Source organism: Chelmon rostratus, chromosome 11 (assembly GCF_017976325.1).
Source record: "Chelmon rostratus isolate fCheRos1 chromosome 11, fCheRos1.pri, whole genome shotgun sequence".
Lineage (NCBI taxonomy): Eukaryota > Metazoa > Chordata > Actinopteri > Chaetodontiformes > Chaetodontidae > Chelmon > Chelmon rostratus.
This window is the reverse complement of record NC_055668.1, coordinates 1365601-1494678: the sequence shown is the minus strand read 5'-3', so window position 1 is coordinate 1494678 and position 129078 is coordinate 1365601. Positions and strand designations below refer to the sequence as shown.

At 41.2% G+C, this 129078-nt stretch overlaps 6 protein-coding genes across 6 annotated transcripts; 5 read left to right on the top strand and 1 right to left on the bottom strand.

The window, feature by feature from the left end:
- Positions 1–12561: 12561 nt before the first annotated feature.
- On the top strand, positions 12562–61438 carry fbxw4 (F-box and WD repeat domain containing 4). The gene is made up of 9 exons (XM_041947581.1): positions 12562–12920; positions 14800–14895; positions 15277–15462; positions 15736–15868; positions 16144–16229; positions 43983–44048; positions 55829–55969; positions 60911–61052; positions 61213–61438. The coding sequence occupies exons 1-9, from the start codon at positions 12736–12738 to the stop codon at positions 61345–61347; spliced, it is 1170 nt and encodes a 389-aa protein (XP_041803515.1). The 5' UTR covers positions 12562–12735; the 3' UTR covers positions 61348–61438.
- A 19696-nt stretch (positions 61439–81134) lies between these two features.
- On the top strand, positions 81135–87854 carry wbp1la (WW domain binding protein 1-like a). Its single transcript, XM_041947754.1, has 4 exons — positions 81135–81308; positions 83148–83250; positions 84027–84188; positions 85122–87854. Exons 1-4 carry the CDS (start codon positions 81246–81248, stop codon positions 85607–85609), a joined length of 816 nt encoding a protein of 271 aa, XP_041803688.1. The 5' UTR covers positions 81135–81245; the 3' UTR covers positions 85610–87854.
- Positions 87855–88863: 1009 nt separating this feature from the next.
- nt5c2a (5'-nucleotidase, cytosolic IIa) lies at positions 88864–105000 on the top strand. The gene is made up of 18 exons (XM_041947778.1): positions 88864–88930; positions 91298–91419; positions 95575–95648; positions 96487–96604; positions 96744–96839; positions 97096–97187; positions 97485–97542; positions 97705–97798; positions 97909–97962; positions 98112–98195; positions 98454–98495; positions 98736–98843; positions 99012–99078; positions 100102–100272; positions 100793–100844; positions 101392–101452; positions 101749–101925; positions 102015–105000. Exons 2-18 carry the CDS (start codon positions 91319–91321, stop codon positions 102246–102248), a joined length of 1683 nt encoding a protein of 560 aa, XP_041803712.1. The 5' UTR covers positions 88864–88930; positions 91298–91318; the 3' UTR covers positions 102249–105000.
- A 2618-nt stretch (positions 105001–107618) lies between these two features.
- borcs7 (BLOC-1 related complex subunit 7) lies at positions 107619–109991 on the bottom strand. The gene is made up of 5 exons (XM_041947781.1): positions 109860–109991; positions 109089–109151; positions 108764–108807; positions 108643–108663; positions 107619–108515 (listed from the first exon to the last, which is right to left on the bottom strand). Exons 1-5 carry the CDS (start codon positions 109989–109991, stop codon positions 108464–108466), a joined length of 312 nt encoding a protein of 103 aa, XP_041803715.1. The 3' UTR covers positions 107619–108463.
- Positions 109992–110756: 765 nt separating this feature from the next.
- On the top strand, positions 110757–116732 carry LOC121614015 (steroid 17-alpha-hydroxylase/17,20 lyase). Its single transcript, XM_041947779.1, has 8 exons — positions 110757–111071; positions 111167–111305; positions 112317–112552; positions 113207–113293; positions 113752–113970; positions 114641–114810; positions 114992–115095; positions 116455–116732. The coding sequence occupies exons 1-8, from the start codon at positions 110757–110759 to the stop codon at positions 116730–116732; spliced, it is 1548 nt and encodes a 515-aa protein (XP_041803713.1).
- Positions 116733–119288: 2556 nt separating this feature from the next.
- Positions 119289–126676, top strand: LOC121614017 (zinc finger protein SNAI2-like). The gene is made up of 3 exons (XM_041947780.1): positions 119289–119377; positions 124125–124739; positions 126498–126676. Exons 1-3 carry the CDS (start codon positions 119299–119301, stop codon positions 126674–126676), a joined length of 873 nt encoding a protein of 290 aa, XP_041803714.1. The 5' UTR covers positions 119289–119298.
- The last annotated feature ends 2402 nt before the right edge of the window (positions 126677–129078 follow it).

Here is a 129078-nt window from a genome sequence, read left to right as displayed (position 1 = left end):
GGAAACCTCTGAATCATTGTGTGTGAGTGACTTGAGTATGACTGGGTCAGTTTCTCTGTTAGCTTTTGTGTTTGTTTGCCAGCAGGAGACCAAATAGTTCCGGCACTGCTGATTGAAAGTTGGCCATAAATTTCCTTCGAGACATTTGTTGCAAACCATTCATTCTCCTCGGTCATACTGTCATACTGGAGTTCTAAGGAACCTGGGACTGGTAACTGCTTACTGCTGGTTTTGGTCAATTTTGTTTTGGTTTAGAGATTTTGTAGGGGTGTCGTGATTTCAATTCCAAATCAAATTCAATCAAAAATCAGTCAAACTGTGCTTTCAGTTTCTATAACTAAAATCAATCTTAGTGTAGTACATTTCAGAAAAATAAGCCAGTGCTACATCACACTTGATATAATGTTGGTTATATTTTTAAAGAAGAATATAAAAAAAATGTAGATGACAGTTGTCAGGGCTTAAAACCAATAATCTGTTCAGCTTTAAAAATCAAGATGTGATAGTCTAACAAAAAAACAGTTCAAACCAAAAATCAAATCGAATTATGATTTAAAAATCAAAAGTCAAAATGAATCGTGGATTTGGAGTCATCACAGTCATCGGTGATCATCTCCAGAGACTCCATTCCCTTGGAGTTCATCTGTGATCATCTCCAGACACTCTCCTCTCCATCTCAAATCCAGCTTCCAAACCACAGCTGCCACTTCCAAAGCGTAATTCACGGTCCCCAGGTGCCTGCCAATCCTTCCTTATCTAGTGTTCCCATAATTTTTTTGCTCCAACACTTTTCCTTCCCTGCAGAACATTGACAAGCTTGACAGCGATATGCTACAGATGTGCTCAATGTCTTTGTTTTTGTATATCTGGATGACATACTTATTTTGTCCAAGTTTGAGCAGGAACATATGCATCATGTTGAGTCTCCAGGAGCCCCTGGAGAAAACAACTCCAACAACCGTTCCACATCACAGAGGTTTCATTCCTGGGGCTCGGGGTCAGCGCTGGTAGTATCCAGATGGAGCCTTCCAAAGTAGGCAATCACAGAGTGGCCCATCCCTGGCACCTGCAATGACCTCCAACAATTCCTGGGCTTTACCAACCTCTACCACTGCTTTATCTGGAACTACAGCTCAGCAGCAACTGCCGTCAGCACCTGAGAAGGTGTTTGGTGAGTTAAAGACTTGTTTCACCTGTTCCCCTATTCTAATCTTCCCAGATCCTTTCCGCCAGTTCATTGTGAAGGTGGGCCCCTCAGATCTGGGTTCAGATCAATCCTGTCCGCTGAGGACCAAAAGATCCAACCCTTTGGATTATTTTCATGCAAAATATGCGCAACACACAGGAGCGAAATACATGGACAGATTATAAGAACCTAGAGTGTGTCTGCTCAGTAAAACGGTTGGATTCTCAACAAGCCAGGCGAGCTTCATTCTTTAACTGCTTCAAATTTTCCCTCCCCTAACATCCAGGTTCAAAAAACACCGTGCTAGATGCCCTGTCCTACCAGTTCCAGTCACAGAAATCTTCTACATCACCAAAAGCAATCCTCCTCACCAAGTGTCACTGGTGTAGTCAACTGGGAAATTGATGACAGGGTGAAAACATCCCATGCTGATTATCCTGCCTCCAGTGCTTGTCCTGATAATCATTTGTTTGTTCCTGCTAACTTCAGCTCTCTGCTCCTCCAGTGGGGCCACTCCCCACACCTTGCTTGCCTCCCTGGGGTGAGACTTACCCCAGCCTGCTGCGCCAGTGGTTTTGTTGATCATTTTATGGAAGGGATGCCAAAGAGTTCATTTATGCCAGTTGAGTCTGCACCCAGCACAAGGACACCCGACTCCCTCAAACTTTACCCATTCCTCACCATTCGTGGTTCCATAAATCATTGCAGCTCATGACTGGACATTAACAACTATACAAGCAAAGTTAACCTAAATAAAATGCAAAGCAGCCTCACCAGATTTTAGTTGGACACTTTAGGAGCTTCTAAACGAAAGGCAGTGGAAGATTTGAGAGTTCTCAGATGAAAAAAGTCTTTGCAACCTTGTTAAAATGGCAAAGAAATTAGAGAAATCAGTCTTAAAACAACTCGAATCAATCATCGAACTCGATCATGTGTTTGTATTCGCTTGAACATGCTAGCAAACACCGACTCTACTCTTTATCTTTTTGTTTCTGAAATTCTCGGTAAATTTCTCGTCCAAAAGTAAATAACAGTGAGACAGGTTAAAAGAGCCTTTACAGAACTGGGGTTGTCTGGCGAAACAAAGATATATGGATGCATCATCAGCTGAAGAGTGATATTTCACATTGTGGTGACTCATTATGTTGCCCAGATGGAGCATGTATAAGGAAAAAGTGCAGGGGTAAAAGTACAGTACCTAGTATGCTTTTCCTCTACTGTCCCTCAGCCCTGCCTCAGTTTCTTTTTAGCTGACAGCAGCAGCAGTTTAAGGTAATTTGTGAGCGACTTGCCTTTTCGTAATTCCTGGAGAAACAACAGTGTCAAAAGAAGACCTCAATTCTTTCAAAAAATCATGCACTAGATCATGAAAAAGTATTCGTTATATCTGAAAAAGTAGTCCTTTACAACAGCAGTTTCATTACACTGCTTTGATGCAGGCATAGTGTGCATTTAAACTGATCAGAAACAGGAACGTTTGTGGTCTCAATTTCAATACCCCTTGTAATAACCAAATCCAATGTATTCCCATGGTTAGGGGTAGCCCTCTTTATATGTTATATAACACCAAAACATGCCAGAACATCTAATTCCATAGCCTTTGAGTCACAAGTGTGATTGATATGAAAGTGCAATAATCTTATCATAAAAGGTAAGAACAACTGATATAAAATCAGAAAACTTTGAAAAAAAAGTGTTGTGCTTAGGGGGTTGATAGATAGTCACAGTTAGTACAGACAGCTGAGCTTTAATAACCAAAGTTAAGCAGGAATTGATTGAGTTAATACAGTATTCACAAGGTTCTGTGGTTTCCTGTGATAATGATGGACAGGTGTAACTCATAAATTATGTGTTTTGAATCATGTCCGGGGTACCTATGCAGTGTCACAACTGAGTTCTTCTGATGGAGCATATGAAAATATCTGTCCTTATTGTTGCAATCTGTAATAACAGGAATTTGGGAAAGTGATATTCAGAACAGTTGACTGGCGATAGGAACCACCAGTAAAATCTGTGGATTGACTTACCCCCTTAAGACGGTAGTATGGTGGCGGATCATTCTTTCAAGTCTGCTCAATTTATACCTCTGCCAAAGAAATGGCAGAGATAACATTAAATGTGTTTTGACTGCATAGGCTCCTCAGTGACATTGTGTCTGACTGGGAAGAGCCACCGTCAGCCTGTGTTCTGGATTCTATTGTCATTCCACATGGTCAAAATGAACACAAGAACCAGGAGATGGAGGCTACTCTGCACTGTCTCACCTCCTGCAGCTAGTCCTGGTCCAAGCAACTCCTCCAGATGAAGTACACAAACAGCACAGTTCAGCCACCAGCCTCTCATCTTTCCGGTGCTCTTGAGGTTACCAGCCACCACTCCGTCTGGAGCAGGAACGTGAGGCCAGTGTCCGATCTGTCCAGGCCTTTATTCGTTGGTTCCCACAGCCCTAAATGTAGGCTCGCTTCATTGTCCTGCACTCCTATGAGTGCTGCCAATGAGGATCCAACCAACGTCGACTTCTGGTACTACATTACACTCTTGGACAGAGCGTCTGGTTCTGAAGCTGGCTCAGGTGTTCATTCGGCAATTTCCCATCTCCAAGGTCATCAACCCCACAGTTGTCTAGCTCCATATTCTGCAGCCCATGGGCCAGTCGGCATCAAGCATGACAGTAGGCAAAATCATGATCCATATTTAAGCTCTGGCATTACCAACAAAATGGAACAAGTTGAATGACAGAAAGTAACCAAAGTGGTGAATGGCATTAGTTCTGAGCCACAGGCCCTAGGGGGGATTTAAAAAATGTGTCCAGATTTCAAGCATGTGGCCAAGAAGTGCGCTACTGTGGATAGCGATACTGTGCAAGACACATAGTGTTTTAATGACCTGTTGGTCAAACCTGAAGGTGCTGGCTATTCTTCCTCATTATGATTCCAATTATTACAATGCATTGTGAGAAATATATTTACTAAAGATAGAAGAAAATTATGACTTGCCAAAAAAAAGCCTGTTAACCACTCGCAACTACAGATTACATCCTAATGTAGCATAGTGAAAAAAAAGCTCTAAATAAAATCAGAACCAAATTTACACTGGACTGGACAAAGACTGCATTCAGGGTATGCATGATGTGAAACATGTTAACCAGTATGCACATTCTTACCAACCTGGATTTTTATATTTTTAGAAACCTGCTTGGACAGTGGCATAACTACAGTTTTCATGTCTACACACGGTTTATACGTTTGGCCTCAGGTGTGTGTGAAGAGTGACTGAGTTTGAGTGTCTGTGTGCAACACAGTCATTCACTTTGGGATAAGCCCATATGTTTTTGAATGTGACATCACCTCAACTGTTTCCATGAAGGGTACATCTTTGTACACTCTGTATGGGTTCCCCTCGTGTTCAGTCTGAACGTACCTCTCAGTGGTCATGGAATATTTGTCCTGAGGGTGGCACTAGAAAAACATATAAACATATATATAAATGTCCTCAGCAAAGTTCAAATCACTCAAGTAGATTATGAGATAGTTGACAACAGGTCAGAGGCTCATCAAAGCAATTAGGAATCATGTCCTTTGATTGGTGAATATCTCCAGCATACATCTTGGTGGTGTGGCCCGTAGTGCAGGTATCTTGCTGTGGACCAAAGTGTTGGACGTAATGCACATACCAACCTACTCACACTGCTGTTCTTCAGAACCATCACTAGAGGGACAAAAAGCAAATGCTGAGTTATCAGCCGATTACCAGATAATAAAACTTGATAAAATAAAATTTCCACATTCAACAGTCAGCATTCTCCAACAACCCAGGCAGGCGGAACATGTTTTTGCTGTTTAACTGACCTCAGCATGTAGAGCTGATTAGGACTACAACCAAAGATTCTTTTCATTATCAATCCCAATTCTTTTCTCAATTGATTAATTGGTTGGTCTATAAAATGTCAGAAAATGGTAAAAACAGAACTTGTGAACTAAATTCACAAAGCCCAAGATGACACCCACAAATGACTTGTTTTGTCTGATATTCAGTTTCTTAAAAAAAAAAGAGAGAAAATATTCACGTTTGAGAAGATTGATCCAGAGAATGTCAGCACGTTTTCTTAGAATTCCAATTCAAAGTCAAAATTGATCTTCAAAATAGTTGATAAAAACTGTATTTTTTCAGTTGATCAACTAGTTGATCAGTCAACTAACTCACATATAATATAAAATGCATAAGCAGCTCTAAAGCTCATAATCCATTTGGATTTCTTCTGTCCATCATGGTGTTCTCTTCTTCTTTAAATACAACACTTTGTTTGTCTGGTACAAGAATTAAACACAAAATAAAAGTCATCCTGACCCAGTGTTTCGACAGCTTAACAAAGGACAGAGGACTAGTAGGTATTTGTAGCTTTGGGGAATTAAAGTTTTATATTTAGCGTAGGATTTTTTGCGTGATGCCTTGTTCCTAATGAAAGGTAACTGGGTGCTTTCAGGTTTTTGGACATGACACTCTTGAACGTTGAAATGAAAAATTTAGAGGACCTCATGTCTCATCAGTGTTCTAGTAAAGAACATTTTGTAACCCTGCCCCTCTTTCCTGCTGAGAGGACGCAGCTGAAAAATAGATGACTTCCTTCACTACTTAATCCTGACCTATGAAAGGCTGTCTAACCCAAAGCACTGAATTAACTGGTTTTGACAATACTTGACAATAATCTTCTTAACTCCCTCCACAGTGGATTAACAGAGGGATGTTTTCCCTGAGGACGCAGACACCAGGTCAATTCATTTAGTCACTGCTTTATGATAACTCAATCATGTGATAACAATAGAAAAATAGTGATAAAGTGCATTTGTGATATTTTTGCGGGCCCTGTGGAAGGCCAATAGACTTTGTGTAAATTAATTAAATTAGGGTCCAAGTCTGCCCTCTCCATTGCACCCCAACCCTCCAGTGCCTGTAAAGTGCGAGTGAACCTCAGAGAAAAACTGGCTTGTGGGAAAAATCACACCTTTTGTGTCGCCAATGCTGCCATGCAAATGTGGAGCAATTCCAGTGCGGAAAAACGGGGGTAACGCTTTCATCCATTTTATTGAGCCTCGACCATCATCCTTAACCCCAGATAAACAAACAGAGCTACCTTCTTCATTTGCTTAGGGAGCAATTTAACCCCTGCCTCGACCCCCCCTGTGGAGGCCGTAGAATAGCAGGGGTGACCGGGGAACGCGACCCTGCCTCCTTAAGCAGCCTTGAATGCCACAAGCCGACACAGAAGCTGTCCCCATCAAAAAGCACTTCCAACCTCCAGACACTTGTATATGCTTTGAAATGTTCAGTAAGATGAGGATTTGCCAAAGAAGCAAACGTCCCTTGTTAACCCTGACGGACTGACAGCTATGAGTTGTAGATGGTGGGAGAGTCATGTAGTAATCTGAACTTCTCTAAGGACATTTGTCAAGAATATTATTTGCCGGTTCATCAGATATGGAGATACCTCCAAATTAAGTGCATCTGTAATAAATGTTCCCTCTTAAGGTATAAAGTTATTGATTGAAATCCTCAAATCTTCAGAGTGTTGGAGGGCTGTGAAAGCAAAGACAGGCTGTCATAATTTCAAAACTGAACATGTAATTGTTATTGTTAGAATTTGAATATCAGTGAATTTAAGGTAACATTTAACTTCTCTATCTGAATTTATGTGTTCTGAATCTTCATCTGAACCTCTCTTTCCTGAATCATACGGCAGACAGAACCTGATAGGACAGAGGATGGATCAGCTCAGCTCAGGCCATGCATTGCTTATCCTTGGTCATCAAGCATGGTCAAATTTTTTGGATCCAAATAAGACCATCTGAATCTGAGTAACTTGAATTATTTTTTGAATACTGGACACTAGTATATAGTATATACTAGTAATATATCTTACGTGTTTCTTTTTTTTCTCTTGAATTTCACAGAGGGATATTTCTCCTTTATTGCTTGACGCATTGCTCGTCTTCTTATTTTTTTCCGTCCCTGTTATTGATTTTGTTTCAGTTTTCTTTCTGTTTCTGTCTCAGCCATATGTTTGTTAGTTTGCTGCACAGCTACTTCTTATATACATTTGCACAGTGTGGGTTAAAGATCTCTGTGTGTGCATCATTGGTAACACTTAATTTCCAGATAAACTGCTCAATTATGACCAAAAAGAAACATAATCTGTACATATCCTCAGGAGTGTCCAAAGGTTTTGTCATGTATCGCATTAATCATGCAGTCTTGTCATTAGCAGATAGGTTTCTCTAAGCTCAGTACTTTTTTCATGCCCTAGTTTGCAAAACATAGAAAACATACTCACAAAGCATACATGATGTCTTTTTTAAGGCAAAAATATCTGTTTTTTCCAACAGAAATGTAATTCTGGTAGTGTAGACAGTGCTGTGAAAGAACAATTAGACCATCATACAGGGAGATAAAATTTATAGGCTGGTGGCTTGGCAAACTTGGCTGGACTTAGAACTCCTGTCCTGAGCTCAATATTTCTAAAATCCTGGCTGCACCCCTGAAAAATACAGCCCCAATTCATCTTGTACTCAATATCAGCATTCCATACCCAGCCCTATTGTTTTAAAGGGACAGTTGTAAGGAATCATGCAGAGATATTATGTTCATTATGGCTAATCTAATATGGTCCTTCTATGTCCATGACTCACACATTTAACTGTAGGGAACTACAATTACTTGATATTAATATGAATAATGAAACCAATTTGCACAGTAACAGTAAAATTGGAAAATGAAATTTGTCTTTTTGTAAGTGTTATTATAGAGGAAATTATCATTGTTGTACTTCTCTGGTTTGTGACTACCAGTAGTGATTTCGTACTGTACTGTTCTGAGCTACTAACTAACTCTTGTCTGGGGATGTTCAGATGTACTGAGTACAAACGCAGTAAGGTGGATGGATCCTCTATCAAAAATGACAGGCAGCCCATTAAATCCAAGCCCCCATTCAACAGTATTAACAAAAGCTACCAGTCCAACCAGGCTGGATAATTGAAACGCAAACAACTGATCAAAGTGAAGTTCCAGCTCGACAGTTTCATTGTTTATGTACGGGCCTTATGCGAGACCTGTTGACTTTTCCAATTGGAGCTGTAAACTTCTGTTTGTCCATGCATTTCGAAGACTGATTGTCAGTCTGATCTGAACAATTACCAGCTAAATGTGTTTGCCAGCTCAGGCAGAGCCCCCTCCCTCTTTGCTGCCCTAAAAAGATCAAACGGAAAGACCCCACCACCCCTCCCGCCCGCCTCATAGCTCCCTTGAAAACACCCCTCGCCACAACCCCCAAACATCCCCTCTACTCCCCGTATCCCTCCTCCCAACCTCTTCATTTCCTTTTAGCCATGACAGTTCAGCTGGAAAGCCAACCATAAATGATTTTTTTCGACGGCCCAGTGTTTGGGACATGGCCTTGTAGAGAGAACAGCTTTCAACAAGGGGACACGTCTTTTTAAAAAAGAAAGAAAGAAAAACGATCTGCATATTTCAATTATGTGCAGCTGCGCTCAGCTGATCAAAGAGCTGCAGGGATGCTACTCGTAACTGAAGGCTTGAGGACCCTCATGATGTGAATGAGCACAAATTGATGCTACTGATGCTAAATGGTTATGCGCCTCACAAAATGTTATAAGGTCAATCAACTTTCGGTAGTCATTTGACCGTGACACAACCTTGGCAGTTTCAGTGGCCAAACAGGCCACAGGGCTGTGCTGGGCTGCTTTCCACTTTCATTCTATTGCACAGCGTCTGTAAAAATCCCAACATGAGGTGAGGAAAGAAAGCTGATGATACGTGTGCCAGTAAAGACATTTTGACCAAACACAACCTTCATTGTCATTGTCTACTGAAATTATTCACAGGGTTATCATACACTGTAAAACATCATACTGGAATGTAGTGAAATCAGCTGAAGTCTGAATAAATCAGCTGAATGTAAACAGAGAAGCTGTGTAAATGTAAGGTTGACCTACTAGGATCGTCTGGAGCTTCCAACCACATGTCACGGTCTTCCTCAGAGAATGAAGTGCGCTCAGTTGAGTTGGGTTATGGGGCATGTGTGCAGTTGAAAACCATGGAAAAAGCAGACTCTTGAGTTCAGATGGTATTGTTTTTAACACTCAATAATAACAACAGTCTTTAGATTTGAGTGAGCTGACCCTTCTACTCTTTAAAGAACTTGACATGATGAGTGAAAGTGTTGCTTAGCGCTCACCAAACTCCTTAGATCATTTCCATGTGGGTTGAAATTCTCTACTTAAAAAAAAATAACGTAATGGAAACTTGTATTTTTTTATTCACATTATAAGTCTGTAGACCTATAGGTATTGTACAAGTCTCTATTAGTCACATTATAAGTTTTTTTTTTTTGCTTCCACTAATTCTAAAAAATAATGCTATCTATTTCACAGCGGCTACTTCTGTTTAGTATTTTGCAAGTTTTCCTGTGTTTCCAGTTATTTACCTCTGCTGTCATTTCAGATACATGCCATTCCAACCTGCCCTGTAGTTGGCCTTGGTCACCAGAGCACTTTTTCCTCATTCTCTCATCAGCTCCCCTGCATATATTTTCCCATTCTTTTGTTTTAAAAAAAAGTTAGAATTTATGTGGCGAAACATCCAGACAAAAGTAATTCTATAAAGTGCCTAGAAACAGCAGTGTCTATAATAGTGAGTCATAGAGTCTTTGTGTCTTTCATATCAGAGGGACAATCTTGAGCTTGACCCACTTCTCGTCCTCCAGAAGCATTTGTTTGATGACTGTGTCCCTGTCAATTACAGTCTGTTGTATCACCATGCCGCATCTGGTTTTCCACAATTTTAAATATACAATGCTGATGATTAGTTGGAATAGTTCTTTATGTGTGGAGGGCATCTTCTCGTCCAGCCTTCCATATATGACTGAGTTGTAGCTCAGACTGAATGTGATTCCAAGGTCTTTAGATTAAGTCTAGGTCTCTTGTGATCTCTGTCAGTCCATTAAAAGGTGCTGCTGTGTTTCATCTTCATCACAATAAGTCACTGAACATTTTTTGTCATTATGTAAGAGTTCCATGAGACTACAGCTCTCACAGGAAGTCTGCTAGCCATGAACATCTCTAATGCTCTCTGCATGATTTTTATTTTTTTTACATTTTTATCATCTCTGTGCCTTATGTATCAGTTAAACTTTCATATTTGAACCTGCAATGTTAAACTTTTGTCTCCCCCTTTCGACAGTGTTACAGGCTCCGTCTCACTCCTAGTGGCAGTAGCCTACTCCGTCAAAAACTCAATTAGGCTTAATCAGCATCGAGTGAACTCGCTTGACAAGGGCTTGAATGTAATGGACCTTCATTTATATGTAATAGTCCTGCACTGCAGGTTTACAATCAATTTTTTAAAAGATTATTTTTCTAGTTAAATCACACCAGTAGCATTTCTAGAGATGGCAGCAGATGCATTTTCAACAAGCGCAGTTTTTAATCTAGCACAATGGTTTACTGCTCCAAATCCCACAAAATGTTCCTGGTTCCGCCTGCCTGCTTTGCCTGCTTTGTCCTCTTTTGCCAAACTCTGCCTTGAATTTATTACCAAGAAAACAATTATTTTAGACTGCTCTGCCTCTGAGTCTTGCTTTTGAGTTTCAATCAGGCCAGATTTGACCCAGCGGACTCCAACCAGGTTCTTGTGGCACAAGGACAACGAGGAGTGTTGTTCACAAACACAAGCAACAATGCATCGTCAGCACAGGTTGCCTTATCTGACATGATCATTTCCTGAAATCCATCTGTGAGCCGTACCACCATTTCATGTCCCAAGTCCAAAAGCTGATGTCTCCCTTTGCAGCTTCAGCCATTGCCCAAACCAATCAGTGTCTCCTCCTACTCTATCGACTCCAGGTACAGTAGTCCAGTCAGCTGCGATCTTTCCAGATGTTTAGCATCTGGATCTTTGTCCTCAAGAGTCCAAAATATTCATCCTCTCCTCCTTTGTTCTGAGTGCTTCTGTTCAATTTTCCTATGTGGATCAATGGTGTGCTTGAGTTTTGGTTTTGTTTGTTTGTGTAGTCTGTAATCCAGGTTAAATGGTTGAGAGGAGGTCATGTAGTTCATGTCCTATCTGTCTGGCGACACCTGAAATGACATACCATAATTTTGCTATGTATTCTGGAGATGCATCATCTGTTGCATGTCCATCGAACCCTCCTCTATTGCTGTTCCTGGGATTTCTCCTTTTTTTCCATATTAAAGGGGTTCTTGGTGAGTGTTTTCTTAATCTAATCGAGGGTGGATGTAGGGTGTTGTATACTCTACAGATTGTATAGCTTAGCTTGTGGCAAATTTGGGATTTGGGCTACAGAAATGAAATTGACTTGACATGAGTTCACTTGACACACTACAGCACTGATCAAATGACTAATCATACATAATAACCCCCGATCAAACCCTAATACCTTCATTTGCTCAAAAGTGGATGTTTTAGTTATGTCATTGTTCTCCATCAGTAGACAGCAATTAAAGGTACACTGCTTCCTTATTGTTCATCCAATCACGGGATGACTCATGGTGGCAGGAATTGATTCAACTGTTAGAATACTGTATGAAGGATGTGACAGTCTTCAGTGTTTTAGAAGAAACAAGAACAAGACTCCACTCTCTACCCCATATACAATCACCTGTTGTCACATGACCAAAGTTATACCATACTAGCCATACTGTACACCATATGATAACACCTGAGCGAACTCCATCCACTAAGGACAGCCTTGAGAAGCAACTGGACGTTCTGATAAAAGCTATTAAGTAGACCTAACGTTTAGATTTGTCGTTGTTTACTTGGTTTTGTTTTGTTTTTCAAAACATGAAGTACTTCACTCTGTCCAAAAAGCCACATTATTTCAAATGACCTGTTTCTGTGCCCTTTTGGAAACAGGAGCATTTGTTTCAAAATCAAACCGTTGACTAGAAAAATGGTAACAGACTTATCTCTTTTCATAAGCACTGAGTACAGATTTCAACTTGTCTTTACTATTTTCTAGTTACATAAATTGTCTTTAAATTCATAATAACAAAATATGAAACAAATTAAGAAACAATTTATCATAAATACACATGAATGTATGACCTATAACAACACAAAGTACAGAATACACATGACTTTATTTAGACAGCAGTTCATTTGACAGAAAAAAGACATACAGAAACGCGTCCAGTGTTGTTTTTGTTGCAAAGAAATGTATGAAATGTACTTTCTTCTCTTTTTCAAAACACACTGGAAGTGAAAAGCACTCGAAGCGAATCCCGGCACCATACGTCATCGCGTCAGTGTCGTAGCGTCGTCGTCATCCGCTGTCACGTCCGTCGTGGAATGGCTTCCTGTTTCCTCTGTGCCGCTCTCCTCTGAAAGATGGAATATTGTTTACTTTCTTCAACACCCGTTTTTAAAAAGTATCACCTGGTGCGGGGCAACACACCGCCGGGAGCCGGATATAGAGTGTTCGAGAAGGGAACAGCAGTGCTGGCAGGGCGCTCACCATGCTGCTATCCCAGCTGCCAGAGGATGTTCTCTATCATATCTTGTCTTATTTGGACTACAAATCTCTCAGTCGCCTCTCTCAAGTTTGTAAAACTATTTACCACTTCGTAAACCGGGACGCCGTGTGGAGGAAGATTGCTAAAGAGTTTTTAAACACTGGAATTACTCGGAATGGGACGGACATGTAAGATAACAGTCGCACAGTGATGAGAAATGTTTAGCTTAGCGTTAGCCTGCTCTGTGGTACCGGGCAGGCGCAGTGTGTCCTGAGCGCTGCTGACACATTGCTTATTGGCTCTCTTTGGCCGCAGATGCTGTGTGTGGGCCGGTTTACATCCCTGTGTACAGCCAGGGGGTGTTGGAGGAGACCCGCCTACAGCAGCACTGCTTTTACACCTGTAGCTTGGGCTGTAACTCATCAATTACCTCTATGAAATTTGGATTCAGACAGGCGGCCCCACTGGTAGTGGTATCTCATTTTACAAGAACCAGTGAATATTACTCATTTTTATTCAATCAAGAATTACTTCATAAACCAGATTTCCACATCATGAACAGTGATTGTGAGTAGGATCAAATACTGTTCTGTATGAATATGCAGTTCATTTAGTACCTTAAATGACATTTCATCCATTTAGCCGTTGAGTTAATCAACTAATCTGTTAAAGGAAAACTGGTTTTATTATAACTTGGGTATAGCACAAGTATAGCTTTATCACAGCTGTCAGGTATGACATTGTGAGCGAGATGTGAGAATGCAGTGACATGACTTGACGAAATCAGAGAGGATTAGACAGTCACACAGGTCTGTTAACAAATCTCCAGGTTTGTCAGGTTTAGAAGCTAGAATGATGATGAACAGTAAAATTATTTCCCAAACTGACTATAAATTGTGACAAATGTTGTATAAGCAAAATAAGACCAGTATTTCCGGTACACTCACTTTCAGTTTGACCTCTAAATGAAGTGGTTTACATAATCTGGACAAACTCTTGTCTTGTTTCCAATCTGTCTGATTGTCTGACTGCTCGTGTTTCTCGACCTGTCTGACATCTTTTTGGTCATGCAAACAAAATGTTAGCTGTTAACTTGCCAGTTACTTTGTTTTGATTTTGAAGGCATTTCATGACTTCACTTCATGACTTCATTATATAGCTGACAGCAGAGAGATCTTTGGAATGTAGGGCAGAGAGAGAGAGATGGACATGGCATGCACTAGACATCCGATGATTGGGCGAAAAGCAGGAATTGGCCAAAAACCATGAAAATAAGGTCTATCTCGTGATAAACTGGAATTACCCTTTTAGAGTATTGACCAGGTTGTGTGGAAATCATCCCTCTAGTTAATGTGCGTATGTGTCTTGACTCATTCAGTCCAATCTAACTATGGCTCAGAGTCACACACTGGCATCCCAGTGTCCTCCCTCAGGCATCTCCTTCAGAGGCTCAGACACTCGCTAGCAAGACTTCATGATATGTGACAGGTTCTTTAACAAGCTACGAGGCTTTTTGAAGACATGTCCAATGTTGTCTACGAGCCTTGTATTCTACCACTACAACACAGACTTTGACATGTTTTGTAAGGTATAGTATGTATCCTTTCTTGATCTAATCAAAATGGAAATGGTGCAGTTATGAAATATCTACCTCTACTCTAATACAGCTGATCATTTAAAAGTGACATCATGAAATGTGTGCAGACTACTGATTTGTTTGGGAATCTGGATTATTGGGTGTGAGTCATTAGAAAAAGGAAACGTCAGGCATCAAAGTCAGGTATAAATGAATCTGAAATCTCTAAACATGAACAAATAAAAGCAGAAGTGTCTGCATGGAGAGATACGAAAAACATTTTCTCCCCATGTGGCATGCATAATTTGATACTCTGATTTGATCTGAATTAATTCCTAATTTAAAGACTGTGTTTCAGTATACCCTCTATCATTGAACAGATGGGATGGGAATGTTTAAGATTGTCAAATGAGAATTTTCATGATAACTAGCACTGTAAACATCCAGAGTGGTCAAAGTAAAGTGATGTTAAACTGTCATTTTCATTGTAGATATCGTCACATCCCACTGAAGGAGAGAGTGAAGATAGCTCAAAACTGGTATGATGGGGTCTGCAAAAGGGCTATTCCTCTCAAATGGAAAACTAAGTAAGTGAGTCAGTTGTGTATACGCTGGTTCAATGGCAGACCGCTTTGACCTTTTTTTTTTTACTCTGTATCACCTAGTCAGTATGCAGTGTAATGCATGTGTGTTTTGCTCTCAGGCCATTTCCCCTTCTTTCAGTCTTTGTGTAAAGTTAGGTTAGCCATGTCCTGACTCCAACTCCATACCTGACACACATCTTCATCCATCTTGGTATCTGTCTCCTGGAAAAGAAATAAGTGTATTTTCCCAAATGTTGAACGACTGTTTTGACAAACGTTATGTTTTCGTCATCATGGTGACTTTTCATACGTGTTTTATTATTATTTATTGTCATCATTTTGACCTCACTTACATTTCTCTTAAATCACGTGTCTTGTCTTCAGACTGTTGCCTTGGTTGCAGCTGGATGGAGACATACTCTTTCTGTCTCAGGCTGCTGATATTGGAGCGTACCATCTGCACCATGACTCCCGGAGGCTTCAGTCTAAACCATTTGAAATCTACTCGGGCCACAAGGGTGATGTCTGTCGCTTTGTTGTGATGGACTCTCACCTGATCAGTGGTGGAAGGTAACTCATGCCTATTTGTTCTCCTTGTGACTTTATTTGGCATTGACAACATACATTAGTCATTCTGTAACGATCAGGGATACTAAAGTAACAGATGCTATTTGTGTCTTACTTAGTCATTTCATTCATGCTATGCCTGACATTGTTGTGGAAGCAAAACTAGTTTTGGTCAAGGAAGAAGTACAAGGAGAAGATAGAGAAGTCCTGATGATAGTATAACTGATTTTGTTACTTAGGCTATTCCTAAAACTAACTCCCCTTTTTCTGTGTCAGTGATGGCAAGATCCTGGTCCACAGCAGGAGGAGTGACATGTCGATGGAGTTATCAGGTCATGAACAGGAAGTTAACTGCCTGGATTCGAAAGATGGACTCATCATCAGTGGATCCAGAGACCGAACAACCCGGGTCAGAAGACCCCTACAATTCTTATTTATTAATGTGATGCACAGTGCCATGGTGTTTACAATCCTCGTTTGTTTCTTTAGGAATACGACTGAAGGATATAAACATCATTACTTACATTTACAATTCATCAGAACAAGAAAATGTTACATTTCCCTTCAGATTCAACTCTTCATTAGCTTCACTGATGTGTCAGCAGTATGTCATGTCTATATCATAGTATGTCTGTTTATGCATACGCTGTAAAACATGCTTACCGGTGACTTTTGTTTCTTTAGATTTGGACTTTGACTTCCAGCTGCCCAAGAGACACCATTCCCATGTACGATAGAGTATGGTCTGTTGCTATTAGTCCCACACTGAGGTAAGCATTGGCTCCGAGTCACAAGAGTTTAGATAACAAGAGCAACAAAGAGGTTGCCAAATGTGGCTGCAATTAGTCACTCGGTTAAACTGGGTCTCACCCAAGAAAAGCCCTATTGGGTCAAATGTGTAGACGGTGATTGTTAAACTAACTTGAGCCTGTTGGCCCTGTCTTGTGTCAAAGTCTATTTCCCTTTTAAATATGTTTTCTAATGGAGTTGGGCTTAGGGCTGAGGTTCTGTTGAGATTAAGGAGAGGGGAAACACAAATTGATGGAGAATGAGACAAACAAACACACATCTCCTGCTGTATACAGTGTTTGCTTCTACTTTTACCAACTTGTGTGTAGATTTTTTTTAACATTGCATTATGCTGCTCTGATCTCAACACAAGGCAAGTGTGCAATGTGACTGATCAGACTCTCACCTGCTGAGCTGAATCAGACAGATCCTGACGTATCTCATCTCTTAATCAATCTAGTAACTAGATGATGCATTTGTTATATTTTCACAATTTTTATTCATAGAAATGTTGTCACTAACCCACCCATTTTTAGTGATTCATTAGAGCTCATAGGCAGCTTTCATTTTCATATTGATTTCTGTTACCTATATTTACTAAAACTTGAAGACACTGCATTAATTTCGCTCAAATAGGAATGAGACTACATGAGTAAACTTGCACTTCCAAATCCAACACAAAACATGATTATTACTGTTTTGGGAAATGCACTTTCAAAATGTGTGTGACATGGCACTGTATTTTGTGCCTTACCGGTTCAGCTTTCCCTTTCTTGCATTGCGTGCCCACTAGTTTTCCATGTTGCTATGCTTCCAGCGCCAGCTGTGGCAGGAGACATTTCGTTTTCGGGTTGTCCCTCCATCTGCTCGTCCGTCCCATTCTTGTGAACATGAATTTGGTGGTTAAAGGTCAAGGTCACTGTAACCTCACAAAACACTGGTCATAACTCAAGAATACATAGGCTAATAATTTCTCATAGGTTAAAGGTCAACTTCTCTATGACAACATAATGTTCTGCAAAAACACTTTTCTGGCCATTATTCAACACCATAAGTCAGGAACAGAAGGGCAGATAGTGACCATATTTCACATTTGGTCAGACACTGAATTAGTGACACTAATCTTGGGTGTCCACCTTGAAACTGTGGTGATTGTGTAGATCTTCTGCGTTGCCGGGTTGAAGATATGTGTGAAGCTTTCACGTTTGAAGCATTGTAGTTCACCACAAGCTCACTGGTTCTGTTTATATTGAGCCTCAGGTGATTGTTACTGCTCCATGTGATGAAGCTTTCTGTCAGACCTCTGAACTCCTCTGGAAAAATAGTCTCTGAGTGAAGACAGCATGTTTCTCACTGGAAATTATTCACTGGAATCATACCTGTCAGTGTAGCTAGATAACAGAAATACACTTAAACACATGTTGTTATATTTCTTCAAGGTCAGTTCAGTTGAAAGACACAACAAAGCATTTCTGGCAGGACCACTTTGGGGAATGTTAAACTGTAAAAGAAAACTTTGTTCAACTTAAATATTGTTCACATTTATAGAAAATAGTAAAGGTTCCCACTACATTCTCAACATATAACCAGTGTGAGATGTTAAAATATCCCTGAAGGTACTGACTGTAATTGAAAAATTGGCTTGAGAGAGCTGAGTGTCGAGGCTGTAGAGGTGATTTAAAAGCGCCTTTGATTTCTCAGCCATGTTTATACCCAGGCACTTAATAACACACACTTACACTCACTCACAGCATCTGTCTGCCTGACATGCAGGCAGACAGATGCAGAGCACTGTAACAGTATCCTGACTTGACCAGCAGAGAGGCAGGTGCTCATTTATCTGGCTGCAGAGTGGAAACATCACAGGTCTGGGGTTTCCCATCTCACTGAATAATTGCCTGGTCTGTAGCTTCGGCTTAATTGAAACAACAATTTTAGCTTCCGTGGGTTCAGCATTGAGGGACACTGACTTTGTATTTTTTCCTTTTCAGCAACAGGTTTTCTGTTGACTAAATAAAGTAAATGTCATCTTTAGGTGACTGTGGAGAAGCAGGTTCCTCTTCTATCATTATGTGCTTTATACTGTTATAGTCTTTGAAACCAACATCTTATCAGAAAAGTGTTTCAAGGCCAACTTTGTTCTCATGGCATGCATCTGTACTTTCCTCTTTGCTGGACAAAGAACACACCTTCCTGTACTGCAACTGACTGTAAATTGTGCACTATAGATTTGTCCATATGAACAGAATTTCTATGGTTCTTGGCTGTTTTGGAACAGGTCTACATTAGTATTAATGCATCCTTGTACAAAAGAGCTTAAAAACCTTTACCAGCATTCATTCCTAAACCTCTAAAATTATCTTAATCCTTAAAACTCAACCTTAGTCCAGTCATAGCTTGGCCTGTAAAACCTGTAAGTAAGTAAGGAGCGGATAATATTTCCTCATTTTCAGTCTAAAACTTGACTGATCACACAACAAAATAAGAAACACAGTATATCAGCATACATGCATGGTGGCCTTGTCCGTCTGATCCAGGTCTTGGAGCATCTCTCTGATCTCAGAGGAACAGGCAGATTATCCACATCATTAATTCTCCAATTTGCTGGCTGAAATAGCAGACCATGCTTCAGCCTGCCACCCACTCATAATGGAAACCTTCTCCCTACCTCTCACTGACCAGCGGCCTGGTTAATTAAAACCCCTCTGGAACCCAGGTGTCAACTCACTGATAAACCTATTAAATCCACTTCTTCCCCTACACCAAGTAACTGAACCTCCATCTAGTTCCTGAAAGGAAAATAGACTTTTTTCAGCTCAGTTGTTTAAGCATAAGATTTGCTAAAAGTCACACAGGCTGTGTAACACCAAAGCAAACATAATCAAACTGTTGAGAAAGTACTGATTAACTAGAATTGAAAGCCCTGCCCAGTGCTGCAGCCGATAATTAATTCTGCACTAAAACAGTAGGCATGCATGTGCTTGAGCCACAGTAAAACACACGTAGGTAGTTCAGATTGAGGTTACGAGAAGCATTTCATGCAGCAGCACTGAAGGGTGGTGTTTGCACGATGATAAAAACATTTTCAACATTTTGAAGCTTGCAAACACACTGTGTGCACCCTTGCACAGCTCCTACAGCAGCAATATAAATAGCCAAAACTGCACCACTATACACACCTTAAGTAGCATTATGCATGACTGTAGCATTATGCCAACCCTATTGCCAGTCACAGTGTTGATACTGCACGATTCTACAAAACATGGCAGTGATGATGATTCTACTTGCTTCCAATTATTCATATCTGAAGGCAGAGAGCTGAGAAGCTGGCTGGAGCTTGAGGTTCAGCTCAGAGAGGTTCTTGGTAATGTTTACCATGAAGGCCAACTCACACAGACATGTGCTGTCTCTGAATTTCAATGTCAGGTTTTCCTACATCTCGATAAATTGTTCGAGGAAAAACTGACTCTTTGGATCAATTTTAGTTTGTTCGGTGCCAGCAGCTCTGCAGGAGCAACAAGGCACTTCACAAATTCTCTTTCTGAATTAGATGTCTTATTAGCTAATAGCCTATTAGCTGTCATATTATATTATATATTATTATAAGCTAATAACCTATTAGCTTTTAGTGTATTAGCTGTTAGCTCGCTCACCACAAAACTTGCCTGCATAATGCTGTTTCAGTCAGAATGTGGTCTTGTTGAAGCTGCTTGTTGGGCAGACAACTTAGATCATTTAATTCAAATGAATAAGATTTTGTTTTATCTGGTAGGCTTTCAGTGGGGAGAATTAGTGTCCAATGACTTAACACTTTACATTCTCAATATGATAACTGATCGGAGGAGGCTGCTGAATAATTGTTGTTTTATAATGTAATGCAATTGTAAAAGTAAGTTTTTAATCATCTGCTAAATATAGATGTAGTGTTGATTCTGACATTACCCACAAAAATAGGTCAACCCCAGGTCTCCAGCAGCCTGTGTGGTTTCCAGTCAGGAGGCTGATTCTCTTCCCAGATGTAAGACTCAAGACAGGTGTCATATTTCACTCTCTTTAACAGTTAGTGTCATTTGTTTGTTTAGAAAGTAAGTCAGCCAATTAGCAAAGAGAGAGTCCCTCATGAAATATGTCTTTAATGCTGAGCAGTTAACCTGCAAGATACACTGCTCTATGTATTTATGGACTTCTGACCTCCACGTCCATCTCCTGGACTCATTGGTGTGCATGACACTTTCACTGTCTTTTTGCTCTCTGTTTTGGTCAAATTGACCAAAGCTTAAAGGAATCTTCCAGTGATTTACTATTCCACTTCCCTAAAGTTGGGAAACTGCAAAAGGCAGATCTTCTCTCAATGCCTTGTATGGGTAAAGCTCCAAACACACTGAAATACATTTCCCATGAAGTAACTTGATAGTGTCTTTGGTTAGATCCTCCCTGTTAAACACCCACGTTTCAAACTCTGTTTCCCAGCATCGACCAAATTCCTCCCCAGAATGTCACATCCCAGCTACTGTACCTGGACTGCTTTTTTGTCTGTACAGTGCATCTAGTGTATGCTGCAAGTGTTAATTAATGCGTGCCAAATGACATTGATTACATACTGTATATTGTCAACCAACTTGAGGGAAATCAATTTGTTTAGAACTGATAATCTCTAGACTTTACACTACAACACACATGCGTACACACCAGCCTACCGCTGTTTCCATCCCTGTGTTTTTGTTGTTGCACTGGATATCATCTCAAGGTCTGTTGGAGAGGATTATTGTGGCTGCAGTGAAATGCCAAGGCTAGCACTGGACAGCTGTCCTCGTCCACAGTCCTCGTCGCCTCGGAAAAGATATTGATCCCATTGGTGACCTTGTTTTTTTTTTTTTTTTTTCAGATTGCTTTTCTCACTCATATTCCCTTTTCCACACTTGTGGAATTGTGTGCTCACAATCTCTGGTCGAGCTCATATTGGACAGGGTTAATGAAATGTAATGAGGAACCACAGTTGGTCGCAGGGATAAGCGCTAGATAAGCTTTTCTCACATTGTTATCTGTGTTAATTTTGTCTGTTTTTGTCTTTGTGTGAATAAGTCTCTACATGGCTTTCAGTGGTTTCCTTTGCCAAAACGTTGAAAGACTCTGACCATGCCAGAAAATTAAATGATAATATCATTTTTAATTTGATTTATAATTATTTTTCATCTTCCTCCAAGTTTTCGCCCCTTAACTCGTCCCGCAGCTTTGAGAAAACCCTCGCAAATTATTCTGATCTATAGTTTGTCCTACGATTTTCTTTACCATTTTTGCACCAAAAATAGTGACATGCCTCTAATTTCCCTTTGTTCCGTAAATGATACAAACTAAAACTGTCCTCCATTTTTACCTTTGTTTTATTTCATACTGTATAATGTACTTTTCCATAGCACCAATTCCACATCGTACTTACCACTCTGCTGCTTTCACTCTCTCTTTTCAGCAGAAATACTTTTTCATTTACTAATTATTTCCAGTCCCTTCCACTGACATTTGACATTTCTACATTGGTTAATGAATGAGTAAATAAATCTGCTGAGGCTTTTGGATGCATCTTTGGTTCATGGAATGATCTGGTGTTTTGGGTCTTTCAACATTTTACACTATCCTCAAGTTAACCCAGCTGTGGCTGATGAGACCTGTGTCCAGATGGCTACCCAGCTTCTTGCCCCATGGTTCTCCCATCTTGTGTCAGAGCCACATTGAGGCCCTCTCAGTCACATCTATGATCTGTGTCTCTCTGTCATTACCCAAGGTACTGTAGGCTCTGGGAATCTGGAAACAATATCCAGTCTCAAGGTGGTGATTCCCTTGCAAGGGCCAAGGTTTCTAGGAGAGTGTCATGGCTGCACCCAGCTCTGGGTGATTGCAGGGTTCCACATTTAAAGTAGTATCTCAGCTTTGCCCCATGTGTTGAGATTTGACAGCCTGGAAACCATGTCATACACCACCAAGATAAGGATCTTGATCTGGTGGGCCTCCACTCTGCCCATGTCACCTTCCTCTCCACTGCATTGTCCCACCTTGTGCAGGCATCCAGCTGCCCCATTGCCACCATGCATGGCCTCTCCTCCTCTGTTGCTACTCTCACAGCTTCTCTCGTTCCTCTTGGCATTGTCGGAAAAGATTGCACCTTGAGTCACTTCTCTCAACAGCTTGCTTTGGTGCAGCCTTGTCTCTGCCTGCTGAATGCCTTCAACTACTTCCCATTTCTTCCCAGTCCTCAACTCAATTCCAACTTTGACCACCTTCGGGTCAGTTAGCTCCCTGTACTGCAGCACCTTTCTAGTTCTCGTCAGCTTGAACTCCTCCTCAAAACATCTGAGTGGCAATTGCAGCTTGTTCTTCAGAATCCCAGGGAGCCCCAACCATCTTCTGACGTGAGAACTTTTTTTTCCTTTCCAAGGCCACAACTGTCGAGACTGGCACCTCACACACCAGGAGTGGCCACAGGATTCTGGACAGAATGCCATGCTGGTACAGCCATGCTTTAAACCAGTGATGAGTCTGCTGCTTGTTTATACCTCTCTTTATCTCCTCCCTGTCCCTCACTCCCTCTCCCAGCTTTCTCTCCTGTGCTGTATACCTGGTGTGTGCGGGTCCAGGCAATAGGAAGTGGGGCATGTGGTTAACTTATGGTTGACCGAGGTGTTCCTTGTAAACCCTGCTCTCATTCAAACAAGACCCAACAGGTTTAAGTGTGGGCCGGGCAGCTGCAGATGTGTAGTAGCAGGTCAGCTCTCACACTGTCACGGCTGATAGGGTTTCTTGGACAAGGCTATGCTTGTCCAGCTCATAGTTATCTTCTATGGACACCAAGTTTAGGTATGAATTGGGATATCACTTATCACCTTCCTCTTCCGGATTGTCAGTGCTGCCATGGTCTTGCTATGTGCTGCTAAGTACAATAGTGAAGGAGATTCATTTTTTACAATTACAGTCCTGTGAAATAAGAAAAGGTGCAATCCTTCTCAGCACAATAAAGCAAGTATGTGCATATTAATGTAGCTTTAATGGTCCCTCATACCAAAGAGCAAACAGCCAGCAATGAGTATGTTTACATGAACATTAGTATTCCAGTTTTGAGATGCAGCCTGGATTAATCATTTATCATCATATTTTTTTTTGTTTTACTATTTTACACATTCCTGTCATGTCTGAATAATTGCCTGAGTCATATTTATGTAAAAGTCTTTTCTGTAACACTTCAACATGACTCATGTCTCAACAGAATGCTTGCAAACTGATATAAAGACCACAGCAGCACAAGGGTAAAATGTGCTTAGTTACAATCCAAGACAGCAAAATGCTGCAAATAAGGCAATTTGAAGTTGTTGAGTAGATTCTTCTAATTTCTACTAATCTAATAATTTTGATAAAGTATAAATAATCTTTCCTTTAGATGTGGCTGGATTTAGCAGGGTGTTTACTAAAAATGAGCCCAGCCACGGTTTTGGATTAATCGTTGTGATTTGGGGCTTTTTTGAGAACATTACACATGTCTGGAAAGTAATGTAGCACAAATAAAAGTGCTATTGGTTGAAAAGAAGACATTTTTGGAACTCTAAGTAAGAGAAATGGTGTTTGTGAGGAAATAGTTAATTATCCTGAAGTTTTCAGCCCAGTTTTCAGATTTTTGGATAATCCTTTCATAAATGGTTTGGTTCGGTTCCGAAAAAGAGCAACAAATCCTGAGTAAATATCCCTGTTTGTGTGCTAGCTAGTTCCGTTGAAGCATACTGAACCCTTTACACAACTCCCCTCAGACACCAAGGGCCAGATGTATAAAAAAAAAACATGCGTACGCCTTTTCCCACACATAAACTGGTGTTTATAAAAGTGTGGTGAGAATGCACACACTTACTTCAGACCAGGCCTAGACACGGTTTTCAACATGAAATGTAAGATAGAAGATATAGCCTTTTTGTAAAACATTGTTTGTTGAGGTTATTTTCCATTGTGTCATTATTTTAAACTTAAATTAAGACTAATCAATTTTATTCTTTTTATTTATATTGTTATCCCTTTTTATTATTTATTCTTATTTGTTTCAATATGAAAGCTATTACTTAACCATTGATCATCCTTCAGACATTTATTAATCATGATTGAGACATCAATGCGGTGATGGTTGACAGGTATGTGATGAATTAATGGTATGTTTGCTATAAATATCCACAGCCATGAATAATGGTTGTGCAAAGTGACATTTGTTCTGATGCTATTTGAGAATCTGGCCAGTGCAACAGTCTTTTTTGACGTTTTCGTCTTTGCTGTTCTTCCCATTGACAGGCCTAATAAGTGGTACGGTAGTCACAAGTATTGACAATCAGACATTTAGGTTTGTTTCTAAATCCATTCATGGCTAATTGTGGGAGTAGAAATGAGGCTCATGCATGTGTGTCCGATTCCACAGTGAGTGAGATTTGTAAAACAGAATCAGGTTTACACGCAGCTTTTTAAGTCTGATGAAAAGAATGTGTATGCATATTTCTGTCTGAGTTTTAGTTATGAATCTCCACTGAGTTTTAAGCATCTGGCCCCAGGTGCCAAATATAGCGCTAGCAATGTGCCGCTTTCTGCAACGGTCTTGTCTGTGTTTGTCAGAAGTCCATCACTGGAAGTCCATCACTGCGCAAGTATTTCCTGCTTTTGAATGCACACTAGACTTCAGTGTTGCTTTTTTGTCAGGTTGGATTCATATTCCTTTTTTACAGATTTTTCCTTTAACATTGAGGGCTGCATAATTTCTCAGACCGATACGGTTAAGAATCTGGAAACAGTATTTGATCTCTCTCTTACATCTGGACCACACAAATACAGCCCATTTTTAAATCAGATGCTGAAATCCTTTCACATGCCCTCATAACATAGAGTAGACTACTGTAATCCACTTTCTTTTCATTTATACTATGTGATCACTGATTTTAAAATTATTAACCTCAGCCTTGTCATATTAACATATTACAGGTGCATGTGTGTGTGTGTGTGTGTAAGTGCGTGTGTTTGTGTGTGTGTACTTTTCATGTTATATGGTGTATTTTCTGCTGTTGTTTTTTGCAGATTTGTAAAGTGTACAGAGACTTTCTGTGTGCTGTGCACTTTAAATAAACAGGAGTTTAAGTTGTCACCACACGCCACCATTCATAAGTTTGCAGTCACATGTTATATTGATGTATTTCTTCTTTACTTCAATAATGGCTACTTTAAAATTGATGAACAGTATAATTCAGACACCAAATGTATTTTTTACATTTTTTTTAGTTTTGACCCCAAAGGAAGAATAATTCAATGATTAGAGTTGTTTTTGATTGAGTTTGATGTCCCCACAGTGTTCCATAACAGGGGTGAAGACTGTTGTAACCATATTTTCCCCCGAATACCCTTCAATTTTGAATGTGAAGCGTAAATGACCCGAGATTACTGACCCATAACGGTGCTTGCAATTGGAGTCTAAATATTTTGGGAGCCCATTTTCTGTGACATCTCTGCAGTCTACTCAGTTGTTCGAGTGAATGCTTTAAACTTTGACTTGTCAGTCCATAGTATGTTTAGCTGATATTTTGTAATTAATTTCCAATAGTGCTGACTCGAGGTCAGGGCTTCTAGACTGAACAGCAAGCCAGTCCAGACCCAGCCCACGTTGTCAACTGGTGGCCTGCAGGTCACATCTGGCCCGCCAAAGCTTCCCCTCCAGCCTGCTGAATATGAATGATGTAGAAAATGTGAGTATCTAAAGTTACTCACCAGTGGAAGAGGTCCAGTCCACCCTGAGAGTGATCAGTGATTAGCTTGCCAACCCCTCGCAACAAGCCAAAAGGTCAGCGTTCTACAGACAGGAGGCTAATTGATTTATTAGATACAAGAGGCATCACTTTGGTTTATTTTCGGTGGTCTCCTGTTGTATTAAGTGTCAAAATAGTGTTTTAATTTGTTTCCTGTTTTCCTGAGGAGGAGTTTTTAGTTAAGATAAGGACTCATTCATTGGTGGTTGAACTGTGGGTTTTGTATTGAGCACTGACTGCCTCCTTGGTGGAGGTCTGAGAGCATTTTCTAGTTTAGTGTCTGTTTTCCATTATGGATTTTCCATGTTTAGGGTTCTGTTTGCACTGATATAGACTCATTAAGATAACAGTAATTTTGTAAGAAAGAGAAAATCATAAACAGTAATAGGCCTAATAACTAATTAGGCCTAAAAATGCTGTCCCTTTGCGGTTTTCGACCCCTGCCACCTCATGTTATGAATAGGCTAAAATACATTATGAAATGTAATGTTTTCTATTTTGAAATAAATTTACTATTGACCATTAAGTTGTTAGTGACTGTGAATATAGAGTGTAGCTGGAGATCATTCATCCTGTTACTAGATGAATGTGGTTTCAATGTGGCTTATTTCCCATCATTGTCATGGCAGCGTTAACTGCTGGAAAGAGAGTTGTGTGTTGTTGCTGCTGAGTTCACACATTAACGTCATATCGGAGAATTTGCTATCAGCTCCTAAATTGCAGATACAGAATGTGTCCCTATTTATCTGGAGGACAATTCGTACAACTAGTGTAAATGTAGTTGTCAGAACATGACTGAGTCAGAAAGAAATATGGACTGACTGTCTGAGCCTTGTCTGCCTTGGATTCGTGGTGGCACAATCACAAGAGAGGGCTTGCTTTAATTGATCAACTGTTATTTTTAATTTCCAGTCAGACCTCTGCCCTTGAATAGAAATCAGATGCAGCCGTTTGAGTCATGTGTTTGACGACCCCTGCCCTAGAGTAACCTGTGATTTCTTTTTTCGAGTTTTAAGAATAGCTTTTCTAAAGTAACACACCTGTTCTTTCCAGCATGTTAGAGGCTGTGCACCTGACACTGAAACAGGACTCTGTTCCTTTTTACATCTGCACAGATTTTGATGCTAAGCTTCCAGTTTCTTTTATCAGTAACTGCTGATGTTGGTTCCCTGTTTGTCCTCGCTTTCTCTCTCTCTGTATGACCATCACAGGTGAAGTCATATGTTCTTATTTGAGGCATCTTTATCTTTTTCTGCCCTTTGTCCCAGTTGTCAGTCTGGCTGAACCAGCATTTTGGTCTCCATGTACAAAACATTACTGCCAACCATTCTTAGAAAATAACATCTAATTTGTATGTCCTATTGGAGAACTTTCTACAACCTAAAGCATGAAAGACCGTTCAAAAATATGGAGTATTCCCCTCAGCCATGTGGCTGGACTGAATCAAGCTTTGTGGCAGGCGATTCCAAACTTTTGAATGGTAATGTGTGTCTGTATGACAAGAAGCAATTACTTTAATAGACAGATGAAGCCAGCTGTGTTATAAATTCCATTTCTAAAAAGAGCATATCAGTGCATTGATTTTTTTCTTCCCATTACAGTCCTGTGTAAAAAAAAAGGAAAATTGAAACCCTTCTCACAATGAGAAAACAGGCATTTGCCTGTTAATTTGACTTTGATGGTCCCTTGTGCCAAGTAGAATAGAGCCTGGAACGTCTGCATATTACCCTGTGCCACTTTCCTGCTGGACTAGGTGGGTATCCTGACTTGGAACCGGGGTGGGGTTTAGCATGGGGGTACGCTACACTGACCACTAGTGTAGAGAAGGGGGGCTGGCAGAAGCCAGTGAAGGGAGAAGCTACCCTGAAGAGAGGTGAGAACAGGGAGGGGGTTACAATTGTTTTGTCTAGAGTTCCTCAAGCACAACTACAAAGATGTTGCAGGGGCCAAAAGCGCTTTTGAAAGTTTCCAAAAGGAGAAATTTATTGTTGGATAAACCGTCCCCAATTCGCTACTTTCTCACCACTGCTGGGGGAGGACGACCTTTGACCTCCAGTATCAAAGTACAGGGTGACGCCACAGCAGCCACCCAGCCAGCCAGAGCCGTCCCTCTCTGACTGCACCCCCGCTACCACCACCACCACCCAACCTCACACACTCCAATTCCAGCCCCCACTGCTCTGCCCCACTCAACCGCAAGAAAAAGCCTGAAATTCATGTCTTTCTCTTTGGTCTCTCCCGAGCCGTCCCTGTGGCTCAGGAGTCAAGAATTCAATTAGTTAAAAAAAGAGAAGAAAAGAGCGAGGCTGCAACAATGCAGCAATAAGGGGGCAGAATGTGCGTTCCCACACGCTAAATACAGGGCGCTTTCCCTGGGGCCCACAGAGCCAGAGGACCCACACCGCAGGAGGTGAGAATAATCACAGCTCCCTCTGAACCCCCTCATTACACACACACACACGCACACACACACACACACACACACACCTTACATTCCTTACACACACAGATAGCTTCATGCAGACACACATTACAGGCAGACATTCTCTTGAAGAGAGACACACCTTGCAGACGCCCCACACTTACTACATGCATAAACACAAACTGAGAGAAACTTCCAGCACACGCATACACACACACACACACACACACACACACACACACAGCACATCAAGACCTCTCATTATATGCTGGCCTCATACAGGTGTTCTCAGGTCTCAGGTTTACAAGGCAAGAGTGTTTTCATGTTTTCGCTTCGCAAGACACACTCTGCCTTATGTTAAACATGATGCAAACATAGCTGTAGACAAACAACCTTCCAAGTCTGTTTCCAAATGTTCAAAGCAACTCATACTGGCAGAATCCTCTGTGATAGAGACAGATTTTTCCTCCAGTGTCTTAAATTAGACATACATAGCATGTCACACAAAATTACGCAGGTGGCATGCTGACTGAGCTTTCAGCTTTTTAAACTTGAGCCTTCCTGAAAATCTGTGCTTTTAACTGTTGTTTGGACAAAACAAGACATTTGAAAAGCAGACATTTTTTGGACTATATGATTAGCTAACTGAGAAGGAAATCATTATTAGCTGCAGCCGGAATCACAATATTATTTTGTCTTCATTTCTTTATTGATGAGTGCAAGTTTAACAGACATTTCCAAGATCTATTCTCATTTTTCTGTTTTTTTTTAATTCTATTATAAAGTGGAAGATGGAACATATTACAGGAACAATGCAGTTCCAGTATTCCCACTCAATCACAATATTAACGGGAATTTTACTCAATATATGAAACAAAATGGTTAAAGTGTGAACTGTCATCTTTAAAATGTGGGTGTTAAAGGAAAGTGATGAATAATTGTAACCCAGTGTTGTTATTTCTCAGAGCTCAAAGTCATGTCCCTAGATATTTGTTTCTTCAGACCAACACTCAAATAACCAAAGATATTCAGATTTCAGTTTATGCTGCCCTCACAGTAGTGAAGCTGGAAAAAGAGAGTAGTGTTTTCATTCAACGATTGAAGTGATTATCAAAGTTGATGTAAATTCATTTTCTGACGTAATCTGTGTAATCAGTGAATTGTTTCCACACCAGAGTTTTGTCAAAAGTTGTTCTTTAGTGAGAGCAGGATAAAACTTTTTGGATGTTGAGTTTTGAATGAAAGCAGCATGTCCGATTGGTCACCTTTCTTATGGAACATACTGAAAGATCTCCATTTGTTTAATACGTATATTTAGTTGAGGCAGGATTTACGTTTTAAACTCTGAACAAAACTCACTGGAACCAAAGTGTTAAGGTAGACATGTGTATTGATCCAGGAACCATGGAGCCCAAACAGCGTGGGAGTGTGTGATATGTACTGGCAGCAGTGTTATTCATACAGCACATTATCCTAATGAGCGTCACTCCCACCACATTTTGAGAAGGACAAAGCTCTGTGATCACTGAAGCTCTGCTTCTAGTGGTTCCCAATTTAAAACTTGTCAGTCGCGCTCCTCGCTGACCCCCACCATACAAACACTTGTCACAGAGACTGCCTTTCAGTGACTCACACCAAAAATGTCTGCACATTATTGTAGATTGTGACTTTGATTTATGGCTTAAAATGCTGTTTTCTCATGTGCTTTAAATGGTCTTTTATTTTTCAAACCAAATCTTGATAAATTCATTGAATAGCTTGTTCAAAAGAAGTAAGTCCAAATAGTTTTGCTGTGCTCTGCAAGTGAAGTGTGGTACCTCATGATGAAGGCCGTAGATCTTTTCTAAGTATGCATCAATAAGTAAACATTAATCCACGAATCAAACTTTATATATAATTTTTCTACATAGAGAACTGTATACGAGAACAAACATATACACACAGTTGAAGTGTGGGCAGACAGAAAATGCAAACCAACAAGGAGGAGGAAGGAAAAGCAATTCGAAAGTAAATACTTGAGCATCATCTCATAGTTTTTTGCAGCTCATTCCATTTGTAAGGAACATAGTGGGTGAAACCAGTTCCCCAAGCTCAGTTTGAACATGTGATACAGCTAATGTTAAAATATCCAGTGACCTGGCATTGGACAATAAGTGCTGTATTTATATGAGACCAGAGAGTGGAGTGAAAGAGGCAGTGTTTGCAGTAATCCCTTACAGATAGATAATATACAGTACAATGCACTTCCTCTCTGTTGGTTAAGGAGGACCATCTCACCTTTTCTTATAAGATGCAATGATGAGTGAGAAGTCGAGATGCTTCTGAGTGGAGGGAGAGGCATGCATATATAGTATCACCATAATCAAGGACGAGGCATAATTGTAGCTTGTAGAATTGTCATCTGACAAGGGAAAGAGATGCATGATTTGATTATATATAAAATCCAACTTTGACCCTTAGTTTGCTTGACAGTTCCGTGTACAGCCAGTATACCAAGTATTTCCAACACTCAGTAATTTCAGAATGAGGACCCTGAGGAGTGTGGGCAGTGACATTAGGCAGGATGCTCTTAAGTGACTTTAAGAACGTGGATTATAGGTTTACAATGGCCAGAATAAGAGAAGGTGTTTTCAAGATATTAATAACTGATTCATTTTTATTTCACATGATCAGAATATCAAACATGTACAGGTTACACCTTCAAAAATGCAAAATACTAATACCCTAGAATGAAATGAATATGACAAATGGTATATTTGTATAAATGCAATAGCAAGAGATTTGAACATTTTAGCATAAATCATAGAATTGTCATATTGATGATTATATTTCGGTGTACTACAATGCACATGTCATGATGTCTGGGTCATAATTACGCTGTGACCAGTTCAAATAATAATAGTGATAATAATAATGATAATCAAGTCCTTTCATCATGCACTAGCCTGTGACATTACAGATGTTCCTACTGCCTTCATGACTTGTCAAAAAAAATCTAATTAAGACATGTAATTCCATTCTGACTGCCTGCCTGCCTGACTTTTGTGCAGACATGTATGTTGTACCTCTGGATATCTAGAAATCAGTTCTGACTTCTGGAATGTGAAATCCAAATGTCACTTTAATTAGGACTAATTATGACAATGACGTCAAGATTCCAATTCACTTCTGACTTGTAGATATCTTTAAACTTAGGTGTAAAACATCAAAGTCCGCTTTATAGAACAACTATGTGTACACATAAAAGGAATTTGACACCAGTTTTGAAGTTGCTCTTGTACTTTAGTTGTACACAGAACAATTTACAGGATGACTGAAATAGACATACAGCTAAATGCAAGGACAACAAAGATAAGACATATATAGGACTATTATGTACATGTATTTGGCTGAGGAGTAGTTATACATGTTAGAGCACAGCATGTATTTCACACTGTAAATATATCATTCAGAATCTGTAGGTAAATGGATGTTTTAGTGTTACAGGATTTACGTCAAGTTCTGACTGATTAAGGTGTTCATCAGAGTGATGGCCTGTGGGAAGAAACTGTTCTTGAGTCAGGTTGTTTTGGTGTTCTGTAGCACCTACCAGAGGGGACAAGTTGGAACAGCTTGTGTCTAGAGTGCGATGGATCTGCAGTGATGTCTGCTGACTTGATGTACAAAGATGTAAATGGAGGGCAGGTTAGCACCAGTGATTTTCTCTGCAGTCCTGACCCAGGTTGTTCTGGCTGCAACCGGGAGACCCTCGTGTCACCGATTCGGATGAGGCAGATGACCGTTGTGTGAGAATTTCAGGAGTTAATAGAGGGGTCTCCTGAGGTGCAGTCATTTGTGTAGAAGGAGAAGAGCAGTGGGGAGAGCACATGTCCTTGAGTGGCTCCAGTGTTGATGGTCCAAGTGCTGGCTGTGATTTTTCCAAGCCTCACCTGCTGGTTCCTGTCTGTTAGGAAGTTTGTGATCCACTGACGAGTGGGGGCTGTCACACAGAGCTAACATAATGGCAATAGGAATGTCTTTGTACTTAGAATACTGGTTGAGATATCTTCAATTTTTTTTTTTTCATAAATGAATTGTGGATATCACTATGTTAATCTGTTCATACTAACAAGTGATTGTCTGGGTACCCACTGTAAATGCTCATAACATCTGATTGACAAGTTTATCAAAATGTATATTGCAATCAAATTATGTATCAGTCATTGAAGCTGTTATCTCATTATTATGTTTAACATATTACACCCCTTATCAATTCACAATTAACAAGTGATCACATCATATGAAGTTTTTAAGAACATTTAAAAATAAATAACAAGTCTCTTTTTTTTTTACAGATGAAAGATGTAATTCATATACAGGACATGCCCCTCAATATTAGAATTCAATACTTGAGTTAAGGTTCAACACCATTTCTGAATTTGAAGCCAGAACTGAATATGTTTATAAATTCTCTTGCTGAATCAAATAAGAGGTAGAACATTGATCAGATGGATGGTTTGAAATGGGAAGTGTCTGAATGGAACCAGCTATTACAGCATTAATTGATCTGATACGACCAGTAGTTAATGATGGCTACTAATAGTTAATTTTAGATATAATAGGTGTTACTGTGTAACTGACATGACTCTCTTACTCTTACCTACTTGTGTGACGCTATGTTTTAGCGTTTACAGTACCATTGTCCTGTCATTTGTGCCGAAAGTGGGCACTGCTCACCAGAAGTTGTAAATTCTTGACTATGACCACATGTGATTCCTGAATCAGCTAGCTAACACGAGCCCGTTGTTGTGTCTGCTGTGTGTGTCCAGTGTGACGGTTGTGTTGGGTCCCGGTCTGTTCCAGCTGGATGAACAGAGCCGAGAGGCCGGCTGAGGAATGTCCTGGTGACCCTACACACAGGAGACACTAACAGAAGCCAAAAGGACCCCAGGGGGGTGGGGATGGGACAACAGGGTCTGGGCATACGTGTATGCGTGCATGTGTGTGTGTCCATGCATAATAGTGTGAATTTGTGAGAGAGAAAGTGCATGTTTATGTGCATGCACATGTTTGCCCATGCATATCGATGTGTAAGAAAGGGCTAGAGGAGCAAGGGAGAGGAGGCTGGGAGTGAAAGTGAGAATGAGAGAGAGAGGGAGTGCGTTTGTGTGTTTGTGTGTGCGTACGTACGTACGTGCATGTGTGTCAGCAGGGGTCAGCACTTGCAAAGCACCCTTTGACCATTGTCTCCCTCCCTGACCAATATAAAAGCATCATAACCCTTTGAGCTCAGACATATTTAGAAAGCAGATAAAAGCACTTTTTACAAACTAGATACACGTCAGGCACAAAGCCCGGGGTCAAGCGCAACAAATTAACAACCCTCTTTCTGACGGGAGGTGGGGGTGGTGGGGGTGGTGGGTGACTAGGCAAAGCTAAACCGTCCCTGGAGTCCAGAGCCAAATGCCTCCACATTCCCAGAGCCGGGATGTGGGCTGTTCTCTTGCATTCATGTGTAATTGGTCCTCGGGGCAGAGGCTGAGATAAATACTGACTTACTTTTTGTGTTTGTATTATGTCCTCTTAATAGAAGACTTGTTTGGAATTCCCTAATTCCTACAAAAGTCGAGATGGCCATTATGAAAGGCCACGAAAGAATTTAAATAATTTGTCAATCAGGGTCACAAGCGCCATTATAGCCAGACTTTACACATCGAAATCTCAACCAACTTTTACATTTGGGAAAATACGGCATATACTTAAAATAAAATGTGCTTAGCAGCATATGCACAATTATACACTTACAATTCAAAACAACTCAAACTGGAATTCATCATCAAAGAACCACAGCTAGGACAGCCACAGGATAAATCTATTAAAGTTTAAAGGGTTACTTCTCATATTGACACAATTAGTTAATTAGTTTAGTGGAGTCATCCATAAATCAACAAATATGTAATTTAATTAATTAATGTAATTTATCACATATTAAGAAAAAATGCCAGACAATCCCTGGGTCAAGATTCTCCAAGTTTTAGGATTTGCATATATTTTTTACATCTTTTTAAGTAAATCTCTTTGGGTTTTGGACTGTTGGTCACACAGATTAAGCTATTGAGCTATTTGCCACTTTACAAATTGTGGTGTTCATTTCATACTATTTTGTCACATTTTCTATACTAAATCAGGATTGTCAAGATCTAAAGACACAGAAGTTAATTTGTGGTCCTGGTAAGACGGGGGATAGCCAGGACTTTTCTACTGGGCTGACCAGGTTAGGCCAAGTGATCCACTTGGGATGGCAAAAAATAGCTGCTTCTGATATACAAAAAATTAAGATAATTTTATCAACTAAAATTATTATTTAGGCCTCTGAAATCCCCTCACATGCCTAAGGTATCGTACTCTTTCTGTTACAAACAGAAGAAGTAGGGAGGTCCAGGGCTGTGCTCTTTTTTTGGACAGCAGCCTTTTAAATGTTCACTTCTAGTTTCTTTTAACTGTGTATTTTCATCTGCCTGCACTCTCAGTGCTGTGTTTTTTTAAATGAGAGTGACTTTTCACTGCACCGTTACTTATTGTGGGTAACCATGGCAATGTTTTGCACATAGCCTGCTTATTCTGCTGTTTTGTAACAGTGTTAGATTTTCTTCAGGAGGCTGAGTAGGTTTTAAATGCAGAGTGATGTTGATTGTAGTGCAGCACATTTTGGACAATGTAGGCTATTAATAGACAATAACAGTTATTTCACAGACTGGAAGATAGGTAGATAGGCCATAGGCAGCTCACGAGGTAAAAACAAGACAAACCACAGTGTCGTTGCTAGTAAAAAACAAAAAAGGAGATTTATGAAAGCAAGTATTTATAGTCCTAGTTTAATCATTTTCACATCCTTTCCTAAAATGGTTTAATTAAATGTATATTTTGTTTTATTTTATTATCATTATTATTATTTTAATTATAATTATATTTGATTTAATAGATTGCAGAACAGCTGCATCAGTATAAAGTATCAATGAAGAGTCATAAACTGTATCTACTGAGTAAGCCAATGCAGTGTTGCTGCTACACGAATACTTCACCCTGTCTGTGAAGACCGTTGATCATACTTCAGAATCTGCACTTCTGAGACAAGCACCGTCTTCTGGAAGGCCAGAACAGCGAGACGAAAGATGCTTTTGCATCCTAAATCACAGCATAGGAAAAGGACAGAGAGTATCTCATTACCAAATTTCATTACCCAAAACAGTGTTAGTTAAAATTTCATTTGGGCCTTTCAAAACTTTAACTTCTGACAAACTTACTATGTCTTTCCAGAAAGTGTCCTTGTTTGTCAGGATAATCCGCAGACCTCACTGTTGACAGTTTTCATGGAAACTATTTTTTCATTTTTGTGGTACAAAATTCTGTGTAGTCCAAAAACATTATTTTCCTATTTTTGTATTTTTCTTTCCTGGGTAAGTCTTGATCAGAAAGGTTGCAGTAGCCAGCAGCTGAAAGAGCTGTGTCGACAACCAGACAAGTTTAAAATAATGCTTAATGTCTAAAATATGTCTAAATAACCTTGACCTGTTTTCACCTTGGGTTGCACACAGGGCAGCTCACACATGCAAGAGAGCCGCACTCAGTGGAATTAAACTACTTACCATCAGGACACACACTTTTTTTTGTCTTTGACAGTGTGATAATCTGACATTTTCACACATCGTCACAGATGACCACAGCGCTAAAAAGTGAGTCTTCCAGGTAAAATATCAGACTTGACACATAGGCCGAGTTCTGGAGCAGTTGCAGATGCACTGGCCTGTAGTGCAGTTAAGCGGAGACATGGATAATATTGTATTTGTTGTAGTTCTAGGTGAAATGTATTGATAATGTAACAATGTATATATTGTAAGTATTTTTAGAAACAAAAGTACACATGCAACCTAATAGTTTAAACCTTACCCCAAACTGGCAAACACGATTTAACGTGGACTATTTTGATTCAGGTACAGCACTAATATTGTGTGTATTGTTTCTGTACCCAGACTTTGGAAAGTCATCTAACAAGTCAACCTCCAGAGTCCTGTTTTGACTCCAGGCATATAGATAAAAACATGGATTGAATGGTGTCCTGTAGAGGATGTCATTGGTTTGTACTGAGCTGGGATCAGTGAATGGTGACAGTCTGGACAGCAGCAATGAGTTGGTGGTGGTCTTGGGAAAGCGTGGTACTCCCTGTGCGGTCAGTGTGTTGATTTGGAGCTAACAATGTTGGTACTGTTGGATTCAACCCCCAGCAGGGGCTCTCACACATTTGATATGTGTGTGTGTGCTTCCCATGTCTGTGCCCAGCCTGTATGAATGAGTGTGTGTTTGCAAGCATGAGGATGTGTGTAGATGTGCTTCTACATATCTGGGATTTGTGCTTCTCTCTCTCTCTCTCTGTGTGTGTGTGTGTGTGTGTGTGTGTGTGTGTGTGTGTGTGGCTGGCTGGCTGTGTTCCCACTGAGGACTCAGTTAGTTTGTGTGACCCTGTCACACAGGCCCTTAGATTATACAGCCAGCTGATGAGGTTACCCAAACGGCAGCAGAGGCCCAGCATGCTGCTAATGATGAGAGGAGGAGAGGGGAGGCACAGATTGGGCAGAGGAGGGTGACTCAGTTTGTTCAGAGATGTGTGTGTGTGTGTGTGTGTGTGTGTGTGTGTGTGTGTGTGTGTGTGTGTGTGTGTGTTTGTGTTTGTGTGTGTGCATATGTGTGTGCATATGTGTGTTTAGGGGGGACACTTGCCCCACATTAGGCGAGAGAGTCTCTGACCTTAGCAGCTATAATATCAGTGCAAGCTCTGACCCCAGATCAGGCCTGTTTGGTGCTTCAGAAGGGGTGAGAGAGCTAGGGGAGACAAGGGGGGAGTCGTTCTTTCATTGTATGGCCGGTGTCCCCTGCCCTGCCTCTGACAGCGTCATGGCCCAGTGAGGGGTGAGTAATGTGAGTAATGGAGAGTAATAGGGTCCAGATAGTGAGTGTGACCGTAACCCTATTGTATCCTGTGTCAGCGGGGTCAGAGGTCACCCACCGCGCATACTGGTCCTGGCCCTGTCCGACCCATTTGGACCATAAATGAGTTTACCCAACACTAATTACTGGGGGCCTGCCAATGGGCCGTGCTGCTTAATGGGCCTGACAGCTGCCTGTCAGGCCCATTAAGCTGCCCCCACCCTCTAGCCCTGTCCGATCCTGCTACCCCTTTAACCCACCCCCCACCCCAAACACATCCCACTCCTCACCCCTGTGTGTTGATGCCAACAGCATCCCTCTGTCACAGCTCTGTTTGGTACTGTCTGGACTGCTGCATAGTCTTTCTGACAGTCTGAGAAAACTCATCCGCAGCCCAGTTGGATGAATTTCTTCAATATCTTCAATATCTTACTGAGGACATTGGTGGAATAATGCATCATAATAACAACAAACGGGACATGTTGAATAGAAAATATACATAAAATACTGTCCAGTCTACATCTCCCTCTATCTGTGTCAGAGGCATGGGTTTTGTTATTTATTTTAGAAGTGCTGGGACAAAATTTATTTCGGAAATAACACACTTTTATGAAATGTGTGTTGTGTTCGGGCGCTCAGTGGCATGGAGATGGTGGCATGATCGTGGTTTTCGGAGATGACCATTTAGCAGCATCCCTGGTTTGGGCCTGGCCTGGCCTGGGACCATTTTACAAGTTGTTGTACTGTTTGCTCTCATCCCTCTTCTGTCCACTAGGGCTGTCAGAATTGGCCAAAAATTACATTTTAATATTCCTTCAAAAAAAAAAAAAAACACCATCTGAATATCTATTTTTGTGCATTATGTCCACAGAAAAAATATGGAAAAACTGATACAATGAGAGACATATCTGAGAGATCTCTCATGCTTGTATATTATTTCAACATAAATGTCTTTTAAAAGACCTACATACCCACACATTACAACATAAACAACTGAAATTATGTCCTATGCATTGTGTTTGAATTCGCTCATTTCAGCTTTGCCTACATTTTATTTTCAATCAATGAAAGTGACGTGTGCATAGTTGTTCATGTCCAGGAAGATTTCAATGTCCCAGACAAACGGGAGAGATTCCGGTCCGATCTGATTATGGACTATGGTTTTCCCTTGTTTTCGTGTCCAAGTGTCTAATGGAGACAACAGTTTTTGATTTTTTTTTGTTTGTTTGTTTTCAGTGTTGAAAGAGCGCTGCAGCCGGCAGTCACAAAACAAACTGCTGCATAATCTCTCTGGGTGTTTGGTGTTGCCACTGACAGGCTCAGATTGTTATAATAAGTGTCTGAAAATGTCATGGAAAGGATGCCTACAAAGATACAGAGTGATATCCTTTTTGTTTAACCAGAAGTAGCTCTCAGACCAGTTCATCTTTCACTGTGCCAACAATCATCACCAACTCTGGGTATTTAAAATAAATTCTTCATTCACTGAGTCTGGTGAGGCGCTAGAGAGAGGGCAGACATCAGAGAAGCAGTGGAGGAAGCAGCATCCACATCTAACACAGGAATTATTTTCATCGGACATTATGACAAGAGAGATTTAAATATGTCAGCACTTCCTGGTGCAGCAATAACTACTGCACAATGGAAATTATGGTTTTGAGACTTCTGTCCATCTTCAGTGCATCTACCATGGCGCCGCTGCTTTTTTTCCACAATCGAATATTAATTTTCACAATTGCAGATATGGATGTTTTTCCAATTTGAATATAAATTCAAATTTAGAATATTTGTTGACAGCCGTACTGTTCACTGTCTAATGCAGGCATAAAATGTAAAAAAAATACATTTAAAAATACCAAAAATTCCAACAAAAAATACTAGAAATGTAATTCTGTAAAAATCACATTTACACATTTTGACTCAATTAAGTGTGTCATTATTCTGATATTATCCAGGTACTCTGAACTAAACGCACATCATCTGTGATTCAAAGTTGAGAGGATCTTCATTTCAGGATACATCTGTCTGTTTTTTTCATTAATTCATCATCATTGCTGGCTTCGTTTCAGGGTCTTGGCACAGTTTCCACACATAGAAGTGTTAGGCAAAGAGAAGACACAATGTGACAGCAGGATAGCAGCACTAGTTGTCTTGTTTGAGCAGTTAAATGAAGGTACTGACTTGCATCACATTCTGACAGCATTCCTGATATATGCTCCACCACAGCTGGAGCTAATAGCTTCCTTCCCTTCAGTGTGGTTTACAGGCAGGGAGTTAACCTTGGGGTCAACATAAATGTGGTTTCTGGTTTGAATTTACATACAGTCAGTCCCTGAAACAATCTCTGGAATTTTCTGACCTGTACATTAGGCCATCTGGTTTGTCTGCAGGCTGCAAATGACTTGTTACCAATGTTGTCCCTTAAAGGTGACATATTATGGTCATGGTTCATCTTTTTATTTTTGGTGTCTACAAGAAAATGTTTACATGCTTTAATGTTTAAAAACCACTTTCCGTACTTCTGCTCACCTCTGAAATGCTCTGTTTTAGTGCCTGTCTCTTTACAGCCAGGCCCAGTCTGCTCTGATCTGTCAGCTTCTACTGGGCTGAGCAGACACCCATCAACTTCAGCATCAGCTCTGCCATTTTTTGCAACCAGGAAATTGCTGTAACTGAGTTTAGTTGCGTTTCCACTGTGTATATCACATTAATAAGTGCTTCTGAACAATAAACTTCACAGCCGTACACGTTTGAGCGGGAATCTGATCTGAAATCATGGAGAAATGAACATCAGCAGTCAAGATTACTGTTTTTTCTCAGGCATACTTTCGCTGTCTCTGTCACATGTTGTTAGCTTAGTGCTTATGCATAAACTCTCATAGACTCTGTTTTACGTTTGTGACAGTGACAGTCACGTTTGTGAGAGGTGATGTGCAGAGAATTTGTCGTGAAGAGATACAGAGGTAGCATGTTAGCATGTCATTTTACATGTAGCACAGTAACTTATGAAACACTTCATCCACACAGGATGTGGGGACTGAAAGTATGATATGAAACAAATACAAGATGTGAAACATTAATCAAGTAAATATTTCTGGTAAAAACACACCTAATAAATGTACAAAGGTTATCACAATAACAGTGTGATCACTGCAGCCACCCATATGTTATCCTCTGTGTACACAGTAAATGCGTCAGACCAGTGACACTTATGATACTGAGTAATTTGGGTCTTTTCACAACATGACTTTTTACCAGATTTATGCTTTATAATGTTTGTCAAAGCTTCAGATTGTCTGTTTGATACTCTTTTAAAATACTGCAGAGAATTCTGTATAATTTATATTGTGATCTGTCAACAGCATTATAAATTTGGAGTGAAGTGGAGAAATGTCTTGTGTTGCTTACAGAGTCACTATTTGCTACTTTTAGTAAAGGATTATAAGATGACTCATTTTCTGACATTTCCGGAGGCAGGGTGTTAAGTAGACCAGGTTTGACAGAAAATGACAGAAGAAAATGTGTGAAGTGACCAACCCATTCATTCTTGAGTCTAGCATACTGTGTATTGCATTTCTAGGCGATCCGACCACAGTTACTGTCATTTAAACAATTCTTCTTTCACTTTCTATAAGGATCACTTCATCAGTTGATGTAGCCTCCTAACAAAAGTCACAGTAGTATTTATAGTAATTCCAGTGGGTATGATCTTCTCATGTGAATTATTTTGAGCACTGAAAATCCTTTGTTCATATATTGTCATATTCTCTGTTTCTGAGGCTATTTTCAGTAATTGCACCTACAAGGTTCTTCATGTAGAACCATAGAACCATACACTGTGGGAGGCCTCTGTGGTGATGTCTCCACATCACTGAGGACTGTCTCAAGGACTGCTGCTGAGCCTGGAATAACATGACAGAAAAGGTTCAAACACTGGATTTGACTGCATTAGTTTCAGCAAATAAACTGGCATCTGACACACACACACACACACACACACACACCCTTACAGGGATATTTGAATAACTCACAATATGTGTGTCGACTCTGTCAAAGCTGTGGCAGAGTCTGCAGAGCCATAGCCTGTATAAAACACATAATGTAACCCACAGGTTTCTCAAGAACCAGTGTGAAGCTTAAGGACAGTGCCTGACTCCATCTAACTCCCAGCTAATGCAAAAATGGGCAAAGTGGTGGAGTGTGTGTGGAGCTGAGGCAGGCTGAAAGAAACCTGATTGTTGGATCCTTGTTGCTAGTTGTCACTCAAAGTGGCTATGTCCATAATTAAGCAATTATGCATACCTTCAAGCCTTAACATAATTTAAACAAGTGAGTTTTAGAAAAGAATCACCTCCTGTACAGTAGTCATGAACAGGGAAGTTAGCTTTAGAGACCAAAACTGTTTTTTTGTACCAGGCAGCAAATATATATATTATATATGGGGGTCGAGTCACTTTTGGAGCCAGCGTCAAGGGGCCATTTGACGACTAGGGAGTTCTAAGAACTAATAATTATAATTTCATTATTCATAATATCTCATACATCATTTAATTAATCTACAGAATAATTTGGGTTTCAGGTTAAATTAAATTGTCAATTTAATCAGGTTGGTTTATGATGAGTTGTAGCCTTGATATGCCAACATGTGTCTTATCTGATATGTGAATTGAATTGGTAAAAGTTTTAGGTGCTTTGAAAATGAAAATGCATTTTCGTTTCTGTATTAGTTAGCTTGAATGTCCCTTTTGAATTTGACATGGTACTTCTAGGTTTAGACTACTTCCCATGGGTGGGGTTGATAGGGCCTCATCTAAAAAATGGAATATCAGCCTGGCAGTGTTGTCCATGCTGGAAGTTAAACTAGTACGTCACTGACTTCAGAGGTGTTAGTGTGTAAAGCCTGGCCTCAGAGCTGTCCAACCACCTGCAAGAATTCAACATGTATGACTTTAAGTGGATCGTGTGAGGTGGGAAATGCCCCCCCCCTCCCCGAAAACGGAATGGAGTTTTTTTTTTTTTTTTGGTTTCTCTCTCTGCATCAGTCTCTGTTTTTCCATCTACAATGTTCTCATCCAGCCAGCAGCATTTGTCAGTAACTATCTCTCTGTGTGAAAAAGGCGGGTCCTCCCCCCTGTCCATCAACCCCGTAGGAGGGCACTAAGCCCTGAGACTCTGGCCCGGCCCAACAGAAGCCCCCCTACCAACAGCACCCCTGGTCACCACCCCACCCTCTACATAGCTTCTAACACCCAAACACACCTCGTCAGCCCACTCCCACAGCGCTCCTCCCCTCTCCTTTCACAGCTCTCCCACCTCTCCACATGCATAGCATTCACTGTGCATACCTAGGCTGCTAATACCGACCTGCCACTCCAATCAAAGGATCACGACTGTTGTAGTTTCTTCTCTTTTCTTCTACTAGAAAACAATGTGTGGTGGATAGAGGCAGGGGCAAAGGAGAGTGTGTGCTTATATGTGTGTGTGTGTGTGCGTGCTGCTATATGACAACAAGAATCATTATCATTTTTTAACTCTTATTTGGATTTTTCATGATAAACAACTTCCCAAGAGAAGAATGGACTGTTGTCCCAGTCTTTATATTATTTAGCGTCATTTTAGAACAGTCGTTTATGAACATCCTGCTCCCAGATTGGTAGACGGGCCAACCAGTGTGTATTCTGTGCCACCACTGAAGTACATTGTGCAGGATGGGCTCATTCATGCACAGCAGAAGAAACTCTTCCAAGATGACATAAAGATTATCTTTTCCTGTTTTGTGTAATGTTAACTATTAATAAATAAAGTAAAAAAAAAAAAAAAAGTGTGTGAGAACAATCTGTTCAAAAAACTATTAGTTGCAACCGTGTGCATGAATACATATTGAAGTACAGCATGCCTAGATATGGTTATTTAATTTAAAGTTTGAAGCTGTTAGTGGTGAAGGGATGTTTTCAGTGTCTGTCACTGTCATTCATACAGTCATTTTAGGTCTGCTCTGAGAATCAATCCATTCTATATTTATACAATTTTAAATTGGGTTGAATATTTTGTTTGGTGGACTGTTGTTCGGACCAAACAAGACATTTGAAGATGTCCCCATCTAAACCCTAGCACAAGTACAAAATACCACACACGAACTTCTGGAAAGAAGAAATTCAGTTACCAGTTGGCCAAGAGAGTAAAATAGACTTAATCAGTCCCCGTGGTGTTGTTAATCAGTTGTTGCCGATGGTTTATTGATTGGTGGTAAATGAGCCACTTTTTGCGATTTAGAACATATCATATCTGATTTTGTTTGTGGCACACTGTGAGTTATCACAGCTGTGATATATTGACTGATATTGACTGATTGTTAGCCAACACACAGGGCTGGCTTTGTCTGAATGACATCATTTTCAGTCAGTATGGGCTCGGCCCATATGATAACATATTTATTCTGCTGCTGCTGCTGTCATTCACACAGTTCCACTGGTTAATGTACTCTTTGTGAGACATTTCATATACCTCTCTGTCTGTCTTCCCTTCTCCCTCTGTATGTGCAGCTCCTTTGTGACAGGCACTGCATGCTGTGAGAACTTCTCCCCTCTTCGCATCTGGGATGTTGAGCGGTAAGTGACGAAGCTACTCTTGCATGCTAGAGCATTGCCGTATATTGTAACACAAACATGTTTTGTGTTTTCAGATGTTTTTTTTCATCCCACATGCTTATGCAAACATGCACTGCAATACTGCAATCCTGCAATCGTAGTTATGGAAATTATGAAAATGCTGCACACACATGCGGTGAAAGCCAAGGTTTAGTAGGGCTACCTTTACATTTTTTTTTTACCTGGCAACAAGCAGTACACAGCAAATGGAACCTGCCATAAAACAATGATGCTCTATCATTTTGCTTATTGGGTGTTGGCCTTGTGATCCAAATGACATTAAGTTGTTAATTGCACGAGATGGCCTGCGATGATCTAGGTGGGAATAATTTAACAATGGCAAGAAATACCAGGCAGAATTATACATTTAATCCCAGCCTGGTTTTTTGCAAGCAGGTAAAACATGGTATGTGCAACTATACTTTTATACACCAAGATGGACAAAACACATTGCAAATTAAATTTTATCAGCAAGCTAAGTAGAACATTAAAGTTACTCTTTTCAGTCTTTTAAGATGTAGCTTAATTTTACATTGACATAATGAGTTGAAGTTATATGACCGTTAGAAAGACTAACTGCATGTCTGATTTGGTGAAGGTGCTGCCTCACCTGTCTCACCATTACGTCTGCATGTTGGATTCTCAGATTCTCCCAGGTACTCACTGTCTCCACAAATGTATGTCAATGGACATGGGTGTGTAGTTCCTCTGCTGCTTCCTCTCAAAGTGCAAAACCTGTCCCTCTTCTCAGATTGAACATCCTCGATTCTTTTCCTCCCCCTCCACCCAACGGAGATGTGAGCAGAGAAGCTGCGTCATCTATCCAATTGTTTTATTTTAGCCTTTTGTTGTATTTTATGATCTCTGTCAGGTGAGCATAGCAGTGTTCATGACAACATATATGTTTACTTTTAATTGAATTCACAATGTGGCATGTTATGACAGCAATGTAGGGATGTCATACATACATTTTTTGTTTAACACACACATATATGTAGCCTTTATACAAACACAAACACACTAACTTCCTATACATATATATATATATATATATATACATATATATACACACACACACACACACACACACACACACACACATATATATATATATATATATATATATATATATATATATATATATATATATATATACATATAGTATTTGGTGTTCGCCAAACAAGTCCTCTGTTCTGGTGTCGAAATAATTCAGTTTTACACTCATCTGTCCAAAGAACATTATTCCAGAAGTCCTGTTCCTTGTCTTTGTTTCTCTCTGGCAAACTTCAGTCTGGCCTTAATGTTTCTCTTAGAGAGCAAAGGCTTCCTCCTTGCACACCTCCTGTGAAAGTTAAACTTGTGCAGTCTCTTTCTGATTGTAGAGGCATGCATTCACATCAACAGTCGCCAGTGCCTGCTGTAGGTCCTGTGATGACATTTCACGGTTTTTGGAGATTTCTTTAAGCTTCATATACTCTCGGGGTGACTTGTGTAGACGGCCAGACCTGAGCATGTTGGCAGTTATTTTGAATGTCCTCCACTTGTACACTATTTTCCGGACTATTTTCTTCCAATTGGTGTTGTCAAACCAGTCTGTCAGTGCCATCCTGGACTCCTCTGATCATCTCTTCACATGCCTAGTGGATAGCTGTTGTTTAATCACCAAAGGTATGTAGGCAGGTAGCAGACCAGTGGGGGCAGGGGTGAAGAACTGTATCCTTTGTGCTTGCGTACAGTCCAGTGTTTTGTTGTTTCTGGTGTGGCATTTTAACATACTGGCTGAAGGTGGAGAGAGTTGAAGACAGGGGAGCATGGTTGAAATCTCCAGAGATGAGTAGGAGGGCCTGGGTATGCGATGTCTGCAGATGTGAGACTGCCAGGTGTTGGAGCTTGCATGCTGCTGCAGCATCAGCCGAGGGGGGGTGTACACCGTTATCGAGATGAGGTGCAAGAACTCCCTCAAAAGGGTTTATGGCTGAACACTAACAGCTAGCAGCTCTATGTCTCTCGTGCAGTGCTGCTCCTTAACACTGATGTGTCCTGGGTTACACCATCTGTTGTTCACAAACATCGCTATGCCCCCACCCTTCCTCTTATCACTCTCCGTTACTCGCCTGTCCGCTCTTAGAAGTTGAAAATTGTCTAAAGCAACATGGATGTCTGGCATGAGTTTGTTCAGCCGCATCTCTGTGAAGCACATTATACTACACACCTGGTACTCCGGTACTGCAGTCTGGTTAGCACCGTTAGCTCTTCAATCCTATTAGGGAGAGGGCTTACATTTCCCCATAATAAGAGAAGGTATGGATGGTTTATACCGTCTTCTCTTGTCCCGGTGCTTTGCTCGGGCTTTGCATCCCCTTCTCCGTCTCCTTATCTCCACGGGGATCTCCGATCTTTCCACTGGGTGTACGTGCATGTGACTCATGTTTCCAAGTGTAAACAATGGAGCCATGGCTGAATGGATCTCCAGAGGTTGTTTTAAGAAGTCCATAAAAGAGTAAAACACTAAACACTAGTCTCATCTGTGGGTATGCCCGATCAACAGAGACTATTGACAGAAAAAGGACAAGAAAAACACAAGAAAACACTAAAACAAAGAAAAGCAGCCTAAGCTGCTGTAACAAGCTGGATATGTCCAGAGAAGATCTTCAGTTCCTTGACGTGACTTCACAGTCAGTTAGACTTGTGGAGGGGCATTACAGCATCACTCTGTCACTGAGGAACAAGCTCTCTAAGTTTGTGAAGAATCCAGTATTTCACACAGAGTACTCAACATTTCTGGCTGGCATCACTAAAAAGGCCTTTGCAATGAAGGTACTCAGCACAGACCTCAGCCGTAATGATGGTTCAGTTTGATTGCAGAGTGCTATACCAGGGTACTGCTCCGAGTGACCAGCTGTTAAAGGGACCAGATGTCACCATCTCTCTCCTCGGGGTCATTACCAGGTTCAGGCAAAACTAAGTGGCAGCCATGACCAATGTGGAAGCAAAGTTTCACCAAGTGAAGTTAGTTAGATTAGAGAGATCAGAGACATTCTGTTGATTGTTGATGACTCAGCACTATGCAAGTCCTGGATCATGGGAAAGGTCTTCCATACAGTCTCAGACAAGTTTGGGCTGGTAGATCAGATCCAGATCAAGACAAAGTCAGAGTAACACATTACCTACAGGGTATTTCTTGTTTTATTTATTGTGAACATTTATCATGTCAAACAATATTATTTTTAATTTTACTTTCAGATTTATATTAACAAAATTGAATGTAAATATCTGTATAAAATCATATTGTGTTTTAAGCAAGTCATACAAGCACATGGATACTGAATGAAGTAAGTGTTTTGCAAAGACAGGCTATATAAAAGAGAATGAAGGAGACTCTTCTCTGAAGGTTGTATGAAAGAAAGAAAGAGTGAGGTTACACAGCAGAGTGTACAAATACACAATCCTGCATATTAGTTGCCCCTCAGAAAATGTTAAAACCAAAACTAAGCTTTTGCTCTCACTGTCTCATCTTGCTGTCTTCTTTGTAGAGTGACCACCCTGCTCTTCCTTCTCTCTCATTCTGTCATTTAAACCAAACTTTGTCACAGTAGTGTCAGCATGACAGCTCATGATAGCTCATAATGTCCCCACAGTGTTTCTGTTGATGTGAATTTTCCATGTAAAACATCTGCAACTGCACAACTGCAGCAACAGTGTGGCCCTTTACCGATACAAAAAGCAAGTGAAGCACAGGTTTGAAAACACTATGGAACACACTCATCTTGAGCAAAGAGCAGTTCAAAATGAGGGGCCTCTGAAAATTCCTGTCTCTGAAAGGAGAGGCTTAAACCTCATACATCCCTGCCAAGGCAGCTGTAATTCCCAGCTTTACCTGGGCCAATTAAAACAGACCGACGCGACACAACACAGGGCTGGACACAAAAAGCTGATTCCTTCTCCCAAATGGTCGGGAAATCTGAGGAGGGGAGAAGGCAGGAGACACACAGGGAGAATGGAGGAAGGGATGAGTGGGCAGACTATTCTTCAGGTTGCAGGTGGTGAGGGAAATTGACATGGTTACCAGGTACAACAGAGCTAGATAATGCATGTGTCAAACCACAAGTTTTTAAAAAAATATCCATGCTATTATTACTTTCTCAGATAAGGTGTGCTAGAGAGAGCAGGTAAAATCAATACAATGTAATTACAATTCAAGTCATTGTTTTAAAAGACAAATTTCACAAATTACAAAATTGCCTGAGGGGGTTTCTCAATTTGTTTACTATGTGACTCCTTCTATCCTTAGACCCTCAGTTTGGATAAGGAGACACTACCCAAATAAACCCCTTTAATGGAGAAAAATGCAAGAAAACTCAGCAGCAGCAACAGATGAGGGATCCCTCTCCAAGAACAGACAAATGTGGGATAGACCAACACAGTAGAATCACAGTATGGGCAATCAGGGTGGCAAAATTATACATAGATTGTAGACATACAGTGTATGAAGGAATATGGATCAGGGAGGGCGTTGACTAACTTTAGATGTCACCAAACAGAAACCATGGTTTTATACAAAGTTAAACAAATCTGCCTTTAAATATTATGACTCACAAAAGAGGGCTTGGCTCTCAGTAACAGCTCTCAGTAAAATGTTTAGAAGTTACAGGCTTATTTAAAGAAAGTTGAATTAACCCAAGGCAGTGTTCTCCCAATCATAAGTGCTTAGAGCAGCTTTAACTAAAGTATTGAGCACCAAGAGGTCATGGTTTACAGGGATTTTCAGAATTTTCTTGCTGCAGTAGCAAGGTAAGTTTTAAAATCAATCAATGAAAACACTCTTCTTCCTTCAGCAGTCTCTCCATGGACCAGATACTAAATATGACGCAAGAATTGTGGGCTGTTTCTGCAGTCATCTATATCTGAGTGGCAGACACACATTTCTGTAACAGATAGCCAGCAATGTTACATATTCTATGTCTGGCAAAGTGCACCATACCTGGTCTTTGGCCCAACTAAAGGCATTTCTACCTTGTCCATAAAAAGTTGTTGCTTGCCTAAATAGTAATGGCAGGTTACTTTTAGCCAGAGCCTGTGGGTGAAAGTGTGTCATACAGATATACGTACAGTACCCCACTGTGATTTTTTTATCTGAGACCTGTATACCAAGAGCTAGCAGTGAGGTTGATCAGGGTGCATTGTTCATAATTACTGCTATCATATTCATTGAAGCTTACCACTTCAATCTGCACTCGAACTGCTGTCACATCCAAGCACTAGAAATGTGTGTTTCACAGGGTGAACTGACACAGCCTGCGAACATTGGGGGTATTTGGGCCTTACGGGGTTTGTCCAGAGTGATCATCTTGCATCTTAACTTCTAAAGACTAAAGAAGTGGAGAAGGGTTTTCTAAGTAGTGTGGACATCTAAACCCTCCAACCATGTGTGTCAGCTGATCACATGATTCCGACACCGTGATCGTTAATGTGGTCCAATTACACCCCCACACTCGTAAAGTTTCCGGTTTTCCAACAGATTTTGAGCCTGGCTCCAGTGATTGGCTCTCAATCAGCCTCAGGAACATTAGTCAGGTGCAACACTGATGTTTTGTGGTAAGGCCTGGCACACACAAATTAAATTAATACAAACTCGTACAAATTAAAGACAGCAATGCAGTTTAGCATCAGCTAACAAACCTAACCTTTTTTATATTAGTGATATTACTGAACTTTAAAAGCCAGCACTGCAGTTTAGCGTCAGCTTTTCAACGTCCAGCATTAACAGCGCTGTTTCCTCAGAAATGTCCCTCTCTAGATTTATTGAGATCACAAATCAGAAGAGATGTTATGAATTTTAATGTTTTAACAAGCTGTAATAAGTAATCAACTTTACTGGCTATAAGAACAACTTCAGTCAGTTTTGGCAGTATTATCTTCCCTTAAAACAGTTGAAGCTCTTTTCATGTAAAAATAAGTATGCTTGGTACAAACTCATCTTGTTTAATATACACAGACAACTAACACAAAGTTGGATTTCTTTTCTTTTTATAATTGCAATTTAGATCTATTGGTCAGAAAAATGGCAAGTAGATATTTTTCTCAAATTGTTCAGTCCTATTTGATGCTTAGCGTGATTATTTTACACTTGTACCATCATTTTCTTTTCCTTGGCACCAACAGGCTAACTGCAGGTTGTAAAACTTGTATTGTCGCACTTAGAAAGGACGGGGGGGTCATAAAGCCCAGGCTCCTATTGAGCTCTGGTGCCTTTGATTTTAATTTCATTTAACACTTTATCTTTTTTCCCTCCATTGCAATTAATTCTGTGTCTTTTTTTTCATCTTGGCTGTACAAAGAGTTCTTATGATCAGCCATATAGAGGGGGATCCCACACAAGTGGCGCCATTGGAGCAGTACCCAAACTTTTCACTGTGTCTTCGCTCATGGCTAAACACAGAGGGGGAAAAAAGCATCAAAGAGAAAGGACCCTGACCATCACTCCCAACTCCCAAGATTCCCCTCTGTTCCTTTAGAAAGGGAGCCATCCCTTCTTTTTTTTTTACAATCAAATGGCCAGGCTGGGATTCCTGACATTCCTGAAACTGAAAAGAGTGGGGTGAAATGTCTGCGTCGAGGTGGACGCTCTGTTATACAAATTGCGGCAGTATTGTCTTTGCAGTGCACACATGTATGTGACATTTTGAAGGTGGTCATTGTTGATGAGTCCCAGGAGTCAGCGCCCCTCCTCACCACTGTCTCTCACATTCTTCCTGCTGCAGCACGCTCAGAGGTGTGGGGTAAATTGGGTGGACATGCAGCAGGTTGCATGGCTCCCCTGTTTGTTTTAGGTTTAGTAAAAGCCTCAGCGGGGCTTCTTTTCTCTACCTGTCTGATGGCTTTTGACAAGCGGACCTGTTCCCAGTGCGTCCCCAGGCTCCTGTTTAGAGCTCAGACTTAATTTTACAAGAGCTTCCAACCATTTCTGTCACAAACACACACACACACACACACACACACACTGCTTTTCTTTAACTGTCCCCACACTAAAGGATAATTTCCTTTGCTTCTATTTTTTTTTAACATTGTCAATTCATTAATGATTCCTTTCACTACTTGTGTGTGTGTGGCCCCTAAAGCCAACCTGACTCCTGCAGTGAGACCAGACAGGCTGAAATCAGGACTTAGACCCTGTATGTCACACAGCCAGTAGCCCCTTCACAACAATCACTAAGTCTGTGCCCCCTAGGGCCAACAGTCTACCCATCTCAGCTGCCACACTGCAGTGTAAACTGCTTTGTTCTCATCAGCAAGATTATTTCTCTCAAAAAAGACCTGATGATTTCCATTTGAATTGTTGTCATGTAAGCGACAAGTTTTGCATCAGGCTTAAAAGGATAATTCTCATTAGGGTAACAACCTAGATTTTATTTCTCGTAGTATTGGTCATTTGGCTGTTTTAATCCATTGTCCATCTAAATTAACTAAGTTGCACAATTTCCTTTTTTCTGCTATGCTTTAATTCCAAACATTTTATCTATCTTGTCCTCATCAGGATGGTCTGACCAGTTTGACTTTGCTTTCAGTTTCTTAGTTGGTAAATTAGAAATTTGACCTTGATTGATTGTAATGTTTGTGTACCTAGTATTTATGGTGATTTATAAGTCACGTGATTATTGATCCTCATGGACCTCTGCAGCTGGTCCACAATGCTGCTGCCCATCTGCTGTTGAACCTCCCAGAGTTTTTCTACACCACACTTTCTGTTCTGCAAGGGCGGACTGGGATGATAATTTAGAACCACTTCTGGTTGCTCTGAGTAACTATACATCTGACAGAAAAGAGTATGCAGCTCGAAATTTTCTGATTATTTCCATGCATGTGCATCTACTGCTTTCCTACATAGCATGAGATTTTTTAAAACATAGAATCAGCTTGGGGGAAGGTAGTTATGATATGATGCACTGTTGGTGCCAACACCAACCATTGCACAGTACGTTGCTCGTGAAGATATCAGTAATTTTACATTATTTAGCGGCACTTTCCTCCCAGTCTCCCAAGTGCTCCTTCTCAGTTCTACCTTTTCTCTTTCTCCAATTCCCCTTTTCCAGGAATTCTCCTGGTGCTGCTGATGGCCAGTCCAGGTCTGGGCTAATGGGACACCATTTAATGTATGCATGTTCCAAAACACATGGCAAAAATGTGTTTTTTACTTGTAATGCCCCTACCTATTATGTGCGCTGTGTGCAGTATGGCATAAGTACATTTCCACTAACTTGGGGTTGATAACTTTAACAGTGTGTGACACTAGCCACCCTGTGATTTTTACATCTTACAGTCTATGATGGTGTGTTCTCCTGAGCATATCAGTAACCCTCTGAGGGCAGACTGTTTGTGATAGTTATGACTCAGCCAGTCAGCTATGTTTTAGAGCCTGTCATGTGACACTTTCCAGTCAGGCATGCTTGAGGCCAGACTCAGGTATTCAACATTATGGACCTAGACATGCAGCGTAAAGGATGGTCAGATCAGAACATCGTGCCGCTGTTCACTAACAGATACAGTCATTTTGACAGATTATATGCTTATGCCTCCATCCTGTAATCACACGCGGCTCATAAAAGCCAGTGACCTACCAATTTGAGAATCCCTGCTGTTTTGCACTGTGCACCAGCTCATCGCATGGTGCTATTACTGACTTTAGGATCCATGCACAGATGTCAGGACCATTTTATGGAAACCTAGTTTTTATTTTCCTCTCACATTTTGCTTTGTTTTTCCCTTTTTCAGAGCAGAATAAGATTATAGTCATCTACTTTGGAGGATTTTAGAGGGTAGGGTTATGAATTGATGATCTCATTTTAGCTAGAGTGGTGGTGCTGTGATGGAGACATCATTATTTAGTTATGAATGAACAGACTCGTATCCCTTTGGCTTGAATGAGTTTCTTTTTGTGTGGCATGTGCTAAGCTCCTTGGTTTTAGTGGTAAGGGGAAAACGAGGGGTCACCACCCCACACAGACACAAACCCAGCCTCATCACAGACTCCCCATTGGCCCGGGCTTAGTCATGAGACCCTGGCAATGAGAAAGCTCTCACCCAATAAGGCAACCTGTGGGGAAAGCCCTGGTCCAATAAGAAGGCCCCCTGGGGTAAGGCTGGGGGATTACCAGCCCGAGCCTGCGGATTGAGCTCCAGGGCGAGGGAGGGGGCACGAGTCGAAGCACAGGGCTGCTCGGTCGCCAAGGCCAGCGGCCTCCTTTAAATGGTTGCTACGGGGCAGGTATCAAACGTGCGAGAGTCGCACACAGTCACGGTCATGGAGGGTATTAAATGGCAACAAAGAGACAGTTATTCTGCAATAATCCGCCCTGCTGAGTGCAAGTTATTCTCCAATAATCAAGAGGCGAGGAGCAAGCGGGACAGCACTGTGATCACAAGAGCATGGTGCTGCATGGAGCTCGACTTGCACACACAGACACACACACAGGTCACACTACATCAGCCCAGACACACAAACTTTATTTATCACTTGTACATACAAGCAACTTATGTGTGTCCCCAGTCCCATATTCAGAGCCATGCTCACTGACTGAGGCTCAGTGACACACAGACTGACACTCTGTGTTGATTGAAGTCCAAGTAACCACATTCTTGCTGAAGATTGAAATTTGCGTCAATGTAATGAAGTTTCTTGATTTGTCAGTTATTGAATTCACTGCAAGGACGAAATCTTTTTTTGCTTGTATAATACGTACATATATATAGTCAACTTTTTATTTTGTATTTTGTTTTTTGAATTTCTCTATCTCTGGTGCTATTTTTCTTTCCAACTGCTTTTACATGCTGCTGTTATACCCATACCCCGGCTAGGGATAAATAAAGTTTTTTTAAGTTTTTAAAAGTTTTCAATCTTGTCTTATCTTAAATCTTCTGTCAGACTTGACCCATACTGTAGCCTAGGCTATCCATACTTCAGTTGAGCCTTTTTACTTAAATTATAAATTATATGTATGCGCGTTATTAACATTAAAATACCCTCTGCTCCAGACAGTCTTTTGAGTGGACGGACAGTTAAAGCCTAACTCCATTTTAATAGCAAGTGTTTCTTACCAGGAACATCTTACATCATTAGCTAAACTGAACTGAGGTGTTTGCCACAGATATATCCCTGCTGTCAGTCAGGTCCCACAGTTCCCCATGTTCACCCTCTCTGCAGGCCTAAAGCCACAAATCTCTTCTTTCACTGTCCGTCACTCCTCTGGGAAAGAAAATCGTAAAGTTTTGTTTTTTATTGCTTGTCGTCCAAAATGAGACGCAGCAGCTTCTAGCCATGGTTACACTCGTTTACTTATACAGCACTTGTTTTCACCCAGAAGGGGGCGTGATCATTTTCCTGACAGAGAAGTGAAGTATGCCTGTTCTCATGTATGTGCGCAACTAGGTGTGAAAATAGGGGTGGTCTGGTCACACACTACATACGTCACTAATGTTTTCCTCAACAAATGGAAAGGAATTGAAAATATATAGAAAATAACAAGAGACAGATCTGTTGACAAGGTTTAGAAAAGGACATATTTAACATATTTTCTACTGTATACTGGGGAAGAGATCGGTATTTTCTCAGTATTATCGGGGTACAGGACTCCCACCCCACCCCCTCCAAGGAATGTGTGGTTAGACCTGTGATTCACTGTATTGGACAAAAACATTCTCATTTTATCCAAAAAGTATCCCAATATTTACATAACATGACATAATCAGGGTTTATACTTGACACGTGGGGTTAATGGGAGGCCAGCGGGAGCAAACGACTGTCGGTTTTGATTTGTTTTGTTTTATTTTAGGGTGTCGAGATGAAAGGATGACTAGAAGGAAGTGAAGGATTATTTTCAGTGGGTGTTGGGCTCTGCCAGGGTTGTTCCTTGTTGCAGATCCTGTTTGTGATCTTCATGAAGAGGGTCTCAAGGCTCAGTCAGGGGGAGGAGAGTGTCCAGTTTGCTCTTTGCAGATGTGGTTCTGTTGGCTTCAGACTGTGACCTTCAGTATACACTGGAGCACTTTGCAACTGAGTGTGAAGCATTCAGGATGAGACTTGGCACCTTCAAGTCTGGGGCCATGGTTCTCTACCGGAAAATGGGAAATTGCTTTCTCCGGGTCACTACCCCAACTGAGTGAGCTCCAGTATTTCAGGGTCTTGTTCACAAGTGACAGTAAATAGAGACGGGAGTTCAGACATCCAGAGGGAGCTCGGACAGGGCACCATGACATCATGTCAGGACCATATAGTGCTCAGCAGTCGATTGTTTTTATTATGTTTATCACCCACAAATATTCAGTAGTTATGTTTGGTTTTAGGTTAAAGATATTCAAGGGTTGAGGTGTAGTGAAGGCCTCAAGGCTCATTGATAGTCAGTCCCACTGTGGGGAAATACCAATCATTTTGAACCAAGTATTGCCAAGCAAGTGTTTTCTTAGACTTCCATACAGCACATGAAATAAAACAGCCATTCAGTGAATTATCACATTGAGGGCCTTATGCATATTGACATATGTATTCCATCACTTATTCATTTGTTTCACTGTCCACTGATGATGAATGAAAGGAAAAGCATTTTGTTACATTTCTGTTTTCTTCCTCAGCATTTCATATGTGATGAATTTACATTTTGGCATGTGTGGTTTTCAAACATGTCACATGTGAAAACGCAGATTTCACATGTTCTTCTTTAATCCTCCTGCATTCCTCTCTCCTCCACCAGGTTGGAGTGTGTGTGCAGTCTGGGCTCACAGTTTCGACGTGGGGCTGGCGTGTTGGACATGGTGTTTGAGTCTCCATTCCAGCTCTTTACCTGCGGCTATGATACCTTCATTCGACTGTGGGACCTCCGACTCAGCCCACGGTATGCCACCATGTTTCTTTTGCAGGCTCAACTGTAACAGTTAGTGCTCCTTAGGATTTCATCTTGAGACCATAAAACACACTACATTTTGCAGGTATGCTGAATGTGGGATCTGTTCATGCGCACCTACATGTCATCTACTGTACAGTGCTTTAGACCTTCCCCACAACATTCTTGGGACCATTCTTGGGCTTAAAGTAGAGATGTTAGCTTCTACTTTAAAGGTCCAGTGTGTAGGTTTTAGTGCCATCGAGCAGTAAGGTCGCAGATTGCAACCAACTGAACACCCCTCGCTTCCCCCATGGTGGCTGCAAAAAACATGAACAGCCCTCTCTAGAGCCAGTGTTTGGTTTGTCCATTCCGGGCTACTATAGAAACATGGCGGTGCAACATGGCGGACTCTGTGGATGAGAACCAGTCCCTCTGAAGATATAAAGAGCTCATTCTAAGGTAATGAAAACACAAAAGTTCTTATTTTCAGGTCATAATACACTTATAAAAATATTTCTGAATAGTATATTACATTGCTGCCAATAGATCCCCTTAAATCAGGCATGTCCAAACTGATTCCATAAAGGGCCGTGTGGCTGCAGGTTTTTGTTCCAACCAAGGAGGAGCACACCAGGCCAACCAATCAACATCAAGGGATCACACATCAGCTGAACACTGAGATCAGCTGATTAATTGATTCCAGCCTGGTGTGCTCCTCCTTGGTTGGAACGAAAACCTGCAGCCACAAGGCCCTTTGTGGAATAGTTTGGACATGGCTGCCTTAAATCTTACACACTGGACCTTTTAGCCAAGCAAGCAGTTATATTTTCAGTTTGTATGTAAGCCATGCAAGAAGCTGAACCAGTAGTTTAAGAGTAAGTACTGAAATCTGTGAACTCATTTAAGGGTGAGAGGTGAAAGTGACTGAAAGGTGTCTGAATTGTAAAAGATAAAAGCGTTTAAAAGTGAAAGCAGTTGCTTTTCACTGAAAGGAGTGTTTCTAAAGTCCTGCCTACAGTGGGGCTTCAGACCACAATGCAGTTAACCTTAGCTCCAAACACTTCATCTTATCATTATGATGACTTTATAAACCTCTTTAGTTCCCTTCTTTAGGGTTTCTTGTACGAATGGAAAAGCTTCAGGAATAACGTTCCACTGTGGTCTAAAAATCATTCCAATCTTATTTTGTTTTTGTTCTATTTCAAGCAGTGTGAGCACATGGAGCTAACCTGCAGCCCACTGCGGTGTCCATATTAATGCTGCAGCAATCACCCCTCGGTAGATGCCAGCAGGGTCCCTAACATGGTTGGAAAAAGCAGCAGCTATTTTGGAGTGAGGGGTTTCAGCCTGTATTTCTGGGGGATCAGTCAAGTAAGACAAATCAGATCTGATTGTCAGATCGCTCTGGGGACTTTGAAAGCGGTCGGGTTGGGGTGAAGGTTGGCAGAGGGGGGTCCCTCTTTAGATATCCATAATTCATACAGTCAAATCTCACTGGCCTCAAAAGGCTCCAAGGGTCATCCAGGAGGTTCAGGTTGTCTGGAATTTGGGGCTCACCAGGAAAGAGAAATGAACTGTTATAGACAAAAAACAAACAGATTCTGTATGTCCCATGGTGCTTAACAGTGCTAATTAATGATCTGTTTGATTGTACATTCTAGCTGTCGTCATCTCGTCTATCAGAGCAACTCAGTTAAAATGTTCCATCACAAATGTCATTTTATATTGTCATATCAGTATATTCTACTATGCTGTCATGTAGTACATTCTCTGAAAATTCACTTGAGAAGCTGATATATAGATTAACTAACCACACATTAATGGCCTTTGGTTAATCCTGCAAAATCATAAAAGTATTTCATCACATTAATGGAAACATATATTACAACAAATTAGTCCTGTCACTGATTTACATATCAAATTTCTGACACACTAAAAATATATCTCAAGTGATACTGTGTCACAGTATATATATATCATATCACCCAGCCCAGACTGTATATGAAAAAACATGACGGATATTTGGTGATAAATTTCAGATATCGTGTTACATCACTCATAATAAAAGTTTTCACAAATCACAACTTCTGATCAGAGAAACGCTGCTCAGTGCTTCTGAAAACAGTAAGGCTTTGTAAGGCTGGTGAATAATTCAAAATTATGATATATCTGATAAATACTGTGACCATATGTCATCATGTCCTTCTACAAATTACTGATGTCCAGATGAATGATTCCAACCATACAGAGTTTTGACTCATGTATTGCATTACTGTGGAACATGGCTTGTTGCTTTCAACGCAAGTGTAATAGCGTTATGTGTGATTTTATTTTCATACAGTTGACATATTGTGATATCTAATCACTATCACTCTCCATTCAGTTTTAATACTGAGTGTGATTTAAATGAAACTTCAAGGGTAGTGTGTGTGCATGTGTGCGTGCGTGCGTGTGTGCGTGTGTGTTTTTCACTTTCAGGATGCACTGACAATGGGTGACCTCCCCCATAGACGTGTGCTAGAATTAGAGTGTGCATTTGTACTTATTACCTTTGTGTGTGTGTGTGTGTGTGTGTGTGTGTGTGTGTGTGTGTGTGTTATCGAGAGAGACCTCCAGACATCTCTGCTGCCCCTTTGTCTGCCGGGGGCAGACAATCACTTATTGATGAGGCTGCACTAATGGAAGATCGATGTCTATTGGCAGAAAATACTTATCCCCAAAATACTTCCCCTGTCCTAACCACAGCCACCACCACCCTGCTCTGCTGCTCACTCAGCCTGCTGCTTGCACACACACGCGCAGACAGTCACACACACACCCAACTCCTTGTTAACTACCGAATAGAATTTTCCTGTAAACAAGAGATGGGGTTTCAGCATTGTCTCCAAACCTCCACAACATGCACACAGAGATGTAATCTGCCCTGTATTGTTTCTGTGGCGCTTACTTTTTCAGTAATCTCAGCTATAGTTTTGATTTGTACATTTCTGGCAATTTTGCTATTTTTCACAGTGACCCAGGTACAGACTGGGGGCCATTGTTATGGATTTGAATCATGACATTTTTTAAGGTATGAAAGTTTGATCAACTGCATTACTCACACCCCACTTCACTGGTTCACATCCTATCTCACAGATCGCACACAGTTCATTCAACTCAAATCTTTCCGGTCCAACCTTTCCTCCGTCAGTACAGGTATGCCCCAGGGCTCTGTACTGGGGCCCCTGCTCTTCATTATCTACCTCCTCCCCCTTGGCAATATCTTCCGAAAACATAACATTCATTTCCACTGCTACGCGGATGACACCCAGCTCTACCTCTCAAGTAAACCTTCTTCCACTCTCCCACCCTCCTCCCTTACTGATTGCATAACTGAAGTAAAAACCTGGCTCACCTCAAATTTCCTCCAATTAAACAGTGACAAAACTGAGGTTCTCCTCATCGGCACTGAATCAACACTATCCAGAACAGACAGCTTTTCTATTCAAATTGACAACTCCTCTATCTCCCCCTCCCCACAGGTTAAGAGTCTGGGTGTCATCCTCGACAGCACTCTGTCTTTCAAATCGCACATCAATAATGTTATCCGGTCTACTTACTTCCACCTACGCAACATTAATCGCCTTCACCCCTCCCTCACCCCCCATACCACTGCCATCCTTGTCCATAGCCTTGTCACTTCTCGTCTGGATTACTGTAATTCCCTTCTGTTTGATCTTCCTGTCAAGTCACTTCACAAACTTCAACAGGTTCAGAATTCTGCTGCCCGCATCATCACCAGAACCCCCTCCACCAACCACATCACTCCTGTCCTTCAGCAGCTCCACTGGCTCCCCATCAAATTTCGCATTGATTCCAAAATCCTCCTGGTAACATTCAAGGCCATTCATAACCTTGCCCCTCCTTACCTGTCAGCTCTCCTCCAGTCCACACCCCCTCTCGCTCCCTCAGATCTTCCTCTACTATCAACTTGTCTGTCCCCTCCGCCCGTCTCACCACAATGGGGAGCAGAGCATTCAGCCGCTCTGCTCCCCAGCTCTGGAACTCATTACCACCCGAAATTAAAAACACTGATTCATTTTCCCGTTTTAAATCCACACTCAGAACACACCTGTTCAGACTCGCTTATCCTACATGAGGTCAACTGGTCACTCTGATTTTACACTAATTTGTTTTATCACTTGTTTATTTTATTTTATTGTATGTTATCGTATTGTTGTTGTTTGATATTTCTTGTGATGTACAGTGTCCTTGAGTGTCCTGAAAGGCGCTTTTAACAAATAAAATGTATTATTAACTGGTATCACTTTATATTGTGGATCTGGTGTATCCCTATAATTTCCTAAAAAGGTACTGCTATGGAACTGTAAATTCATAGAAAGCTTTAATAAAACACCTGTGTGTCACTGTTAATAATGGGCTTAAAACACATACACACACACAAACACACACACACACACACACACACACACACACACACAATGATGGCAGCGAGTTAGCATGCAGGGTGCTGACCAGACCATTAAGAGCAATTGGGAGGTCAGGGTCGTGCCCTAGGGCACTTCAACTTGTGGACACGGTGAGGTGAGGATCAGTGAACAACCCACTCCAGAGCCAAAGCTGTCCAGTCAGCCTTCAAAAATAAATTCCTTGTGAGGAGAGCCACTACATAGACTTTACCTGGTAGACAACATACAGTCTGCATAAATGCATCAATGCCTCTGAGTAAAAAGACAAAAAAATCCCAGACACACTGCTGTGTGCAAAGACTCTTCAAGAGAAGCCCAGTTGCCTGATTTTGCACTCCTACCTATCTTTTCAGAACGTTTTCAAGTTGAAAACACTCAAGAATCAGACATTATGTGGTGCTGCTACATCAAAAAAACAAAGCAAAAAATTGTGTTGTTCATCTCAACTGATGTGTGTGAACTCTCCCATCCTCCCCAACAGAAAGTGTGTAATGGAGTGGGAGGAGCCTCATGACAGCGCTCTGTACTGCATCCAGACAGACGGAAATCACATGATAGCCAGCGGCTCCTCGTATTATGGTGTCGTACGACTCTGGGACAAGCGGCAGACTGAATGCCTGCAGGTTTGTACAGTATGTCCTCAGGATGAAATGACAGTGCCGTATACAGTGTGAATAAGCTACAGTAACTCACATGCTTTAACGCCACTTCATGAGCTGATCCAGATGTGAAACTAAACTTCATGCCGTTGTAATGTGACTTCATGTTGTGTTTGTTGTGCAGTTCTTCCAGCTGAGCTCAGACCCAGTGAGCAGCCCAGTGTACTGCCTCAGGTTCAGCAGCTCGCACCTGTATGCTGCCCTGGCCACTGCTCTGCACTCCCTGGACTTCAGCCAGAACCCCGTCTACATCAGATGATACACACACACAAACTTCTCATATTTATCTGTTCAATAAAGCTGTCTATTTTCACAATAAATGTTTTCACATTTTCAAAGGAACTGCTTATTCTGATCCAGCGGTCAGTTCTGTGTGCTGCGTTTGGTTTTGAATGAACTGAGCATGTCAAACAATGTGTTTTAAGGGACACTTCAGTGATGTAGTGCTCCATAATAGCCGGGGGGCTAAAGAAGAAGAGTCAAACAGGCTGGGATATTCTGACTCTTTATAGTTTCATTTCAGCTCCAAAAACTTTGGATCCTACATTTCCCATCATGGATAGCATCGTTCATTGGTAAATGCCCATGTCTTTCAAAGTTCGCACACCAACTTTGTGTTGCAGGCTTTCTGTTCAGGCTGGATGGGAGGGGAGATAATTAAATGTCATGCCTTCTGATATTTAAAATAATTCCATCTAAAATCTGACTAAGTAGCCTGCACAAGTCTAAAAAAGTCGGTTTCACAGCAGGATATTTGACAGTTTGATAAAAAAAAGTAAAAAAAACTGAAAAGAGGGGGAAAAGGAAGAAGTGTCCTCACTTACACAATTGAAATAATTAAGAAGTACTTCCAGTAGCTTTACGGTTTTGGGGTAGAGGATAAATCTGATAACTGATCTGCTGCATAAATACACACATTTATAGTAACCAGCGTGTGAGCACCTTCTCTTTACCTGTGTAACTTGGTTTCTTAAGTGCATGTAAACACAGTGAATGTGACAATGAGCTAACATGAACAATACCAGAACCCTGAAAGAGAGGCAGCTACATGGAATTCAGACAACATTTATTTTATTATTTGCACCTGTGTGTTTCCTACATGTCTGAAGGGACTATTAATATCCATTTTCTATTTTAAGTTATTCGATGCATTGCTGACTCAGCCCAGTAAGTCTGTCAAAACTTTTACATTTGCTGTCTGAAACACTTCAAAAACCAGTTGATGCCGTGGAGTGATAAATGAATACTGGGAAGTCCAATGCTCAAACACCAAAGATATGACTGCTATACAAAACAGATGAAAAAATAACAATTATCTTCCACGTAACAGAAAATGATGAGAATAAAAATCCCTTGTGGTTCATGAAAAGGTTCTTCTAATACTGTTTCCAACACCATCAGGGTTTTATATTCATGAAGCATTTTAGAATAGTCTGAAGAGCTCCATTCATCTTTCTGAAAAGGTGAAATGATTTCCTGGAGTTTACTGTCTGTTTGAGACAAACAATCTCAAAAGTTAAACAATTCATTTGTTAGCATTCAAAAACTGTAGCTTCCATTTGAATCATTACAAATACCAAGTAGATTTTGAAAAGCACTCTCATTTGGGATGAGGATAACTGTGGACAGAGAAACTGTAACACCCTGTGAAGATAAACCAAAGCAGTGAAAGCGAGCCGACAGAATTCATTCATTGAACTTGTCAAGCATGCTGGATCCTGCTGGCAAAGGGCTACTCTGTGATCTTTAGACACTGTGAACACAAATGCTCCACACATAAAAATCATGGGCACTGTCTGTTGAGCCAGTGACTAAGCTACAGTGAGGAAAACACAGGCCTTTCCTCCCCAACACTTTGCAGCAGCAGCCTGGACCCAGCCAGAGCCTTTGAGGGGATTAAGGCACATTAGCCTCTTGACAAACCCGTCTCATCACTGTGGAAACAAACTGTTTGGGTTTACATACATTTGACCCTTGCACCTGAGATCACACGCCAGAGGGGATTGGAGTGTTTGACTCCCCAAATCCACTCTGTACAATGTGAGGATCTAATCTACATGATCACAACTGGATTTTCAAACCACACATACAGTGCACCTGGTGTTTGACACACAGGAACAGAACAGCTGGAGTTCACTAGTAGGGTATGGAGTGTGTGTGTGTGGGTGGGTGGTCAGCTAAAGCAGCCATTAGAAAGGGATGAAGAGTCAAACTGGTCAGGAGAGCTGAGTATACATAGTTGAAGTGGCAGCAGCAGTTTCTTTGCTAACAGTACAATCGTCAAAATCGACTTTATTTATCTAGCACTGCAAGTTCTTTATGGTAAAAAAGATAAAACAGCGAGAGAAAGTTAAAAAAAAGGTGGACGGCAAAGATGACCAGGGAGATGACAAGGTGTAACTACACAACTACATGTATTCACATCTGAGTCTTATGTCAATACTAAGTGGTTGGAAGTTCAACGGGAGATGTCGATGGTGCACCAAGGGAACTGATGCACATCGGGCTTGCAGTAATGTTACGAATGGTACGGGTGCTTGAAGAGATTGCATCTGAGAACCTCATAAAAAGGTGTTGAAGCCAGAGGGATATTGGTTCGGATTGATCTTGGTTTTGTTGGATGTCTTGTACTGTTCCAAAAGGTCTTGTATATTTGTATTTGCTGTCTGCTCCAATCTAAAACCGTTGACCATGCTAAGGCCGTTGAGCTGATTGAGGCACTTGTCAAGTATCGTATTGAGGTCAATACACACAGCAAGGACACTTCAAGAATGTCCCATTGCTTCCACCCATGGACGGTATGTAGTACGAGATGACAAACACAGTTTAACACAGTGTACTACCCGATTAGAGAGCATGATTGGAGGAGCAGAGACAATTTAAAATACCAACTGCAACATCATAAAAGTTGGCTAAATCTGTTGGACAATGTTTATGAGACAAATATGTTTTTGGACATCTCTCACAGGACATTACTTCATTGGGTCAAAAAAAATTGACAAGAAATGCATGTAGACAGCAGATGTGTATTGATGAAAAATGGCTGCTGTATTCTTCTTCTGTTGAGTTTTATGACAGTTGGCATCCATAAGTGTTGCATTACCGCCATCTGCTGGACTGTCACAATATACCCTTGCAAGTGTATGTGTGTGTATATACATACACACACCTATTTTTTCCATTTATCTTCAAAATAACATTGAAGTTGCAAGAAACTAGAATTACCATTTAAGTTCTCTTAAAGGCACCACATCACAACTTCCACATCACAATGAATGCATTCACACTGAAGGTGTGCAAGTATTAGTGCTTAGACAGGGGAGATATACAGTAAAACTATGGTATAATAAGGCTGTGTGTGAGTTTGTGCTTTTTGCTCTACCAGCCACATGTGTCCGAGGGTGTCCACTGTGAGTCTGGGCAGTGACCTTCCCTACTGGCCATTAATGGCATTTATTAGATCATATGCCGTCCATTAGCTAATATGCCAGGGCCACTTAAGAGGAGTGGCCACGGTGCGTACAAACATTGCCCACCCATGCAGGAGATGTGACCCCCAGGGACACCACAGTTGAATTAATCATAGAGGCTGGGGATGGAGGCAGTCTCCACAAAACACCCCATGCACCGTGTTTTCTGGGTGGAGGATTTTATTAAACACAATTAGTGGTTAGTCATTTTAGAAAATATTTTTCAATTAGTAACAATGGCCCTGACTCCGACTCCAGCTGTCCATCGTCTAATAAAGCTTGTAGCAATAGTATTAGTGTTACCGCAGCAGTGGTATGGCCAAGATTGTACTACAGTCACTGATGAGTTCAGAAAATTTGACAGAAAACAGTGTTAACAATAAAAGTGTGTACTTGTTAGACATGAGTGGTTAAGACACAATGTACCATGTACTGTCGATGCAAACCATGTAAAATCAAAGATGGCCGTCAGTCACCTGCTGCAATGGAGAAGCAAAGTGTAACCAGAACTCCTGGATTTTCTTCCTGAGGTAAGTAAACCTTGTTTAAAATCACTTTGATATTTGTAATGACTCCTAAGACATCTTGCCTGTCTCATTTAAAAGGAAATCTAACACTGTTGTACATTCAGTATTTTTGTTTTTACTTTAGCCTTTAGCAAATCCCATTTCCCATTAAGTTCTAGACTACTACGAGCTAAACATCAGGGCTCAACAGAAGAGATAAGCCAAGATAAACCTTTATTTCTCCCCTGCTGGGGAAATTTGGGCATTTCAGCAGCATGTAATAGCAGTTGGAAAGAAAAATATAAACAGAGTTATAGAAATTCCATGCCATGCCATCTTCTTCCGCTTATCCGGGGCCAGGCCGGAGGGGCAGCAGTCTTAGCAGGGATGCCCAGACTGTCTCCGCAGACACTTCCTCCAGCTCTTCTGGGGGGACCCTGAGGCGTTCCCAGGCCAGCTGAGCACCCTGCCACCCTGTGGAGGAAACTCATTTCAGCCGCTTGTATCCGAGATCTCTTCATTCCGTCATGACCTAAAGCTCATGACCATAGGTGAGGGTAGGAACATAGATTGACTGGTAAATCGAGAGCTTTGCCTTCCAGCTCAGCTCCTTTTTCACCACGACAGACCGGTACAACGACCGCATTACTGCTGCCGCCGAACCGATCCACCTATCAATCTCCCGCTCCATCATTCCCTCACTTGTGAACAAGACCCCAAGATACTTGAACTCCTCCACTTGAGGCAGGATCTCTCCTCCAACCCAGAGGGGGCAAGCCACCATTTTCCGGTCGAGAACCATGGCCTCGGAGGTGCTGATTCTCATCCCAGCAGCTTCACACTTGGTTGCAAACCACCCCAACACATGCTGAAGGTCCTGGTTCGAAGGAGCCAACAGGACAACATCCTCTGCAAAAAGCAAAGATTAGATCCTGTGGTCCCCAAACCAGACTCCCTCCGGCCCTTGGTTGCGCTTAGAAATTCTGTCGATGAAAATAATGAACAGAACCAGCGACAAAGGGCAGCCTTGCTGGAGTCAAACATGCACTGGAAACAGGTCTGACTTACTGTCGGCAATGCAAACCAAGCTCCTGCTCTGGTCATACAGAGACCGGACAGCCCGTAGTAGAAGGCCCCGGAATCCATACTCCCGAAGCATCTCCCACAGAATGCCACAAGGACTGGTTGGGCAAACTCCCACGAACCCTCGAGCACCCTGTGGAGGGTGTAGAGCTGGTCCAATGTTCCATGAGCAGGACAAAAACCGCAGTGTTCCTCCTGAATCCGAGGTTCCCATAAACATAAAACCATATTATCCTTCTAAAACATCCACATTTGAGTGTTTCTGAGCTGGAAACTTGATTTTCAGAACTTCTGGCACGCCGAAATCTCCTCTCCAGTACCCTGGAATAGACTTTACCAGGGAGGCTGAGGAGTGTGATCCCCCTGTAGTTGGGGCACACCCTCTGGTCCCCCTTCTTAAATAGAGGGACCACCAACCGGGTCTGCTAGTCCTGGGGCACTGTCCCCAACTGCCACGTGATGTTACAGAGGCGTGTCAGCCAAGACAGCCCTACAACATCCAGAGACTTGAGTTACTCAGGGCGGATCTCATCCACCCCAGGCGCCTTGCCACCAGGGAGCTTCCGAACTACCTCGCTGACTTCAGCCTGAGTGATGGATGAGCCAACCTCAGGGTCCCCAGCCCCTGCTTCATCTACGAAAGGAGTGGCAAAGGGATTGAGGAGATCCTCAAAGTATTCTTTCCACTGCCCGACATTATCCCCAGCCGAAGTCGACAGCTCCCCACCTCCACTGTAAACAATATTGGCAGGGTACTGTTTCCCCCTTCTGAGGTGCCGGACGGTTTGCCAGAATCTCTTTGAGGCCGACCGGTAATCCTCCTCTATGGCCTCCCCGAACTATATATATATATATATATATATATATATATATATATATATATATATATATATATATATATATATATACTACTTCCCAGGGTCTCCTGACAAGTTGAATGTAGCTGCTCATCCAAACACACAGCTATTCTTTCACAAAATCATCGGGAATGACTCCTGCTGTCACACACACATGCTGACCACACATTCAAGGTTTTTCATTCTTTTATATGTAGAGACACTTCATCATCATCAAATTGTTTTCTATAGGAAACCAAATATATCACTTTCAGTAAGTATGTTCAGTTAAACTGCAGTTGGAAGTGTATGACAGTGACTGGCTGATGATAGATGTTTGGGTCCAGTATCAGCCAGTAGATAAATGGGTCTGGTAATGAGCAATGTTTTTTCTTGTCTGTACATGTCTTTCCTCCTCTGTCACTCAGGGTTTGGGAGTTTAAACCCCAGCAGAAGAAAAAAGGCTCCTGCTTTGCCCTCTCATCCCTGATACCCATGTCTTAGGTGACATCATCCATTTCACAAGGTGCTTCATCATGAAACACAAAGCTGCTGTCGAGCATCGGCCCTTTGAAAAATGCCACAGTGTTCATCCAAACACTTCAAGCAAGTCTTTGTTTTAAAGATAGATGTTGCTGCAACTGCTCTGCCTCTCTTTAGTTTTTCTTTTTTCCAAGAACTGTGTTCATTATTTTATTTAGTCTTGGAACATTGTTGATAACATTATTTAACATTTGATTTCATGTTAATTGTGAGCCACCAATAATCCTAAAATACAATTATGAAACACATATTTTTATACCCCATTTTTTACAAGCACAAATTAATAAAACTGACTACAGGTGTTTTAATTTATGACATTTTGGTCTTAATGACCTTGATCAGGTATGAACAAACATTACAACTATTCCATCACATTGAATGCAACTTTAAATGTATGCCGGCTAAGTTATAATTAAGGTTAGGTAAAATGTTACGGTTAATAAAAAAGCAAGTGTTAACTGCAGGTCTGTGATGAGACATGAACTCTAATATGTCCAATATGAACAAAAATGCTTTGCCTACTGCTATGTATGATGCTGTAGGTGAAAAGTGTCATTTCTGCAGTCACATAAGAAATAAATGAGATCAAGACTACTGCTGCCAGACAAATGACATATTGTGAAATTAGATGATTAGCAGTTTCCAGGCATGTTTTCAGTATTTTTGAGTTCCTCGTGACTTTCCATAATTACATTTGGTCCTTGGAACACTGCTGCAGGTAGTGGACCAATTGATTTCTGTCCTTAACACTGCCTATGAACTATAAGCATTTGTACACTCACAAGTAGGTTATTGTGCCTATGAATAGAAAAAATAAAGATGTGTGGACTACAGACCAGGTCATGAAACTTTACTAATGACTAATGAGTCATGGGCTAGTCGTGGGTTTATTCATGTCAGAAGAGATTTGATCACATTGCTTTTCATAAACCTGCTCACACATTACATTAATCCTCAACAAAACAAAGGTCATTTTCTTGTAGTCCTTCGTCCACTCACTGGGCTGCTTGGACCATATTTTGTGATCAGATGTCAAACATTCCCTGTGGATCCACCTGAATCCAATCAAGGATTGGAATCAGTGGCATTCTGTTGTGTGAGCGTCTGAATGAAATGAAATCAAATGTTCAAATCAAGATTTTTCCAATTTCATAAATGAGGGAAAGGGGGAATGCTTATTATATTTGCTCATCTAAATTTATTTTGAGAGTGAGAATTGGGAGGTGAGCCAGGCAAAGGTAAAAATCATTAAATGACCAAAAGGTAAGCAAACCACCAATATGACAATTCAGTCTTACCATCCCATCGCATCCAGCCCAAAAACCAGAAAAAACCATCTGGGCACCTCTTTGTTACCTGTTAGAAATTAGCATGTATTTCAACTCATTTTTCCCTTCTTTTAAGTTTCAATAAACAATCAATAACCATCAGATCTCAACTGTCTCTCTCTTCTGTGTTTAAAAATGGTCAGAGAAAGGGAGACAGAGAGAAATTCATGAAGTTATCAGTGCAGTGCACTCGGCAGCCTCCAGGGGGCTGATCCTGCTTCTGGGAGCAGCTGGGGGGCTATCCAGAGTGCTCTCTTTGTGCCCTGTCCACAGTAGTGTGGAGGGCTTCCACCAGTGGGAACTTTGAGCCAACAAGAAGAAAATGGCAACACGACGAAGCTAACTGAGAAAACTCAAGCTGGTAACATACTGCAAAAATTAACGTCTGTTACCAAAAACCTATGGGAATTCAAACATGAGATGCAAAATACTCTTAAAGATTTTCAGGCCGACCTCAGAAGAGACGTAAGAGAAGAGTTAACTACGTTCAAAGAGGATGTTAGCCAGAAGCTAACCGAAATTGCTACTACACTACAAGCCCAAGGCGAGGCTATAAGCGCAGCTGAGACACGTATTTCAGACATTGAAGCCAGCGGTCCGGTGGTGAAAGACGCCCTCCTGTTGCTTCTTAATCAACATAGTAAGATGCAAGAAAAACTGACCGACTTGGAGAATAGATCCAGGAGAAACAACATACGGCTCTATGGGGTACCAGAAAATACAGAAGGCACCTCAATGATGGATTTTGTCAACAATCTGCTCGCCACCGAACTCGCCCTGCCAGACGGAGTCAAATTAGAGATCCAGAGAGCACACAGAGCACTAGTTGCAAAACCTGACCCAAACTCACCACCTGTCTGTTATCGTGAACTTTTTACGATTCGAAATCAAAGAGATGGTGCTAAAGTCAGCATGGAAAAAGAAGGTGTGTGTGGGTGAAAAACAGAATTTTTTTTATCACGACTACTCGAATGAAGTAGTGATAAAGCGCAGCGCCTATAAAGAAATCAAGAAGGCTTTAAAGGAAAAAAGGAATACGTTTCCAGACCCCTCTCGCAAGAATCAGCATCCACTGGAGCAGTGGGACTCGGACCTACGAGGGTGCCCAGGAGGCGGCACTCGCCCTGAGGGCACACGAAAGAGAAGTGGAGACTCCAAGGGTCACATCGGTCATGAACATGGAGGAATGTATCCAGAAAGCGTTCCCATGGTAACGCGTAGCTTCCAGAGATGACGGAAACCAGACGGCATCACGAGCGAGAGAGAAACTGCAGGAGTTCAGGAGAGAAACACAGCGCTGATGAGACAGGTGAGTGACCATGCAGGACTGAATCTAAAAGAACTAGTAGTAGAGGTGAGGGAGGTGACTGGGTGAAAGACACTCAAGGACATCGTGCAGAAAGATACATTTTCAGTTTTGATTAACATAAGGGCTTCCCTTGGGGGAAGGAATATCCCCCCACCCATCAACAGGGACTCAAAGGGAATAATGTTTTCCCTACTCATGGAAGAGACTGTTCTTGTTCGTATTTCTGTTGGGACATTGTCCCTTTTGTTTCTGTTCTAAGACCTATATACATTTGCAATAATAACTGAAGGAAGTACAGTACATGGGGAGGTTTTAAGTTACTTTACTTCATCGGACAAATGGTGAAAATAGTTACTCTGAATGTTAACGGGATTCCTAAACGGCTAAGAGGACCAAAATTTTAACTAAATTACAGAGAGAAAAAATAGATATAGCTTTTCTACAAGAGACACATCTCACAGAAATAGAACATAATAAACTTAAAAGGAAAGGTTTTAAGCATGTGTTCTCTTCCTCGAATCGATCAAAACACAACAGAGGTGTGGCCATTTTGATTTCAGGTTCATTCAGAGTTCATTTTTGTTTGTGAACATCCAACACAAATAACAAACAAGGAAGGTACTTTTATTTTGATAAATGGGCAAGATCGATGGTGTTTTAATAACTCTGTATAATGTATATGCACCACCAGGGTCAGGGTGGGAACTCTGTCAACAAATATTTGACAAAATAATGATGGAATAATAACAATTTGTGGAGGTGACTTTAATTTAACTTTAAACCCAAACATGGACTCCTCTGGTACAAGAATCCACAAACCCAATAATGCTGCTAAAAAAACACGCACTTTAGTGGCAGAGTTAGATATAATTGATGTATAGAGAGATAATAACTTGTTAACTAAGGATTATACTTACCTCTCCTCCCCACATTCGACATACTCAAGAATCGACTATTTCCTGATGTTCAAGAAGGATGAACAGTGGGTGGAAAAATGTCAAATAGGATGTATGGATGTATCAGATCACTGCCCAGTTAATTTGTCAGTAAACACAGGAACTAGACATAAAGAAACACTCTGGAAACTGAACTCCAGTATCCTAAATAAAGACACGGCAGAACAATTAACAAACGAAATAAAGGAATATCTAAAATTTAATGATAACGGAGAGGTGTCACCGATTGTGCTTTGGGACGCAAAGTAGTAATGAGAGGCAAATTAATTGCTATGACATCCTTGCTTAAGAAACGCAGGAAGAAAAAACTGGATAAACTTCATAGCGAACTAGAAATATTAGAACAACGACATAAAAATTCATTAAACTAGAATATAAAAATAGAGAAGAAAATTTAAAAAAATGAAATAGATGAGATAGGAAATCCAGAAAAAATTAATGTACACCAAACAAAATTCTATAAAGGAGGCAGTAAACATGCTCGACTCCTTGCCTTTAAAATGCAAAAACAACAAACAGATAATACTGTTTACTCCATAATAGACCCAGTGACTAAACAAACTTATCATGACATTGATAATATTAAAATTTGTTTTAAAAATGTTTATGAAAAATTATACGCCCAACCACAGGTAGATAATGACACAAAAATGGAAGATTTTCTGAAAACCAGCTCTTTCTGAAACTCAAGATAATACATTAACGTCAGCGATTACAACAGATGAAGTCAAAAACTCCATAGCAAGACTGAAAACAAATAAATCCCCAGGTCCTGATGGATACACAGTACAATGGTACAAAACTCAAAGAGATATATTGACGCCTATTTTAGTGAAAACATTTAATTGGGTTTTGCAGACAAAAGAGACTCCAACTTCCTGGAGGGAAGCAACAATATCAGTTATTCCAAAACCAGGAAAGGATAAATCAGAATGCACTAATTCCAGGCCAATTAGTGTGCTAAACCTAGATTACAAGATGTTCACTTCTATCCTTGCTAAAAGATTAGACAAGATTCTACCTCAGATCATACATTTGGATCAAACAGGGTTCATTCAAGGTAGACAAACCCAAGACAATATAAGACGTACATGACAGATTATTAGACATATTAGCCAAAACAATCTCCAGGCTATGATAGTGAGCTTGGACGCAGAAAAAGCTTTTGATTCTGTAAGATGGACCTTCCTATTCAAGGTAATGGAAAAATTTGGCTTTAATGAGACAATAATACAAACAATAGAAACATTATACAAAAACCCATCAGCACGGCTGAAGATTAATGGAGAACTCTCAGAATCATTCATACTTGAACGATCAACGAGACAAGGATGTTCACTGAGTCCTCTTCTCTTTGCTATTTTTATAGAGCCTTTAGCTCAAGGAATAAGACAAAATGAAGCAGTTGAGGGGATAAAAATGGTAGATGACCAGAAACTGGCGTTATTTGCACGATCCTTGCCAGCATTAATGACATGTTTAAATGAATATGGTTATTTCTCAGGTTATAAATTAAATGTTTAAAAAACACAGATCATTAGTTTTGATTATAATACTCCTGCTGATCTCCGTCAGGAATATCAGCTAAACTGGGATGAAAAATCTATAAAATATTTAGGAATTAATATTCCTAAAGATCTGTCGAGATTATCTGAAATCAATTATAAACCTCTTACTAAGGAAATCAAGGAAGATATTCATAGATGGAGCCTGATACCATATCTAAGCCTCAGCTCACGTGTCGAATCCATCAAGATGAACATCCTGCCAAGGGTTTTATACCTTTTTCAGTCACTGCCTTTACAAGCACCAGAAAAACAATTTCAAGAATGGGACAGATTAATTTCTAGGTACATATGGGCTGGGAAGAAACCCAGGATACGCTACAAGATTCTCCAGCTTTCAAAAGAAAAAGGAGGACTAGCTCTTCCTATTCTAAAAGATTATTACAAGGCAGCCCAACTTAGGCCTTTGATTTGCTGGTGTACACCTAGTTACAAGGCCGGATGGAAAAATATTGAACAAACAATGGGGAAAGGTTTTCCAGTCAGTGTGTTGATTGGGGACCCATCACTACATAAACAGCTTACTGATCAAGATAATCCATGGATCACTAATTCATTAAAGCTTTTGAGTGATGTATCAAAACAGTTTAATTTAAAAAAGACGCTTGAAGTCTTGAAACGGTTTGCTTATGACCAACAATTTACACCTAATCAACATGACCATAGATTCAAGGAATGGACCTCCTTAGGGCTCACAACATACTATTCACTAATAAGTAAAGGTACAGTTAGAAGTTTCCAAGATCTCAAGGACAATTTTGGTTTACAAAACCAGGAACTATTCAGGTATATACAAATAAGAGACTATATCGGAAAAAAATGCTAAAAAAATGATGAACCTGAAAATGATATTCTACAGGTATTTGTAAAAGCTTACAAAGATGAACCTAATAAGAAGATAATTTCAAAACTATACACAAGTCTTCAATCTCTTAACAAAGAAAATACATCTAATGTAAGATGGGAAACCGAAGGCAACACCAAAATTTCTCAGGAGAACTGGACGGAAATTTTTAAACAACAATGGAAAACAACAAATTCTCCGCTCTGGAGAGAATATGCATGGAAAAATGTCATTTGCTATTTCTGTACTCCATATCAAAAGAGAACATGTTCCAATCAGATAGAATGTTGGAGATGTTGTGGAAGCACAGAGGCGAATCACTATCATATATTCTGGTGTTGCCCTGTTGAGACCCCCATTTTGGTTACGTGTACATCAAACTCTGGAGACTGATGTCAGTGTCACAGCTTGGGCTGACCTCTTGGTGTGAAACCCTGATTCTCTCCAGTTCTTCTTGGAGAAGCTTGTTCCTCTCCTTCTCCACCTGGAGCTTAGCTGTGAACTTGTCCTCGCTGAGTATGTGAGCCACCTGCAGCTCCTCGTAGTCTACTTGAAGGTCTCGCTTCTTCTTCCTCTTGGCGGTCTCTCTGGCCTGAGTGGCCATCTTTGCGGTGTTGAGAGTTTCTGGATTGCTGTACTTTATCAGCCTCTCCAGGCTGTCTGTCTTCAGGGACTGTTTTCCTGCAAAAAAATAATGTTTGGACATCCAATTTAGAGCCAAGTCTGCAGGGTACTCTGGCATCCAGTGTGGATTTGAGTTTGAATCTGGAGGTACATGAAGGCACCAGTGTTGATTAACATCTTACAGAAGGGTCCATCGGCAGAACTGTCTGGAGCTTGAAGTCATGTGTCTGTATTTCACACAGTACAAGGCCTGAGTAGGTTTCAGATGTTCACTCTGCATCACCTGGGGCTCCAACTGACAACCCTAGACAACACGGGCAAGTCAGGATGTTGTTGAGCGACCTGCCAGGTGAAAAACCACAGATGGCTTCACACTCCGTCAGTAGGGTTGTATGTAATGGCAGATTTCAAACAAGTGTCAAGAATTCAACTATCAAGACAAAATCTGAGAATTCCTGCAGTTCATCTAGATCAGTTGTCCCCAACCTTTTTATCACCACAGACCGGTCAACGCTTGACAATTTTAACGTGGCCCGGGGGGGGGGGGGGGGGGGGGGGATAGGTAGATTGTTTATATTGTAAGTATAATAATAAATGTAAATCCACTGTGTACTCGTCTGTAACTTTATTAGCAGCTTCCTCATAACATTGCGCCAACAACATAACATGAGTATAACATCAAAGTCTCTGGTAACATCCTCTCTGTCCCTATAATATAAAATTATTTTAAAAATTCATGTGGAGTGTACTGGCAAGATGCATACCCTGGCAAGACTTCCATTCCACCCCTTCATGGCTTGCAATTGAACAGGATCTCCCCACAAGCTCTCTCCCTACCCTCCTCTTTTCTCTAACCAAACCCCTGAAGGCTGTTGCAGATAATAACTTCATGGTTAAAAATTCTGTAAGAATTTGGTATCAAATAAGGAAAATATTTAAGTTGCCTGAAACTTCTGTTTGTACTCCAGTCTGCCACAATCACGCCTTCCCACCTTCACTTACAGATGGAACTTATAAGATCTGGAAAAGCAAAGGCATCATCACTTTAGGAGATCTTTACATCAACAATACTTTTGCTACCTTCACACAGCTGAAGGAAAAGTACACACTCCCACCTTCACATTTTTTCCGTTACCTCCAGATAAGAGCTTATAACCGCACTAATATATCAAATTTTGTCAAGCCCCCAATGAACTGCATAAACTTATGAATCAGGCCCCTGACTGAAAGAGACTTGCCTCCCGATTTGTGAACTTTTTCGTAGCATATAATCCGGTCTTAAAGGAAGCCTGGGAAAGTGAACTTGGCATTTTAATCAGCAATGACAGTTGGGAATCTAGTCTCAAAACTATTCACACTTGTCTTATAAACTCTAGACACCAACTTATTCAGTTTGAAGTACTCCACAGGCTACAATATTCCTGCACCAAACTACACTCATTTTACCCTTCTGTCTCACCAACTTGCCCGAAATGTAAATCTGCAGAGGGCACCTTAGGCCACCTCTTTTGGTTTTGCCCAAAGCTAAACAAATTCTGGTCAGACATTTTTAAATGCTTTTCTGATGTATACAACTGTGACATCCCACCAGACCCATACACTGCTATTTTGTGCAGAACCCAGTATCTAGTATCTCTACCCCTCTTACAACGAAAGACAATACAATATGGCATGGTTGTTGCAAAAAGGAACATATTATCCCTTTGGAACAATGAAGATGTCCCTTCTTTTAAAACAAGGCTAGCTGAACTCACAGCCTTGTTGCACATGGAGAGAATCCAGCATAATATTTCCTACAACTCTGCAGAATTTGACAAAATGTGGCAACCTTTTCTATTTTATTTATCGAAAACTAACTAAAGCCCCTGTTTTGTGGATATGGCTGAAAGGGCGGAAAGGTTCCCTTGTTGTTGGGTTGTGTTCTTGTGTGTTTATGAAACTGAAAACGTACAAATATATTTTTTTTTTAATCATGTGGAAAAATAAATAAATGACAAGAACCAGCAACTCCACATTTCTGTCTCTATTATCTATCATTTCATCATATCATTTCATCATACATACTTAAAGAAAAAAAACAGACTGCAGAATGCCCAAACTAGTTTTTGGTAATGCTAGCCTCCAGCCTTCACCCCAGACAGCTAGCCTCCAGTCTGCTAACCTCTGCATCCCAGCCTGCCAGCAACTAGCCTGATTCCTAGCCTGCCCTTAAAGTTTCCCAGCCCCTTACTTGTACTCTGTACTCACAGATATGAGGCTGATATCCATCTTCCCATCTCACTCTTGATAAGAAAGTGAATAAGCATATTTCCCAAAATATTGAACTACTCCTTTAACAAGAATTCACTCAGTTTTCTCTCTCTGCTCTTCTGTCCAGCAAAAAATGTTAAAAAGCCTTCAGGAGGGTTGCTGTCAAGGACCCCTGAGAGTCCCTCAGTACTTCTTTGGTCACCACTTGGTTAACCCTCACCTGCAGGGATGAGCCCTCAGTGGGAATTTCCACAATATCAGCTCAGAAGGCTGCTCCGGCTAGCCTAAACAAACAGAGTAACCACTGCAGGCACCTGTCACACATGGAAATCCACCATCCTGTGACTCATTCCGTTTCACACAATAGCTAACCTGTAATTTACCCCCAGCACTTAACAAGACCGTCACCGTAACATGAGGAGATGTGAAGAATCGATCGCTGTTTTCTTTGGCCAAGTTCACTGGAGCTGAATGGTGCGGACAGCTTCTCTTTTCACTGGATGTGAGGCTTACTTCCTTCAGCTCTGAGGCCTGGCTCCAAGCTGCAGTGGCAGCACAGACAGAGGATTGGATATCAGAAGCACCTCTCCGCTTGAGGTTTGTGTGGTTTCTGGACAGATAATTGTGTTCAGAGTGTTGGTGCATTGAGCAGTCTGTCTTTTCTCTGACCTGAGGAGCTTGGCTACAGAGGGCTCTCTGACTGTGAGAGTCCTGCTGAAGACATGTTTGTACCAACGGGGCCACCTGGTGTTTCTAATGTGAAGTTCACATCTTGATCATAGCAGTAGAGCAGTAATCCTGGTCCTGGAGTACCACTGCCCTGCATGTTTAGATGTTTCCGTGCTCCAACACACCTGATTCAAATGCTCAGCTCGTTACTGGGCTCTGCTGAGGCCTGATAATGAGCCATTCATTTGAATCAGGTGTGCTGGAGCAGGGATACATCTAAAACATGCAGGGCAGTGGTACTCCAGGACCAGGATTGAGAAACAGTGCAGTAAAGGATTAGCTGTCGAGAGGGATAGATGTGAATCCATTCTCCAGTTCCAGGTTATTTTTCCTTTGCGGTATCATATTATTTGCTGCTGGACAACTGAATCTCCGTGTAGTATAATTTTTTGTTGGGAGAAAACACATATTAAATTTACATTTTCACATCTGAAATATTTTTGTGTGCTTGTGTAGTTATATTTCCTATTCAAAATGACTGAACACTTTACACATGCTTGTAGCACGTGAGTTTCTTTCACTTGAATTATCCATAAAGATAGCGTGCCTGAATATGTACATTTTTCACTTAACTACAAAATGTTTGTCCCCCTTTGAAAGCATGTTCAAATGTGAAATGCATTTTTTCTAAATATAATGTCTTGCATTCGTACATTTTCAGATCAGCACCAAATCAGTGTTAGCCCACTGCTGAAAATAATCTCCAACAAATGCATTTCCTTCTGTTTGCATACAGCGGTCAGCTGTTTAAGGTAAATTACGAAGCTTGTCAGGTGTTTATAAAGCTGTGCTAATGAGTATAAAAATCAAATGTGTATTGTGATGTTCTGCTTGTACCATGCCTGTGCAATACAAAACTTTTCCTTTATAGGGAAATATAAGAAGGAAAATATTTGTATCTATGCAAACTACTATTTACAGAGTATCCAGGCAAGGCTGTCTGTCCCTGTACATTCTGTCCCATCCAGGATACACACTTAGTTCCCCTAAAATATAAAAATAAAATAAAAATATGAATTGAAATCAGCTGTGTCTGTGCCAACCCCCAAGCCCAGCCTATTATACTAAACCATCCCAGTGCTCACTCCTCACCTGTCACTCATTCCTGGGTCCCTGGTGCTTAGGGGACCACAGACCTGTCAGACCTCCAGCAGCCCCCTCAAAGAAATGTCCTTCCTCCCATCACAACCCACCCGTCCCTCCACTACTTCACCCCCATCCCTCTCAGGCCCGCCAAACAAAAATAAAGTCACATTGAAACACACACAGTGGCCAGGGCTCCTGCTTTGCAGATCAGTCAGTGGATACCTGATTGTCACTCATGGGTTGGGCCCTTAATCCTATTGTTTCTCAGACAGGATTACTCTCTGTGGTCCCTCACTCCCTGTGGCTGTGCGCGGGAGAAAGGCCAGATTAAGGGGATTAGCGTGTATCCTCCTGACTTGTCAAACTGGGATGTAAGGAACCACTGACTTCTTGGGAACCCTGAATGAGGAGAGGCAAAGAGGTGCCTAAAGAAGAGGTCATGAAAGGCAGCGAACAAGCCAAAATTCCTGAAAGGACAATGTGATTTGTTTGCTTTTGTTCGCTCAAACTGGGCTGAAAGGTTCAAAGGGCCAGCCCTGAGGAAAAGAGAATCAAGAAAGATGGAAGGAAAGAGGAAGAGACTGGAACTTTTTTTCTGACTAAGACTAATTTCATATCACTGCAAAAGAAATTCTCTCTCACTCTCACTTAAACTGCCCAGTTTGTGCAGGATGTACACCAAAGAGGTGCGGTATGAAAAACTATATTCTAAGACCAGAGCACTAGAACTTGTGGCCTCCATCAGCTTCATTAGAGAACAACATTCACAAAGTAAGACAAAGTTTAAGAATTAGACGTTCTGTGTAAAAGAAAAGCATGATATAAACTGAAATGATATGGCCTGAAGTTGACCCCTGCATTATTATGTAATCTGAGGTCCTATCTTGGAGAGGGGCCCTGAGTTGTAGTTAGGTTTAAAGCCTTTCTGTCACAGCTATGGCCGTGTCCCAGTTGTTTCTTTATGTTTTCCCCTTTACTGTGCTTCTGTCTGTCTCTCTTTCTCCATCTCTGCCTGTGTGTCTGTGTGATCTGAGTGGAGACAAGTGTGTTGAGGCCAGAGCAGCTGCATCCCAGCATCAAGCCACCTACAAAGACTCGGCTCTGTCACTTCCAGATTGTATTTTATGTTCAGCCAGAATGTGTTACCGGCCTTTTTCTAGTTTACATTTGCTCATTGCCTGTACCTGCAACTAACCCTATTTCTTGCCTCCCAACAGTTCCATCTGCCTTACTCTGGATTCTGTCCACTGTCCCTTCATCTTGTCTGCCCTGTTCCCTTGCCTCTGACTCCCTGCTGGGCCCTGTTATCCATGGCTTGGTCTCTCAGCTCAGCCCCAGTTCATATCCCACTTCCATTGTCCGGCAATAAATGACCTTAAATCTCTTATTTGACTCTGTTAGGATGTGGGTTCACAAACTTGGCCTCTTAACACTTTCAATTTATCATGTGCTTACACAGTACATATTCCTAAAGAACTTCATGATTAATCAAGGGGCCGCTATACCCCACCCTGGAGTGATACGGCGAAATCTATGTGGCATATTTTACAAAAAGCCTGACTTTGAGCGATGTTACTCTTTAAGTATGGGTAAGCCTCCTTCCATTTGGTTAGATACTTACACAAACTTTTAGACTTTTTGGCAGGTACTTCATCCCTCTCTCTCTCTCTCTCTTTAAAAAAAAAAAAAAAGGTTTAAAAATACAGGAGATTTATGGAAGAATCCCAGGAAAAACAGGGGGGATTGACAGGTCTTGTTACACACGAACTGCATATGTGTGTGTGAGTGAGAGAAATGTGGTAGTTTATGAGGGGGCCCACAGATCATTTTTGCCCCATTGCCAGCCCTAGACAGGTTAGAGCCTATGACATATAAAATAAGTTTCTTTGTCATGTTTGTTTGAATAAGATTTGGGTGAAAAGCTTGAATGGAGACAGTCTTGAAGTACCAAAAAAGGGTCCATTCTGGGGGACTTGAGTCAGAAGAACTTTTTTAAAAAAAACAAAGGTCATGGCTGTATTGTGATCAGAGGCTCATGTGAGCAGCTAAAACATGTGCAAAGATTGTACAAAATTACCTGGTGTACTTAGAGACCTAGTAGACAACTGACAGGATCCACCACACTAGTGAGGACTGTCACACCCTGAAGCTCCCCTCTGGGTTGGAATTTTATTATTACACACATCACCGTAGTGTTCAGCAATGTGTCCCTCTCCTCTGGCACTGATGTGTGGAAAACAAACAAACAAAGCAAACAAAGTGAAGTGAAGTGCTTCAAAACACTTTGAAGCACTTCATGGTGCTGACTCTAACCCCAAAATGGCATATATGAGACCAATGACACATAGGCAGCGTACAGTACATGAGCCAGCCAACAATGTGAGCAGCAAAAAAAATAATTTTACTCACCTCCATTGTATCGCAATGTCACAGAAATCTTGGAGACAAAATCTGGACAAATATAACTTCTTGTAGATACCACAGGAGGCACGTAAAAATAAGACATTTTTTGCATTTAGTAATCTGGTTGAGCCAATCATATATAATACAGTAGGTTTAGTTCTAAAATACGTGCACATCTTTAATTCAACCATTTCGAAAGCCTACCATTGCCTGATTAACTGCATCACTGATTAATAACTATTATTGTTGTTGTTGTTCATAATTATATTGGTAATGACAATGTTTCATGTTAAATCGCCCCCAGGTATTGTTTTGAAATTATTACCTGTCACCTGTGAACGCTGAGGTAAAATTGACCCTACCTGCCTGGTGACAGATGATGCACACGTTAAAGCTGCACCCTTTTAGAGTGACAGCAGAAAGAACCAATCGCTGTCTGAGAAATGACTACATTCCTGAATGGACCAATGGCAGAGGGGAAGGGAGATCTGAGGTAACAATTGTTGAAGTTTAGCTGGACTGGAGTTGGGTTGTTTTGGTTAGCCAAAGAGGTCGAAGTTTTGGTAACAATGCGATTGTTAACAGTTCAGTGGTAAAGATATACTAGTCTCTAATATTTTTAACAATGGGGGCACTAAAGGTCAACGTTGGACAAGAAAATTCAGGCACGGCGGCCACAATCGCAGAGGTAATGTTAACGTGAACAGCTAACTTATCCGACGTTCTTTAACAGTTTGGCAGCTAGTTGGCTAACTACATGAACTTAGCTAGCATGTTAGGTTACCTAAAATGTATTTGTCCGATTTTGGACTGGCCAAATAATGATTTTCATCCTTTGGTTGCTGGCTACAAGCTTGTCGGTTGATTTTGTTAAAGCTGTCTTCCTGGTAGCGTTAGGCCAGTTTTTGTTGCCTTGCCTCAACAGTCACGCTACATGAAAACACTGGTATTAAAGTTAGCTGTGCGGTTAAAATAGCAAGTTGGACCAGGCTACTAACGTTAGCAGGGACGAGCAATAGCGCACGTTTCGTTTAACACCAAATGATACCGTAGACTAGTTGATATCCCAACGTAATTCCTGAACCAGATAGTTGGGACTGTCATATACACAACTATGTTTATCAATCCCGGTTAAGGTTATAGCGTTTAGTATGTTGTATGTATGTATGAAAAATGATTGTTGAAATATTATGAAGCCGTAGATTTAAGTAGTCAACGTTACATGGCACCTTTTATGCACAAAGGTCAGCACCGAATGAAATGCCTGTGAATATTCTCATTCATCCAGGTCATTGTAAGCTTTAGGGCATTCAATCGTTCGCAACTGGACCTCGTCAGTTTGTCTTAGAAGACGTTTCGCCTCCAATGCAATTGCATTGGACTAGAGCCGTCCTATCTAGTCTGGTTGCGTACGAACTGATGAAGCCTGCTCGGATGAGAGGCGAAACGTCTTCTAAGACAAACTGACGAGGTCCAGTTGCGAACGATTGAATGCCCTAAAGCCCACCGAATGAAATCTATGTAACGTAACTCATTAGTTACAGCACGTGACCAGGTAAATATTCATGTATTGGCAGTAAAGCTGACACGATTACTAACCAGTTCAGAGAATCTGATGAGTCACACTATATGTTGTAAAACCGGTAACGCGATGGAAAAAAGGAAACTTCAGGTCCATGAAAATGTATGCATTCATCGCTTATGATGGCATTGTTGACGATGGATCAGCTTGTAAAAGTAGGTCTGTAACCACTCTCTTCAAATCTAGTGACAGTGATGATTAATGACACACATTGGAATCTATTCATACTGGTTGGTTAACTTTGCTACGTATTAATAAGACAGAAGTCTGCTAAATTAGTCTGGCAGAGTATGACTACTGCTGCAGATAGAAATGGTAGTTCAATATGACATCTCCAGTAGTGGGTGCTGGCCTTGCAGTGGGGTCAGAGTCAGTGTTAAGTAGGGCAAGGCAACATAATATCTGATTCCAGAGGCTCTCCTCAATTAGATCCAGACAGTTTCTGAGCTGATGAGTATACATTTTCTTCAGCAAGAGAAGTAACAATTTGTAAAGAAAAAAAAAAAGACGTTTGGGTTAGAGCTAAAACAATTAGTTAACTTATTGATTAGATGATCCACAGAAAATTAATCCACAGCTGTTTTGATAATCAGTTCATCATTTAATTAGGGGACGGCAGGACTATATGATATATTTATTGTGTTTTTGTTGAAATTTAAATGTGGGGTAAGTCATTCTGGAGAAATATTGTTGATATTTGCTGAATTTGAAAATAAGCGAATACTGTATGTTCTCATGGTCCCCCAGCTGGCTGTTGTGTGTGTTTATGACAAAACTTTACTTGAAATGGTGCTCAAAAACACATTACGAAGTAAGCACTTAATGAGTCTACGGTAATATTTAGAATTACAAAAAACACTCAGCTCTCGTTTTATCTATGTCAGAATGCTGTATGTCCTCAATCCAGTGTGTGTGTAACAGAGTGGTTTGTCCATGTATTTACAGGCCAAGTTGGTATGCCAGGGAGTAAACAACCAGAGCTACATCTGTGAGTCGGGGCACTGCTGTGGAGAGACACAGTGCTGCAGCTACTATTATGAACTGTGGTGTGAGTTACCCATCTCTTCCTTATTCATTCTAATTGTTTGAGTGGTCCCTCTTCGTGGCACTTAATAAACAACATATGACAGGAATAAACAAAACTATAAGCACATACATTTTTTTCCATGACTCCACACTGCACTGGCTCATGCAATGTGCATTTTTTACACTTTAAAGTAAAAGTCTGAAATACAAAGAGGGGAGGAAGCAGAATGAGGAGCTGATGTTTGATAAAGGTCAGGAGTTGTACCAGTTTGGTGAGTGGAGCTGTGATTTATCTGTCACTCACAATCTGCATTTGTTTACCGTTTGCGCTGCCGCTTGGCTGCCTGGTTGTCTCTCATATTACAGAAGGACCCATGTGCAATTTTAAGAACTCCCAGCCTTTCAGAGCAGTCTCTGCACTCAGTGTCTTGGAGTTTTTGATGCAAACAACATCAATGCCAACCAGTGGCGGCAGCCAAAGATTGAAGAAGAACCTGTGAAGCAGCATTAATAGTAGCTAAGAAAGGGTGTCAGATCTCACTATTTTTTCAGTACTGACCATGAGACACCGAATGAGAGTTGGCACAGGAAAAAAAAAAGTTTGTACTTAATCTTATACATATAAAGGGATTATGTTGTTTTTTGTGTCGCACCAACATTAAAAAGTGATGCATTTGAGTCTGTGTTATTTGTCAAAAAAAATTGGTTTGTCAGCACTAAATCTAAGATTTTGACAGACTTTGTCTTTGTATCATTTGTCCAGATATGTATTAAGTGTGTTTTGTGGGCTCCCTGCAGGGTTCTGGTTGGTGTGGGCTCTGATCATTATCCTGACATGCTGCTGTGTTTGTCAGCACTGGCGCTCCAAGCAGCGCTTCCAGCAGCAGCGCCGCCAGAACGAGATCAATCTCATCGCCTACAGAGAGGCTCACAACAACTCTCAACTACCTCTCTATCTCAGTAAGTAGATGTCTTGTCTTGACTCACCGGCTGTAGACTGGGTATAAGCCTGCAGGCTCTTCCACTGTTTGGCTCTTACTGTTTTCAACATCCTATGGGACACAACAACCTCCAAGCTCGCAACCTACACAACGAGCTATGCTAAAAATGAAAATATACCCTAACCTGATCACTAACAGTATGAACATAAACAACCTAGCAGCTGCTACCTTTTCCTTTGCAGTGATTTAGCCATTTGAATGCCTGGGATTGCCTTCCCATGTGCAAATGTTCCACGAAAACAGGTTCCCCTCTGCACTGTTTTGCAAGGGCACCGTAGGTACATCCTGGGCTTTGCCCCACCTGAGGCGATTGTGATTGGTTTAAAGAAATACAAACAAGCTGGAATGTTTTGTCCCCCCCCTTTTCCAGAATGATCATGGGTGCAGCCAGATGTTTCTTCAGTGGTGACACAGCTGTGCAAGACTAGTAGCTGTCTGACATGCTGCTGACTACACATCCCATACATAGTTAGTCTGTATCTCAGACATATTACCAGCTCCACATCATACATGTCTGTAAACCAAATGGTAAAGATCTGAGTCAGTAGTTTTCAAACTGAAAAGCCATTTACTGAGCTGATTGATGCTGATCCATTTTCATGTTTCCTTAGAATGAGCTCTTTATATCTGCAGAGGGAACACAGCAGAAACTGTTGAGTTGGTGATATTTCTCTGTGGGTTGATGCAGTATTGGTGTTTAAAAAAAAAAAGAAAAGATTGATTTGTGTAGCTTTGTTGAGTAGAAAAACTGAATGATTCATGCTTGGCTCTATGTCCTCATTCAGCTTTTTAAATGCTGTCATTGCACATGGAAATACCTGACAAGCTGATACACAGTGTGTGTCATGTAGTGGTCATCTTTCATACTTGTCTGTATTGTGTTATTCTCCAGGATTCTTGCCCACCTATCTGCTGCCGCCCTATGAAGAGGTAGTTGACCGCCCAGCCACGCCCCCTCCTCCCTACACCCCTCTTCAATCAGCACCTCCTCCCACAGACCCACCTGAGGAATCTCCTTGCCCCCACTCGGCTATCTCTGTCCCTAGTGATGCTGATGTAGCGCTCCCTGCTACTCCAGAGGGTACGCAGAGCCACCTTCACAGTGCTCACAACCCCAACAAGGACTTGACGCCGGGCAGGTACCGGCGCTTCACTGGGGATTCTGGAATTGAAGTGTGTGATGGCCAGGAACTGTGGGATCAGCATGGCTTTTTAGAAAGAGAAGAAGAGACAGAGGAAGAGGGGACTGGGCAAATGGAGGACCCATGTGATTGCTGTGGTCCCCCGACCTTTGAACACAGCCATATTATTGATGCAGTCATTGATGAAAACACAGATGGACACACAGCTGTGGATACAGAGCCCCAGTCTCTTAGGTAATCCAGTCTGTCATATCTGCAGTCCTGAAACAAAGCTCTGCAGCAGTCACTGATGCAATAGTCTACCTTTGGTGCTCAGGGTTTTATTCTATCTGTGCATGTGTACGTTTGATTAACAGTGTGTGTGACAGGCCTGGAGACAAATGAAAGGTATCACTAAATGTTTTAATCATTTCCAAAAATGTTAAGGTATGCCATGCAGGATTTGTGCGTTGCTGTTTGTAAACACACCATTCAAAGTTGGGCCCTCCTTCCCAGCTCAACTGGCAAGAAAGTGAGAGCAGAGGCGGTTGAGTGAGAGAGCGAATGAAGGGAGGGAGTGGCATCAGCAAGAACAAAGCAGCAAATCAGAGAAATGAAACAGAGACAGTGATGTAACCTGGTTGCTATGTTTTTATGGAGTCCCAACCTCACTCTGGGGGCTATACACCCAGTGCCCAAAGGTTGACCCCCAGGAATATCCTGAACACAGAAATATAATAATAGAGGCAGAGGGCCGGGTCTGTGTAGATGCATACACCGCCACACACTGCAAGTGCATCAGTGATGATAGAGTGATTCTATCCGTTGTTTTCAGGAAAATCCTGCATACTATACTTTTCAAGCTACATTATGTATTCTGGTTCGAAGCGGTAGGTACAGTATGTTCATAGCCAAGCTCCACTCCTCATTTTCAGGTTGAAGTTTGGACAGTTGCAAACTGCTTTGAAATGTTCTCCTGGCAGGAGGCAGCAATGATATCTTTTTTCCACATTCGCTTTACCAGTTCTTTAACTCTGTTCAACGCTTCTCTGAGTTATAGTTCTCCATGTAACTAAAGGGGCTGTTGCTCTGCCACTCACTAATTTAGTTTATTCGCACTTACACAAGTGTTGACATCATAATAGCATTCAGGTTCGTAGGACCATGGGACTTGCTGAAGACTTAAAGTCAGTGTTCATTTATTATAAGATGCATCTTGTAGCTTTTAAGGACAATCATCACATTTGGAGGTTTTGCAAAATGTTCTGCTTGTTCCTCTCAAATTGATGCTAGCAAAGTCAGTCAGTGAGACTTATGAAAAGAAATGAGTGAGCAAGTATAAATTTACTGAATAATGCTGGACTGGGTATCAACTCAAATGGTTCTCATTTTGACTTACTGTGCCTGTGCAGTGCAGCCAGTGTGCAAACACAAAGCCTTCCAGCAGCTACCATCCAGTCTGTGCAATAAAGCAGATTAGTTTGATTTAGCACTGTTGCAGAGCAATAGCATGTTCTTCTTTACTGGAATTACATTTTCAGTCTATTTAGCATTGAGAGCTAATTGAAAAAGGTGTTTGAGCTACAACAAATACTGTATATCATCTTTTTAACTTTTGCACAATTTGGAAAATGCACCAGCTAGTGAAGTCTGATTTAGCAGAATTAGAAAAGATTGCTTCTGTGAACCAAACGAGCTGGTGGTTTAATGTTTCCATGGACAGGCTGCGTCTCCTCCCAAGCCCCGACTCAACCAGGACAGGAGTGGCCTTACAAGCCAATCAACAGTTTTCAAAAGTAAAGTATAGAGACAGTTAACATGTCTCATTTCTAGTTGGAGTTCATGCAGAACATTGCAAAAACTGCACCAGCAGAATGATTTTTGATTGATTCATCACCAGCACATTTGTGTACAGCGCCAGTTCTCCTCACACAGGATCAGTTCTTTACTAAATATTCAGCTTTCTGCTCCATTAGCCTTTGTATGAGTCTTTAATGCCTTGCCATACTGATATTATATGAGGCGTTGTTTTCTGATGCCATAGTGCCATAATATGTAGCCTTTAAGTAAAGAATATTTAGGTAAACGTAATCAAAGCTATGGAGTCTCTTTTCCATAGAGTAACTGAGTAACTTTCAGTGTACACAATCATAGATTCATCATTTAGTCAATGTGTTTTAATGTAGTTTGCCAGAAGGTTCTGCACACATCAGCTCTGGGTTAAAAACTGTGCAAACTGTTACCAAACTCTTGACTTTTAAGTAAGCATATGTTTGTGTTGAAGATTATTTGTAAGTGTGTGCATACAAAGGGAATGACAGTGGTGCAGGTGGAGGATATATTCAAGCTGTTGGGAAGCTACCAGTGCACTAAGGGCTCTTTCTCCAATTGAGTCAGTTGAGCACTTTTCCACATCTGCAGACCTGAACAGTGGTCTTAAGCACCTGGTGCTACACTCTGTATACAGTAAATGATCTGAATTATTTGCTGAATAAAACATTTTTCTGTCATATGTTGTATACAGTATGTTAATTAAAAGTTAGATGATCAAGTCTGTAAGAAAGTAAATCTGGTGACTACAGCACTGAGCAAGACAGAAAGCAAAGGCATTTGTTTGACTTTATAGAAAATTAGACAAGGTGAAACTAAGAAGTGGGGAATTGAACTTAAATAGCATGATGTACATTGCTGGAAGCCATTTTGCTACTTTTAATCTGTGATTAAAGTCTACTGGATGTATGTGGCAGACAGAACATTAAAATATAAAGATAAGAACAACAGGCACAACAAGGCTGAGCTCTGCAAAAGAGTATGCATGGCCGAAATGACTTGTTTCATTTGATTTGCTTTTTTTCATGGAAGAAATATAACAAAGGAAAATACTTTTGATAAGGTAAAATCACACTTTTTGTCTAAGCATTGAAATACTTAGATAACAATATTGTGATGTAGCAAAATTCTACATACATAAATACAGATATTTAAAAGCTAGTCCATGGTTTACATCTTTTGAAAATTACTTGAATCATTTCTTAACACCTTTAACAAAGTGTAAATTGTTGAGATTGTGTAAACGGAGCAGCAATCCTGTCCCCAGCGGAAGTATCATACATAGTTTAAGACATATTTTAGGATCAGTTTGCTCTTCATTCCTACCATCCCAGATGATTATGGATTCAGTTTTATGGGAGTGTCTTAACTTTAGGATGGATTTAGGATTATTATGACCATAGAACCATTAGAAAAATATGAATACATAAAGTAGCAAAAAGTAAAAGTACTCATTGTCCAGAATGGCCCAGTTCGGAATAATGTATATTATCGAATTATAATTATTGATGTATTAATTCATACATTGTGTGTGTGTCCCAAGTGCCTTCTACCGATGCTGTGATGGACTATGTGCGTTTTTAAAAGATGGCAATTGAGAAAGACTATAACCAGAGGGGGGCAGTAATGTCACGTTAATGCGCCGTAACACGTCGAAGAAGAAGGAGAAGAAGGAGAATAAGGAGAATAAGGAGAATAAGGAGAATAAGGAGAAGAAGAAGAAGAAGAAGAAGAAGAAGAAGAAGAAGTGGTGAGTGGGGTCTTAATGGTGTGTTTGTGACTTCATACGACTAATGTTAAACGTGTGTTTTAACGGGCATTGAGGCGGCTACAGCCGCCACGGTGATTTATTAATACTCTGCTCTCGAACGTTTAACAGACTTTTGCTAACTTACTTAGCGGTTTGACATGTTAGCTGGCTAAGTTAACATAGCGGCTGGTTGAGGTAACATTCCAGCTGTGTGAGCGGTGTCACAAAGCGATATGATGGAAACAACACTGGACCGCTCGCTAATGTTAGCCATCTGCAAAAGTATCCGAAGTGACACTATGTTGACAGATCACCGAGCTAACTTTAGCTTAGCCTTCATGTTTCGGCTCTTTCTTGCAACAAACCTTAACGTCATGCTCTGTTTACAAATCTGCCATATGTGTGATATGGTTTTTAGTATATAAGTAATTTAATCAAACCCTAGTTGTGCATTCTTTTCTACTGGCTGTTTTGGTGGAAAACTACTGTATAAATTAGTCAATTCTGCTTTTAAAATGTAGGGTTTTTCTTCACTGAAACGTTCCCTAGTGCATCACAGATGTTTTCTACAGCTGACATTGTCAGTGTTTTCAGCAGTGTGGTGTAAACTTGTTTTTGACGTTTGACGCATGTCTGTCCTGTAAATCACTGTTTCCAGCATTCAGAGCATTCAGACAGAAACCAGTCACTTTCTGCCCTCACCCCTGCCAGTCTGTACCATTCCAACATGTTCCTACATGTTAACCAGTATGAGAGTGTTGGAGTCAGGTTTGATTAAGCAGAAGGACAAACCACTCCAAAGATTCTGGCGCTTCTGGACAGTTCTGGTTGCTCTTTGTGTATGGCATGGCCAGCAAAGCTGAGAAGATATTCAGGAATTTGAAGAGGAACATGAGAATGAAAGAGCATGCTTTCATCATCATCATCATCATATTATTATTATTATTATTATCATGCTACCCATTGAGGAAACAGGAGCATACATATAAGAGCTCTATATGAGCTAGTGGAGAACTGTAGAAGGAAATACAGGCTGGAACAGCTGCAAACACACACATGGTACAACTACTGTCACTTGCTCAGGTGGAGTGAGTAAACTGTCCCTAAACAGGACATTTTTCCTGAAAAGGACAGAGACAGAAGAGATGGGTTTTTGTGTAAAAAGAAAAAAATGTTAAAAAGTGCAATACTGGAAGTTCTTACTGTGATGAATACCTTGAAAAATATTGGTTTTTGATACCATTTTTGATTGACACAACATCAAGGGCATGAAAGTTTAGATTTTTAAATTAAGCAATAGCAAATCTAATGTCCAAATACAAAGTGTCTTGTCTAAATGGTTAGGAGGCCCGCTTACCTGCTCTGTAGGCAGTCCAATAAAGGTCTGCTGATTAAATCAAGCTCAGGCAGAGGCATTACTCTTAAGATTAATAGTCTATTACAGGAACAACTGTGTGACCCTTTACTCAAGGTTAAGAAGCACTGGGCAGGTGATATGGAGGTGTGCATATCCCCTGAGGATTGGGAATCATGTTTAAAGTGGGTAATAGGTTCATTCAACTGAAAATAATACATAGATGGCATCGGACACCAGAACAACTTTATAAATGGAACTTAATACCAGTAGACTCTTGTTGGAGATGAGGCGGAGTGGTGCCTTTATACTACATATACTCTGGACATGTCCAGTACTTAAAGACTGGTGGAATAACATCCATCAGATTAGATTTGAAGTCTTGCACAAAAAGTTTCAAATTTCTACAAAACTGTCTATCTTGGGATCGACTACGGAGCTTCAGGACAAAGACTTTTCATGTTTTGAGAAAAGTTGTTTTGGCTCTCACAACAGCTAAACGGATATTACTAAGGCACTGGAGGAAAAAACGTCCACCCCCCTATGAAGAATGGTCTACAACAATGGCACAACTAGCTGCTTATGAGAGGGTGATGTACTCTCTACTAGATCGACTGGATCAATATATGTCCACATGGAGCCGCTTTACAGACTGGCTGACTGTGAGCTGATGGTCAACCTGTGACTGTGATTATGGCAGTGATTTGTACTTGATGTGTGATTGATTGTTGAGCAGTGCCAGTGTGGTGGCTTGTGTTCTTGTGTTTCTGTCTGTTTTGTTTTGTCGTTCACCTGTTTGTTGCTTGTATTTGTTTGAAAAATAATAAACTGTCAATTACCAAAAAAACAAAACAAATCTAAATAAAGTTAAAAGTACTATATTTTAAACACAACAGCATCTGAGTTAATTCACTGAAACTGAACTTTTCTGTCTGTTTACCATAGCGGTTAGTTAGCTGTCAAGCAGATATTACACACAAGCTGGCTGACTGAAGCAGCTCTTCTCCTTCCAGAAACGGTTTTAATGGTTCAAGATGACGACTTCATGGAGTGACCGTCTGCAGAACTATGCCGACATACCAGCCAACATGGATGGTGTGGCCATGAAGAAATACCGACGTGAAGCTCACCACAGGTACGTGTTTGTCAGACTGCAACAAAAAGTACTGTTAAAGTCTTAAACGTGGACCTGTCCTGTTCTGTATATACGACACACTACACCATCGTTAGAGTCAGTGTACCAGTTTCTGGTCTATGTACGTTTGAGTTTAGTTCAGGATTGAATATTTGCAGGGCATCAGAAATACTACAGATTAATGATGTTTGATCAAACCAAGGTCAGATACATTTCAGCACTGCAGAGTGTTCCCACACTCAGTGCTCTTCTGAATAATGCTCGTAGTTTTGGAGGAATGAGGCTCAGGCTTTTGTTCATGGGTAAATGAGTAGTCTTTGTTGGTTGTTGATCTGACATTAAGATGGATTTTCAATATGTATTAAAGTAAACTCAAAGAAAACAGAACTCTCTTCTGTGAGCACACAGTGTATCTGTAGCTGAACAGTATGATTTTAAGGAGGAAGTAGTTTTAACCAGCCCCATCGTCAATGAAGAAAAGGTTTGAAGTGCCATTTGGTTTTGATAGTCTTCTTGGGACGTGCTGACATGACAATATACAGCTATTTTGAGACTCTCATTGCAGTTAGCTGTGCTAATACTAAGGATTTTCTGCACTGCAAAAGGAAACAGAAGTGGAAGTCAGTGTCTGACTGAAGCCTGTAAAGCAGTACAGCGACAACTGTTTACTGACTCTTCTGTCCCGCGATGGAAGACAATGAGTTTAAACTCATTCTAATTATTGATTTCCTTATAAAAGCGTGTTACTGTTATAATGCTGCTACTACTGATGGCTATGACACTCATTGGCCTTTAAGCTCTGGTGTGGTCAAGAAAAGTATCTGTACTGTGAGCCTGCTACTAGGGCTGGACATGGAACTTCAATACTATTTTGTGTGTCCATAGCAACGAGTATCAAAACCTGTCCAAGAACCCAAAGCTGACATCAAATGTTTAGTGAAATCTTTTGCTTATTGCACTTCATCGAAGACTGTGAGGACTGTACCTGCTGTTTCCCAGGTCAAGAATGAACTGTCAAGCTCAAACACTAGAAGAAGCTTTAAAAGCAACTTGAGCTTAAATTCAAACGTGCAGAGCATGGTGGTTTCTGCCTCATATTCCCTTTATGTCAAAAGAAAAGTTCTTCAAAGTTTAGTTTTTCCTGACTGACTGATCCTCCGTTTCAGTTCAGAAAGCCTGGAAAGCTGATTGAGAACTAAGAAGACACATTGAGCCGTAACATTTTATGAACCTGGGTTGGTTACAGTGCATACAAAGAATAGAGCCCTGGTCCCATGAATCCTCTTGAAAAAATGACCTGAAATGTCCTGTGTCTATGTTGACTTTTTAATGTGTGAGACTTTATTATAATATACTGTAGCTAGCAGCTAATGGAGGCAGGTCACTGGTGCTGGGATATAACAGGGTCCTGAGTTGCAACAGAAGAAAGATAAGACAAAGCCAGTACACCAGAACTATGTAGCATGACATCAGTGGTAAGACCAGCAGCCATGAGGTCAGTGGTAATACTACATGTATTCTCTATTGCAAAGCTTTCCAAGGAATCTGGCTCAAAACCATCCAGCAATGAGGTATGCCATCCTTTTGTTGTTGAAACAAACTACGACTACTGAATCAATGACCGTTTTGATGTCCGTGATGTGAATTGACTCCCCATCCAACTCTCATGGAACTCCATCCATACTGACACTGACTGTGAGGTGTGTTTCTCCCTGTGGAGACAGCAGGTGGTGGTCATTGTGACTTCTTAGTGTGTGCATTTCCCTTGTTTCTGCATCTTTCCTTTAATCCTCATCTGTTACAGTCGGTCTGATATCATCTCTCACACCATCTGAATAGAATCTCCAGGCCAGTGTGTAGTCACAGATTATATCTCTTATAATCTGCATTTCTGCATGTAAGCAGCAGTCATCAATGTGAGAGAATCAAGAAGGTGCCAATCAGGTTTGTTTTGGTGAGCTGCTCCCACAGAGCCAGTGTTGCTGTTGATGTGAGTGGCTGCTCAGCAGCAGTTGAAAATGTACAACTGATCAGGATTATTAGAAAATGCACAATTGTTTCCTTCCAACCAAGTCAGGTGGTTAAAGGCTAGATTTGAAATCCCGTCTGGACAACTGGACTTTGTAGTGCAATGAGCTCTCCACTTGAAAAACCTGCCAGGTGTAGAGCTGGAACAATTCATTGATTTGTAGACGGGTCAACAGAAAGTGTAACTATTTTGATAACTAATCAGTCCTTTTCAGCCATCTATCAAGCAACAATCCCAAATGTTCTTTGATTCAAGCTTCTCCATTGTGAAGATTTTCTGCTTTCCACTGTTCTACATCATTGTTAACTAAGTTTCTTTGCATCTTTGTTTTGGACTGTTGGCCAGACAAAAATAAACTTATAGTGGAAATAGTCTTTAGTTGCACCCATTGTCAAGTAGTTTTAGTCATGTTTGATTATATTCTAGTTTATTCGGTCCACTCAGCCAAAACTACTGAAATCTAATTCAACAGCCCTGTAAAGTTTATGTTAGGCTTTTTCTTTTTTGCTTTTCCAGAATTCCAGCCAGATTGAACAAGTCCTGAACATTGGTTTTAAATAGCATCTGCAGTATTTGTATAAACTTGCGTCCATTTCAAAATCAGGAGAGAGACTTTGAGCTGTGAGATAAGTGCGTCGGTTGTGTCATCACAGTTCACCACACTGACTGTGTTCTTTAAGGTCAGAGAACTTCAGATTGATAGGCATTTGTCCCACCTGCCCTCTCACAAATTTTGCACAATGTTAGGTCTATTCCGCCCACCTTTACATGTCTTTGATAGAACTTCTCCTGCCGTTGTGGCTTGAAACATATTTAGTTTTTTGGGCTGTTGTTGTTGCGTCTATTTTTGAGGACCATTTTCTGTGTCCTTGCCGGCCTTGGCTGCACTAGTCCTTTTATTACCATGGCTTGTTTTTTAGTTTTTAAACTGGTCAGGGAAGTCTGCTTCACCTTTGAGTCGTGTCACGGTAACGGCTGCTGAGCCACAGTGCAGAGCTGATGCTGGGATGTGCATCTTTTACTCCCAGCTCTCAGTGAATCTCTCAGTGCAGTAACAGCAGGAGGCACAATGTTTGTATTTAAGTTGATTCAGGTATTTGGTCATTTTGGAGGCTGTAGTTTGTGGGCTGTTGAATTGTATTGTGATATCCTGAGTAGTGTTTCTAAAATGTAGTCTGACCTATATATCACAATGAAGGGAAGATTTGTTCAAGGGCTGTTGTATTAGAATGCATTAGTTTTAGCTACCGCTATCTAATAAACTGCCAACTGAGTGTGTATTTCCAAATTTAAATAAGATAAAACTTTAGTGATCCCATGCCGGAGAAATGAAGTTGTGACAGACAGCAACAATATAAAAGAGATGTAGAAAAAGACAAATAGGCAGTAAAAATGATACAAACTAAAATCAAGGATGTACATAATGTACATTATATACTAAAGAGTATAGAAATAGGAAATAAATCACCATCTATGTAGATTTTCTTAATGTGTATCTGTCCTAAAGTATGAGTAAGATTGTGGTGCCCGTCAAAAAGAACAATACAGACACGGAGTGATGAATGGGTGGAGATATGATGGCATTCTTATCTGGGTGTAGCACAAATTACTGCTTAATGTTGAGAGCAGATATAGAACATCCTTTTGTGTAATTTCTTCTATTTATAATCTTTATCTTTCTTATTATCTGTTTCTAACGTGGGGGGTTGCAATGCAAATTTCATTGACATGTCAGGCTCAATGTCAATAAAGAAATCTTGAATCTTGAATCTCTCAACTTTGCTTCTGTCAACATACAGCATAATGACCAAAAATCCCATTTACTTCAGGTCCACTGATCACAGTAGAGATAACCAGTAGTCGCATGTATATGTGGGTGTTGTGCTTGTTAAGTTTTATTCAAGTATGTTAGTTCCCTAAAACACAGCCTGCCATGCATCAAAACCTGACCTCAAGTGTTTGTCAGCCAGTGCTGCTCTGTAGTTTTTTCTCCTGTAGCTCTCGCTCTGAGCCTTTGAAATTCTTTACAGAAAAACGTTCCATCAGTGTGATTTGTCTGCTGTGCACTGTCAATCAGACTGCAGCTCTCATGCAGTGCTTGACTATTCATTGTTCTCCCCTCCCAGAGTGTTTGTGAACCGAAGCTTGGCCATGGAGAAGATCAAATGTTTTGGTTTTGATATGGATTACACTCTGGCAGGTAAGTGCAGTTTGACTCCTTTGGTGTCAGCCTGGATAAATCTGTAGAAATACTTCATGGTCATTTCCCGAGCCTGTCTGGTGACTAAGGTTTAGGATTAGGCTTTTGCTTTCTGGCCCCTGAACTTGCTGAGTTTAATCTCTTTGTGAATTGTATTTTATTTTATTGTATTTGTTGATATGTTAGACACTTTTAAGATAGCACCTTATAACATGAAGAGAGGTGCTCTGTAAATAAAGACTATCAATCCTGGCACTGACAGTATCGGTCATTCTCACTGACACAGCTCAGGGAATAAAGTGGGATCTGATAGAAAAATGTGGGGGTAGTCCTCCACCCAGTTACTGGAGCACCCACTGTAACCCAAGCTGCTGTCGTCCAGCTGTGTGTGGGGATATTCCTGGCCTGGAGCCACTCAAGACAGTTATTCCACACGGCACAACAGGAGGGGGGAGGGGGGAGGGGGAGGCTGGAGTTTGAGCAAGGGTCAGAGCTCTATGGAGTCGTCATACCAAGTCATACCAACATTCATCATTTGTAAATCAAAGTGCTTATGCCTCAGGAGAAGAGAACTGGTTTTTAGATACATGTCACACATCAGCGTTATCTGCATTCATGAGCTAACAAATGGTTAGAGAGTTATTTCTCCTTTCACTGTCTGGCTCTAAACAATCTGCTGTTAGAACTGCATTTCCAAGCTGACCTGCAAGTTGTGAAAATAAAGATGGGTTTGGGACAAATATGTTTGGATAGCTGTTTTATATGGATGACACTGTTCACTCTGTATGGTGCTGGTATGATTGTGCTCATGAGTCTGTCTCCCTGTCTGTCTGTCTAGTGTATAAATCTCCTGAGTATGAGTCGCTGGGCTTCGACTTGACAGTGGAGCGCCTGGTGTCCATTGGATATCCACAAGAGCTGCTCAACTTTGTCTACGACCCCTCCTTCCCCACCAGGCTGGTTCACAAAGCCTCACTTTTTTACATCAATTTAAATACAGACTGGATATGTCAATGCCAATGCTACAAATTCTCACTGTCAAGTGTGCTTTCTGCTTTCTGCCTCTGCTTTGCCTTCACTCATCTGTCGCCTCAGAGGTCTGGTGTTTGACACAATGTATGGCAACCTGCTCAAAGTGGATGCCTATGGGAACATCCTAGTTTGTGTGCACGGATTCAACTTCTTGAGAGGGTGAGGTCCACTGCTCCCACTGAGCTGTCATCGTAGTCCACCATATCTCTAAAAAACAAAGCAATTTCCATATGGTCACTTCCATCCTCCAATTAATCTTAAGGTCTGGCATTTCAGACCATTGCAGAGGGAGCTAATATGCAATGAAATGCAGAGTAATGCAAATAATTAACTGAATGTGTTGTATAAGCCCTGTTTTCTGTTTTGACCTTCATCATTTGTTATGTATGTATGTATCTATACTCACTCTGCACAGACCTGATATCAGAGAGATGTACCCCAACAAATTCATTCAACGTGGAGACACCGACCGCTTCTACATCCTCAACACACTCTTCAACCTGCCTGGTAAGAAAACATAAAACAGCTAGTCTACAACTTTGCACAATGCTGGTACAACCAAGTACTAAAAAAAAAAGATTTCTTCAGTTCCAATAGACCAACAAGCATATATATGATCAATACTGTACAGGTGTGAACCAGCAGGCGGGCCACGCCATGTTTATATGATGTCAGAGCTGTCGTAATTTCTACTTCCAGGTTGTAATGTCAGCTTGAAGAAAGAAAAGTGATTGTGCTCAAACTGGAGTTCAGTGACAAGGCCATGAATATGATTCCACTTTTGTGTCTTTTCCTCTTCCTCAGAGACGTACCTCTTTGCTTGCCTGGTTGATTTCTTCAGTAACTGCTCCAGATACTCAAGGTACTGCATGCTGAAGCTGTCTGGAACTGTGTGTGACATTGTGTTTCATGATAGTGATCACGTTCAGTGTTCCAGTGATGGAAAAACTGAGCCCATGTCATTTTTGACCTTCACAATTCCATGTTGTGCAGACTGTAAATTTGATTTGAACTCTCTCTGTAGTTGTGAGACTGGCTTCAAAGACGGTGACCTTTTCATGTCCTACAAGAGCATGTTCCAGGACGTCCGGGACGGCGTGGACTGGGTTCATTTCAAGGTAGAACCATTTCCTTTTCCACATTAAACCTGTTTCCAGCCAGCTGTAGCTCGTCTCCTGCAGCCACTTCTTCCACTGTCCTCAGTCCACCGTTTTATTTGTCTACACAGGGCTCCTTAAAAGAAAAAACAGTTGAAAACCTGGAGAAGTACGTGGTGAAGGATGTAAGTAAACCAGCATTGTAAGGTCTGCTTATACATACGTATATACCAACCTGGACTTTTACTTTGTAGTTGACATGAGAAACACTGTAATGACTCAATCTCATAGTTTTCTGTGTTGTTGATGTTGGTTATGTTTTTTCTCCACCAAGCCGAAGCTTCCTCTCCTCCTCAGTCGCATGAACGAAGTAGCCAAAATATTTCTGGCCACCAACAGTGATTACAAATACACAGAGGTGAGATGAAAGCTCCCAGTCAGACATGTTAATGAATGTTAAAGGCAAACCGGAACTGTTACCTTGCTTTATCTTTCATTGTTCCTGCAGAAAACCCTTTTTTAAAGGTATTGATTCATTTTCACAGTTTGAAAGTTGGCACTGTCAGTTTCACAATGAAGTAATAATACCAGCTGATGTTACTGATGGAGCAGAGTTTCCTGTTTTCTATGTTGTTCTGGGCCTGGATGTTCAAAAACGTATCCTGTCTTCTTACAGAAAATTATGACCTACCTGTTTGACTTTCCTCACGGCCCAAAGGTAACACGAACCATTTCATAACATTTGAGCTGAACCCCTTTGTTTACAAGTTTCAGGAACAGATGGATGATTATTAGGGCTCCACCGAATGATTGTTTTCATCATTGATTAATCTGCGGATTTATTTTCATAGTATATTGTTTAGTCTTTAAAGTGTCTGTGTGTGTCTGTGTGTGTCTGTGTGTGTGTGTGTGTGTGTGTGTGTGTGTGTGTGTGTGTGTGTGTGTGTGTGTGTTACAGCCAGGTACACCCCACCGGCCCTGGCAGTCCTACTTTGACCTGATCCTTGTGGACGCCCGCAAGCCAGTGTTCTTTGGGGAGGGAACGGTGCTGCGGCAGGTCGACACTGTGAGTGTTTGCTATAGAAGCCTGCACGGGCAGAGTACCATGCTTGGCTTCTGTTTGCATACACTCATTCAAAATATAATCTCTGGTTCGGGCACGGTTGGGCCAACCGCATTTTGCTGTACATAGATAAACAAAGAAAGTGTGTGACTCAGTCTTGGTTTCTTTCAGACCACCGGTCGGCTGAAGATCGGCACATACACCGGACCTCTCCAGCATGGTATTGTTTACTCTGGAGGTAAAGAAGGAACCATCTTAACACAGCTTGGCAGTTTTTCTTTTCTACTTAACAATTAACTTTAAACTTAAAGAATTGAAATATTCACACAAATAACCAGCGAGGTGTGTCTAGAAGTGAGGTTTGCTCATGAATGTGATCATACATAACTTCACAGTAATGCAGCAGGCTGTGGCTTAGACCACGCTCTGTTTGTTTACATCAGGAATGAAAACAGGACTATATACTGAACTACAGAAATAGTTGCACTATGCGTATATTTTGTAATGGACAAAACTTGCTCTTTAAAATGACAGCAATCGATTTGTAACTGAGCTTGAAGAAAGTAAAGCACAGGAATAAAGGATGTGATGTGCTGACTCATTGAACTGGAGTGTGGACAGCGTTAGTACCACCATACTGTAATGTAACACCATGTGTACTCACATGTTGTCCCATATTATGGTCTCTGAGAATCTACTGCAGGCTATAAATGGAGGATGCCACAGGCTTCCCTCTGCAGTTGTCCCACAGAGCTCCAAACCGGAGGCTTTGTGGACTGAGCTTTCCTCCCTTGTCTTTCAGTCGTGGTTGCTTAAGGTTGCTTACAGATGAAACACAGATTATTCAGATTCAGAACACAGAGCGCATGCACGTCCCATGCTGATTTCCCTTTAGAAATCACAGTCAGCTCCAAATGTGGTGCATGTGAGTGAGCTTCTTGTCTCAACCTTTTAACACCCATAGTTGTCTATAAAAAGTCGGGGAAATGACCCTAATTAACATAGATCCTTACTGACTTTGTGTGGGAAACTGAAGTTCATGTTGGAGAGGCTGAAGCAAGGAAAAACATATGTGTGGCCACATATTTGCTGCTGGAAACCTCTCACGCATCACTCACTGGAGGATTAACCCGAGCAAGACCAATGAGACGCCTGTGTTTAGAACAGCAGCTGTACCTGTAACCTGGTAGAGGCTGAACCTCAGAATTAGAGCTTTGTATTGAACCATCATGGTTTTGATAGTGTGGATATTTGTGTCCAGGTTCTTCAGACATCGTGTGTGACTTGCTGGGGGCTAAAGGAAAGGACATCATCTACATTGGAGACCACATTTTTGGTGACATTCTCAAATCCAAGAAGCGTCAGGGCTGGAGGACTTTCCTGGTGATACCTGAGCTGGCCCAGGAGTTACATGTGTGGACCGACAAGAGCTGTGAGACTGGACACACACACACACACACACACACACACACACACATTCATGTGGCTTTATGACTATATGATAACATACTATACTAATGAAATGGAAAAAGGTTATTCAGCAAAGAACAAAACTTAAGAAGTGTTATGGTAGAGCTTCATTAGACATCCAGTTGTTTTTTACTTTTAGTACAGCGCTGACAACAGCAGCAGTTCACTGTCACATAACAAATCTATAAAACAGGTTTTATTAGGGGTTTAGGAAACAATACTCATATGTCACCATGCATGATGGAAAGTTTTTGGTTGATTTTCAGTCGCGTATTTACAAGATGTAACTAAAGTCAACCATGAAATAATTATATAATAATAATAATTAAATGATAAGCTCGGATCAGTGTTAGGATGACTAGTACAAGATACAAGTCTGTTAAAAGTAAAACGTGTTGTCATATTTTGGAACTGTCTCACTGTTGAGGACTTAAAGTGTTGTAAATGTGATTTGACCACTAATGGCAGTTGTTGTTTTTCAGCCATATTTGAGGAGCTTCAGTCGTTGGACTGCTTCCTCGCAGAGCTTTACAAGTGAGTTCCTCTTTGTTTTGTCTTGCATTGTCTCAGTGTACCTACTTATTGTGTCCCTGCTGACAAACATGGGTAGAAATGTCTGGTTCACATATGTTTACGCACTGGTTGCATTTCGATCCATTTTTTATCGGCTAGCAGGTGTTAACCAGTGTTCCTGCTTTACTCACATTAAACATTCACTTTTTATGCTGAATGTATAAATGCATATACTTCTGAGAAAGTGGCTTTGCTCCACAAACAGATGTGGTTTCCACCAGAATACCAGCTGCCTCATTTGAAGCGAAGTCCCACCCCTATGCTGATCTTATTAGTTACACCAGTGTAAGACAGGTGTAACTGAAGAGAAGTGAATGTCTGCTGTTCAGCGTTTGAAACTGACCTGGACTGTAAGACGTGTCTGTTTACAGAGAGAGGAGTCTAGAAATCGGCAGCATGTCATTTAATCAGGCCTTGCGGGGCATGTGTAACCTCCAGCTGATGTGAAGACTGTATTTTAAATGAAGCTGGACTCACAGATCACACCACTCTCGTGTTTTGTCCTCAGGCATCTGGACAGCAGCAGCAATGAGAGGCCGGACATCAGCTCACTGCAGAGACGGATTAAGGTGCAGCTTCCTCCAACACACACACACACACACACACACACACACACACACACACACACACACTTCTTCCTCCTGCCTGTCACTTACAAAGACCTCCACTAAACATAGAAGTCAACCAGTATGGAAGTTTGAAGGATAATTGATTAACTTACAGTTGCTGACATTGATCAGTATCCGTGGTGGTGTTCTCCTGCATTCAGCATTTACTTTCAGAATGTGTGTCTGCTGCCAGAAAGACAAATCCTCAGGACTGAGGGACGAATAGCAGCAATTTGAATGTTGTCATGTCTTTCCAGAAAGTCACCCATGACATGGACATGTGCTACGGCATGATGGGAAGCCTGTTTCGCAGTGGATCCCGACAGACGCTGTTTGCCTCTCAAGTGATGCGCTACGCTGACCTGTACGCCGCCTCCTTCATCAACCTGCTGTACTACCCCTTCAGCTACCTGTTCCGAGCGGCACATGTGCTGGTGAGAGTCTCGCTCAGGGCACAGTTCAGACAGCCTGCACTTCACGTAGTTTTGATTTGTGGCATCACGTTAATAATTCTCCCTCCCAGATGCCTCACGAGTCGACAGTGGAACACACCCACGTCAACATCATCGACACAGAGTCGCCGCTGGCAACGAGGAACCGCCACGACGTGGACCTCAAGGAGATGGAGTGCAAACGGCACCAGCTGACCCGGTCCATTAGCGAGATCCAGCCCCCCCACTTCTTCCCTCAGGCTCCACAGGAGATCACCCACTGCCATGACGAGGATGATGACGAGGAAGAGGAGGAGGAAGAGTAGATGGAAGGAAGAGCAGATGAGATTTGCTCTCACATTCAGTAAATCCTGTTTTAATGTTTTAAGGTGATGTTTTCTTTGATTAATAGCTTTCGGCTGTAGCAGCTGAGTCTGGCTGTCAGAGCCACTTGTTGACCTGGTCCTGTACGTGATCTGGACTACTGCACATTCAAGTGGTCCTGCTGCATCCCTGGTAACTGCATCTGTCCATGGTTTAAGAGAGGACTCTAAAGTGAGTTTAGATTCATGTCTGTTGAGTGTAACATTCAGGCAGTGGGATGGTTGTGTCTACAATGTGAAAGAAAGGAAGTGCGTTACTGAGGTGGAGCAGCTGTTGGTTGTGGGATCCTCACGGCTCTGCTGGGTGTGTTTGAGATGGGAATCATTCAGGTTAGCAGTCCAGTGTACATTTATTCATTGTTTATTCTACTTACTCCTGCACATCTCGTTGTAAGACATGCATGACACTTTGGTGAAGAAGTTAATCTTGATCTATTTTAACCTTCTTCAAGGAACAATCCACCCTAAAACGGTTGAGATGGCCACGTTCATACTTGGCATTTTTGGGACCGTATTGTTTTTTTGAGGTGACTTTTCTTTTCCACTTCCAAAGAATAATGGCCAAATGAAGGGATCTGATATGTTGAGGTTTTTCAACACAGCTAGAATTGAACAGAAGAAATGGTTAGATTAGAGTAAATATCTGGTGGTGTGAGATGCTGTTTCTTCAGCAGAGCCGAATGCAGTGCAACAACAGGATGAGATGTTTGGAATGTCATCAGCTTGCCTCACTGTTGAAAAACAACCGGTTTTCATCCCTTTGGGCTTTTTTGAAAGGAATTCGTAGAAATGTAGGGACTACATAATGACACATTTGAGGGTGAACAGAATGGAACTGTAGTTTGTGTATTAAACACAGCTAATGAAACTAGACTCAGCTAGAAAACAGCTCCACCCCAGAAGAAATGTTGTTCTGTTCAGCAGAGACTTTGTAATGCCTGCTGCGCTGAGCTGAACAACAGGAAATTGCTGACACCATATCACATGCTACCAACATATCATAACTTCTAAGAGAACCTTCTCTTACTTAATTTCCCCAGTCATTTCCTCACTGTGTTATAAAGTAAGTATCCCACAGAGTCAAAATAACCTGGGGGCCAACAATGTCACCCTGACGTCCTTCTGTTACATATCGTTGCTGCGTTATGTGTTTTTAAAATGACTGTAAAAGTAATGTAGATATTACACCCTGCACATGGACTGTGAAACGGTTACTGCCTTACTCATCTCGCTCGGAGTTGATACAGTGAGTGTGGATGAAAATTCTCAGTATATTAAACAGTGTAATTATGTTTTCAATATGAATGTTGAATTGTTTTCATCTGGAGATTGACAGGTCAAATGATTGGAAGCCTATTTCTGCCTTGAAAAAAGAAAAGATGAGTTAAAATTGATTGACCTAAGAATACTTAGGCGGGTTTTATTGAAAGCTACCAAGTCAGTGTTTTGACTTTCAAAGTCAACATCATGAGACACCAAGTCATAATTAGGAGTCAAAATTTTGACTGAAATCAGATTGACTTCAGAATTATGAGATAGTAAGCAAGTCAAAATTCACACTTACTATCGTTATTATTTTGACGTGTTTGACCATTGAATTTGAATCGTTTTTTGGCGGATTGTAATAATTTTGAAGTCAAGTCAGTTTATTAGATAATAAATTGGAATCATGAGATGAGTCAAAATTTTGATTTGCTTAGTATCCAAGTTTGACATGCTGTCTCACAGGTCAGACTCACCATGAGTGTGTGTATTGGTGTCATATGGAAGGCTTTGTGAATGTATTTCTGCTGACAGTAGAGCTGTCTCACAGAGCTGAACCTGCTGCTGTTCTGATCTCGTCCGTCACCGCTGCTGTCTGCTGTCAACATGCTGTCACTTACTGTCAACGTAATGAGGATGTATTTTAGTATGTTTTAGTGCTGATACGGTTGTTTTACCTTGATTTTTATCATCTTTTTGTCACTGCTTTGATTTGAAAGGACCTCAGAGGTGAACCTGTCTGTCAAGTCAGGCCTGCTGAGTTGATCACACAGTATGGAGCCTTATTTAAGGTGGACTGTGGCCCTCTCTGAGTCACAGAGTGTGTGATTCTGCTGTTTGTGTGTTATAGCCCCACACAAGTTGTTGATGCTGCCCCGTCCTGTTTGGACTGAAGAGACATCGTCTGCTGTCCTTGTTGTGGGCCAGAGCCTGTCTAAATGTCCTGCTCTCAGTGAGATATGTGCTCCAATGGACAGTTGATTGTTTGACTTGTTCAGCCCTGTTGCACCTTGGAATGTTTATCTTGTTATTTGAGTATGGGAGCAATAGTAGACTGTGTTACTCTGCTGCTGTTCAGCTCAAAGGTTTCAGAGTGGGAACATGCTTCAGTGTGGACAAGCGAGCAGGACCAGTGATTTCACGTTTTCAGTTTGATATTCAAGTTGTCTCACAACTGTTTAGCATGCCTGTTAAATGACAGTCAGCTTTGCAAGGTAGCTTAGACTTTGAGAGAGTCCAGTGCAAATTGAACCAAATGAATGTTTTTTTTATTTTATTTTTACCAGAAAAAGTAAATGCATGTGTTGAAGTTACATTTTTCTGCTGATTTATCTGAAAAGTTGCCTTTGTTTTGAAGAATGTTGAAAAGCAGTGATGCTGCGGTGGTGATGGTTTGGCTGATATTTGTAATAAACTTTCTGATCTGATATTGGAGCTGAGTTTTCATGTGTTGTGTTTTTTCTAGTCAAACATCATAAAATTTCATATTCTGGACAAATATTTCCATCTGTGGGTAGCTACTCTTGACATGTGACAGTGCTGCCCCCAGGCCTGTTGTTAGCTCATGTCCTCTGTCACCCACTTACACAACTTCTCTTCACTGTGTGTTCTATTATTGTGCTCAGTCACATCCCAGTAAAAAGCTGTATGCTATCAGATGGTGGCATACACAGCTCAGGTGTTCCCAGAGCTTCAACCTTTTCCCCAAAGACCTCATCAAAGGTTTTCTTGTCTGTTCCTTTTTCTGAATACTTCATTGAATGTAGAAACCTGTGATTGACAGATGAGTTTGCAGTGTCTCACAGCACTTTACCAGTGAGGGGAGAACCATGTGCACACATATGGTAATATTAGTGGCTACTGACACGTTCATGCTGCCCAGCTGTGTGCTGATTTGAAGAGTGGAACATGTTTTTGATGGTACATTCATTAACAACAAGCTACCAGCAGGGGGAGCTACTGAACTGCTGTGAAAAATACACATGAAGGGTGCAGTGTCCTCATGAAACCTTTGGTCACTGGTATAATTCACACTGTTTTATACAGTCATGTTGTGTTTCTGCTTCAGAAGTGTTCTTTTAGTGTTCAGCACAGACTGGACTTACAGGCTCAGTTTACCCAAATATAAAGAGAAGGAAAACATTTTCTCGCTTGGACTGGTATCTGTCCATGCAGATTGTCTTGTTCATCCAGGACTTAAGATATCTGTCTTTGAAAGGCAGTGAACAGTAATGATTGTCTGCTTAAACAATGTCCTGGTAGCTTTAGATCATCCACTGACAGCCACTGTGATCAGTTTAAATAGGGACTATTTCTTCTGTGGAAAACAGTGATGAGTGACAAATGAGCGTAGGAACATGGTAACTAATGCAGCCACAGGACCAGGGCTGCTTTGATGAGCGTGTAAATCATGTGAATATATGCTACGACCATCTGTCACCAGATCTCAACCTAAGAATCTGACAGGGACCGGGACATCTTGAAGGTTCGTGGTGGAACTGCTCCTCACTAGCAAACTTTATGGTAGGTTTTCTTTTCATTTGTCAGCTGTCTGTAGACAGAAAAACTAAATGAAAGGGTGTCTCAGTGAATGCTGCGACAGGCATCAGAAATGTAGCTTATAAGGGGAAAACAGTTTGCTCTTATAATGCTTGTGCAATCGTAGAAATGAAAGACGGCTTGCATGTTTGGGAAATACGTTCCTGACCAGTCAGCACAAACACAGTGATTAGTCTTGTGCTGAGGGGGAGAGATGAGGTGTTCCCTGATGAGCTGCTGTCCCTGGACCTGTATCCTCGCAGACCTCGGGGCTCTGATAAGATGACGTGCTCTCATAGGGGAAGAAGTTATTTAGACTCGAGGTTGAAGAAAGGAGCTGAAATTGACGTTAACCCCCCTGACACAGTTAGCTCTGTGCCTGGAAAGACATGCAGACGATACAAGTGTTGACTAGCATGAGATAATCATGTTTGTTTCTATACAGAGACAATTTTGACCTTCAATTAGATGTTCCAAACAGGCCTTAAGAGTGAGTCTATATCCAGCCAGATTTCCTACATAATGGACTGCATTTATATAATATATGCTTTTCTAGTCTACCAACCACTCAAGGCCAGCCATCCACACACACATTCACACAAACATCAGGAGCAATTTGGGGTGCAGTGTCTTGCATAAAGACACTTCAGCATGCAGACTGGAGGCCTCCCCGTCTCTCTGATCAGGAGACGACTGGTTTGACCTCCTGACCCACAGCTGCCATCCGAGGAATTTAAAGCAACCTCATGTGATATATCAAAAGCTACTAAACAGACTTTGTGATGAGATTTTCTCAACAGCTGTTCCCAAGTTCAACAAGAATGTAACATTTGATGATTCATTTGAAAACTCTGAAGGCTTTGATATGGACAGTGGGCAAGATATTTATCACATATCTGTGTTCTTAATAGCTTAACTGTGCGTGGTTCAATCCACTGATCACAGTAATAAACTGGCAAGTAGATCGTATGCTGTCTGAAGTAAACTGGTTCAAATGGTGGTCCTTTAAGCTTACGAGAATTGGTCTGTTATGCAGCTATTTCAAATTTCTTTGCTTTACTCCAAATACTTCTGAAATCACAGAAATGTTCCGCTGCTGCCTCGTGTTCCTCTGTGTACCCTCTGAAGCTGTTTCATTCATCTCTAGTTCTATAACTATCTAGAGATGGCTTCTGACTGGCTGATGTCTTTGAAGGCCAGCACATCCTCTGTAGACGTCCAGCCCTGGAACACAGCCTCAGCCAGCTCACCAGCAACACACTGTCCACATGCTGCTGTGGAGCACGTGCAGCATTAGGTTATACAACTCAGCAGCATGGCCTCAGGGACGCTGTCAGGGACAAGCAGCTGCTCGGCCTTCAGGCTGCTGATAAGTTTGTCCCTTTGCTTCTTATCAGGAGTCTGAGCTGATGATGCACAAAGCAGAAATAATGGAGAAATATCTTTAAACATAGACTTTACACTTCCTGTTCGCTGTAAGACTGGAGTGTGCCACGGCAATGAAAGCAGTCACAAGAGCAACAAGCTTTTTAATGCATCACTTAAATACACGCTGAGTCAAACATAACAAGTGAACCCACAAAGCCGAGACCACCACATCGGGCCTGAGCAGGTAGTTTCACGTGTCAGTAGGTGTGGGCAGGCTGAGTGCATCCTTGAACCACAAGCACTGTGGACTGTCTGTCCCTGCCTAAACGTTTCCTAATTCATCTTCTTCCAGAGTGGGGAAATCCTGTCTGAATGTGTCCTCTCAAATCCTGAATGGCAAAAATGAATATGCACACAATGAAATCCCAACAAATCATTCTCTCTCTCTATCACTCCTCCTATTTTCAGGTCTCCTGCATTTATGAATATCACAACCTGTGCGATCAAGGCTTTTGTTGCAGCCAAAAGAGACAATCTTAACCAGTCATTGAAAAAGTGGTGGACACCCATACTAATATATTATGTTATATATTACACTCTGGTATAGGTCTGTGACTTCTGTTTCATTCTCAGACACACAGGTCTTACAGGTGTGCGTTTGATCCTCACACAGGTGGGCACTACGATGAGTCAAGATGATGCAGACAAGGCGTTTAATAAATTAATATAATACAGTTGATCAAAACATTTGACATGACTCAAGAAAACACTTTGGTCCTTACTTCGCAGAGCAACTCTCTGTGTCTCTGTGTTTCAAACAAAACATGACATGATGACAGTCCCAACTGCAGCGGCCAGCAGTGTGCTAGAAAGCAGGAAGACAGCACATTATCCCTGTGGCCCAACATTAAAACCCTGCAGATGCTGCCGAGTCAGCGCTGGCTGACACAGGACCCTCCTGATGTGGGCTGCGGGGTCTCGGGCTGCTGTCACTTCAGCAGGTGTCTCAGCTGGTCCTGCAGGTTTTTAGAGTGCTCCACACTGAGAATGGGAATGAGAAAGACGGGGGAGTCAGCGCTCGTCATCACTTTGTGTTATGGCTTCCTGTTGAGACAGTGATGTCGGCGCTTCTAATGGAGCATAAACAGAAAGTAGAGTTTACACTTACTTCTTCTGGATGGCCTCCTGCCTGAGTGTGAGACAGACAGACAGACTTTCAGTAATCACTCCAGTTTGAACAAAACGAATGAGCTGCACATGTCTGGACTCAAACAGCTGATGATACTCACTGGTATTGTAAATGTGTGGTGATGATGGACATTTTTCTCAGACTCTGGAAGACAGATGATAAAGGTGTTGAACTGTGACATCTTGTTTAAACCATCAGATTACTTGTGACTTTATGTATTTACCAGTTGTCACTATCACAAATTAAATCCTCTGTGATGGAACGTAACCTGTGTGACACTGTTGTGTTCATGTTGCAGCTCTCTGCGTGAGCTTTTGTTTGACAGAGACGCTGTGTTTGAGGCTGTAGTCTGTGGAACAGTGTTTCCACTCTTTGGTCCCACCAGGTGTGCTCTATGACCACCTGCTGTGTATTTTCATACTTACATCCTCAGAGTGCAGGATGGCGTCCTCCTGAATCACCATATTTCTTGCTGCTTGACCAAGAAGCTGGAGGAGTCATTGACAACATTATGACACGACTGATTATTTCATGAGCAATTCATCTGCAATGATTTGGATTTTTCAGAAACTACAACAAATAGAGTCAAGATTTACAAAAGGCCAGGGTGCCGTCTTCAAACTGCTTGTTTATGCCAGAAAAATGACTGAAGCGATTAATCCATTAGAAACAGCTGCAGATCAACGTTTCTGTCGCACGACTGATCAAGTAGCCTGATCGACTAATCCATACATTTCTAAAAACGATGATTCGAACAGCTCCACCGCACAGTTCGTGTGTGAAGCAGTAACATTAGCAGGATGCTTCTCCAAATCTTCAGGTCTGTTGTTTGTCATGAAAATGTTGTGCCAGCGTAAATGTTCAGTTGCATTTCAATTAACGCAGCGTGAAACGCCTTTATCGACTGTGTTTACCTACAATAAACAATCCAACGACAGAATCCTGCTACCCTGTATTACAGTTAGCTAGCAGTCAACGGAAATACAACCTTAAGATCAATTTTCAAAATTAAATGCCTGCTGGTGGATTCAATGGCAGCTATGACGGATGTACTACACATGCTTTTATTTTGAAAAGGGAATCGTGCTTCTGATGGTGCTTCCGTTTGCTCTTTACATGCTAGCTTGTAGGAATATGTTGCGGAAGCTGTTAGCGACAGCTAAAATTTCTTAATGAAATCACTCGTATGGTTTTACCTCCTGGCTGCGGGATCCTTTCAGCACTTGGCGGGTCAGTGCGATCACATCCACGCTACAGGAGCCCACTTTATCAGACAGTAGACCTTTAACAGACTGGCCGAACCGCGGCTGCGACTCAGCTGAAGCCATTTTCTGTTGTGGCTAGCGACGGTGCCTGAGCAGGGCCAAAACACACCGCAACGCGTTCACCCGGCGGCCAATGAGAATGTGCCTCAATTCATAATTCAGAATCTTTCAATAAGAGTGAATCACTTTACCTTTATATTTGATTGTAATATGCAGGTTGAAACTGACAGTTTGGTCGTTGTTGTCCATCAGTTTATGGAGTTTCCTGTTTGCAGCACCTGTTTCATAGACTGACATAGTGCTGGTTCCACCACTTTCCCGTGTCGCTGCCTCACTTTCAGAATAAGCAGATATTAACTCAAATCAATTAAGCTGGTGAAGTGAAACATTAAATATATTGTCTTTGTACTTTTTTGAGTTGATATATGTCAGAAAGGATTAGCAAATGATCACATTCTGTTTTATTTATACTGTATTTCACACAGCATATCAACATTTTTGGAATTTGGGTTTTACTTAAGTAAAGTACAAATACCTAAATATTGTACTTCAACACATTTGTGTACTTTCCACCACCACTGACAACACGTTCACAGAGTCGTGGATATGTTTCGTCATGGTTCTCTCCAAGAATTCAGTGAAGCAAGTGTCATCTTATCTTGTTTGAATTGGCCCAGCCTTAACTGTTCAGATTCAAGGATTTGACATTGAAGGAGCTGCATAAAAGCGTGGCCATGCAGCTGCTCGTGGCCTCCTTGCGCAGCTCCTCTCGGTGATGCTTGGCGTCTGCTGAACCAGACCCCTCTGTCAGGGCCCTCTGCTACAGATATGGCTTGGTTTCTGTGTCTGTGTGTGGTTTTGGCCGTGGGCCTGGCTTTGTTTGTGCTGCAGTTGAAGCTCAGGATGTCTGCAGATGGCCCTCAGGAGCCCCCCTCCCTCCCAGCGCTACCCTTCATCGGCAGTCTGCTGAGTCTGCGAAGCCCACACCCTCCTCATGTGCTTTTCAAAGAACTGCAGCAGAAATATGGACAGACATACTCTCTGATGATGGGCTCCCACTGTGTTATCATTGTCAACCAGCACACACATGCCAAAGAAGTCCTGCTGAAGAAGGGAAAGATATTTGCAGGAAGACCCAGAACTGTGGGTGTACCTCTTCTTCATTGTCATCCTCTGCTTCCTCTTAGAAACAGTTGTCATTGATGTTTTTTTCCATTCCTGTCCTGTGTGTGATGAAGGTAACCACAGATGTTCTGACCAGAGATGGGAAAGACATTGCATTTGGAGACTACAGCGCTACCTGGAGATTCCATAGGAAAATAGTCCATGGAGCCCTGTGCATGTTCGGAGAAGGCTCTGCCTCCATCGAGAAGATCAGTAAGTACAGTTCTCTTCTTCCAATGTTATTCCTCTTATGGTTATAAACTGTATATAGACTTTTTAGGTTGCAGTCCTGACAGTTGTCACTAGAGATTGCTCTCTCTCCTCTTATGGTTTTTATCCATGCATATGTTTTTGGTTTATTTGCACAGGTTCTGAGATATCGGTCTCTGAGATTTCTGTTTTTAAACCAATGCAGTGGAGGTGAATAGTTCATACTGCTCAAAACGTTCCAAAAAAGTACGCGTCACTATGAAACGTTTCCATTAAAACCACTTTCTACCAGAAGCCCCAGTGAAAATGGTTCATTTTGGGACATCTGACATGACATTTGGCATTGTAATCTGCACTTTAAGATTGTACATTACTGCATTATTTTGCTACCTTGTATGTTATTCTGTTTATTGATTTGATGGCGTATATCTTTTGGAGTGATATAAGCAAGAACATTTAAAGTGGAAATTAATACAGTGCATTGTAATTATATTTTAATGTAATGAAACCATTCAATAATAATTAATCATAATAATAATTAGTAATTAATAAAGTTAATCTGAACATAACGAGGTCAGTGTGTAAAATGCTTTGTGCTCAATCCATTCTGACTTTTCTACTCTGTCTTTGGTCGTCAGCTTCAAGCCTGTTGGTTCTGAATTTGTACATTTCACATCTCATATATCATATAATATCTTGTTCCATTTAAAAAAAACTCCTTACTCAGGAGGAAATAGTGAAGCTTTAGTGAGTATTTGGGGCAGCAGGATGCTCTATGTGTGATTGCGTCAAGATAAACTGCTGTGTGTGTTCATGGTAATGAAGCAACATTGCAGCAGTGTGGCTCATTGTTTTAATGGAGCAATGGAGCTCCAAGGCACATAAGATATATCAGGCTATGATACACACAATATACAATAAAAGTAAGTGAACATTTGTAGCATTTTTAGAGTACTGTTTAGAGTAAACATTGTAAAAGTGTCTGTCAATGAAGATGATCTGTGTCCTGCTCAGTCTGTGCAGAGGCTCAGTCTCTGTGCTCCGTCCTGTCTGAGGCATCAGCCACAGGACTGGCCCTGGATCTGTCTCCAGAGCTGACTCGGGCCGTCACCAACGTCATCTGTTCGCTCTGCTTCAACTCCTCCTACCGCAGAGGAGACCCAGAGTTTGAGGCCATGCTGCGCTACAGCCAGGGCATCGTGGACACTGTGGCAAAAGACAGCCTGGTGGACATCTTCCCCTGGTTACAGGTACACAGCAGGGACACTCTGCATGTGGGAAATGAGGCAATAAACAAGGAGACATATGAGCATACAGGAGATATACAGGAACACAATTAAAGGTGCATCATAAGTATTTTTATATCAGTGTGCTTTATCAATATCATCAATACTTAGTTACTACTGACGTTTGCTGTGTGTGAGCGAAAATGATTACTAGCAATTCAATGGTATACGAACATTTCCCATAAATCACATGAGGCATATATGTCTAAAAGCATGCACGTCGTGCAGCCTTTTTGTTGGAGGAACAGTCCTCTACTGCTGCGTCATATTAAAATGGATACAAATGGACTGCATTTATGCCGCTCTTTTCTGGTCATAATGACCACTCAAAGCGTTGCACAAGTCAGTGTTCATCCATTCACACACACATTCATAAACTGGTGGCAGAGGCTACCATGCAAGGTGCCACCTGCCCCACAGGAATAATAACCATTCACACACACTCACACACTCACTCACCATCAGGAGAAATTTGGGGTTCAGTGTCTTGCCCAAGGACACTTCAACATGTAGACTGCAGGTGCAGTACAGCATACTGGACTACAAAAAAATCATTACACTAATTACATAATATATCAGACTGTATGTAAAAAACTGACACCTGTCTCTTTGTCACAGATTTTTCCCAATGCAGACCTGCGTCTTCTAAAGCAGTGTGTCTCAACCAGGGACAAACTTCTACAAAAGGAATATGATGAACACAAGGTACAGTCAGCCTCTTATTAACAACATGGCCTAAATAGTGAGGTAGAGATGGTGAAGAGTGGTGAAGGACGTCACACTATAGCTGGCAAGGGGCCACATATGTCCACAGTCTGTCAGTATAATCTCTCCAGAAGGGAATTTGTCACCAGTCATAGTGTATTTTTCAGGCAAGCATACAAGAACTAGAACTAATACTAGAACACTGGATAGGAAATACGTAATATTAGAGCCAAGCCATATTGGCCATCATGATCAACCAGCCTGTCTTAACATGCTAATTCCTCTGCTTCCAACATGTTTGCTCCAAATAATCATTTTTATTGTGATGCACACATACTGACACACTCCACTAGGCAGTTATTTTAAGTTGCTCTATCTGCTAAATGCAAACTCCATGAAATACAGTATACCATATACTGTGAGTGAGTACTATACATTGACATGCCCCCTCCCATCAGGCAGACTACAGTGACCATGTGCAGAGAGACTTGCTGGATGCTCTGCTGAGAGCCAAGCGCAGCGCTGAAAACAACAACACAGCAGAGATCAGCGGAGAGTCTGTGGACCTCAGTGACGACCACCTCCTCATGACTGTGGGAGACATCTTTGGAGCCGGCGTGGAAACTACCACCACCGTGCTCAAGTGGGCCATCACATACCTCATCCATCACCCGCAGGTAAGGGTGGTGCTGCAGTGGTTGGAATCAGAGGTGGGGTGTTAAAGGTTTCTGTTTAAATGGCCAAAAAGATTTTTCCTCCCTCATACATTGCTTGTTTGGATGATGGAATGTGTTTACTTAGCCATACAGCTATATATACATTTTTTTACATTTTTTTGTCTTTACAATCATGTAAAATGAGAAGTCAGCCTTAAGTGCCTTAAGCTGCAGTCGCTCTGGGGTTGACTTGATACTTCTCTGACTATTGAAAGTGAAGGGGAACCTGTGGGTGACATCACAGATGCTGCATCCTAAACAGTGTTAATACAAAACATCTGTGGTGACATATCTCTACAACTAAAGGCTACTAGTAAGCAGCAACTACAGTCAGCAATGACATTAGTGGCTCATTGATAAACTCAAAAGAACTCACAGTCTTCTATAAAAATGCTCTAAACTATGTGTCTTATAAGGGGAAGACATGTGCAGGGAACATTTGAAGTGAAAGTCATACAGTGTGTCCTGATCTTAATTGTTAAGGCTTATAACACATATCCAAAATGTGAAACGTTATTGCATGTCACAACCCTCTGTCTCCTTTTCAGCATCCTGATTAGATTAGATTAGACACATGTGCATTACATTATAGCGTATTCTCAGTCAGATATTTCTGTTTGTGTGTTTTTAGATGCAAAGGCGTATCCAGGAGGAGCTGGACAGTAAGGTGGGAGGGGACCGGTCCCCCCAGCTCAGTGACAGAGGCAGTCTACCCTACCTGGAGGCTACCATCAGGGAGGTGTTACGCATCCGCCCTGTGGCCCCTCTGCTCATCCCTCACGTGGCCCTCAGTGATACCAGGTACACTCGACTCTGCCATGACACTCATTCAAGGCCCTTCACTGTCATTCACCCCTGCCAGGATGGAATGTTTTCAATATTTCTTTCATGCACAGAGAAGAATTTCAAACCTGCAAACATTAAATCTGAGAGAACGCCAATTTCTGTAACCTCCCTTCTCTGTCTGTACGCTTCTCTGTAGCATCGGGCACTTCACGGTCAGAAAAGGAACTCGAGTCATCATCAACCTGTGGGCTCTGCACCATGATGAGAAGGAATGGAAAAACCCTGAGCTCTTTGACCCTGGTGAGAGGAAACTCACTGTGTGTAATGTGCTGTATATTATCCTGGAGCCAGTAACCTCTTTGCTCATGTCTGTGGGGAAAAAGTCTTTGTGGCCTTTGGTAGATAACTGAAGTCAAATTATGGGATTATTTGAGCCGGTCCGCACCGGAAAACCGCTGTGTAGATCAACATTGCAAGTAGGTTATTATGACCCATATTTATGTTGAATGTTAGGCAGCGACCTGTAATGGCTGTCGCAATTATAATTGAACCAAAGGAGCAGGTCAGGTGACATCAGGTATAAAAAGAAGAAAGTATGTATTGTGAGGAAGGTGAGGTGGATGACGATGTCATAAAATCAGAGGACTTTTAGCCAGGACACCGCTGTTTGTGTCCCATATACTGTACTTATCTTCACATTCCATACCTATTTCAACCCAGGATCTTTCCCTAAACCCCCCCAAGCAGTTTTGGTGCTTGAATCTAAGCAAACTGCAACTGTCTCACAATGGTAACGACACAAGGATGAAGGTCCACCTTCTTTGTACCATCTTGCTGTATGTTGTATATGTTGTTTTAGGGTCACTGGCAATCGACCTATTCAGGTGTTTCCATATGAGGATGTGTTGAATTAATGATGATACAACGGGATAAACCATCTGTGGCTACTGTATTATTATTAAGGACTTAACATGTAGAATGGGAATTAACTATTCATTGGCACTCACCCACTTGAGCCAGTTTATTACAAGGACATCACTGATCTAAATGCAGTAGAAAACATATTTGAATCCTGAGAAGTGTGTGACATGCAGAATATGATGGGAAATCCTACAATTTAGTGAAAAATGTCTCGAGATTGATAGTCCACCCAAGAAGACTATAGAATTCCATTTACAACATGGAAAAGTAACATTTAGCAGTGACAACAATTTGTCTTTCCAGAAAAAATAATCCAGACCTCCTCTCATGAGGTCATTAATTCTATTTCTCTTTCTGTTCTTGAAATACAAATTGTTGTTCCAGCTCCATTCACCTCCAGTGTATTGGGATTTATGTGCTACATCTCAAATAATGGACTAATAAAACCAAATGAATGGCTGGATCCAACTAACTACAAAAGTATGTATTTGTTTTATTTAGATGGACTGACAGAACTGTTACTTTATTCTTATACAAAGAAACTGAGGGCCCTTTTTCTTCCTACATAGAAAATGTAGCACTGAACCATTTTTCACATGTGGACCGAGTATGAGCTGGCAGCAGCTTAGCTCCCTGAACACCAGCACTGGTGTTGCTTTCATCAGTTGGACCCTGACTGCAAGGCTTGTAGTTTTGCTTGTGTGCGTTGATTCTGAATCCCGTGTTCCTCCTCTGCAGGTCGGTTCTTGAACAGTGAAGGCACAGGTCTGATCATCCCATCGTCCAGCTACCTGCCGTTCGGTGCTGGAGTCAGGGTGTGTCTGGGAGAGGCCTTGGCAAAGATGGAGCTCTTCCTCTTCCTGTCCTGGATCCTGCAGCGCTTCACCCTCTCTGTCCCACCAGGCCACCCTCTGCCCAGTCTGGAGGGCAAGTTCGGTGTGGTCCTCCAGCCGGCCGTGTACAAGGTGAACGCCCTGCCCAGACCGGGCTGGGAGAGGAATTGCCAGGCATGCTGAGGTCGGCCCCATGTTCTCGACAGCAGTGACTGTCAGCCGTGTGCTGAGAGTCTGTGGAGCTTTTTTTTTTCAGCCAAGCATACATCATGCAGGCAGATGATCCAGCACACAACAGCAAACTGGACATTTCAAACATCTCTTTGTATGCATTTATTTTTATTTTATGACAATGTCACGAAATTGCAGCCAACAGTTCTGAACATTATTTATAAATAAAACTTGTGTTTGATATACAGTATTTGAACAAGTTCTGTCTGCTGCCACAAAATACTTCACCAAATGATCTCAGACTAGAGGAGGTGCTACTTACTTACTTACTTACTTTTCTATTTAATAGGAAATACACTTCTCTATCCACATACTTGTAATTCCTGTACCTCCCAGAATCTTTGGGGTAAAGACTAAATTAATTGATCCTGCAGGTAAAAGTCATTTAACGGGTGATCAGTAGTGGGAAACATGGGCTCTAAACTTCCACATAGACTGCATATATTGACATTAGTGACTCCTCTTTCCACAACAGGAGGGCAGGATATCTGTAGCTAATTTTGAACTGTATTTACTACCGTTGCCCTGTGATCAGGGCATTCCACAGTTATACAATAAAACAGCTTGTTGCACCTTGTTGGGTAGTTCTGGAGAACCATATTGTTTGACCAGAGATGAGCCTCCACTACAATAGATCAAGGGGACCTTTTTTTATTAGCATTTGCAGTTCCTGTAACATCCTCTGGAATCAAACCGTATCAGAACAGCTTTTAATGTGTTTAATCATCAGACCTTTTCAAATTCATTTCAGTGATGAATAATGCAGATGTTTTTGACTGTCCATTTGCAGTAACAGCAAGCATCAATGAAACAACACGCCACTTAACTGCTACAATACAAATAAAAGTCCTGCATTCAAAATTTCTCCTCAATGAAAATACAGAAATATTATCAGCAAAATGTATTTGAAGTACAATTAGAAAATTTAGAGTCAAGCCAAAAAGTTTAGGAACAACTTCATTTTAAACATGAACAATGTGTTTTCTAAGCATGAGGTTTTTTTATGTAAAAGCTTAATCTGAAAAGTAACCAGTAACAACTATATCTGTCAGATGAATGTAGATCTGTGAAAAGTACAATATTTCCCTCTGAAATGTAGTGCAGTAGGCGTATAAAGTACAACAAAATAGAAATACTCAAGTAAAATACAGGCATCTCAAACTTTACTTGAGTAAATGTACTTAGCTACTGGGATTTCATGGGTTTTATGGGCATCTTCAACTTGTTAACCTAATGAAATGCTTTTTCATATGAAAGTATTGTGATAGCATTGGCATATGAGCACTGACGCTGTATATAGTAGAAATACTCAATATTGTACTTGTAAGTGCAGTACTTGAGTAAATGTAGTTACATTCCACCACTGTATAAAGGCTCAATGTTACATTCAGTATACTGTCCCCAGCAAACTTTCCACAGCACTGATTCCAGTAGTACAACAGACAAATCATACTCACCACTCTGCTGCAGTAAAATATACTTGAATGTAAAAAGCATACTTAAATATACAGATTTACACATAAATCTAAAAAATGTAAAAGTTAGTCTTTTTTAAAAAAAGCTATTCCAACACTGATCATTCCAACTGCCTCTACTTTGTCACTTTTTCATTTGACCTACATTCTATGAAACTTAACATTTCCTGTAGCAGTTTTGTTTTAAAGAAAAAACGTCTTTGTGGTAACCACCAGCAGATGGAATTAGTGCTTTGGAAATGTGAGCTTTATTTATCACAATAACAGCTAAACATCAGCAACTTCAAACAGGAGCAGATTAGAAAACAGAGAGCATTCTTACTAAAATATGATCAAACACGCCTCTAAATAAAGACAGAGTGGTTCTGATCAATAAAGCTCTGAGTCTCTCTGTGAATCTGTCATTTCACTTTTTAAACCCTTTGGCTGTGAACTTGTGCTCATCAATGAAACAAAGCCACATTGAATTTACACTGATCTATACACAAGGAGCCATAATTCTGTTTGTCTCTTTCACTGAGTAAAATCTCTGATGTTCACAGTGACGATGGTCATCTGTAACTGAGTGCTGTCGTGTTTCATGTTCAGATTGTTGTGGCTTTGAGTAGCAATATCAGATAGAACAGGGTGCCCCTCTCCTGCTGGGGTCGGGAGGTGTGGAGAGTTGCCCCCTTGCCAAGTGTGCCCCAGTCCCGTCAGTACTCAGCAGAGTGAGCTGCCTCTGGTTGCCCGCAGTGAGCAACTATCACCATTCATACACCTGTTTTGTCAGGGTTTGCTGATTGGCACTCAGAGCCCGCCCCCTGCACTTGTCCTTTTCTTGTACTTGGTTGGATGCTGGTGTCTATGGAAATTCCCCCGCGCGACCCTTGGCTCGCGCCTGACCTGGCTGCTCAGCGGCAGAGCGCGCGAGCCGGGCGGACGGAGACTCGGCTGGCCGCCGCTGTGGACACAACACGGGTCTGCTCACCGCCGGAGACAGCTGCTGCCGCGGCTCTGGACCACCGACACCCCACACCCGCTCCCGTGAAGAGGGCGACAACATGCCGCGGTCCTTTCTAGTGAAGAAACCCCAGAGCACCAAGAAACCAAACCCCGGCAGACTGAGCTCCAACACGGAGGGTAAGAGCTCAACTGTAACGACTCTGTGGCTCCCAGGCTAACTGTAAGGCTCAGAGGAAGAACAGTTAGCAAAGTACTACAGTAGAGTATTTCTTTTTTTCACCAGGCATTTAGAAAGTAGCAATATTCAAATAGCCTAAAACCCTCAGTTCACTTTTCGAAGGGAAATTCCTGTTTTGTCGATTCAGATTTAACATTCATAAAGAGGAGAAAACCTGGAGTTACCTTAGCAAAGAAACTACATAGAAATTGGCACATGGCTGCTGTATGGACCTACTGTACAGACTACACCTGCTATCCTACATTAAAAAATACTGTTTAGGCTAATTATTAATACATCAGTAAACGAACACACAAAGCCTCAGAATGAGTGATTACATTTTTATATTTAAGTGTATTTTACTGCTTGAAACTTTTTCTTTACATTTATTGTCCTAGATGTTCAGTTATTCCCAATCGTTAGAGATTATAGATTCATAGAGAAAACATTGAGGATAGATGTTCAGGTTTTCTATATTTTTTTATTTTGCTAAATATTATAACTAGCACAACCTTGTTTAATCCATGTATTTTTGTCTGTGGCTCTCTACAGGAAAATATTGCTGCAGAAAGAGAAACAACAGACTTGTCTGGCCACAAACCAAAATGTAGTTTTATGTTTAGCAGGTGCAAAATCCATTCTCAAAGTTAGAGCATTGTCCCAGGGTCCTTGAGAGTCCAGAAGGGCCCCATTAAGCAGCCTCGAGAGCCTATGTAGCGGCCTTCCAGGCTCCTCCTGACAAATCCCTACTTCAACCTTTGTATTTGTTCCAATACAGCCCTTAAAGCGAGCTTGAGCATTCCCCCTCCTCATCCCACCGGACTGATGAAGTGCCATTACCATTAGAATAGTGCCAAGAAAGAAGAGCTGGTAATAAGTCTGAAATCATACTCAGTTTAAAGGACAAAAACATACAGTCTAGGTTGAACACATTTGGTCAGCTTGGTTTATTTTTTGGCTTGAAAGGAGCACAGGTGGCCCCTGAAGTTTTTTCTTTAGTATTAAATATTCAAATCTCAAACACCAATGACAATGGAGAAGTGAACCCAAACTTACTATGGGCCATATTCATATCCCAGCGCCAGGAAGTGACAGTTAACCAGCTGGGTATAAGTTCTTTAGAGGAGATTTGACTCGGATACACTTAAATCCCTTTAACTGGACACTTGACAACATGTCAACTTCAACTTGGAGTGAAGCTGCCATTTCTGTAACCCCAAAAGATGCTAAGAATAAAATGTGATGTGACTCATTTCAATTTTAAATCAAGATTGCAAAATGTATGCATCCATCATGTCCACAAGACTAGACTCTTTTACTCCTGAACTAATTAAATACACTGATAAAACAATAACTAATAAAAATAGTTACCGAACCAGGTTTGTCCCGGGTGGCCAAGCACAAGATAATATTAGACGTTTGTTAGTTGGGAATAATTGTTTTTGGTGTTGGAGCGATTTGGCTTTGCTGGTTATAGTTTGAATGGGACAAGCAAATTTCAGTAAGTAGCAGTTCTCTAGGTTTAAGGCCTTTTTTGTTCAACACAGGGAAACAGTTCAGTTGGCCAAAATTAAAACCTGGAGCAGCAGTGAGCGGCTTTCAGGCCTCACAAAGGTGGGCACAGTCACATCAGCTAGTTTAATTTTGTTTAAACACTCGTTTTATCCATACAAAGCCTGCAGCATTGAATAATTACACAGTCGGAGCTCTTCCATTTGTTCCCCCTTCACTGGATTTGAATGAAACTTGGTGGGGATGTTCAGGAGGTAGCACAGGATGCCTGCAGTGAGTAATCAGCTCAGTTCCTCAAAGGCATGTTGACTTAGGAGCAAATATGTGGATGTCCATGCCCACCTGCACCAATCCATGTGGCACTTCAGATTTTGGTTAATACTTTCTTCCAGAGCATACATAATTAAACTAGTGTCATTCTGTCCACTTGGTTTCATGGTGCACATGTTTTTGTGTTTTTGGTGCCCCTATTAGTCACAGCCTAAAGATATGTATACTGATTTATGGTGATTGGACAAATCGTTAATGAGTTCTGATCATTTTCTGCTAAGTCCCACCTGTTGCAAAGGTTTTTGTTTTTGTTTTACAACTCATCTTGCTCATTTCTAATGTGATTGTGTAGCTCAGTCCCTTGATACGGTGTACTCATTTTGGTGTTGATCCAACATGTTCTATTCATATCACTGTTTTTCAAAAAACATCATGATGGACTTTAATGGTCCAGGAGGTGTTTTGTAGAGAACATTGAGCTTAAAGCCGCACATGGTTCTGCCCCTTCAGGGCCTGAACAATACTGATCACCTTAATGTTAGTGACTATGCCCAATTTGATGTCAGTGGATGTGATGCAAAATGGAAGGAGATGGAGCGAGTATGCATTGATATCCTAATACAAGCTATGAATGGGGATCACAAATTCACAGTAACTTATGAGGACCACTTCAACCCCTTTATCTCATTTAACACCTGGTGTAATGTCATGAACATAATACAATTGTGGGCCCAGATAATAAAATAACATAGATACATGCATAGGATGCAGAATTGAAACCAAACTGTTTGGATTCTGGGTTTAAGTAGTACACGAATGGACGTAGGACACTACAAAGCTTCCAGACAATAAGAGAAAAATACAGTTTCCAAAAGCATGACTTTTTTCAGATAGTTCCAGTTGCACCATATATTTCTTAAAAGATATTGGGGAAAATGAGACAATTACAGAACTTAATGAAATTATAAAAACGGTAAAGGTTTACACTGGTATTTCTTATACAGTCATTTCAAAACCTTTATCAATGAAACAAACTACATCAAGGAGAGACGGAAGAAGAAAGAATTAAATGATAATTAAAGGAATATTGCTTGTTTTTTTAATTCCTCCTAAGGTAAAAATATATCAAGTTTGTTAAACCATACATGTTGGAGAAAGGACAGATTGTCTGGATCTGCATGAAAATATAAACTATTTATGGAACCTGTGGCAACCTCCAGGACTGAAAAATGAAGCTGCCCGTCTTTAAAGCAGAAATAGAAATGTTTATATACTGGTTTTGGTCTCTATAGTTAACTTCCCTGTTCATGGCAACTGCACAGGCGTAGGTTTTTATAGAACTCATTCGTTATGGGCATGTCCAGAGTGCGATCCCCATTTGTGCCCCGGCATCAGTGATTAAAAAGAGGGTAGTAGTGAGAATCAATTTTGCTCTACACATTAGAGACAGAACAATATCAGTGTAACAGTATCTGCAAGGCAACAAATGAATGAATACCTGTGAGACAACAACAAATGCAGGTAAATCATAGTGACTGCATGTGTGGTCACAATATGTTTGAAAACCTGGATTTACATCATGTTCAACACACTTTTCTATTCCTAATCTTAAACTGAAAAAAATTCATAGCTGTTGATAGAAACATACAATGTACTGTATTTGTACTAATTTTTAAACCACAAATTTGGCTCATGTTGCCCTGGATCACTGTTAATTGTAATGCACAATACATGCACTTGTACAGCAAATGTATACCCCACCATAAAGCAATGATTCCCAACTCCCAACATTACTCAAATCCTTGTGTTTTTTTCTTATGAAAATAATTTCATCTTTTTATCCCAATTATTCAAAAAAAATTCAAGCTAGACAGGAAAAAATGTGCTTGCTGTAAAACGGAACAAGCCAAAAAGATTGGGAGGCATTTTGATTGAATTATCCTGAACAGAAAGCCTTGTTAGTATGTAATCTATGTACATACACATATTCCATTCACAGATTAAGACTGTGACTGAAATCCTCAAAAAGCTTGTGAACCACAAGGCGTGTACATAGTAACCTTTAGTAACAGACTGCTGCATCCAGTGTGTAAGAAAGGACGCTGCTGCAGGTCCTTCATTCCATCAGCTGTCAGAGTGTTCAACTCCAGCACCACTTAACATAAGACATTTCCCAGGCTGGGGATAAATAAAGTTTTATCGTATCTTCTCCTCAATTAAGTCAGCATTTTTAGATTATACAATGTACAGTACACTTAAGATGCAGTCTAAAATAATACAAAACTCACATGCCATATGTCTGTTGAAGTAGTTAGGAGCTGCTGTAATCAGTTCTTCTGTCCATAAAGACACCTCTCTGACTCCAATGCAAGGGGGACTAAATCTACAAATCAATTGGCTAGTCTTCTTGGTCTGAAATTCTTTATTTGTCTTTCCTTGCAGAGCTGCATCAGACAGGTACGCCTCAGTAGTTGCATGTCGGTTTGTTGCCGGAACAAAACACAGACAATAAGGCAAACCAGCTTGAGATACTGACTTGATTTGTCTGCCTCTGGCTGCTGAAGCCTCAGATTAGTAGAATACATTTTTGCACACACACTCACTGTCTGCTATAATAGTAATATAATAATACATTTTTATGATAGTTTGAAAAGCGGTCACTCATAGTTAGGAACAAACAGAGAGTCGTCAGATGAATCTGCAGCTCCCCTCAGCTTTACAGAGCATTATAGTGAGTTTCATCTTATTGTTTACATCTGGCCCAAAAAATTGTTGGTTTAAGTGTAGCTGCAGCACATGGCCAGTGTAGAGATGCAGAATGGTCATGGCAACCCATAACCTCCACCTGTGGCTCTCACAACTATAATAAGCCAAATGTGTGTGTGTCTGTGTGTCTATGTGTGTGTGCGTGTGTGTATTCCACAGAGGCCCCCTGCGACACCCATGAAGATCCTCTGCTGCACAGTGACATCACCCCACACCATCACTATCCAGGCCCAAGCCCACGGCTACAGCAGAGAGCCCAGTCTCTCTCCTCTTCCTCATGTCCACTTTCTCTTAGAGCAGACCGGCTGCATCTGCCATCTTCTCCAAACACCTCCCCTCTCTCCTTCTTAGGCCACTGTTCAGAGGCGTACAGTACAAGCCCTGCAGAAATCTATACACCAGCTGAATCCTGTACCAAAGTGAATCTTCAAATCCAGTGTGTCACAGGAGACCACAGGAGGAGAGACAGCCTCCTCCCTCCATCCCTCCCTCTCCTGGCCCTCTTTCCCAGCGGCAGCGGGCAGGAGAGCTTCGAGTGTTTGGACTGTCATAAAGAGCACTTGAGCTTCTCGGGCCTGTCCAAACACAAGCAGCTCCAGTGTGAGTGGAGCAGTAAGAAGTTCTTCAACTGTAAATACTGCGAGAAGAAGTATGTCAGCCTGGGAGCTCTCAAGATGCACATCAGGACGCACACACTGCCCTGTGTGTGTAAACTCTGTGGCAAAGCGTTCTCCAGACCCTGGCTGCTTCAGGGACATATACGAACACACACAGGTCAGTGAAACACACACATTCACACATTTAAGGGCACATTATAAAATAAAAAAACACTTTTTTTATACATAAAGGTCAGTTTACTACTTAGTCTGTGGAACAGTCATATGTCCTCAGTGTCTCCGGAGGGGCTTAGTCAAATCTGTGGAAATAACCCTGCTTGTGGTGTCACTGGGGCTTGGACACTGCAAATTTATAACAAGCTGTGTTACAAATGGCAGCCAATTCCAATAATAATAATAATAATAGTAATCAACTTTATTTGTATAGGACCTTTCATACAGGAATTGCAGCTTAAAGGTCTTTTACCACAAAGAAATCACACATCAAGTGAATGCTTCACATGGAAAAGACAGAATGGACATAAAAGCAGATATGAAATAAAGGTAAAAGAAGATGGAGAATAAAACCCACTTGATAATAATAGTAGGATGAAAATGAAAATAAAGACAACACATAAAGCCACAGAATAAAATAATAAAATATAGGTGAAAATAGATTACGTAGAATGCATGAAATCAAGTAAAATACAACATTTTAAAAGTAGTGCGGCAGTGCATCAGTGCAAGGCAAAGCACAAAAGTTTCAGACCTTTACCAGCAGGTCAGAGTTAAAGTGAAGAGATACGTTTTAAGCTTTCATTTGAACATATTCAGCGAGCTGCAAGCGGGAGGTCTAAGGGGTAGATGCTTTTGGTTATATTGTGGGAAATGTGATGCTGTAGTAAAGTGAGTGCATTTGCAGCATTTTTTGATCAATATTAATAAGCATTGATTACTGTGTGTTTCCCACACTTATTCAATATATATAATAGCATTTTGTCTGGGAAGTGGCAGACAGACAGCTATGTGTCAGTTTATTGGAAGGAAGGGGCTCACGTAACATGGAGTACATTCACAGCAGTAGTGGAAAATAACTGTTCATGTGCTGCACTGCAGTACAATTTTGAGGTAGTTGTACTTTACCTGAGTATATGCATTTTCTGTGGCTTTCTACTCATACACTACTTGATTTCAGAGGCAAAGATTTTTACTTTTTACTCAACTAGATTTATTCAATTTATGTAACTTTGCAGATTCAGATTGAAAATACAAAATATAATCCACACATGAGTTATGATGTAATGTTATGGATGATCCCCATGTAAGGTGAAATTTACAAGCTAACCAACAGTATATATAGTAAGAAAATAGCTCCATCTTTGCTAGCTGCTACATTAATACCATTTATCATAATGAGTGCTTTTAGTATTTGTACAGTTAATGGATTTAAGTATAAGTTTGAATGCAGGGCCTTGACACTGTGGTATTTTTACTTGTTTGGTTAACATAAAGAGCCAAACACATTGACATACACTTTACGCTGCTGAAGAATCGCCTCTACTGTTTGTCTGTCTGTTTGACTTCTATTCTGGATTTCCCGACTGCTTGTTTCATCTCTCTGTCCAAATGCATGCTCCCTTGATTGCCCACTCGCTTTCTAACATGCTCTCTCTCTCTTTTCAGCGAGTTGGTTAAATTATGCTTTGATGATGATATTACTGAAGTTATAATTCAGTTCACCATAGCTGGGCAGCCTCTAATCTGCATCCAACCCTGGTTGGGTGGAGGGTCGTGAAGGAGGGCTGGCTGATGCAGTTTGACCCCTGTCACTTTGTTGGTCTGAATGGGGTGTTATTGGTGGTCGTTGATTTCCAGAAACAGAAAACTTCAACCTGATGAATGACACACAGAGATTCACTCTGTGTTCCTTCTGCAGGAGAGAAACCATTCTCGTGCCTCCAGTGTAGCCGAGCTTTTGCCGACCGATCCAACCTGCGAGCTCACCTTCAAACCCACTCTGAAGTGAAAAAGTACCAGTGCGCAAGCTGCTTCAGGACCTTCTCCAGGATCTCACTGTTAGCCAAGCACCAAGAGGCCGGCTGCCCCCTGTCCTGACAGCCTGTAAACATCAACATCACTGTTTGGGAAAGTCCCAAAAGACCTGCAAGACTCACAAAGCCCCATGCCCAAGCAGTGGAAGAAGCACTGTGTCATGTGATGATACTTTGATATGAGGACAGCCTTCTTTTCATCAAAACAATGATTTTACAGAAGAAGCTTGACAAAATTGTGTATTAGCATTTGTAACTTCTTGTCAGAAACCAAGTATGTATGTCTACAAACCAACATGTATTTCTATCAAGTATTTACAATTCACAGATTGAAAGCACCACAGCTGAATCAGCAACAGCTGAAATTGTATGTTAATGTTTTATTTGCCCCCATCTTGTGGTAACAGTGATGTTAGAACTGACTGACTGACCTCCACTATTACTTTGAGTCAGGCCAAGCACCCACTGACTGACTGTCACCCTGGTTGTTATCCAACAAGCTTGATTTTTTTTTTTTTTTGCTGAAATGACACCTTTGTGTGTATATGTTTTGTTTTATCAGGTGTCAGGTGTCAGATTTCGACTGTTGATACCACCCTCACAATAATGATACTACCAATGTGTGGTAAATGATCAAGCTGTATCGTGCTTTAAACAAAGACCTCACAGTAATGTCTGTTGCTTCATTCATTTGACAGACAGCGGTGGTTGTGATGAGCAGAGACTTTTCAGTGGAGATGTCTTTGTTAGATCAATGTTACTGAAAGAAGGAGATTACTGAGTGTTTCTTCAACTTGCAACAATCTCCACCTTCATCAGAAAACAGCCCGATCACTGTTCTTCATGTCCCCTCTCTGTAGCTGCCTCAGTTCTGGTATGCAGTTACAGTACATGTTTGAGGAGGTGTATGTTAGTTACAGTGTGGACTAGGCCAGCAGCCATTTCACATTAGCCTTTGATAAATACAAATTTGTTGGCCCATCAGCCAAAATATAGGGCATCAAGGCCACAACCACTGGTGAAATGAGTGATAATTACGAAAACACAACAGTATCCAATCAACAATCAGGAGTCAGTAAACAGTACTGAGTTCATTAAGACTCAAAGTTTGACCTTTCCAAATGCTGTCTGATTGATTTGTTAAAATGTGAACAAGTCATTATATTTATTGTTATATTTTAATGATAAAGTGTATAAATGGGCTAAGGGTGATCAATATTTATCTGAACAAGTTTCAGCACCCATGCACCCATTAGATACACACTGATGAGAAACTTCTCAAGGTGAGACAACTAGTCTCTTCTCATCACTACATACACTGCAGACACTGAGAGGAAGTCATGTGACACAGAAATATCAGCTTTTTCTGGGTGAATGAATGTTACTGTTATTTATAAAAGAGAAGCTAAGAAACAACAAGAATGCTGAGCTGTCAAGTTTCATCAGGAGTTATTAATAACACCATCAAGCACATCATATTTAGGAACGTAGTTTAAAAACATGCACACAAAGGGAACCACATACTGCACACTGCTGTTAGAAGCTGAGTGCAGTGAATCAGCCTGAGCAGCCACCATCAGTAATCAATACAAACCCACATTATTAGACTGTAAACCATTAATCAAACCAATAACTAAGCAAAGTCAGTGAATGTCCGACAACCTTATCGCACTTAAGCAGTTACCTATGGCAGAAAATGCAACATGTCTTTCAGCAAAACCTCTCGTGACACCTGTCCCTAACCAGGCAGTGGTATTGGCTGTGTTCAGGGTCTGTATGGCATGGCTGTTGTCTGTCTGGACTGAATGCACAGTGGGAACTATGAACATGCGCTCACTCACAGTGTAGTTGGAGGGATTACTGACTTCAGAGGAGTTTTATGTATGAGCTGCACCTTAAAGTCACCCTAACAAACAACTGAAGGAATGTTTACACTGCCTTAATGATTATCCTGCATCGGGCAACATGGTACGACCTGGTGATCAAAGCCAAATGAGGAATAATCCAAAGGTACAATGTGTTTCAGAGAAAAATGGATAAACACCAATTAATTTATTCAGAATGGGACAAGCTTCTGTCTCATCAACTGGAGTGTGTAGCAGTTATTTCAAAGATCCAGTGTGTGGGATTTAGAGGGATCTATTAGTAGAGATGTAATAAGATATTCATAGTTATGTTTTCATTGGTGTGTAATTGCCTGAAAATACAAATAGTCGTGTTTTCATTACCTTAGAGTGAGCCCCTTATATGCAGAGGGATTGGGACCTCATGAAGTCCTCCATGTTGCACCGCCCTGTTTCTACAGTAGCTCAGAAAGGACAAACCAAACACTGGCCTGAAACAGGGTCTTTTCTGTCCGTTTTTCATGGCCACTGTCGGGAGGCCGAGGGTTGTTCTGTTGGTTACAGTCTGCAACCTTGCTGCTAGATACCACTAAATCCTGCACACTGGACCTCTACGATAGTA

What these genes read in the sequence shown, in the direction of transcription:
- fbxw4 (XM_041947581.1), top strand. Translation starts at nt 12,736, where the DNA reads ATGCTGCTATCCCAGCTGCCAGAGGATGTTCTCTATCATATCTTGTCT. An exon ending in CCTCTCAAATGGAAAACTAA is followed by an intron (nt 14,896 to 15,276) that starts GTAAGTGAGTCA and finishes TCTTGTCTTCAG; the next exon opens with ACTGTTGCCTTGGTTGCAGC. An exon ending in GCTATTAGTCCCACACTGAG is followed by an intron (nt 16,230 to 43,982) that starts GTAAGCATTGGC and finishes CTGTATGTGCAG; the next exon opens with CTCCTTTGTGACAGGCACTG.
- wbp1la (XM_041947754.1), top strand. Translation starts at nt 81,246, where the DNA reads ATGGGGGCACTAAAGGTCAACGTTGGACAAGAAAATTCAGGCACGGCG. An exon ending in CGGCGGCCACAATCGCAGAG is followed by an intron (nt 81,309 to 83,147) that starts GTAATGTTAACG and finishes ATGTATTTACAG; the next exon opens with GCCAAGTTGGTATGCCAGGG. An exon ending in CTACTATTATGAACTGTGGT is followed by an intron (nt 83,251 to 84,026) that starts GTGAGTTACCCA and finishes GGCTCCCTGCAG; the next exon opens with GGTTCTGGTTGGTGTGGGCT.
- nt5c2a (XM_041947778.1), top strand. Translation starts at nt 91,319, where the DNA reads ATGACGACTTCATGGAGTGACCGTCTGCAGAACTATGCCGACATACCA. An exon ending in CACTGCAGAGACGGATTAAG is followed by an intron (nt 101,453 to 101,748) that starts GTGCAGCTTCCT and finishes ATGTCTTTCCAG; the next exon opens with AAAGTCACCCATGACATGGA. An exon ending in TCCGAGCGGCACATGTGCTG is followed by an intron (nt 101,926 to 102,014) that starts GTGAGAGTCTCG and finishes TCTCCCTCCCAG; the next exon opens with ATGCCTCACGAGTCGACAGT.
- borcs7 (XM_041947781.1), bottom strand. Translation starts at nt 109,991, where the DNA reads ATGGCTTCAGCTGAGTCGCAGCCGCGGTTCGGCCAGTCTGTTAAAGGT. An exon ending in CCATCCTGCACTCTGAGGAT is followed by an intron (nt 108,808 to 109,088) that starts GTAAGTATGAAA and finishes TCTGTCTTCCAG; the next exon opens with AGTCTGAGAAAAATGTCCAT. An exon ending in CAGGAGGCCATCCAGAAGAA is followed by an intron (nt 108,516 to 108,642) that starts GTAAGTGTAAAC and finishes TCCCATTCTCAG; the next exon opens with TGTGGAGCACTCTAAAAACC.
- LOC121614015 (XM_041947779.1), top strand. Translation starts at nt 110,757, where the DNA reads ATGGCTTGGTTTCTGTGTCTGTGTGTGGTTTTGGCCGTGGGCCTGGCT. An exon ending in ACATCTTCCCCTGGTTACAG is followed by an intron (nt 112,553 to 113,206) that starts GTACACAGCAGG and finishes TCTTTGTCACAG; the next exon opens with ATTTTTCCCAATGCAGACCT. An exon ending in AGGAATATGATGAACACAAG is followed by an intron (nt 113,294 to 113,751) that starts GTACAGTCAGCC and finishes CCCTCCCATCAG; the next exon opens with GCAGACTACAGTGACCATGT.
- LOC121614017 (XM_041947780.1), top strand. Translation starts at nt 119,299, where the DNA reads ATGCCGCGGTCCTTTCTAGTGAAGAAACCCCAGAGCACCAAGAAACCA. An exon ending in ACTGAGCTCCAACACGGAGG is followed by an intron (nt 119,378 to 124,124) that starts GTAAGAGCTCAA and finishes TGTATTCCACAG; the next exon opens with AGGCCCCCTGCGACACCCAT. An exon ending in ACATATACGAACACACACAG is followed by an intron (nt 124,740 to 126,497) that starts GTCAGTGAAACA and finishes TTCCTTCTGCAG; the next exon opens with GAGAGAAACCATTCTCGTGC.